General features: G+C 39.3%; 1 protein-coding gene across 3 annotated transcripts; it reads right to left on the reverse strand.

Annotated features, from left to right (window-relative positions):
- Positions 1 to 59,152: 59,152 nt before the first annotated feature.
- On the reverse strand, positions 59,153 to 100,067 carry EMC2 (ER membrane protein complex subunit 2). Of its 3 annotated transcripts, none has more exons than XM_056331066.1 (11): positions 99,934 to 100,067; positions 93,890 to 94,003; positions 90,509 to 90,573; positions 86,126 to 86,211; positions 83,258 to 83,315; positions 72,205 to 72,290; positions 71,972 to 72,031; positions 69,468 to 69,549; positions 68,267 to 68,377; positions 65,753 to 65,857; positions 59,153 to 59,749 (listed from the first exon to the last, which is right to left on the reverse strand). In XM_056331066.1, the coding sequence occupies exons 1-11, from the start codon at positions 99,971 to 99,973 to the stop codon at positions 59,663 to 59,665; spliced, it is 894 nt and encodes a 297-aa protein (XP_056187041.1). In that variant the 5' UTR covers positions 99,974 to 100,067; the 3' UTR covers positions 59,153 to 59,662. The 3 variants fall into 3 exon arrangements, with proteins under 3 accessions (XP_056187041.1, XP_056187043.1, XP_056187044.1); XM_056331068.1 differs by lacking the exon at positions 99,934 to 100,067 and adding an exon at positions 99,308 to 99,359; XM_056331069.1 differs by lacking the exon at positions 65,753 to 65,857.
- Positions 100,068 to 144,179: the final 44,112 nt, after the last annotated feature.

Consider the following 144,179-nt stretch of genomic DNA (forward strand, 5'->3'; position numbering starts at 1 on the left):
TTTAGCAGAGTTCTTTGGGGATGCTGTTACTGATGAGTGCAGCAAGGATCTTTGTGATGAGCAGGAAGCACACACATTGAGAAGTTCCACACTCTGGTGGACCCACTTCAAATTCAGGGGAAAGTATAAGCTGGAAAGAGAGATACCTTTTTATTTTGCAAAGTTTTGCAGATGAAAATATTTTCCCATATGCAAAGAGTTGTCCTTTTTTCTTTTTGCACTGCTCATTTTTATGATATTCTGAGTAATTTCCCATTTAAAGTTCTTTTTCTTCCCTCCACAGGCCACCATCCCCAAAAGTATCATATTCAACTTTCTTCTGACTGGATTTTTGAATGATTGTTTTGGAGTCTGGCTTTATCTCCCTTGAGTGTCATATCTAGGGATCAGCAAACTGGCTCATATAACTTACAAACTGACCTGAACCATAATTCAGAACTAAGGAAATGTTTTGAGGTTTAAAAAAAAAAAAATCAGTGTGCTTTTCACATTCATACACCTCTCTACTTCCACCGCCTAGAATGAGCTGGAATGCCAAATGATGCTGGGTTACCTGCTGCCTCAGGAGTTTGGATACAGTTTTGAAAGCCCCATGGGTTTACAAATCATCTGATTTCTTGAGTCCTTGTTTCTACACTAAAATGCCAATTGTTAGTGACTGTCATTGAGGTTTCTTTTTCTTTCTCTTTTTTTCTTTCATTCAGTTGTGCAATAATGTCTAATCCCTTTTGTGTTTGGAACCGGGGGGTGGGGGTGGGGGTGTGTGCGGGAGGGCACAGCTGGAAGAGAACATTCAGAAAGGAATAGGAAATCCAAAGTAATGAATGAAAAAAGAACTCTATGTTCTTGATTTCCAAATCCCCTCCCCCCAAAAAACCCCCCCAAACTCCCCCTCAAAAACCCAATATTCTTGCAATGTTCACTGTGTCTTTTACCCCAGATGAGAAATTTTGTGTGTTTTTCTGCTCCGGCCCCTATTGTAAACATGTAATGAAGTCCACTACATTTTTTGAGAGTGCACCTATTAAATAAATCCAATGCAAAGGCTTTCAATATATGATTTTTATCTTCATCCTCACAATTAGATGGAGATAATGTGGCACAGCTCCACACCTTGGAGAAGACACAATGCCCCACAGGATCAGTGGCTGGGTTTTGCCACACTGCCATTTGTTTTGTTTGATTTACCTGGCATCTAACCTACGTTGCTCACTTCTTTAAAGTAAGACTGTATGAACATGCAGGCTCATTCTCTAAAGGTGAAGAGAGGTAGTGGAGAATCAGCAGAGAAGTTTTTGCTGAGCTTATTTGTTCAGAAAACACAAGGTGGCCTTTCATTTTTATTAGTTACATTCCAGTTAGCAATGACATCACTAAAATTCTCTCGTTACACTATATGTAAGTCCTTTTCATGGTACAGAGTATTGTTTCTTAAACAAAGAACGTTTGTTGACAGTTTCATCAAAACAAAAAGAAATACTAGATATTGTCAGTTCCTGACATAGAACTTATTTCTGCTTTCACTGAAAGAAGCAGGAGTTTTGCAATTGATTTTAAGGGAAATAGTCTCAGGTCCTCAGCTATCACAGCAGTTTTAATGTCTGCTAGCATGACTTTTTTTTTTTTTTTTTTTAACAAAAGTGCATCTGTTTTTATGTCAGATTGTGCACACCAAGTTGACAAGGCTTATTTGGAATGCATAGCTGAGTGGATGTGATATTGTTGAAATAACAGATGGTCCAGTAGCTGAACTAGGCCTCCAAAGCGATAAAATCAAAACTCGTTTGACAATTGGAACCTGTTTCAAACATGGTAGTCTGATAAAAGATCACCATGCTGCCTGTCTTTCTCTAGTCCTGGCCTTACAATCATATTAAAATCTGAGAGGGAAAAAAATAATCAATTGATGTCCAGTGTCTATAAATTATTCTTGAAGATATCCCTCCTGCTTTAACTATTTGTCTAACTTAGCACGCTTGCTGTTGTGCCCATCAGCTCTGTTCAAGTGCTTTCCTTGATATACCATCTGCCCCTAGATAACTAACCAGAGAAGACACTTAGCAACACTTAAAAATTCACAGACATAGGTCAAAACTATTGGGCATGATCTTGCCAGAAGATGAAGATATATGGCTAATATTAAAAGACTGCTCACCTAAATGGAGGTATTCATACTGGTAACTTTTTTCCAAGGGTTGCAGGTCTAGGACCAGGACTTACTGAATATTCATTTGACGTGACATTTTTAGCATTTTAGTTTCACCATTTGTACATGAACCATCTTTTTTTATGTTTTAAACTGCACTGCTGGGTTTTGGATTTAATATTTCAGGAAAAATAGGGAAGGTCACAGATTTAATAGAACAACTGCAAGACTGAAATATTTTTCAGGGGAACTCACCCATGGATATTCCTACGTTTCAGCAGTGTTAATTCAATTAGTCTGAAATTAATTCAAATAGAGCATTATTGTCTGCAGTGGTGGAAGTTCTAGGATGTTCCTTTGAAAGCATTTTTATTCCCATGAAAACTGAATGCCAAAACCTAACTTAAATTTTCCTGCAACAGTTTACAGAGCCTGATCCAGTTCCCGCTGAAACTAAAAGAGCCATTTAAATTACTCCTCCAGTAAGAACAATTTATTATGACAGTGACTCACTCTTCATTGACCCCTGTTCAATTTATCTTCAGCAATAACCCCCCCCCCTCCCAATCTCTATGTTAAACTACTACTGAACCAATTTCCCCTCTCTTCACCTATTCTTATCTGTTTCATGATTTCTTCTCCTTCAAACCACTTCATACTGGCCTTTGCTGGATCCTGTTGATTGACTTCAGCTCAGTTTGCCAAGATGTAATTCTAAAGTTGATTGGATTTTCAGGCCTCCCAGATCTCCTTCACCCACAATTTGAAGTCTGCAATTGTCAGTGAGGCAAATATGGGGACTTCAAGTTGCTGGCAAATGAAGTAGAAAAATGTATGCAGCCCGGGATTACTGGATCATTGGGATCTTCTTTTCTCATATCTTTGCTTTATGGATGGCAGGAATAATGTAAGAAGAAATGCAAAGCCACTTTATCATTCACACCTTTGGCAGTTCATTCCTTTAGAAAAGCATCTGCTACTGCCAAACATTTTTGTTGCTGATGAGTATCACTAAGAGAATTACTGGAGGTGCAGGATGCAGGAGACTAATAGATACTCTATTTCTTGACTGACAATTTGTATCATCCTGTTTGCAATTAACTAAATTAACCAACTAAAACACCTTGGCATGATGATTTAGTAATCACTTAAACACCCTGTTGAATTAGGCCTCACAAATGACATCAGTATTAACTCAGCTATAAACTGGAAGGAATTTTAACAGCTAGAAGCCTTAACAATGAATTTTAAATTCTCAAAGTCCTGGGCAAAAAATTGACAGTCTTAGAGTTGCCCATAAATTTGTTTCAGTATCGTTTCGTGGCTATCACTGTCAGCATAATGATCTGCTGTGCACTAGTACTGTGCTCACCTTGAGAACACTGTAGGCTCACACTCATAATTAAGGCGTTACAGCTGAACATATTTCTAGAGGCCACAGTGACAGGTCTTACAGTGCTGCTGGTCTCTGTGCAGGGGTGTAAGAACAGCTGTCAGGAGTCAAACAAAAGATCTGGTGGCCAAACTCTGTCAACAGCCAGTAACAGAGGCCAAGAGAAGAGTCCAAGGGCAGGTCAAGCATATAGTGATGATTCCCCAGCCTCCCCTTCCAGCCTACAGCAGTCTGCAGCTCAGCAACCTCCTTTCCAGAAGAGGGATCTATGTATTCAATAGCCCTTAAGGGATTACTTTCCTTTTCTTTTCCCACAAATTTGGCTACCCAAGTTAGAAGCTACGTAAACCTTTTGGCATCCACCACTGACCATACAACTGTGTGTTCCACATCTTCACTAGCAAGGGATGAAAAAAATCTCATCTTCTCTTTAATTGAAACTATCACTCATTTAATTTGATGTTCTCTACTTCTAATATAGAGAGACAGTGAGTGAACAGCCATTTCCTACTTAGATTATTCATTGTTTTATATACCTATGTCCTCATTTATCTCTTTTCCAAGCTGAAGAGTCCTAGACCATTTGCTCTTGATGTTAAAGCTCTTCCACACATTTGATCATCTTTGCTGCCTTCATCTGAATTTTTATTTTTACTGTCACATGCTCTTGAGATGGGGCATCTGAACTGTGTGAATTCCTCTGTAGATGTACCATGCACTTACAGTGTGGAAAAAAATATGATTTTTCTTGGTCTTTATTTCTGAACGTTTCATCTGAGTTTGACAGCACACAGGCCACAGTTCTCTTGCTTTTAGTTGGAGCCTTGCTGTTCTTACATACATCTACACTGAAAGATGATGCATTTTAAATAAATTTATTTATTTTGCCTAGCTGGCATTAAAATAACAGTGGGAATAAGGTTTCATTTCCTACTGACAGTTTGAGTTTGCCCTCTGACTTCCCTGTTGTCTCCAAGTCAAGTCTCTGACCTAAATTGCCCTTTATTCATTCTCATTTTAACCTAAGATAGCCAAGAGTTTGTCACTGCAAAGAATGTGTGCTTCTCTCCACGCATCTTCCACTGAGCTAAAACATTTTTGTTTTCTCACTTCAAAAGCTCACAATAGCAATACTGATCAAGGACCTTTTTAAAATAAAGCATTTTAAATTAACAGTTGAAATGACGCATTGGAGACATAAAGATGTTAAAATAACAAGCAGTTGACACACCTAATTAGTTTTGTTATTTTGTGCTTCACAATGTAGATTGTGTTCTACATCCCCAAGATTTTAGCTAGGAGGAATATTTTTTTCAGCAGAGTTTGGCTGAAAGACTCAACCATAGACTATGTTAATCTATTCAGTCTTTGAATAAATTATTCAAACTATTTCAAGGCAGGATTAAATTATCACAAAGTAAGCATTTATATGTATTCTTGCACACTTACACTCTGAGAGGCTTTTTGTTTTAGCTAAACCATACTCATCTCTCAGATCAAGGACAAACACAAATTCTGTGGATCAAAGAGCGGGATTATAATGCCCTCTGAATTAGAAGTGTCACTAACCAAATGAAAACAACATCTGACAACAGCTGTGGATCTTGAATGATGCTCAGGTGAGCCCCAGTAGAGTTCAAACCTGGGTATCATCAGTAGGTTAAAGACAACACAGGCTAATTGCCTCACTCGGTTTCTCACCAGCCTGAACATGAGAAGGGACTGAGGGAACAAAGCGTTGATGCACAGCAGTGAACCTTTGATGCTGACAATGAATTTTACAATGTTACCATCTGGTCCTCTGGGTGAGGAAAGAATATGATCATTCTGCTTCTGCCCTGCTCACAGAGAAATGCAGGCTTTGATTCAAAAATGACTGATGACAAGCAGAATGGTGAGAAGATGCTTAACCATCAGCTTTTCTCAGTTCCTTCTGCAAGAGGAATTTCTTTATTCAGGCTACAACATTTCTAAGTTCAGTTTTGTCAGTGAGATGGTTTTGCATTTTCAGCTAGTGGTGTGAAGCTCTCAAAGGATACAGGGCATCCAGGAGTAGCACAGGCCCACCTCATGTAGAATTACTTGCCTTTGTCATGCACAAAGGACACAGTCAGTGCTCTGAATCTGAAAGCTATTCACACCACTGTGAAATTAATACTTCCTTCTGGCACAAAACCGTGCAACTCCTCTTTCAAATATTGAAGCATTATAAGTACCATTGGTAAAGATATGACATGGAAGTAGAACAATACCTTTAAATTCATAATTAAAATTAATTATTTGAATGTAAAGCCAAAGTCACACTACCACGACTACCATTTTCTTGTCTGGCAGCAGCCAGATCTGAGCAGCTATCAGTCTTGATGGCAGTCATCTGCACCAGTCGATGAAACAGTCACTGATTTTTCAGTAAGCTGGAAGCAAAAGCCAACACCTCTCCAGCTCTGGCTGTTCTCTGGGGGATCTCTTCTTGCTCAGACTTGGCATTGGTTCTCTGTTCCTCTACTACAAGAATTACAAGAGTGAAATAAAGTGGAAAACATCAGATCACCAAGGTCATGTGATATATGAGGCTATTAGAGCAATTAGATGAACAGTTACTGAGTTTTATCTGTTTTGCTTGGTAAAATAAATTTTTAAGTAGGCTCATCTATCTCGCCACACCTGATTACTCTAGAGGTCAAACTTGCAGAAAATATTTAGAATGGTAGCAGCATGAAAACTGCACATATGGGCATCAAATTACTTGTAAACACATTTTGCCTAGCCTATACAAGAGAAGACTGCAAAAACCCTGCAGTAAAGGTAAGATCTGCTTGACTGAAGAAAATCTATCAAATGATTAGGAGTTTAGTTTAAGCCAACTCTCCATGCATATTCTGTAACCAAGGGAAAAAGCCAGACCCCTCCAATAAGACATCATTCGCTCATAAAATAAGTCTCTGAAATAGGTGAGAAGAATCACTCTTCGCAGATTTCTTTCTCCATTACCCAAAGAGCAACTGCAGATGTTTAGCTCAGACATGACACCTGACGTTTTGATGGCTGAAATTATCCCACTCCCAGTGACTGAGCAATGGCACTCAGCATTTCATGTTGATTCATGACAAGTGATTCACCCTGGAAGACACAACTTGAATGACATCAAATGAGCTCTGCAGTAACTGCACCCACCCTGAAAAGGACCCAGGCTTCATATCATAGCCCTAGGAATGCTTTGCTTACAGCAAAACTCCTGCAGTCTGGAAAGCCAGGCTCACACGGGGCTGTATCAGCAAAAGCATAGCCAGCAGGTTGAGGGAAGTGTTTATTCTCTTTCGTTCCAGAGGGGAAGCTCTGTGTCCCGCTCTGGACTCCTCTGCACAAGCAAAGCCAACAAACTGAAGGAAGTCCAGCAGAGGGCTATGAAGGCAATTAAGGGGCTAGAGCAAAGAGGGACATACAAGAAGAGGCTGAGAGAACTGGGATTTTTCAGTCTTAGGAAGGCTAAGAGAAGACCTTATTGCTGTTTAGAAATACCTAACGAAAGCATATGGAGAAGTCGAGCCAGACTCTTCGAAGTGGTGCACAGTGGAAGAATGAGACACAAGAGACATAAATAACAGCAAGGGAAATATAAAATAGTTATAAGGAAAAAATCTTCATAATGAGAGTGGTCAAACACTGGAACACCTGTCTAGAGAGGCTGAGGAGTATCCATCCCTGGAGGTATTCAAAATTCAACTGAGCCAGGCTCTGAGAAACTTGACCTAAGTTGGCTCTGCTTTGAGTAGAAGGTTGTGCTAGATGATCTCCAGACGTCTCATCTAATCTAAATCATTCTATGACTTTTTTTTAAGGAATGGTATGGAATGTGATACAGAAAAGACTGGGTGATACACAAATCCATGATAATGATTCAGGTTTGGTCATGTCTGTAGGATCAATCTCACTTAACTTTAGCTGTGCAAAGTATCAGTGTGCAGTTTCATAGTCGAAACTACACTTCCCTCTGTAATTAGAAGACAGACAGACAGACCGACCTTGTGGATGGGAATTGTCAGAGCTATTTCAAACACTTATCTTCAAATGCAGTTAGATTCTTGCTGGATGTTAGTCTTCCTATTGAGAGGTTCTAGATGACTGTCTTGGACTAGACGCTACCTTTTAAATTGTTATTAGGGAGGACAAAACCCAATCTTTTATCAAACAACAGAAATAGAAATATATTCAAAGGAATACAGAAAACTGACAAGAGTCATTAAAAGGAACAGTCATTTTAGGAGAGAGAAGAGTCAAAGTAATAAACACAAAGGGGTACAAATATTCCAGGTCCTTTCACATCCTACAGTGGACTTTCAACAAAACCAAAGAGCAAGATTCAAACTGTTAAGAGATACGTCATCTTCCCACAGTTTATAACACAGCGTAATTCACTGCCAACAGGGACCGTCAAGCCAAAAAGGAAACATAAATTAAATATTAACCACATCTTTTCTTTTCCGAGATAATATGTTCTTAATCCCAAACACAATTACTTTGGCAATGCTGAAGATAAAAGCAGCAACCAATCAAACACATATTAATATAATAAACTATCCAAAGTTACTTTACCAGACAGCAGCACAAAATAATCAGTTTAAGATAATGTGCTTTGGCTAATAAATAAAACTAGAAGAGACCCCAGACTAGACACAGGAACACACACTCAACGTTTTCTCAACAGCCATACCAAATAAACAGCAGACTGGCAGTTACATTAAATTAAAACAACAACAACAACAACCAAAACAAAAACAAAACAAAAAACTCAGTCATCAAGGTACAAGTGACTTATTGGTATGAGCTAGGAAATTCCCTGCATATTACCACATAGATGGTCTGTTCTCCAGCATATCTGCTGCTGACCACTCGATTGTTAAAGCTAAATACTAAATTAAGTGGACAAAAATTCAAAGGTGTGGTCTACTATAGGAGTTGCCATGTTTCTGTGTCTAAATCCATTTAAAAAAAAACCTCAGTATTTTAATCTCTCCCTTTTCACTAAAAATGTATTTTGGTCATATCCCTTTCCAATTTAAAGAAAATAATCTTTTTCATATATACTTCGTATTTTGTAAATTGTATAGACAGTTCAAATCAGCTAGACCATTTTAATAATGTAATCCATCCACCATCCAAAAATCTACACCAATTCTTGAGTCTAGTCAAATGTTGTCCTTGAGAAGGGATGGTCAACATGGACCTACTCCAGTTTGTCAGATTTTTCTACTCAATGATCTGATTCCTCTTTCCAGCCTCCCTGTGGCCCCTCAGATGCAGTTAAGGGCCCAGAGCAGCTCATGCTTCACTGCTGCTTTCTTTTTACAGATGTGGGGATCCTCTTCTGTCATATGGCTCCTCTTCTGTCAAAAGCATGTTCAAATGAAATTCAGTTAGCTGAGTTAGGTACATAGAGTCCACTGGCCTGCTAAGCAGTGAGGGAATATCGATTTTTTCAGTGACACAGCAGATGCAAGTCCTCCATAAGGTGAGACATGTGAGCAGCCTTCAGCTATCTGGCACACACGTCCTCCACATGGCTGGAAATACTCATAGCTTGGTGGAAGACACCTGGATTTTGTTTCTGTGAGCAGTACCATTCCTGTCACAACAGGAAAAATTGCTCATTCATACCTTCGGGCTGGAAATAATTTATTAGAAATTTGTGTAAACTCTTTCTAGAATTAAAATTGTCACCATTAACATGATCTTACTACCAGCTTCCACTCTGCTCACTTCAGCTTCCTGGCTCTAGGTCTATTAAAGGTCTCTATCTGTTATCAACACTTACTACTAACAGGATTATTTACAAAAAAATCATTTGACTGACCCTAAAATTCCTTTCTTATTAAGTTAAATATATGCAGCTCTTTTAGATATCTGGTTTTAATTTATTGATTTTTAACCCAGTGTCCTCTCCGCAGTTATTCAAACTGTTTCCAGTTTTTCAACGCCTTTTCCAAAGTGTGGATGCTGAAACAGTGCACAGTGTATCTGTGCTGGTGTGGTGGGTTGACCCTGGCTGGATGCCAGGTGACCACCAAAGCCGCTCTATCACTCCATCTCTTCAGCTGGACAGGGGAGAGAAAATATAAAGGAAGGTTTGTGGGTTGAGATAAGGACAAGGAGAGATCGCTCAGCAATTACCATCATGGGCAAAATAGACTCAACTTGGGGATATAAGTTTAATTTATTGCCAATCAAAATGAAAGTAGGATAATGAGAAATAAAACAAACCTTAAATCACCTTCCCCTCACACCTCCCTTCTTCCCAGGCTCAACTTCACTCACGAATTCTCTACCGCCCCCCCTGCAGCGGTGCAGGGGGATGGGGAATGTGGGCTGTAGTCAGTTCATCATGTTGTCTCTGCTGCTTCTTCCTCCTCAGTATCAGGACTCCTCACACTCTTCCCCTGCTCCAGCCTGCAGTTCCCACCAGCTGCAGTTCTTCATGGATTGCTCCAGCGTGGGTCCCTCCCATGGGGTGCAGCCCTTCAGGAACAGACTGCTCCAGCGTGGGTCCCCCACAGGTCACAAGTCCTGCAAGGAAACCTGCCCCAGCCTGGACTTCTCTCTTTCCATGGGTCCACAGGGTCAACCACCACATCATGTAAGTAAGAGCATGCGTGTCCTACATAGTCAGTAGAGAAAGTTGGGTAACTCTACAGATTAGCAGGATGGCTATGGTATGAGGACCCCTCATATGTGAACAAAGCAAGATTCAACACAGACTTCTGCATCACTTATTTCTGCTTAATTTCTGTCTATTTTCTTCCAGACTTTCCTAGGCACTTGGTATGAGGTTCAGTGTTGCTTAGTAGCATGTAGTTGTGCTTTGGGACCTTTCACTGTAAAGAAATTATTTAAAAGTTAGAAAAATCAAAACGATGTAAAGTTTCAATAGTATCAATCTGCTGGATAAATCAAGTTTAAGGGGGTGGAAGAAAAATTTGCTCATCATCTCTTACATTAAACCCTGTGGCAAACCCTTCCTGGATATAAGACTATTCCTATCAATTTTTCTATGTCTAGGTAACACGAATAATTGGGGCAGCCTTCTCACTCATCACAGCGCTGAAGACCTTCTGTGACTTATTGTTTTATAGTCTGTTACAGCCTCCTGTTTTGTGGCAAAATTTGAAGAGGCAGCAATGAATAAGAAATAAAGTATGCCTGGGATAATACCTAGTCTGATGTGTTGTTTCTTAAAGTGTAATTTTTATTTTAATAAATATGGTAGTAAATAAAAAATGGTGTCTGCTACGCATGAGAGAAGATAAGAGAGTTGTTTATAAGGAATCCAAATATTCCTGAAGTCGAACAGTTGGTGTGATTCACACAATCGGTTGACTGCCCTGTATCCTCTTTGGATGCTTTTTTTCCTCAGCCAACAGGTACGTCAATATTTTCTATTTTACAACTTGACTAACTAAGTATCCATATTCTGTGGAATCTTAAAGATTATCCCCAGACAAAAGTAATGCTGATTCAGTTTTTTAATGTCCTGCACCAATGCAGACCGTCAGATATTGCTAATCCCCACTATAGACAATGCTGTACAAGAAGATTCTCCACACTCATTATGTTTGTCAATGTATAAGCATTTCAAATAATATTGCTTGCCTGAGGTTTTTAAAATAATGATTCAAAGTAAAATTATTAAAAATAAACTGGAAAAAGGAATTAAAAAAATCCATAAAGCTTCCTGTATTTGAATTTCCTTCTAATTTATTGAAAGGTTTCCAGTAACAGAATCCAATATCTCAAATTCTGAAAACTTGGGTGGATCTTTACTAACACTTAAAAAAACCAGAACTGTAAAAAGTAAACTTGTGAAGTGATAATTGACAATGGATGACTAGAACCACTAATCATTTGCAACCCATAAAACAACCGGTATGACTGTAGGACATATGGTATCTAAATGGAACAGGAGAACATTAACACCATTATACCCATGTGAGACTTTAGCCAAAACAATCAGCCATATTCTAACCTCCCAGTTCAGAAAAGATCAATCCAAGCTGTAGCAGACAACAAGTGTATCTAAGACATATGAGTTAGTGAAGAAAATGATGTAGAAAGAAAAAAATAAGAAAAAATACAGATTTGCTTTAGTAGAATAAATTAAAAAAATAATATGGTTTACTTCTGAGGATATGATTGTTGTCTGGAAGTTCTTTAAGAGAGGAAAGGACAGGCAGGGAAAAATATTCAGCGTACCAGGCAACACGCCCATTAAAAGTAGAAAAGTGAACTTGCTATGAATACATTCTGAAGAAAATCAGAAGACAGTTTTTGACGATCAGAGGAAAGAAAGTCTGACTCAATTCCTATTAGGAAGCCTGGGAACAAAACCTACCTGCTTTTAAGTTGCAGATTCAGCAGTTTGGAATACATACTGTCTTTGACATTAAAGAATTGTGCAAAATGTTCTGAGGATGTACAGTCTTCTGTAGTCCTATGAAATTGTTTGTACTCAGAAAACTGTATTGCTCCTGCAGTGTATTGAAAACTAAATCTTTCAACCATTTCTTACTGCATCTGCTACCAAAGACATAATTTAATGGGAAAAATATGATACCTGAACAGGATTACCATGGTAGCAGAGTCAATCTTGAACAAAATGGGATTACTGTGATCATTTGTGCTGCCATCATTCACCCAGTGTTACTCAGAAAACTCACAAGTCTTTGGCTTGGGACTCTTCACACATATAAGTTTATTTGCCTGTAGGGGAAAACTCTCATGGACTTCGCATCACTGCAGAAGAGATTATAATTGGGTATAATTGCAGTTTCAGGAAACAACTACTCAAAATCAGTCAGTAAGATAGTAATACTATCATTAATCATTCTTGTACATAAATGTATTGAAACTATTTTTCTGAGATTCCATGTTAGTGCAATGTGGGCATCACCTTTCACTGAACCAAGTACTATAAAATTCCTTACAAAAGTTACATTCTTAATGCAGAGAAACTGTCACCAGGGAATTAATCTAGTTCTTCTGGAAAAGGGCAGTATTTCAAATCATGTGCAGGTAGATCCATTAGGTGCAATTAAAAGGTCTAGCCAGTTTGACTAGGATCCCTGGGTACTAGTACTCAGGTTGTCTGGGGAAACGTTGTGGGTAGTCCCATGCCTGACTGTTGTGTCTGTGAATGCAAGTGTCACAAGCTGCAGATGCTGCAGCACACTTCCCACCTGGGATGGGAAACACCTTCAGCAGGCAGCCCTGGACCCGTGAGTCCAAAAGGTAAAAAGAAGAGATCCAAAAGGCAATAAAATTATGTTTATAGCAAACAGATAAATAAACCAGAAATCTCCTTCTATGACTATTTGAGAAATGATAAAAACCCGTTGATAGGGCTGGGGCAAGATAATGTCTGTGGGTAAAGAAAATACACTTTCTGGGCCATGATATATATCTGGACAGAATGGAGAGGCTTCACCAAGTCTGAGACAGAAGAGCAAACTTCAAGTTCAGTATTGGCTGAGAACCTGACAGGACAAGCAGACTCATGTCCACTAATAGTAAGACTTCAAAAACACAGCGCATGCACATAGTCATACTTCTGGCAAACAAACAAAGGGACCAGTCTTTCAACAGCAGTATCTAGTGGAGGCTGAGCCATTGGGGAATATGGCTTTAAATCATTTATTTAAACGAGACAAGATTCTGATCTCGTTAGACTGGTGAAAATCCAAACTAATTCCAAAACCTTCTAGACTGGGGTTCAAAAACACTTAGTATCAGGAAAAAAAAAAAAAAAAAGAAGTACAAAGATCTCCTTTTTCAATAACATTGACATAAGAATTCTGTTTGATCTTTGTGGGCATGTGCTTCAAACATTGTTTCCTTTTATTAAATAGGAAGCTTTTAAATTTTTTCTATTTTTTGAAGGACTCTCTTTATTATTTCTTCACTTTTGCAGTCTCACTATTCCAAGTTATTTGGAGATTTTTTATTTTCTGGTTCCTCCCTTGTCAATAGATTTATAACAAAGTTTGCTGTATATAAAGATCAAAGCATTCATCCTTAATTTGACACAATTATGAGAAGTGAAAAATAAAACAGAAAAATAAATATAAAGGTTTCTTAAAAAGCAGGGTGGGTGGGAAAGATGGAGATCAGTTTTGCAGTCTGAAGCAGGACACAGGCTGACACTAGGGAATACCAGTTACACAAAGCACATGTTTTTCCAGAACCTCTGAAGATGTCATGAGCAATTCTCCAGGCCCCCCTCTCCCATTCCTTAACCATACCAGCCTCCCCCTTCCAGCCCTGTCCTAAAAGCCCTGAGCTTGTAAACTTTGTGCCTGGAAACAATTGCATTGACCTCACTGAAATTTTCCACATGTGTGGCTGTGGGTGCTCTGCAAGGTGTACCTGCAAAGCTGGACCCAAACTCCATCAGCTGTGAGCTCTTTGCCTGCCTAAGACATAGGAAATGCAGGTACATCACCAGGGGCTGGGGAACAGAGTGTCTGCAGCCAGGCTATGTGTCCTGAGGCAAGGTGAGGGGCTCCCCAGCACCGACCGACAGGCTCTGCTGCTCCAGCACATCGCACTTCTTCTCCGCAGGGTGTCCACCCAGCCCCAAGAGCAGAGGCCAGCCCGTAGGCACCAAGTCGGCTCTGCAGGCAGGAGTCCCACTTGTATCTCTGACGAGCTACTTGAATATGAGACAGCCACCTCTACAAACTCGTCCCCAATTTCTAATGAATGATTGATCGTTTTTAAACTGGTGTGTTGTATATTTTGGGAAAGAGTTTATGATTTACCAAAAAATTTCCTGCTGAAATAAAGCCAAATGGAGACTGGTCTGGGCCAAGTTGCTCAATGTCCATGAACAAGAACATGTTTTTCGTTTTCTTCCTTTCTTGTTTTATGCATGTTTCTGGACTCATTTCATCAGCTGTCAGTAGTTAAATACCATTTCAGAAAAGGGTTTATTATTGTAATTTCCTCAATTATTCTGTTTGTCTCTGCTATCGTCTCTTGAAACAAAATCAGTCAGCTAAAGTACTAATAAAATATTTTCCCCTGCTGCTCCTTGCAAAGGGCCTAAGCCTTCAAGGTGCTGTATTTCCTGAGCCAGTTTGCACCTTGAAGACCATGACCTCAAATGAGGGGGTTTTAATGTGTGCTGCATTACTGCTTTCCAAGGGACACCACTGACTTCAGTTCACAGCCAGCTCGTATCCCCAGGTCATACCCAACGGCACAGCAGTGAGTGATAACCGGGACAGGAAACTAGGAGAAATAAAATGGAAAGCAAGAGCCCTTTTTCATCACATCAGCAAAGAAATATAGAACAGATATGGTAAGTGGTGAAAGCAATCAAGCTTAAATATATAGCGAGATAATGGATTAGCTTAGGAAATTTATGGTTTTTATGTGTCTTTTGAAATGTTAAATTAAATGTACAGTAAAACATTTGGAAATTTCTGTTTTTAAAGCTATATAGTTTATAGGAGAGAAAAGCAATTTTCTATATAAGGGATAAGCAGAGCAGAACCCAGCCTCTGGCAAACAGGACATGCTCTGACACCATGGAGGTCAGTGAAAGGCTCTTGCTGGACCTTACAGGGTTTTGGATGAGGAACCTGGCCATAAACGATGGTGGAACATGACCACATGCAGCGACATCGGGCAGCCCTGGTGCTCCTTTGCCACTCCCCCCAAAGTGGGTCTGGAACACAATACGTGACAAAGGCACAGAATGAAGCAGCCAAAAAATCATAAGCTTTTTAATTTCCCTGTGAATCATGAAAAAGTAGGACAACGCTTCCAGCATTAGACATTCAAAATCATGAATCAAGCCTTGAAAACAAGCATCTGGCTTTAAGAACTCAGATTTTTAAAAATAATAAAAGCTGGATTTTTTAAATTAATTTCTCTACATTTTGGCATTCATACCACTGCAGTCCTTAGAACTGGAAATTTACATCTCTAAAACTCAGCTGAGAGTCTCCCTTGTTCACTTGACACCAGGGGATGAGGCTTTAAAGGAGCAACCAACACGTCTGAGTCCAGCAATAATTTCCAAGACTGGTTTGTGTTTTCACTGCTCCACATGGGCAGGCTAAACAGGTATCAAACACAGAATCTCATATTAGAAACAGGCTGCAGTGAAACAGCTCAGTGTTTTGGTGTTTCAGCATATGTGTTTCACATACATAACTGCTGTCATCCAGAGATGGGATAATGAAGTGTCATGCCTTTGCAACCCTCAGAAATCTTTCAACTGTGTCTCAGGACTTTGCATCCTTCATACCTTCTGCTTGAATCTAATATTTTAAAATTAATAAAAACCAATAAATAATTTTTGCACTTTACTGCAAAAATAGACAACAGCAGAATTTACAGAACATTTGTAAATCAACACATATCCACTCTGTAATGCATCCCTCCCTCGTTTCCTTTGTTGATGGTAGATTCACGAAGGCAGGCAAAGCTGTGCCTGTATGTTTGTATAGTGTCCAGCACAGAGGAGATCTGATGGGGCTATGTTTGGTCCCTTACTTTCAGTTTACTCTCACCTCTGTGCTTCAAGGCTGCAGCAGGCAATAAAAGCAAAAGTGCCAAAATACTGCAAGTGTGCATAGTCTCACTTCATTTCTAGCCTACCTGGAAGCAGGGGCACCAGGGACTTTGTGAACTCTTGTAAGACTTCCAACAGCCCTAAACTATTAGATTAGATAAACTGCAGATTATCATCTGAACACTATGATGTTTATCTACATGAAATCAAACCTTTTGAAGTTCATCTGTCTCTCTAACTACTAGTATCTGTTGCTTTGAGATCCTGCATCCATCCCTAACAGTTATGTAAGGTCCTTGTGATGCTCATAAACAATCCCTCTATCATTTGTAAAAATGCAGCCTCTCATTAAATACATTTATGACTTCAACATTTGATGCATACAGTATTTTATTGGCTTTTTCTCAGAAATACACATTTATTTTATCATCCGATACTTAAAAATAACTATTGCAAATAAATAAAGAAAAAATGTGTGTACAACAGAAAAAAAAAAAAAAAGAAAAGCCATACAAAAGCTTTAGCTATGCCAAGATTGCTTAATTCTGATTAGCAATGACCATTAGGCAATCATTTATGGATTTACTGTGAGTGTTCATAGATACTAATGGGTTTTAGAATTCCTTGGGAATCCTCAAAGGTCAAAGGAAGAAAATGAACTATGAAGTGATAAAAAATGTATTAGGTGACTAATGGACAGGTTGTATATAGAACGGTTCCAGCAGAAAACATTGAATTTTACCACTCCGATTTAAGCAAAAGTAAATCTTGGGAGCAGTGGCCCTTTCTCATTGAAGGAACTAATGAAGAGAAAATTAAAATGCTTCATGGACAGGCATTATGTTGTGTGTTTTTCCCTGTCACTAAGACTACATAGGATATGGCAAGGTCACTGACATGAAGACAGAACTTATTAGATTTTTCTTTAGAGAGGTAGCTTCTTGCTCTTTATTTAGCTTCAACTTTTTAACCATAGATTTACATTTTTTAATATTTTTACACTATTGCATTCTGTGCAACTCGAGACTCAAAGCTCATCCCAATTTAATGAATTTTTCTTTATACCACTCAGGTTAACAGTTTGGTGCCCATAGCAGGAAAAGCAGTAGGGAAAGCTGGAAGGGACTTGCATGTGTCACTTTAGGCATGACCTCAGGATCTAAGCCCAGGCTTGTGTGTCTGCCCCGGACCCTGACCCTGTCTTGTGCACCATGGGGCATCCTCACACCTCCACAGCAAACCCAGTTCCCAGGGTCCTTCAGTGAGACTAAACCCATTGAAGGCACACAAATCCAAGTGTTCAACCAACGCAAACTTGTTTTGCAGTCAGATATGTTCAAAAATTTCTGACAGGGTGAATTTGTCTCAGCAGACCTCAGGCCAGATCAGATACCGTGTGCTGGGGCTGCCGGGAGCCAGTGCCAGCTCCAGCTGTCTTCCCACGGCTGGCAAAAAGCCAGAAGCCAGCAGGCATCCTGCGTAAACACTATAGCCCTTGCTCTGGCTTATTTGACAGAAACACTAGCCTGGTCCACAGCAGATTTATATGGGTGGGTGACTCAGCTGTGCATAGATTAATGAATGTGGAGCTGTGTGCAGAGCACACATCCAGCTTGTGAGTGGCCCACAGAGTTTACTCAGCCCTCCTCCTGGCTGAAGTCACCTCGACCATGAAGTATTCTTCCCGGTACCATCATTCAAAGAGTGATGACAAATCCAAAGGGTTTTTTTGGAGGCAATTTTAGTGTATTTTTGCATAGTGAACAGCAGTTTCACTGTGCAGGGAAATGGATTTGGATTCCTGTTAGAAATACTTTCATTCAGAGCAGAAGCAAGGAATCAGAAGTAAACACAACCTGCAATGTGATATATGCCTGTTACCCACATGGATTCTGAGGACTGATACCACACTGCATACCTTTAAAGTTATGCTATTAAAATTAAGTAATTCCATTCTTCCATTCCAGTTTTTCAATCAGGTGGATAAATACAGGCCTCATTTTTAGCTTGTCAGCAAAGTTACTAATCTAAGTAAGATTGTCCACATATAAGTACAATTAGGTTGGGGTTTTTTTTTTGATTCCTAATTAGTCATTTTCTGCAAAAAACATTGCTTTGTTGGGTCTGAGTAGTTTTTAAATTTGAATTGCATACATATATAGGGAAAACAGGGCAAGATAAAGAGGAAAGAGAAAGGCAAAGAGCAAAGGCAAAGGCAAGAGCTGTTGACATAAACATTTCCAAATCAGCTATGTTGATTTCAGAGGCTGAACGCACAGGAGCAGAGGAAGCAGTTTCCTGCCAGTTTCCCCCTTCCCCTTGCTTGTCCTCTCTAGCCTGGTAGTTAATAACATGCACATGGGCTGTGAGAGATCCAGGTTCTGTCCTCCTGCTGCCTGATTCAGCATAGAGGGCTGGTGTGAGGTCTCCCACTCTCCATGTGGGTGTCCTACCTGCTAGACTAGGGGGCATGCAGAGGAGGAACTCCTCAAGCTTTTCCGCTCTAAACTGCTTACACATGGCCTGAATGAGGAAGAAAAAACTGTGGTAGATAGTGACTGAGGCGGGCGCTGAGACAGTCAACATACTGAACAGCTACAAAAATGCTGAATCATTTATGCAAAGGACAGTATCTTCATCTAAATGGATTAAGACAATCAGCCCATAAAAACTTGCAGTGCACTATCAAGTCCTGGTCCTAGAAAACAGAAGAGAGACTCCTTAGATAAGCACTGTAAATACTGGGCCATACATGGGAAGACTATTACTTCTCACTAGCTTCATGTGAGTGAAGTGAACATAAAAACCTTTGGGTTTATTAAGTGTGCCTAAAAATTACTTGAAAGCATTTACTTAGTGAGCAAAATGAACTGTTTCAATACTATGGAAAAACTGAGTGAATATTGAGTGATTTGCTTTTTATTTTTAAATTACAATTTATATAAGGAAGGAGGAAAAGGAAAGAAAAACTAGCAAAGAGAGTGGATCCAACAGACCAAAGCAATTGGGGATTTACCATGACTAATATTGTAGGTATCAGTACTTCTTTTGCAGGAGGAAGATGATACTGGAGAAGCCACTTTGCTAGACTTTGGTATATGCAGGGTAGGAGAAATCTTTGACCAGTTCTATTAGCTAAGAAAACAGGCAAGGTGTTTATTTTCTTTAATCTCGGTCGATACAATGAATAAAGTATCACTGAGAATGGCCCGAGGACTCGCTGTACTACTGGATGTTCGTATCTGGAGGAAGAGAGTGTAACTGATCAATGGTTGTCTCCATCAAGATGTATTTAGCTGGGATTTTTGCCTTCCAAATTGTTGTCTGAAGCTAGTAAAAGTTGAAAGGAGGATGGATATCTGCAAGGATAATCTTTAAGGTGTGTGTACTGTTTTCACAGCTATTAGATCAAAGCCCTTTACCGAACCATTTTATTATCAGATTTACAAATCAGCCTCAGTTCATTTTACAAACATTAGTACTGCCATCAATTACATGCATTTAGGACTAATGGTTTTACAGGAATGTTAATAGTACAACACTATTTCCTGAAAACCAGCAATGAAGGCTGTTAAGAGGCTATTAATTGCTATATGTATCATGTAGAATTATTTGTTTCTAGTTGTAAACAATCATTGAGTTGGCATGTAAGCACATTTCTAACCAGTTAAACTTCATGGATATCAAATTTAGTAAAAACAAACCATTTATAAGCTATCTTTGTACAGCTTTCCTTCATAGGCATAGTCTGAGTAGACCATGGACAATTCTGCTGCTTCCCTTTGAAGCCACTGGTCTTGCTACAGCACTCCAGACACTGCCACCATCCCTGAATTTTGCTGGTCAGGGCAGACACTGTCCCCAAGCAGAAGGCATTTTACCAGACAGGGACAGGTGTCTGCTCTCAGCCTGTTTGCTGGAGTAGCAGTGAAAGGTGCAGTACTGAGACCTGAACAAAACATGAACCGCACAAGCAGATGCTTGAGGAGTGAGGGGTTTGCAGGAGAGAAACTTTCCTGTGTAGGCTGTGAATCCTGTTGCAGCTGACCTCTGGGCTCTGATTTATCCCATACCTCAGAAATTATGGAGAATGTCCTACATTTAGTCAGACACCTCCAGTTTTACTATCCAGCCCCCTGCTACTGCAGTAGACCTCCTCTCCATGCACAGATTTAGCTCCAGGAGTACATAATACGTACTGCTAAATATGATGTTCTTCCTTTTGTGCTGAAATTGACTGTCCACCCCATCCAGACCTACCCATAGCCCATACTAAGTGCTGCAGTTCCATTTCTGGTACACTAAATAATAAAACAACTGAGGCTCAAGATGTGAATATCATACAAGTTCACCTTATCTCCTTTCCCTTTCTAACTGTGTCACGAATCTGAGATCTCTGCTCATTAGTATAACAGGCTGTTTACACATAAAAGAAAGAAGGAAAGACAGATCCTTTGAAGCACATGGAACTACATTGATTTCCAACAGCTAAGGAGACAGTCTCAAAAGAGCTGTCAGGCAATCTTTAATGAACTACTATCTGGAGTGCAAAGCAAACTTCAGATCTCAAAGACTAAGCACTATTCAAGTTCTGTTAGGTCAGATATTTATGATTACCTCAAAGGTTTGCAAAGTAGGAGCAGAAAATATCCAGGAAAAATCATAATTACCTTTCATAACCCATTCTTAGGATACAGCCGCTGGCCTTATCAAGCAATGGATATACCCTGTTTGTTCACAGCTCCTAGTAAACCATGCTGCCTAAAGGAATTTTAGTAAGTTGTAGGTACCATTTTACAGCTGAACCTTTATGTAAATCCTTCATTCCAGAGTGGTTCAACATTGCAGTGACCTTCACATCCCCCTTCAGATTGAATCTGTTACCCTCAGTGAGTATAAAAGCTATAAAGAAGCACCTGATCATAAAATCCACTTGGAATGCTTTCTTAAACCTCCACTGATTATCCATTAAAAATTCTGCTTTTTACAGGCTTACTCTTCTAATGAAAACCAAATAATAATGTATTTTAAAAAAAAATCTTCTAGCTGTCTGGAGAAAAGTCTTGACAACTTAAAATAATCATTGATTGATGTGAGTAAACAAAACCATCTGAGTACCTCATGGATAATAAGAGACAGTAATTGTTGCTTTATAAGCAAGGACCTGATCTGTAAGAAAAGATGTGGATGGCCTGACAATCACCTCCCTAGATCAGCCACCAATAGCCTTGGAAAAGAAATACAATTGACATGATACTGTTAATGCAAAAAAATGGATTTCATTCAGAGGAGACTGAGGTGCATCAGGAGTAAGACTTCAGCAGGAAGCCTTTTAATTTGCAAGGAGCTCTTAGATTGTAAGGAAACACACACCAGAAGCAGCTGCAGCGGAGTTTGCAGTGAGTCACCCTGTGAAAGCCAAGCCTAACCAGGAGCTGTAAGGCTTTGGCAGGCTTAAGTCAGCCCAAGGCAGGAAGCTGAACCACGAGGACAGAACAGCAGCTCAGGGGGAGATTTTAATGCAGTACTGTAATCTATCTTTAAAATAAAAAAAATAAATATGGGTTTGTTGTTTGTTGGGGAGGGGTTTTTTGGTCATTTTCACTTGCTTCTCTCCTCTCAAAATAAAGACCTAACCTCTCTGCTTTCAAAGAACAGCTCTTTGACTTGACTTGATTCTGCAGTTATCACCTCATCACCCTTCTCTACCAAGGAGCACTGGCCACAGCCACTGGGTGAAGCTTTTTTCCAATTTTATTGTAAACTGCTCTAAGTGCAGCACCTGCCCTTGCTGCCCCCGACACCACACTCAGAGCTGTCTGTAATGACCTGCCTCGGGGAGATCTCTGACCCTACCCTCTTTCCTCATCATCTTCAACTTATCTGAAACTCTCACACAGCTGACTGTGATCCTTTTCTCATAATGCTGGTCTCTTCTGCACGCCCCTTTGATATAACTTCTACCATTATGCAGAGAGAAAACCCCCAAGGCAGCTGGCTTCCCTGCTGCCTACTCCCAAGTGAAGGAGTAGAGCATGCTCTCTGTCTATCAGTGAGTCATCTCCCCTTGTTCATACCTCATCTGTGGAGCTTCTCCTCAAAGTTTGCTCCCAAGTATCTTCAAGCAGGAAACAAAAGTGCTCGTACCCAACTAAATACATGAGGAGTGACAAGACAAGTCACACAACCCTTAGCTGCAACCTTTCCCCTGGTCCTCTCACACAATTAGTTGTTTCCACGTACTAAATGCATTAGTTTATTTACTAACAATATAATCTGTGTCATGGAAAATCATGTCATGTTTTGTCAAAGAGATCCCAGTGTGAAAATTACATCATTTTGTAGTATGTACAGGCCTTTGCACCTCACCCTTTGTTAACCAAAAAGGGCAACCTTCATGTAAAGCATCTCTATTACTGCAGTTATACTCGCATTTCATGGCGTGTGAAGTTCCTACAGATTGGAAAACTCGAGAACTAGTTATAGTTATGTATTTCAGTAAGGAAAAAACAAGCAAAGCCAACTTGAGGAGTTTAATCTTAAACAGAGTAGCACCACACAGAGGACAAATTCTGCTTCAACTCCAGGCTAAATACCAAAGACCAAAGCTGTAATTCAGGTACTGCATGTCCCAGGGGGCACTGACATTTTATAAGTGCTTCGGTTTTCACAGGGCTAAAGGTATGCTGAGGGCTGGCTGCACAGTCCTGCTGAGGGGCAGGGAGGGCCCTTGCTCATGCCAGGGTGCACCAGGACCTGCAGACCAGAACGGGCCATGCCTGTAGCCTCCCTGCCAGCCTCCCTCTGCTAAAGTAGAAGAGCAGAACTCAACTCTTCCTTTTGAACATGCACTGGAGCCAGCAAAAGGAGCAGACATATTTTGAAAGAAGGGAACGGCCACAGACTGGTTTCCAAATGGCTTACTGGCACTGACTTTCAGAGGAGAGCTGAAGGCCCCATGCAGGAGAGAGATTAATTTTCACACTGCAGGGTGAAGTGAGTGATTTGGGACATATCCTTGCCCTGAGCATATTCCACTCACAGGGAGAGGGGTCTGCTCAAGGCAACGCTGTCAGCTTTGTGGATGCCTGCTCTCATTCCATGCTTTGGAGGAGAACCTAGGGATTTGATTTGGGGATGTTATTATGATTTGGAGACGCTATTATAGTCCTGTGGCTATGGGGTCTTTAGTGGAGATTAGACCAAAAATAATTAAATTCAAAAGGATTACAGAATCCATGCAGAGCCAAATACCTTCCTTAGCCAGGAGCATCCAAACTGTAGTTAGAGCTTGCTTGTCCAAGTCGCTATTACAGCTAACAGAAATGGATATATTTTTGGTCTAGGAGCTTTAAAAAGAAAGTCGACAGCTGAGAGACAAAAGATATTAATTCTGAGACTAGTTTTTGGCAGGACTGATAAGACTACTGAGATTGCCTGAAAAGTCTCTGGAAGTTCGGCACTGTCCTAGCAACCATGAGAATGACATTAAAGAGAACAGATACAGACCCCGTCCAGACCACAAACCCCACATGTACTGATCCCCAGGTCCACTGGGCTCTTTTAAAACGGCTGACATTATTTTCCAGCTTTTTAAATTATCCCAGCTTTTCTGAGCTGACATAAATCTAGACAGTGAACTAAGCCTGGAGACAAGAGAAACATATCCAGATTTTCAATTCCCCGCTGAATGCTGTGATGGGACTTGAACTGGCAAGAGGTTTGAAGTGAGGCTTCTCCAGACCTTTTGTGAAGCCAGCATACCAGAAGACCTCCAATCCCTAAAGTATTTTTTATTACAGAACAAAATAATGAACCAAACACTAAATTCAGTAAATAGGAGAAAACTTGGGATGTCTGGATAGGACTGATCAACTAAAAGGCTTTGAAGCAAAGCTCCTTGCTGTCCTTACAGGATGGGACAGGTACTCCAGCCCTGTGCCTCAGAGGTTTTCTGAGCCATGCTAGCTTATGTCATCCCCACTGATGCTCACAGCTCCTTTCATTCAGGAGCATCTGGGACCTTACTGTGCTGCAGACATGCTCATTGCCCCTTGCTGAGCCTCTAGATGCCAGCTGCAGGCCTCCTGTGCACCCTTCCAGCAGCTGCCTGGGGGCAGCTAGGTACTGCTGGCAATGTGAGCTCCAACAGCTCGCAGATGGGAGTTTAAGGAAGTAAATGTTTGCCTTTGGATCTGAAGCAGCCACTGTGTGCTGTACTCTGGTTGTGAAGATGCAGAAAGGTACCATCTCCAGCTGCAGATCCAGTTCATCTTAGAAGGGTTTTGTGAAAAGATGCAACAAGATAAAACCACACCACCACCCCCCCCGTCATCCTGGCTGAGTGCCAGTGGAGGCTTACATCTGATACACCAAATTACAGCTCTGTGTGCTTCTGTCAGACAACGATGACTGAGGAAGATAAATACAATGTGTATTCCTCTGGCCTCCAAGTGCCTGTGTGCTGCATTGAGCTCCTTGTTTCAGCTCTTGAGAGTTTCTTAATATGGACAGCGCAAAAGCCAGAATTGAATTAAATCCACTGTAATGAGTAAAAACACTTCAAGAATTTGGTCTGGTGACGTTAATGAATGTCTGAAGAGTATGTGTCTTGGAAGACATCTCAGGATTACCTGAAGGAGGATTAGTCCATTCCACAGCCCATGCACATCAATCATTTAGCCCCTCATGGATTCCTTAGCAAAGTAATTTTCATGACCCTTGATTTCTACTTTCTGTATGGATTTATTATCACAACAGAATAATTAATTTCAAGTGTTATCCAGAGCAATCCCTTAAAACAGGGATTCACATATATGCATCTTTTCAGTATTTCAAAGATATTTGAAGGCTTTGTATTGTTTTTAAATATCAAAGGTTCAGGAAACATATACAGCAAGTAGTCACCATGTTATTTGGACTCAGTTTGGTACACCGGGCCTTGAGAGCATAGCTCAGAGCTGTCTGAGGCCACTGTCCTTCCTAATACTTGAAGAGGAATGAGACTGTGCTGCTCCACAGGGAAAGTCGGTATTGATTGAGGAATCCAATGTCTTTCAGAGCAATAAAACCTAGATGTATCATCACATCAAAGACACAGTTTCATTTCATCCTTACCTCTTACCAACTCTACATCAAAATCAGCTGGTTTTGCATGTAATTCAATGGACTTCTACCTGGACTGGAGATGTGGGGACCATAATCAAACCCTTTGCTCCAAAAGTTGTATGAACTATTTCTTCCTTAAGGAGGGTTGGTTCCAGATCTAATGATGACAGTGGGAGAGCCTAGCTTATGGACTGCAGGTTCATCTGCAAAGTAGGTCATCATTCATGATGGCTTACATATGCTATGGGCTAAACATCATACAGATAGACACTATTTACGCCAGGATGGAAAGCAGAGGCTGAATCTCAGATCTTATTTCTGCCTTTTCCTTGGGAATGTTGATATGATACAAATAAGAGTATCAATTAAAATGTTTGTAGTTTATGCACTGCTAGCGCACTGCCATTACTGTCACATCAAAGCTGTAATTCTGCTAAAATGAACTGCAGTGATGAACTAATTAACTTCTGCTATGTGAAGAACTGGGAATCACATCTGTGCAGGATGTTTATAATGCAAAGAAAGATTGGAGGAGTTTGGGATCAATTACCACATCCTAACAATGATATTTAAGAGAGAGGCAACCCAATCATTTTCCATGGGCTCAGCTGCACACCTCCTTCTTGCACCTGTGCAGGGCAGTGAGTGGGCACCACAAGCAAAGGGAGCAACAGGGGCAGACACAGAGGAGCAAGAGGTAGTGGAGCTTTGGCTTAGCATCCCCAAAGCTTCAGCTGATGAAGCTAAGAGGGTGGAAGCAGGTAATAAACTGAGCCAGAAAAATAGGTGGTGGCAACCTTGTTCCTCCCCCCAGGAGCAATAGGGAGCAGGAACTGAATTGTGACTTTCATTGGCAATTTGATCTTTGCTATGTTCCCGAGACAGTGAGACCATGCCCTGCCCCTCACCTTAGTGTGGATTGCAAATTCAGTGCTAAAGGAGATAACCAGCTGTAGGTCTTTCAGAGAGCCTGAATTTAATCCCCCCAGTGAGAGCATTCAGTTATGTATTTAGAAAGGAAAAAGGTTTCTACACGGTATAAATCCTTGCTTGATAATCCCAAAGCTAATGGGGAAGGCATTCGGTAGTAAACTACAGTCCTTGGACAAAGACATCTGTAACCAGACCGGAGCTCTATGATTAAATTCAAATTCACAGATTGGTTACATGCAGCTAATTTTATTCACTGAGAATACATGACCCCCCTAAGCGGATGTTTAAATTAAGTAAGAATATTGATGACAAATGTTCAAAATGTAAGACAGATGCCTGCAACTTTTGGCATGAAATTTGGAACTGCCAAGAGGTTTGGGAATACTACTCTGGGGTCATTAGGAATTTGGATATCCAAAATGTTCCCCAGCTGCTGATCTCTTCAGAGGCTGCTATACTTGGTCCTGGAAAAATATAAAATCAGTGCAGTAAGTGATGCCATATACGTTGCTGGGCTAGTAGAACGCATAAGCAATTGAAGAAACTTTCCCCCTTTTCTAGGAAAAATGCACTAAGCAGAAGGCTGTTGATCCCAGTCTGGGTTTAAAAATAAAAGACTATAATTAAAAAAAAAAACAAAACAACAAACCAACCAACAACCAACCCTGGTTCTTTAACTGTCTCATGAAAAAAATCATGCTTGAACTGTCTGGATCTAGTCTTTCTCACTGTTTCTGAGCCTGGGTGTGACCACTGGGAGTTCAGTTGCGTGTTGTGTTTTTGTTTCCCACGGGTGCGTGCAGACCTTGTCTGCTACAGTCAACAGTACCACTGCACCACTGCTGCCAGCCCCTTGCTGCTCAGTTGGCATCTGCAGAAGGCTCTTTCTCAGGTAAATAAACAGAATAAAAACAGAAAGAAAAGAAGATGAAGGCGTAGTGTTTACCCCACAACAGACATGAGGTACAAATCCCCAGGGGGTGTGTGTGTGGGTCTGATCTGACGCCCAGGAAGTTAAGGGAAAGAAGCTCATGTTATTTTAATTAGCTTCACACTAGAATTATTATTGCAATGCTATAAATAAAGTAGAGACATTTTGCATGGATCAGACATCAGACCAAAACTGGGAATAGACTCTGTGTTTTCTGACTCTACTTTTAACTACCAGATAATACAGTTTTCCAGTGCTGAGTCCCATAGCTCCTTCACCTAGGGTTTTGATGGGAGCTCCAGATTCTGCTTAACCATGCCAAGCTGCCATAGGTGGGGCCCTCAATCACAACCCAACATGTACCACTGCTTGCCTAACTGACCTGGGAAAATCTTGCTTCAATTTATGGAGTTATGTGATCCGGCTACACTAGAACTAGGAATTCTAGAAGAACATTGAGGTGTTTGGTGTCTCATTTTCCTGCCAACAGCAAGAACAATTTATCCACTCATAACTGTTTTGTAGCTAGACTGATAACTGGGAACAAAAAAGGTGTGTTACTAATACTATGTTTTTCCTAAGGTTGTATGAATACACACCAGAATTACAGAAAAAGAAATAAATCTTTGAATTTAATTTTGAGAGAAAAAAAAAAGGCAAAATTCCTTTTCTCTAAACTACTAGGAAGTTTAGTTTTTCACAATGTCCACTGGCAGCTTTCTCAGCAATTCATTTTAATAGTACACACTTTCTGGCAATAAAAAGGAGATAGCAACTAATATAATTAAGTCTGCAAAACAACCTCTAAACTGAAATGTGTCTCCCGGCAGAACAAGCATAGGATTGTTCATTACAGTGCTCTCCAGGAATAACAAAAACAATTCCCAAAAATGCATTATTAATGGACATTCCCAGAATTAATGATAAAACAAACCAGATGTTCCCTTACATTTGTCTCAAAAATGCAAAGTCAATATGCCAAACCAAAAACCCATCTTTGGAAAGCTATAGGCTATTTACGAAGGCACTGTAACTGTATTTCCCTTTACTAGAACACACAGAATTCCTTATCTATAACCTAAGACGACCCAGTTATGATTTTACATCTATTAATGAAAGGAAGTCTCATGCCCAACAGGAAATGTAGGTGAAATGTATGATTTTACATAGCCTGCATTTACCATAGAGTTGTCCATTTCAAATTAGACTTGTTTTTTGTAAAACAGAAAAATATAATATTCTCACATGAAAAACAGTCCAGTCACAGCTCCCTACTATAACAAATCTGTTCAAACTATGGCTTAAGACTAAAAAACGCTTCATCAAATAAGTTTTAGCTATATTAGTAGTAATAGTTTTATATTTATCATTTACAGAACGTGACTACTCACATGGAATTGATTTTATTCCCCTGAGTACAGGTTGCAAAAGTCCACTGAAGCTGATAGAAAGCAAATACTACTGATAAAGAAAAGTACAAAGCAAATTATATATATGCTAATACCTTAATGTAATAATATCAAACATGGTGGGCCATCTGGTGTAAATCATCATAGCTCTGATGAAGTCAATGGACCTGGAGCGATTTGTGTCAGCTGAGGACTTGGACATTTCTTAGAGACTTTTTTTAAGAAAACCATTATTAAAAAAAAATTCTTTTTAAAAATTACAAGTGTGTGTTAGGATTGAACATTAATAAAGCACATGGGCTGACAGCAGAAATTTAGTATCATTAGTTAGTAAATAACATTAGAAGCACATACAAGATTTATATAAAAGTTTCCTATTTTGTATAAATACTTGAGTCTAAGTGTTGTTATTTTTAATTATTGAACAGTGAGCATTTTAATGTTCATTACTAACACTTTCAGCTGCCAAATGACATACAGAAGAAAATGGCAGTGTTCATGCTGAAGGATGCTGTAATGACAGGCTCCACTGCGATACCATGTGCAGAGAGACCTAGAGCCAAAGCCACCGAGAAAAAGGTAGAGGTGATTTTTCGCTTTGTGAACTTCCTTAAACATGACATAGTTTGTCGGGCTTTTTTTCAGCACCATCATTCTAATCTCTGTAATGATCACCAGATATTGCCACGATCTTGTCCAAAGATTCAGAGACTTTTAAAATCCTTTGGGCCTCTTGCAAAGCAGCAATGCTGAGGTGTCATCTGCCCTACTGCTCCACCTGGCTGTGGCATTGTGCCCTCTGCACTGATTCCCTGATACCCAGTCTAAGTAACACTGCAAATTCTCCTTATCATTATTGCTCCTCCACTTGTCAGGTTCATGAGATGAACTGCTAGGTAAAGCCTTCCTGGATCACGCTGTTGCACCCTAGCAGAACTGAACAGTCTTCCTGACCTTGCAGGACCAGATATGACATAAGGTCCACTTTGTAGTTCTTGGAGAGCTCAACCGTTCTGAGCTCCAGGACAGCTCAAACACATGCTTTTCACTGAGGGCTGAATACTGCACAGCCCACTTTGTGGTCTCAGTGCAAGGAAAGTCCAGATACACCGTATCTTCTTCCCAGACCACAGCCATCTTTCCTTCCAGCAGAGTCAACACAGGAGAGGAACAAGTACATGCTTGGGTCTTACCCTGATAAGGGGCTGACCTGCTGCCAGAATGCATGCCTGGACCTAGACATGCAGATATCCCATGTTATTTCCCATATAAGCATGGTCTATTGCTCCTCAGACCCCCAAGCCCTCCATTGCATGCTGGGGTAGGCTGCAGGACAAATGCTGACTTCAGAAATAGGAGATCCTGCTAACTGACCTTCATCCAAGCCTGGCAGCCTGGCAGTTATGGGATGCAGCTAAGGCAGAGAGCCCTGTGGAGGAGCCACATGCTGTACTTCTGTCCTGCTTCCTTGGCTGTGAGGCCAACACCAAATGCTGGCCCTGCTCAGTTTTCCAAAATACTGACTAGGTGAGCCTGAGACACCTCTGGGACTCCCTGAACCTTTTGCAGTTCTTCTCGTAAGAGACAGCAGAAAAATAAACCGCAAAATTAATGTTCAGTTGTGCAGATGATGAGTTCCTCTTGAACCCCACTTCCCTACGCTGTCTTAAGGCCACAGACCCCATGGCTCCCAAGTGAATCACGAACAGCAGCTGTCCTGACAGAGGGGTCATCTTCAGCCTTCCTCTCCGAATGCCACAGAGTGCTGTAGATGCTTGTAACAAATACACATATGGCCTTTATTCACATGAGTGGGAACAAGGATGGGAAGGTGTTAGTCTCTATGTCTCTAACAGAAGCTCAAAAACTAAAATGAGAAACATGAGAAAAACTGCTAAGCAGAGTAGAGCTATTAAAAGTATGTCCCATTTTGGTTTGTATGCTTGGGATCAGTCAAGAAAAACAGCAAGCAAAGGTGGATGGGGTTCTTAGTAGGTAGATACATCCACATTAAATGAGAGTATTAAATATTTAACTAAAGGCAAGAAATAATAAATATAATAATAATAACAACAACAAAACCAATAATAATAATAATAAATCTTGTTTCTCCATTTCACAGCTGCTGATAATTGTTCAGTCATAACAAAGGTTGTAAGGACCAGTTGATAGCCACCTTGTCCAAACTCATGCTCAGAGCTGGGATTATGCAATGGGGAACACCCTTCATGGTTAGTGAAGATGGATATTTAAAGCAGATTAAGAAAATAATCAAATAATACTAGGAGGATGCATTCTTCAGCTCTGCAGAAGGCCACAGGAAAAGAATTTGGTATTGTTGTACAAACTAGTCCATTTAACTTCTGTTAATCACCTGTTTTCCAGTGATTTTACATTCCACTTTTCATCCATCAGCAATTTTGTTAGGGAAATGATGAAAAATATTTTCAAATAGTGTTTGGGGAAGGATGTTTGCAGAAAACATCACAGCAATTAATTCTGACCAGCTTAACTGGCCAAATTAGCAGAAAGCACATTTGTAAATCACATAGAGGAACAGACCTGGAAAACAAAATTTTAGTGGGTGCTTAACGAAGTGTTGGAAACTAAGCCTTCAGATTTGACAGTCAGTGATAACAAAGTGAAACAAAATTTAAATATTCAAGAGCTATCTGCGAAGTCAAAAAGAAATCAAACAATGAATACATACAAGGAGAGTGAGTGACTACGATAAGGAAAGTGAGACACAAGGGTGGAACGTTTGCCAGCCCTTGGAGCTAATATATTACAGTCCTAAAACAGCCTCCATAAGTGTTCTAAGTTATTGACACAAATTTGCTAAAATCCATTTAGTAAGATCTCTCATAATTTGGGTAGTGCAACTCTGAGAGAATAATTGTCTTGAGAGGACTTTTAAACTGATGCTACCAGATTTGTCTTTCTTGCCGCATATATCCAGTACTGATTTCAGAAAGCTTTTATTGTACATGCAGGATACTATAATTCAGAAGGGCTTCAAAAATGTTTTTGGTGCATTTCCTTGTGGCACCAAGAATGTACAGCACTTTGTAACTGACTGGACATTAATGAGGTCACATACATAACTGATACACAAAATAATCACAGGCAAGAAAAAAACTTCCTTTCTTTTCACACCATCACATTTTTTTAAAAGGCAGCTTTGGAAATGAGTTGGCTTCGCTGACTTTTAAATGGGTGGCAGTATCATCCCTACCAAAATGTAATTACATGTACGCCTACAGGACAGTTTGCAGTATGTCAGTGTTACTGATGTACCTGGGATCTGACTCCAGGGATTCTCGTGCAAGTACAGCATAACCCAGGGATGAATCAGGACCTGCATGTGGCCCTGGCCAGGATGCAGATCGTTAGGCCCGTCATGTGCAGTCTGCCCAGGTGACGGGTCTAGCAGGAGAAAAAAAACTGTATTAAAGCACATAACGCATTTTTCATGCTGTAATGGCCTAATTCTCATTCTCTGCATTGCATCCCATACCAGGTCCCTCTCTGATCCTTTCTTTCACATGCTGATGTTACTTCAGTATTTTCACATTAATCCTCTGTGCCTAGAGATAATTAAGAGCAAATTATCTGGCAGAAGCCTAACATCTGTAACTAGACCTATTAAAGCTTAAAATGTCTCAACGATCCTTTATTGCAAAACATACAGTCAGAACACTTTTAAGCAAAGAAAATTATTATTCCCATCAGAAAATTCTGTGAAATATTCACCCCAATGCACCATCAACAAAAGGCATGCTGAAGCCTTCCACTATACCATCCATAAGAAAGAAGATCTCCTTCAGAAAAAAAGAGGAGCAGCAGATAAACTTCAGAGGAGGCGAAAATCCTGTCGCAGGAACAGTGGCGGCAGCAGCAGCTGTCAGATCCTGCCTTGATGCACGGCCTGCCTCACCCCTCGGTTTCGGCGGGAATGCGCAGTGCCTAATCCAACCCGTATGACAAATGAACTTGTGTACACTGTCATGTGCTCGCCTTAGATATCTACCCAGCGCCTATTAATTTTAGGGCAAAGTAACACATGTAGTACTTGTTTTTCATGTGTCATTGCTATCTATAATTTACAGAGCATCACAGAACTAAGTAACGAGTCATCATTTGCGCTACAACAGCTCCCAAAGGCCTTGCTGGGCCTGCTTCCCCACCCACCCCACCCACAGCCGCCATGCCCCAGCTGCTGCCTTCACTGCCCGCACCTCAGGTGCAGGGGCAGCGCTGGCGGGCAATGCCCACCGGCCGCAGGCTGCCCAGGCACCACGCCGCCCCACCGCGTGTGCTGCGCGCCTCCCACCCCACCCCTGCCCAGTGCGGCTGAAGCAGGAAGGGGCCTCTGGGGGTCCCCTGGCCCAAGCCCCCTGCTCAGTCAGGGCCACTCAGAGCCGGCTGCCCAGCAGTGCCAGCCCCGTGCTGCCTCGGGGAGCACAGCTGGGTGGGGGTATGGACCCTCACTGGCAACATTTGCTGCCGTGTTCTGGGTTACCATGCGGCAAGCCAGAGAAATTACAGCTATCAGTTTGCATCTGGCTGGTTTTGTGGTAAAGCTTTTATGACCAGAATTAACATTTTCTGATTGTGACCTGATGTTTTATATTTAATAAACATAAAGGTCAGAAACATTTTGGTTCTGAGGTTGGCTATTGCTATTCTCTGTAGCGCAAAAAGCAGAGGTATGATGGTTTTCATGTGCAACCTCGAGACGTTTTCTTGCCCTTGGCATAACTCCCTCCCTCTGGCCACAGCTGAGCAGAGCCGGGGTAAGCTGGAGACCTTTTTCCCTCCTCTAAACAGAGACTACAAACATACAGTTTTTGTGTTCCTTGTACAGACTTCCCTGTTCTATCACTGCTGCACGTATTCAAATATGTCTCCAGCATAACATTTGCACTGTCCTGCATATCAGATTTCTTCCCCTCTAAAGCATCAGATACAATTCCTCAGTGTCAAGAGTAAAACATATTACACAGCCCTCGACTTTTCAGCTTAATAAAAATAATCTCCATTCTTATCCAAATGTTTCAGAGTTCTGTCAGCAGACACAGTAAACCTTCACAGCCCCCAGCACCTAGCCCCAAGGCATTAACCACAGCTATGTCTGTACCTGAAGTGACAGGGCATTAGGACCAACCTGTGTATGGGGCTTTCCCTGGATCTCTCTCCAGCTGTTTGCAAACTTCCACGTGAAAAGCTGTCCCTCCCTGCGGTGGATGGGACCAAGGAGCGGGTATCATCTCGGGGGACACCTGCACCCCATGGCCCCTGAAGGGAGGACCTGTCCCCTCCCCATATCTGCCCCCAGGCCTGCCACACACCGCTCGCGCAGGGGGGGCTGGGCAGGATGGCCTGAGCTCCTGAACTATGGGGAAGTTGCTGGCTCTTCCATGGCTCCCAGGTGAGACCAAGCTGTGGCAGGAGGTGGTGGGGTAAGGGTACGTTAATAGTAGTATGTGGGATCTATCTCGTGCTTCTGTATTTGCTCCTCTCTCTGCCTTACCCTTGCCTCCATTAGCACCAGGCACAGGCAGCAGCTGAGCATCTATCAGGCAGATTGCGCATATGGCACATTCCTGAAAGACTTCAAACACCATTTCCAAGCATGGGCAAGAAGAGCTTCTACATCGTATTCCCTGTTATTGCTATATCACCCCAGGTGAGCCACTCAGAGTCTTTCTGCAGGTCTTTGGAATCAAAGCATAGTCAAAAAAACCCCATCTACATCTCATTATTACTACTTTTCTCCCCTTTTTGTCTGGTGCAGAAAGGGAGAGAATTCAAAGATTAATATATAGCAATTATGTTTATAATATCAAGGCATGTTCATGTAACCATTTGGTCAAGCCTGGGAACTGTTGCTGGTAAAAATTCAACAATATGTCCATGTTTGCAAAGCAAAACTAGACTTAGGTAAGTCATATGACCAACGTAGGTAGACACTAAGAAAATGAGCAGGGTTAAAGAAAGGTAAGGGTTAAAATTACATGACTGTTTAGTGGCTGGAGATGTTATTTACAGCTTTGGAGTAGAAATTTTTATTTATCATTTTAGGCATCTTAAAGTGAGTAGTTTATGATGTGGAAATCCAGAAAGGAATTACATGCAATATGTTAATCTAGATGAGGAATTCTGCAGTACCCATAATTAAGAAAAGTGACAGCATGCTAAATACTAGCTAACTAACCTCTGGCAGGGAAGCCTGCTCCTGGAACCTGGGGAACCCAGTGGTGATCCATCTCCTATGCGTTTTTAAAACAATAATAGAAAGACTTTAACTTTCCCAGATTCCTGTAATGAAATCTCACACTACAAAAATGCTTCCTGCAGCACACCCTGCACTAAGAAAAATCACATTTGTCAGTGCTTTGGAACAGCAATTAGCACTACAGTGACCAGAAGGGAAGCATTTGAGTATGCAAAAGAATTTTATTTGAAAAGACCACCAAGAAAAAAAAAATATTCAGAAGTACCAAAGATTGATCTAAATATTCTCTACTAGAAGCAAAAAGAGGTGCTTTGAAAGACCTAATCAAAAATGCCTCATGGCAAGCTGGCTTTGACTGTGCAATTCAAATCCATGCAGATGAGATTTAATTCTTTTTAAGCTAAACTGAGCTGTAGTTTGATTTGACTGGTCTTAGGGTGCAGTGAGTCATCTGCATCATGGACAGACATCCCAACTCCTTCTGCAACTGGAGGGTGAGCTGGAATAAATTAGCAGGGGTTTTGGTCCTGAAAATGCAAGAGGAACCCTAATTCACTCTGCAGATGATAAATGTGCTCTCCCGGCTGAGGCAAACAGTGGATAAAACTCTAAGGTATAAACATAGAGTCTGTTAGATGGTTTTGCTGTCTTTGAAGACTGTATGTGATGTTACAGCTAATGATGTAAATGTGCCCAGGTGTGCTCTCCGGCACTGAGAGCAGCAGGCACTGGACAGTCCCACCTGGACCATTGAGCTCCTGCACCCTCGCCCCAAACAACATGGGATGCATCTGGGTTCTACCCTGGGGGCAATACCCGGCTTGTGACAACTTCTGCACCAGCTGAAGGGACCCTCCAACATTTCCTGAGGCAGGGAGAGTTCTGGCTACTGCCTAGTTTACTTGCACAGAGATAACTACACACACAATACGCTGCTCTGAAAACGCAGTATGCTTCACCTTTGCAGGCAATGGTGGAGTGCACGCAGGTACTCAGTGCCAAGCAGCCAAACTGCCCTCACTCGCTTGTCAGCTCCCTCACAGCCATACCCAGGTCAGGGCAAATGAAGGCAGGATTAAGCCAGTGTCACATCAGGACCCAGCATCACACTGCAACCTGGGTGCCTGTGCACTCTGCCTAAGCCAAGTGTAATATAAGTAGGGGGTGTAAAGTATCATTTCAAAACCTAAGTGTCAGAAAACACAGGACTAGCCAAGGAGCAGCAGAGGGGAGGTGCATCACCGCTGCTGCTTCCTCCTCAATTCTATGCCCTGTCTCCGGTGGGACCCAACACAGCAACACTCACTACAGCTCTATGGGGAAATCAAACTGGGACAGGAACCAAGCTCAAGCACTGGTGTGCAGCTGTCCATGCTGTTTAGTTATTAGGATGCTCCCACCTTGGGCAGCTCTTGTCCCAGCAATGCAACGTACCGTGGGGGCAATGAATGCCAAGGACTTTTCAGGGTAGGCAGCAGTCTGGGGGATGAAAAGAGCTGAGCTGCATGGGCACAATCCTGGCCATGGTGCCCACCTGTGGGCTATTTGATTTATGGGTGCCAGCCAAGGATGCGAGCACAGCGTGGAGAGAGGAGTGCAATGTGCAAGGCACTGTTAGATGGAGAGGGAGCATTACAGCCCCATAACCCTCCTGCCTCCAGCCCCCAAGCCTCTTGAGAGCGCAGCCCAAAGAAGAGAAAATGCTCATCTCAGCATATACAAGGAAGCAGACAAAATGTCTTCGACTTTTTAATACGCTTCAACTTGGCTTTGTTAGTTGTGTGATGCTGGCACAGGGCATGCTTTTACAAAGAAACATGATTTTTTAAAATAGCTATAATCCTATCCTAATAAGTCATCTTACTTTACATCTTTACCTTAAAGCCACTTTCTGAATAAACTGTATTTTAAGCACGATAGAATGTCAGACTTCAGGGGGACAAAGTTTAAATGAACCAAATTCCTTGCAAAACTCAGTGATGACTTTTATGACTCTTCAGGAATGAAAACGACTAAACCCTTTTTTCCCCGTTATAAGCCAAAGTTCAAAAATTGGAGCAAGGTCACTTTTAAACAGACACATTCCACCCGATCATCGTTTAGGTGAACAAAATGTGAAAGTCACCACAGATTTATGCAGTAGCCACCAAAGAAATTCTATTTGATATAAATCAATGAAATTGGATCTATTCAGATTGATGGGGATAGGGGTCAGGGAAGCATGCCCGTTCCTCAGCAGTCAAAGTGACAGATTGTGTAGGTTTTCCACAAATCTGACGTGGTTTCTTAATTAGAAACATAAAGGAAGCGGATATACAAATCCCACTGGTATCCGGTGGAAATGAGAGGAGAATGCCAAATGATAAACCAATATTTATAGGGGATTGTTTCCAAGAATTTATTACATTGTTTTTCCATTTAATTACCTTGAACTGGTCCTATAGAAATACTATAAAGAATATAAATGTGATTCTTTTAACAAAATAGAAAATTCCTGTTTAAAATGAGCTAATTAGTCTTACTAAATACATTTGAGATCTGCTGTGAAATCCCAAGGCTTAGTCTGCTTACAGCATAATCACCTTAGCTGACATCTCTCAATGGAAAAGTCTAACCTTTATGGGGCACTGGGAAAGACGATCTCATATATTATCCCAACATTTACAAATCTCTAAGGCAGCTGGATCCATTTTTAGAATAAAATCATACATATTGTATGATTTGTGGTTCATTATTCCCATTGAAGAAATGGTGTGTTTGTAAAAGAAGGAAGCTAGCAGCAAGAAAACTGCCACAAAAAAACACCTTGATTTTTTTTTTTTTTAGGTAACTTTTTCTAAAAGAAATTCTTAGGAGAGGCTGACTTTAGATTTATTATTCTTTTTCTAGCAGCATTCAGAATTAAACAGGGGCAAATATGTACTGTTTTCTCTGAGTCGTATCTTTGAACCAGATTCTGTTTTGATTTTAACTTAAAAAAAAGCCACTTGGGAAACTGCTGGAGTCAACACCTACTTTGAAATCAGAAATTGTAGTCAGGAGCTACTATTCCAGACCATTAAAACTATAACAGTACATATGAAAACATACAAACACTGTGAGGCAGCAGAAGATAGGGTATATTTCCTGCAAAAGAAGTAGGGCCAGGCACTTTTCCAAGTACTATTATTTTTAAAAAATACCCTGTACTAAGTAACATGTAAGAGTTTTATTCCTAGACCTGTCTCATTTTAAAAATATAGCATCCCTCCTCCAGAAGAATCTAAACCCAAATTTGCAAAAAATTGAGCTTCATATATCCTGTTAAAATTAATAGGCTTGACAAGCTTAAACATAATTGCAAACTTTGGCTTTTCTATCAAATTTAAAACAAACGTCAATGGTTAGATATAGATTGACGAGACAGTATAAATGGATATGAGCTATTGGTAGCCAGTGACACTTAATATTTGTCTAGGCAGCAGGTAAAAAGATGTGCATATGGCTGTAGGGAATGGAGATGTGGCCAGAGGTCCTGTCCATGTTGTGGGACAACGAGGGAGAGAGCTTGGCAGTGTTTGTCTGAAAATCTACCGAGTAGGTAATGGAAGCTGGAGTCAATCCTTTGTACTAAATGATGGGCAGGATGAAGATAAAGGTTTGAAAGTTTTTAAGAACTGAGACAAAGGAGCTTATTCTTGAAATTATAAAGAGGGAGACAAGGAAGGATTATAAAGAGAAGTGTCACAGCCAAAGCAACAAGGCAGAAAGATGACCCATGCAGCAATATGATCGACAGAAGTGAAGAGCAAGTCTGCATTTAACAAACTAGAAAAAGTGTATAGAGAGATCAAGACATGAGCTGATGGAAGCTACAGGGTGAGCTTTAGCTGTGCAGTTAGATAGGAAAAGCCATGTCTTAGAGATGCTTGGCAGACTTCAACCCTTTTTTCTCCCCACAGCCTCTCTGCTCTTTAAAGGTGTGAAAACTTTCAAAGATGTAGGAAGGTGATTTGTTGGTTAGGTGGAATGACAGACATGTGGTGCTGCTATCTGCAGGAATGAGGATGGAGGGGAGGGTTAGAGGCTGGGAGGCTGCTTCCTAGTATAAAAGGGACAAAATCTCTCAGCTATGTATGAACCTTCGTTGAACAGAACCAGGTTATAACTGGAGAACAGCTTTTTGTGCCCCTTCATCAGATGCTCACTTACCTGTTGCTATGTTATGACACCAAATGTGCCAGACTTTTTCTGGCTTTGCACAGCATAGCTCATGTCCATGCAGCTGTACTCGTTCCCCTCACTCCTCCAAGAGGGTGCTCTCAACAGTGCTGGCCCTTGGAACAGCTCCTTGGCCATTGTCTTCCCCAGACTGTTGTGGATGCCCTTTCCATGGGCATCTTCCACAGAGAAATGATGCTAGAAAGTGTACTACCAGTTACACCATGCAATTGACTGCACAGCAGTGCTGTATCTTGTTTAGTACACCAGAAGTTTCAAAGACTTATTTAGTTTACCAGACTAGTGCTACTTTACTAGAGCTAACCTAAAAGTGTCCCTATGGCTGGAGGGAGTAGAGAGGGTAGAGGGAAATGGGTAGTGGGGGGAGTCTGCAAAAGAAAGCTCCTGAATGAACTAATCCCAAGCTTAACTAACTCATGTAATCTCAAGAAACAACATTAGCAAAAGCCTCCCCCACTCCATATTTACTAGCTGGAAAAATTCTGCAAGTGGCAATTTTCTGCATTAGGCTGTGGGCCTAGCTCTCCACCCACTGCAGGCTGTGGGGCTGATCGGATCCATTTTACCTGTTACATATCACTTCATATATATTAACCAATCACCCCAGTACCAGGAGATGTGCGCAAGCCAGCCACCCGTTTTACCAGGAAATAAGGGCCAGATTGTTTCACAAAGCTGTATGTTCATTGCAAAAGTCACACCTTAAAGTTCTCCTGATTATTAGTATTTATTATCTGCACTGCAGCGCAGCCTATGCACCCCGAGTCTTAGTGTATGAGGTGCTATACACAAAACCAGAACAAAAAGATGTTCCCATGCTCCAATGAGCTTATTCTGATCTGGCTGCTTAGCAATATTGAAATGTTTTGTTGAATATTAAGATTGAATAAACAGACAAGGTACATGGCATGTACTCAAATATTTTTTAATGAAAATTTCTGACCCAAATGACCCTTGAAAGGTAGAAGATGTCATTCTGAGAAACGAGTAGGGGCAGGCGTCATCTTTTACGATGCAGAATCCGACACGCTTTCAAAACACTGGCACCAAAAGTAAGAGAGACTTGGGGACAATTTTTGGCATAAATGTTAAGGGAAACTGCCTAAACACTGGAAGAAACTGAAAAGTTTACACCTTTTTGAGAACTTAAGCTAATCCATGGTGCTTCAGGGTATTTTCCTTCAGAATAAGTATTCTCTCTTCTACGGCATTGTACAGTACTTAGAGCAGAGGATACCACCTTTGAGGAGGAAAATAAGCCTCATGACACAAATCCTGCTCACCTCACTTAAGCAAACATTCTTCATATTGAATCCAATAGGATGACTTATGAAAAGTAGAGAAGAGAATTCGGTCCATTATGTGGCTATCAGATTTAAATTACACCAATAACTGAGATGCATGGGGTATCAGTGACAGGAATACTGGACCCAGAGTGTATGATTACTCAATTACTCCAATGTCTGTTGGATGCTTAAAGGCTAAAACAATTTTGGGTTCCTTCCAGTCAGTCCATATCACTGTCAGCTCTTCAGACAGTTTACCTTTCCCAAGAAGCTTTTGCTTACCTTATCACCTTCCCAGATCTGCTGCCTGCATTCTCCAATTACTGCACTTAACTGCAAGCCACGTTACATATACTTTACACTTCATCTTTATCTGTTCCATTTCGGTGATGTGATATTAGGCAAACATCTTAAACTTACAGCACTGGGCTTTAAGTCACTGACATCTTAGATTTATTTCCCCCAAAGCTTTCAGTTTTAGCAGGAGCTCAAATGGAGCACTGAGAAAGCAGAGCAGGGAGCTGTAGCCACAAATGTGGAGGCAGTCTGGCAAATGAAAGTATTTTTTTAAATGCGAGGCAAAAAGGGGCAAAATTCAGCAATACTCTGCAGTTCTGACTCATGAAGGAGATCACAAACTTGAAAATTGAAAAGAAAGCTGAAACAGAAGATAATCTAAATCAAAAAGGAGGAACGTGTGAAGTGTTAATTAACCTAAGTTAAAAGAACGCTATAAAACAGAATACATTAGTTGGAAGTATTTCTCATTACTGTTGTTATTTCTATTTTAAAAAAATCTTAAAGGAAAACAGCTATTTGCAGAGTGAGCCAGAAATAGCTATTTCCTCCATTAAACAGTTTTATCTGATTTAGGCTTACCCTCCAGTACCACTATTTGAAATGCAGTGCATCATTCAGGGAAGTAAGAGCCAACCCGTAGATTGCTCATGAAAGGAATGCTGTTATTACTTAATATCTAAAATCAAACTTCTTTAGTTCATTCTAATTTGTCACATGGGTCTTAAACTTGCTTCTGTGTGCTGATAAAATGAATCCATTACCAAGTGGCTTCTGCTTCCATCAATTACACATTTTGAGCATCAGTCATCACTTCTTAAAAATGCTCACTAATCCTTTCCTTAGTTTACTGTTTCTCTGAACACTTTTCTGCTCCAAAACTAAAGGAACAGTTTTGTAATGCAAATAAAAAAGATCATCAAATGAGACAAATTTATCCCAGCCAGTATATGCAGACAACTCATACACCAATAAAGGGAAATAGTAAGAAAATCAGCAATGACTACAAAACAACCAAATTATTAAACTGATTTTCTAATATTTTTTACAGCAAAATACAGTTGTAATATGAGGTAATAGTGGACACATTGAAAATGCTGTCTAAAGAAAGTGGGGCTCTCCACGTAACTTCAGAATATTTCTTATCCTTATGCTGTCAGGGTAAGGGCTCAGGGCCACAAAGCTATTCAAGGAGGGTTAGAAACCTAAATACCTCTTCAGAGCCAGGCTACAGTCAGAACCAGGTCTCTGAAAGAGACTTCACAGGCATCGAATGCACAGATTTAAAACTATCTTCAGGTTACTGACATCTTTTTCAGGGAAACACCTAAGCATTCACTTGACCATAAGCAAATGCTAAATGCTGCTGATTGAAAAAAACATGCTTTCTTGAGAGGGTATTATCAGCACTACTGGTTGCTTAGCAGCTCTGTAAATCATTTTTTTCCTGAAGGTGACCCTATTTAAAATTAAAGACATGAAAATTTAAAATATCAAGTCCAAGTCCCACAGACGTACCCCACCCATCTGTACATAAAACTAAATCATATAAATTCACAGAGTGCCTTGCCCAATAAGGCCATATAAACACACTCCATTATTCACAGTTTAAGAAAAAAAGCCTTCTCTGGATAGTTATATTAATCACTGATCGGAACTTTGCAGACTTCAGAGCTAGTAACCCCAAACCTGCCTCAAATTAGAAAGAAATGGATGTGGTAGTAGTTATCGTTAAGGTGGAATTCTTCTGATTGTACTGTTTATCTGGTAGTGTTTCAGATAATGAAACTGAGCTCTGAGTAATATGAAAGGGTATAGTTATGGTCAGTTTTTATCTTCTAGCACTGCAGAGCTGTTGGGACTTGAAAATTATATGCAGGCAGGTTTGGATTGGGTCCAATGTAGACCACACCGGACTAAGTAACATCTGGTGTATGGGGCTTAGGTTTTTTAAAAGTGTGTCTGGACAGCTGTAAAATAGAAATGACATACATCTCTGACTAAAGGCTATACGTAAAGTTGGCAGCAAGTTAATTGTATGTTATTTGGAAAGGCACTGTTCTTGTCTCAAAGCTGGGTACAACCATCCTGGAGCATGTGCAGAGACATTCCAGCTATGCTGTAAAAAAAATATTTTACATCAAGTGAATGAGAAATACTTGTAAAACCTTCATCTTTGACCAGCATTTCTCCTGCCTCATTTTCATGTTTAATAAGTTGGAAAACAAACCAAAACCAAAACAGTTCTAAGGCCTTGGTCCAGCCCCAGGATGTTACTAACACAGAGAGTATATGTCAGAAACTGTTAACATGGTTATGAAGTGCTGATATACATCAATCTAGTCATTGGTGAATTAAAAGTAATATTTTTTTATTCTGACTTACTGTATACATAATAACTTACTATTATAGGTAAGTTACAATATACAAGGAATGTCTGCCATAAATTGTCTCTGTACATTTCTCCATTCTGGTGTTGAAACATGGCAGTGCTTTCTCCTGTGAATCCATAAAACCACCTTCCCATAGATTAGGGCAAAAGCCAGGGGAACAGATACTTTCCCCACCCCTGCCCTGTGCATGTACTGAATGTTGGGGAAGGCTGTCAATGGTGAAAGGAAGTCAGCGAAGGCTAAAGTTTATCACCATTTGTTTGTGGCCCACTCAAGTGCCAAAATGCGTATCTGCACATTTTCTACAAAGAGAAGCAAACTAGCTCCCAAGTGATTATAATCACTCTTGGAAACAAAGGCCAATGCCCACTTCTGTGTTTATCATTGTCAACCTGCTCTCCTTTCCCCTCTCCAAATGTTTATTGCATATCCCTGTTGCTGTCTTAAATAAAAATGCCCCTGGGACAGGTCACGTATCACAACATATGCCCACAGAGCATCTTAGCAATCTAGTGTCTCTGAGCTTTACTGCAATGACACTATGTAGGCAGGAAAGAGCATCTGACCATAAGGAAAATTCCCTAAAAAGGCTTCTCCATTTGGAAAGAAGGGAAGAAAAGAGATGCATCTAAGAAATTGCAGAACAAATGTGTTTGAACACAAATAAGAACTTTTTTTTAAAAAAAACCAACTAAATTACATCTTCATGATTTCAACAAGAACACCAACAACTATTTTCTACCATTTGAAATGCAAATTTTTGTTGAGAAAAGAAGATTTGGGTAGAAAAAGCGTAATTTCACTTTGCTAAAACCAGTAAAAGTCAGAAAAGCAATCATGACACTAAAATCATGGGCTGTCTTTAAAGTAAATTATGTATTTGGGTCATTTCAGATGCACGTACAGCCAGTTTTACCATTCCTCAAGGAAAGCTGGTTTTAAGGGATAGCCTAGACCTCAGCTCTCCAAGATAAGTTCCACCTTGCAGCTGTATGTGCTGAAACCTTCAGAGCATGCGGTCAAGTGGTAGGTTGGGGTTTTTTTCAATAGAAGCAGCTGGAATGTCTGTTCATCAAATTTGCTTTGTCTGTACCAGGACAGGGACCCTGGCCATTTTTGAGTGACAGGAAAACTTCAGGTGGTCTCTGACAAGGAGCTCTGACCCAACAAACTTCACTGTTTCAGCCATTTTGTTGTCGTGACCCGAAACACGAGCATAGCATGGAGGGGGGGCTCCCAGCGGGGTGGGGGTAGGGCAGCACAGTGCATGCTCCGGGCTCTGCCCCTTCACTTGGAAGAAGAGGAAAAGAGAAGTGGGATAGTTTCCTCTCAGTTAGAATCACCATGAAAAATATGCTTTTTCTTTTTAATTAAGCTCACAGCTGACCCAAATGCACACCTGAGACAGTGAAAATAATACATATATAAAATGATAAATATCTGAGACAGTAACGTTAGTGGTTTTTTTTTTAACAAATCCTGTGATATGTAAAACATTCTCTCTTACTCATCATCTGAGGGGCCCATGGGCTTCTGCTGAGAGCAAACTTTTCCCAGTTAACGACCGGTTTGGGTGCCCAGCCAAGTGCCAGTTGTGATTAAGTCCAGCCAATACTTCAGTTAAGACTGGGCTGCATATGTGCAACAGGCCAAGTCATTAGTAGTCCTTGAGACCATAAGAGATGAATCTTTTTTCTTCTTTCCATGCAAAACATTTCTTTTCCAAGGGAATCAGTGAATGCTGTCACCTGCTGCAGCCACCCACCCAGCAAGGCAAAACTCTGGCTGGCTGGAAGCTGCTTTATGAAGGTTTGTGACCTGTTGCTTTCACAAAGAGTCATACTGAAAAACTCTTGAGATACACCCCAGGACAAAGCACCTGCAAAATACACTTACTCCAGAAATATTTTTTTTTATTTAACAGCATCTGAAACCATTAAGTCAGCACATAATAGTGTTCCTGAAAGTGGAAAAAAATAAGCCAAACCATTTTCCTCCCAAAGTCTGAAACATAATTCCTAGGCTGTGAACAGCGCCAATTTTTCTCCCACAATTACATTTTTACTCTTTTTATATCTAAATCTATTGCAAACTGCAACTGAGATTTTATGGCGTATCAACTCCATATTTAAAACTCACTAATTCCAATACAACAGATTTCTTACAATAGGCAAAATAGACCTTAAATGGCAATGGTTTATATTTTAAAAGGGCTTTAAAAAAGTTAAGGAACTCTTACAATAGGAATGCTCATTGAAAAAGTAAAGCAGAGAGAAGTTAAAATGCAAGAGCTAGAAACAGTATGATTTTGTCTTCAGAGCAGAAGATTGCCTTTGGAAATAGGCCACTATCCAGCAAAACTTTTCAAGTGACCTGGGTGAAGGACGAGCAAAAGTTTTACTATAAAGAAATAAGATTTGGTAACAGGTCCAGCAGATGCTGAATGATAGGTGAGCCGTGCCACCTTACACCCACTGCCTGTCTTCAGAGATGAAGAAATGCAGAGAGGTGAAGGACTGAAAAGCTGAAAGACTGGGCACATAACACTTTCTGTGCAACAGTGTCACTTCAAGTCTTCTCTTCAGAACTCTGCCTGGCTTGAAGCAATGCTCCCACTTTAAGAAACACTTGCAGGCATTTGGGTGTGGAAGACAGTACTTACCACCACAGCCAGGTGTGTAGTGGCATGCTGAGCCACAGATGATTCAGTAAGGGCATGCTCTTGCTTCACCATCTTGCACTGTGCACTTATGTGGACAGTCCAAATTCAGTCTCAGATCAAAATCTTCTTTAAGCAGAGACAGCTGCATCCATCCTGCCTCAGCTGCCTGCCTACCTGTTTCTGCAGTGCCAGTGCCATAAGCTGCTTCCCTCCAAGCTTCCTCGGAGTTGGCATCTTACCCGCGGGGTGAAAATTCATTCCTCCTTTCAGTTCCCCACATACACCATCTAAAAGAAGGCCATGCTTTAAAATACTCACAGTTTCTTATTTCAATACTCTTTCACTTTTACATGGAAAATACTATTACTTGCAATGTATTCACAGCTTTTCTTCTCCATCTGAGAATACTCCTCCTGATTTGAAACAGAGGGAACATGGAGGAGGTCCAGCTACAACCTGAAATTCAGACCAGCTTCTAAGAAACACCATGGCCAAGGGTGACTTCACACTGACCTGTAATTCAAGAAAAGCTTGATCAATTTTCATAAGGCCCAACTACCTAGAAGGTCAAGAAAAAGGCAGACATACTTCCTACAATAAATTTTGGAAGGAGTAAAAATAATGACATAAAACCACAACCTGGGTGACCTATAAGCGGATTCACTCCGGAGCTGTAAGATGCAGCTGTGGGCTACTGGAGGAAAACCAACACAGCTCTACAGCACGCATCCAAGTCATGCCTGAACCCACCCACAAACCTGAACTTGCCTCATACCCATACTGGGTGGACAAAGCAAGCCCAAGGTGGGAGGCAATGCTTTATGGTGACTGAACATCAGAAGCAAAACCCTGGGTTCTCAGAAGTGTGGGTCAAAACGTACGCCAGCATGTACCTGCCACATGTGGACACAGCGTTACAGACCAGCAGTTGTCCTATGCTTCCATGATCCCTTAATTTGCTGTCCAAGCTTAGACACATTTTAGATCATACCTCTAACCAGCCTGCATGCAGTAAATGTTTCCAAGTCTTGGTGTTTTCCAAGCTATGTTCCTGACAAGTGCTTCTCATCCCAGTGCTGTCCCTGCTCTGCCTGGCTGCACCTTGGCTCCTCTCACCATCCTACAAAGAAAAAAGCCAAACCCATCCCTCACCTGCCCAGAGCAGTACAGGGGAGCGTCCCTGTCATTACAAATTTCCTTCTTCCCAAAAGACAGGAGTGCTTTTGCTACTCCCTACAAGAAGGATTGTAACTTTCACCTGCAGGAATTTACACTCGTGTGTAACAACTCAAGTCACAGCTGAACTACAGCTACTGCTCCAGTGCACACCTCCAGCCACGCTATGCGCTTAACCAAAACCTGTTTCAAGTCAACATAAACTGAACTGAAATCCATGTGGTTGTTTACCCAGTGTAATTACAGTGGATTAGGTTTAATTCCCCATTTAGCTTACCATGGCAGTGAGCACTTGAAACCACCACTGCAGCCTCCAGCCACGAATGAAGCACCTCACTGCTGGTTCTTTTCCCAGTGTAGTTCATGTGCGTAGCCATGGTTGGTGATTTCCTTGGCTGACCTGGCTACTATATGAACAATTTGACTGGATTACCAGGGTAATTGATGTCCTAGCTTCCTCTCTCAACATTCATCTTCCAGTCTTTAATAACTACATTTAAAAAGAAGCCTTGCATGTGAGTTTTCAAAAAGCTTTTACTCTCTGCAAACCTGAATACTATGTTTTCAAACTAGGCACATGCAAAAAAGCACGTAGCAGGTGACACAATGAGAACCAAGAAACATCTCTGACTTGTGCAGAAAGACTCTCCTTAGACCTGCAGCTTGCTCTTCAGTTCCTGCTAGAGCAATATTCCCAGTAAAAAAGCACAGGATAGGAGGAGAAAGGTAATACAGCAGCAGAAATAACACACTGTAGAAGTTAATGGTTGCAGCCATAACTGTACAACCTTCACAAGCAGGTGATAAGGCTTAGCCCAGTTTTAGCCTAAAAAGCACTGGGCCCTTGCTACACTCCTGTTGAACCCCTCCAGTTCCCCATGAACCCAATGAGATACCACAAACAGGCAGAGGCACATCTCCAGCCCTGTGTGCAGAGCCCAGGCCACCATGTGTTCACTGTACACTGCCGGGCACCCCTGGGGCACGTCCCTCACCAGGTTTGCTTTTGAAAGTAGCAGAAGGTTGGCACTCAAGAGCATCCTGGGTCCCCCAGCTTCACGAGCGCATGTGGGATTTGTCCCCCAGACAAAAATCCTCTGTACAGCTTGGCTCTGGGGAGGGCTGTCTCACAACGAACAAGCACAGTGAGTTCGGATATACTATACCTCATCAGGTAGATGGTTTATCGGGACTTAAACCTGACTATACCCCATAAACATGTCCTTTCAAAGAGCCACTCATAAAGTGGAAACAACACATCCTGCAAAGGGTAAAGTGTGGCCCACGGTTAACTTATTCCTATCTAACATACTACAGACGTCCTGATTTTTACAGCACTACATGTTTTGAACCTTTTCAGTAAAGTGGAGGTTTCTCATTTCAGCCTAACTGCTGTTAATCTGTTCCAAATGTTAACATTGCAAATAAGGTCTGGTTACCATCTCTGCCCCAAGTCGATAATAGGAACAGAGCTGATCAGCATCTGGTTTAGTTCAGAGTACAACTTGCTGCCTAATACTGCAGAATTTGGGTTGGAAGATCGTCGCGTTTCATGAACACCACAAAAAAAATTAAACTAACAACACTCACATACAGTCATGTGTCATTATTTATTGCTCTATAGGCTTGCTAAAGATGGAATATCGCATTACTAATTCTGGCAAATTCCAGCACACATAAACAGGCCAAAACCTCTTAACATAAATTATACCAGAGCTGCCTAATGATAATTAAAAGAATTCAGTCACTCACTTTCCAGACTTGTGATAGAAAAATAGTTTAAAAATAAGAGAAAATTATAAATCAGTTTCTTATTTTATCAAGCACCCTGAACACTTGAAAATGTGTCTGATTCACTGCAAGGTACTTGGCAATGCAGCGCTTTCAATATACCAAAAACTATGGTTATAAATGAAAATGTTTTTAAACTGATTTATAAAATACAAATTAGTATTTTAATGGAATATAATCATTAACGTAAAACTCAAAACACCAAGTTCATGTTTAGATCAAAATAAAAACCCCCGCTGAGTGAAATCAGAGCTGAATGCAACTCTTAGTACACAGAATAATTCATCTCAGGATTAGCTGTGACCCCTCTCACATTCAGAACCACTTCTTTTTTCCTTCAAGCACTTTTTATACTTTATTCCAAACTCCTTTACTGTGTGTTTCAACATTTTGCAGTTGATCATATAAAAATTCTGCATACCACATATTTCATTTCATTTCTTTTGTTAATCTAAATGGCAGATTCTTCTTTACAAACGCAACGAAGACTACAGGATCAAAAGCTCTTGACATGTATAGAAAATAAACCACAAATTATTAATGAACATTTTACATTAGCAAGATATGCTAACTCAAATCCATCAACCATTCACATTAAAGTTCAGTTTGAGCAAAAGGCCCACCTCAAATATTAAAAGACCATTTTTTTAAATGAATGCACAGAATGCTCTAAAACATCTAGAGCCTGTATAAAATGTACATGAATTCTGCCAAATTTACCCTACACTTTCCTGTCACCCGACACACTGACTGGGGTGACTCACATGACATAAATTTCTTGTTACCTGTGAGAAATAACTGGACACAGAAATTACTTCTCTCCCCAGACACATGTAGCCGGTTGACCAGCCAACTACTAATACAATATTTATGAAGTTAAGCATGATAAAACTGATACGCACTGTATTATTTTCATGGCAACACCTAAAAGCAGTGATTTTTTTAGGCACAACAGATTCCACCCATCCTATTTTACATTTGAGAAATCTGAAGCAGAAAAATCCTACATTACTGAATTGCGTCACATTACAGAGCCAAGTCAATTAGAAAACATGGAAAATGGCAAGCTGCTTCATGCTTCACAAAACTATACCACTGCCCTCAGCTTAGCAAGGTTTCTCTAATCGTAACAGATTGAGTAACTCCTCTTCTACTCCACAAGGGGAAAAATAATCAGAGACCTCCAGCAAACCTACCTATCGTCTGCATACAGATTTCATCAGAGAGATATTAAACTATCTAAGAGGGGGAAAAAAGGAATAATCCCACATATTCAATAACTCAGGAGATAAGACACATTACTAGTAACAAAGATCAGCATTTTCAGGTGCCTTTTACAAAAACACTGGCATAGTAAGGAAACCTACCTACTCAACCCTACTAACATCATACACAAAACCACAAACCCACCACCCTTCAGCAGATAAGAGAAACAGACTAATGTTTAGAGATCTGTCTTTGCTGAAATGTCATGCATCTTCCTTAGCAGCACGTTACACCATTTGTCCTCTGAACCAAGCAATGTGCTAAGTTAATTGATTGTAAAAAAGTGAAGATGCAGCTGTACATCTGAAAGATAATTCACTTGATTCAAGCTGTTACCGCTTCACTAGTTTGCTGATATATGTAGTTGTCCAGGACAGGCAAAGTGTCTAAGCAAGGTCTTTTCTCCTTTCAAACGGCCAAGAGAATCAAGACTTAATGAGGTCGGCCCATCTCTCCAGGTCCTACTGACGCATACAGAAGCAAGTACCTCTTTCCCTATTTTCCTCGTCCTTTATGCTTCTTAGAAGTAATTTATCATACAATGTTTACGTGACAAGAACTTAAATTATCAAAATACTGAAGTAATTCAAGGCTTTTTTCTATGTTGGCCCTTAAAAAGAAATATCTGCCAGGCAACATACTTCCTGGCTTCTTCCTTTTTTCATGGCCATTACCTGAGCTGCAGCCGGCCCCTGCAAATGCCCACATCATGAATTTCTTGGGCAACCATCAGTGGATAAAGCTGGGAATCGGGCTCTGCAGAGACAGCAATGATTTCAGAAGTTTCTTCACCTGGTTTATCTGCACTTGAGAAGCCTGGGCTGAATTTGGTCCCTGTAAGTAGCTGAGTCCTTACTGCCCTCTCTCCAGTTTTCACTAGGGGCTCTCTCCTTCACTTGCTCTTTGAGACAACCAGCTGTGCATGAGCATCCACTCACCAGCCACACTCCCTCCTGCCTCCGCCTGACTCTACTCTGCATAAAGCAGTGATGCTTCCCCTCATACCTCCTCCCAAGAACAGCCACAACTCTAGAGGTGTCTCTTCCTTCAGAGAGAAAAAGAAGATGGCCAGGATGAGCAGCTCAATGCTGCTTTTACAGCGAGTTAGAAAGGAGAATGGGGAAAGCTATACGGAACAGAGCTGCCCAAACCCACACGTGAGCACTGATCTTTCCCTTGCTAGATTCTGTTGGAACAGCGAGCAGTGCACAGAGAAGGCAGGCATGCTGCTCAGACAGCCCACCTTCGCCTTCTCAGACACAGGCAACGCTCCGTAAAACCTCCTGTTCTGTCCTGCTGCCTGCATTGCCTGCTGTCCTGAGCTGCCTCAAAGCACAGAGAAACCATCCACATCTGTACAGGACAAAGTGCATTAGCAAGCAAAGAAAGGGAGCAAGCACCAAAAGCAGATTTGTGTTTTCCTTTCCCTGTAAAGTTCCAGATTTGTTAGCTGAAAAAGATCCAACTTGATTATTTTTAATGCCTCTGAGCCACTGTATATTAAATAAATTGTGAAGTCCATGTCCTGGTTGTGAAAGATTGAAATTAACGGTGCAGTCATTAGGACCCATAAAAGCCAGATGCTTTCCGCAGAAATGCATTTGTTTCACTGCAGCTTTCTCAGGGCCGAGTTTATTTTAGAGAATTTTAGTGAGACAGGACCCAACCTATCAAAGCTAATTGTCCGGTCCCTTCTATTGAGTTCTCCCATTTTCCCAGCTGTCTGTGAGCCAGAGACTGACTCAGCAACATGATGGTTAGGTCACTTGCTAGGAAGACGAGAAACTCCAGTTCAAAGTCTCTCTCTTAATCAGGTAGACAGCATAAACCTCCATCTCCTACAACCCCGGGAAATGACTCAGTCATTAGGTTACTAGTAATTCAGTGTGGAGTCAACCTTGTGGGTATGGCTTTTTCAGCAGTGAAAAGGTTCCTGTTTTTTTCTAATATGGAACAAAACCAGAAGTTAAACCTCAGTTTTATTGTAAATATTGTAAAATAAAATTCTTGCCTTCTGGCCAGTCCTCAGTAATACCACTTCCCATTTGAATAGTCTTCTTCATCCAGGGTGTTTGTGCTCCCCTCCCTCCCATCCCCATGATGGCACTGAAGCATTGGTTCCACAGCTTTCCTCAGGTCACTGGGGACCTGACAGCAGACGGACATCCTCCTGACACCTTCAATTCCTCCGTTTCCTCTACCTGAAGTGATGAGAAATAAGTGAACACAGGCAGTATCTGGCAGCCTTCTGGTATTTTTTGTTAACTGCAAAGAACACACCCTCGGTTCTCAACCACCACTGAAAAGGAGACAGGACAAAACAACAGAAAAACCACCACCCTGGTGTGACCAGATGTCATCCCTCAGTTCCCATGCGTGTCATGGTAGGCCACAGCACACGGCCAGAAACTCTGCCATAAAGAACCCACAAAAGATGTAACTGGTGGGAGGCAACAGGCATGAGACTGCAGGGATGGACAGAGCACGAATTAAAAGGAACACACTGCTCCAGAGCCCAGCAGCGCAGAGGATTTGTTTCACCTTCTCTATTTCAAGCAGACGTTTTACTTCGCAGATTTCTACCCTTTCAGTCACTGCAGCCTTTCTTGCATTAATGTTGTTTAAAATGTTCTTGCTGCATTAGTCAGCGGTCACTTTTGTTGCTTTCTTCCTATGATTTTACACATAGGTGGCCATGTATGAGAAGGCCCTTTTCGTTGCTTGCAAACACACAGCCAGGGTGATTTAGTAAACTACCTATCCTGCTTCCACTTAGGAGTCTGGCAAATGAACGACACAAAGAAAAGAAATAAAATTTGGTACCTAAATTTCAGAATCGAATCCATGTCTAAGCACTTAAGCACTTAAATATGTGGTCTGATTTAAAAAAAAGCACAACTGGAATAAAAAAAGTGCCAGCAAGGCCAAATGGGAGCCGATGACTTGTAGAATTCCATCCCTTATTTTGTTGCCTGAATAGCATTCCAGGAATATGGCCCAGGAGCCCATTTTAAACAAAATATTTGTACGTATGCTAGCTAGAGCCGGAGGGAATAAATTGGATCGCTGATCCGCTCCGAACTGGCAAATCAGTGGGATTTTTAAAAAAGCACTGCTAATATACAGAAATTCAGAAGACTGAATACGACAGTTGGGCATTGGGAGGACACGAGACAGACTGCTCTTGCCCTAGAGAGGGACGTTAGCGCAGGGTGACATGCCGCACCGCCTCGGCACGGAATGCCCAGGTGCTCCTGCCCGGACCGCACGCGGGGCACGGCTCCCACCCACACCCGCCCGCCCACACCCACTCTGGAACGTGGTTAAGGCAGCTGAAACCCAGGTATCAGCCAGCCTAAAGGAACTTTCTTTGCAAAGGGCTTTTTCTTCAGCAAACGTTGCATTAAAAAAAAGGCTCAAGAAAATTAGACATGGATCTCTTGCTAGGCTTCATCCAATCCCCTCCCAAAGGGATGGTGTCATGTATCGATTTGTTCTCAAACTGCTCCCAAATGACCACATCAACTTCTCTGCTTTGCTGAGAAGACGGTTTGTAAGTGGAAAGGCCTTGATGTTCCTTGAAACTACTCTGATAACAGGCGTAGCTGCTTCTTTCAGCTAATCAGGCTCAAATTTACCTGAGTACGGGAGCTTCCAAAGAGGAGCAAATTATCTGTTTCTTTCTCAGTCTGGGTGGTGCCTACACTTTACTAAATCAAAGTTTACTTAAAAGCTTATTAAAGCTTTTGGCTCCATACAGACATCACATTTCTGGGAAGTTTTGATCAAAAAGCCTGGCATGGCTACAATTACAATATTGTTACAAGTCACTAAATGTTATTGATATGTTTAAAACAGAAATTTTGTGTTCATTTTACATATAATTTATCTCAACTGCAGTCAGCAAGACCAAGGTATTTACAGGTTTTCCAGAATTTTCCTCCTCCCTTTGAATCTTTCAAACGTATTTCCAGCTTATAAAAAAGCCTGCTAGTAACACCCAAGCAGTCCATACAATAATTGTTCAACTAAAAAAAGTGAAGGAATAACAACGCTGATTACACAATTAAAAGGACACAGCAGCTATTGACTTCCAATAGACCTATTAATAATTTCTCATGGTTGTCATTCTTGATTCTACCTTAAACAGAATAAACTGCAGCAGCTGTCCAGGGAAAGTTAGATACTCTTCTACTGGGTAGTTTTCTTACACTGCTGCTCACATCTTGATCTATCCAGATCTACACAATTTCCAAAGTCTAAACTGAAACAAACATTCTCAGACAGCCAGTAACAGCTTTGAGTGTCGCATCTGTACTTAATGGAATAAAAAACACAAACCAACTTGTCAGACACACCACTGTGTCAAGCTCCATTACCTAAACAAACAGAGGTAATGGTTAATTTTACTTGCTGCTCACTTTTTTGAAACTGCCTCAGCGTTGATTTTTGCAGCCTTTTCCCAGGAGGATTACATCTGCCTGGTTTAAAGTTTCACTTCCAAACATCATGTCCAAAACCTAAAAGCTTGGTACGGAAAACCTGTATAAATTTGGGGAAAGATCCTTCATTCTTTGGGGAAAATTGGCTTTGATCCTAAGAGGACTCTTAATTAAGCAAGCCCGGTCTGTGGGACAAGCAGTGCTCCTACTGCTGACGCAAACAGGTCATGACCTGCCATGATGGGATCCCTTCAGGAGCTTTTCCCAAGTGAGCAGTCACTCTAAATGTGTCTTTCTCCACTGGTAGCCCTGAGGCAGATGCCTACGTGCTAGCCAAATGGCATGAGGAACCCTAACATCAACAAGGTCACACAGAAAGCAGTTAAAATGCATAGGGATGAAGAGAAAAACATTTTTTCACTGTAACTCCAATCTTTTTTCCAAAATAACCTTACAGCTCTTACTATTTATGCAATGCAAACGCGCAGCATATATTGTAATCTACTGCAGGGAAGAGAACTACTGGACCTATGCTTACTTAAGCAAGCTGAAAAGGTGGCTCTTCCTCCCTCCAGCCATCCCTTTGACCTTGGATAACGGGCCTCCCATCTGGAAGCGTTTTCCCTAAGTTATTCACTCCATGCTCTTTCATATACACACACACACACACACAAAAAAGGCCCAGTGACTGTGAGAACTAAACTGCAGTCACCATGACATGAGGAACAGATCTTTCTATGCATTTGCACGTCGTTCAGCATGGATAACATCCACCCTCTTACATTCTCTGTCAAGCACCCACAAAGGAGCAAAGCAGACTGCAGATCTTTAACAGGGCAGGTCTGATGTCTGGTGTCTTTTCAGTCCAAGGCAAAGGCTTACACGCTGACCTTCAGGTGTGCACTGGTAATTGAGCGCACTGAAGCTAAGAATGTGTAAAACCTCCACAGATCCAGGATCAACCCTGCAAACTGATCCATCTCTACCCTCCTCTCCGCACCTAGCCCCAGTGAAACTGGCAGGGTACCACATCAGGAGAATCTTCTGCAAGATTCTTGCTGTGCAGAGGCCAAGAGGACAAAAGTAAAATACAGGGGCAAAAACCTGCAGGCAGATTCATGCCAACATGCAGCCCTGCCGAGGCCAGAGAGGACACTCACGTGCTGTGCTGGGTGTCAAAGCACTTGTATCGGAGCTCCTATTCCGTAGGCTCTGGGCTATGCTGGTCCAGCCTGATTTAGCCCTCTTCAGTTGCAACCGTGCCTGCTCACCACTGGGATCTGAAGTGCAAAAGAACAGCGTTTTCTTTGCAACTTGCCACAGGATGTCCTACAATGGCATACGGGTGGGGCAGGCCTTTGTGCCGCTCTCCATCCTTTCTTCTAGACAAGCATCAGAAGGATTGCACTGCTTTATAAAGGGGATCTCATCATCACAGGACAACATAAATTCACCTATGAAGTGCACCGATAAAGGTTTTCCATTTTGCATCCAGCAGCTGAAAAACAACTTTCTCTACCAGAGGTGGTTTTTGGGGGTTGATTGCTTTTGTTGCCGTTGCTTTTTTGGTTTGTTTGTTGTTTTTTTTTTGAGGGCGGTGCTTGGGGCTTTTCAGGCTGGGTTTTTTGGGGGGGTTGGGTTTTTTTGTTTCTTTGTGGGTATGTTGTTTGGTTTTGTTTGGCTGTTAGGAGGCAGAGATATTGATGATCATTTATTTCTGAAAACTAGTCTCTGGGTTGAATCCAAGTTCCAGCTGATACCTATCAAGAGGACTGAAATCTAAAAGGGTGCCGAGTCATTCCAGAAAAGACTAACAACTAATTTCAAGTACTCTATTCTCCATGTAGACTTAAGTATCTGTAATTAAGCAATAGCTAGTCCTAAAATTCTATTCATGCACTCAGCAATGCAAGTAATAACCAATATTTTAAGACATATTAAGGACTATTTATTTGTCTTTTAGATAAGACCATATCCACAAAGTGTTCTAACACACCGAGCTGAGGGAGGTGGGAGAGCCATCCTTCCCCTGCATACCAGTGTACGTGCACACTGTATAGCATTGCTTCACTGGAATCTGGATGGTTTAGATTTTAACGGTGTTGGTTTTAGAGCTGAATCTGTGGAAGCTTTTGAGTTACAAGAAGAATTATTATTGCAAACCTGACTATAGCTAAAGTTGGTGTTCTTGGAAGATGAGGCTGCAAGTAACAAGAAGCTAACACACTCATGCCAGTAAGTCAAGTTTAATTTGCTTTCCTTTTCCCCTCCCTTCTAAAGCTGGCTGAAATACAAGTTCCACTGTAAACGCAGTGACTAGCAAACATGGATGCCATCACAAATACAGCGCTGCCAAGAGGAAGTCCTCCGTTGACTAATAACAGAGTTTCCAATAGCAACTGCAACATATTCTGGGCACCGGACTGAAGAGATTTAAAGATGTATTCTAAACAAGACGTGCTTTTTGCAGCTACAGAATATGAATTGTATAACATTTGGAGAAAAGGCTTTTAAGAAATTACAAGGGCAGAATCAGAGGTTTTGCTAGCTCTTCAACGACCTTTACTTCAACAGGTAACACTAACCGCTCCCTACCAAGCCTATTATCAAGGCTATTAGACAAAAAATAAAGACACAAGCCGCTGCTGCACAGTGTGGCATTGCAAAGGTCTCAAGGGTTTTGCTGTTGATTGAAACAATATGAAAACATAGCCTTTTATTCTGGAAAGAGGAGACTGCATGCTTAATAATAGTATTTTTGTGTAGCATTAGTCACTGTCAGAGGACAATACAGAACATAATCAAGTTCATTTGTTAACTAAGTAACCCATTCTTTGAAAACCTATTATTTAACGCAAGACAGCGTCAGTGACACGTTACAAAATCATTTACTAGAATTGAAAAATTCCTTTCATAAAGATCACATTATATCACAGCTTCTCTTCTGTACCCTTTGCTTGCCGAGAGTGCAGGGCATTTCACACAGTTACTTCTCCTGCAGTCACAGGATCTTTTTTAATATATTTTTTTTTCATTTGAGTACAGAAAACCCCCTGAATTTCCATTGCTGCAATGCAATAGTTCTACCAAAGACTGCCCATGCCCTTTCATAGGAGTAATTTATTTTATCTTTGAAGTAAATACAAATTTGTCAGAAATATTTGCTAGGTCAATTTGTAAGCTCAAACTTACTTGTGGGAACTATGCCAAAACACAAGCACAAATCAGAGTGCTAAGAATTAATTTCAAAAAGGTGCCAAGCAGTAGTGAAAACTAGAAGGTTCTAAGCAGCCAACTGAGATGAAATTTGCCATCAAATCACTGAAAACAAGAAACAGAACGAATTTCCTGACAGAGAAACTAATATACTATATGCCCAAGTCTGGCATTCTTATGTTAAATGTTGCCTCTGAATAAAACATTATACAAGACACTTTCCAGCAGCATAGATGGCTGCTGCACAAGACGACTGCACTGGTGTTCTTTAATACCTTGGAGGTAAAATGTTAGCATCCCCAAGTAATTTTAGTCTACAGTACAGCTTCCCACCATTTTTAATTATAGAATGCAACCAAGTTATTTGAGATGTAGGCAAAACAAAGGAGGACTAATGAGGGTTTAAAACTCTAGATGGCACACTCATACAGTAAAATACTATAAATCTGAACATCTGAACAGAAATACATAGGTTCACCGATGGTCTTTTCTTGGTTTTCCGCCTGAAACAATCTATCTGCAAATACTATTCTGAGGCCAGTTTGTGAAATATTATTATAAAAGGGTCTGCATTACTACTTCCCCAAGTTAGAATTGAGCAATTTAATGTAATACTATGCAGTATTTGCAGTTTTATACTTCAACAGTATGTTTTTTTCACATTAATTAAAGATTCCACATACAATTAATTCTCATGGCATAGCATCCTGTCACGTTATCACACTCCAACCTACTTCACGGATAATGGGAATGAGATCTTAAGATGTTTCTAAAAAGCCCAGTCTCATTCAACAACCAGTTCAGTTATACACATTTTAAATCTCTGAACTCACAATGGAAGTTTTTGTTGCTGCTCTGTTTTTAAGCAGGAGCTCAGCTTTGTTTTATTACATCAGGTCCAGGGTCATAAAATGGACACTTTAATACACAGCCTTTGACCTACCCATCTATGTAGAGGAGGCAGCATAAAATCGTAAACTCAAATCAGCTTGGATGGTGTAACAGTCATGAAAATGACATTGCAATATTTTTATTAGAATTTGTCAAGGCTTTGTTCCTGCTGTTATGCAATCTCACTGAAGCTGTAATAAATGAAACGATAGCTGTGCAACTGAACTGCCACAGTACACATCTGAACAACATTCAGAATGATCAGAACTGCGAAATGCATGCGTTAGGGTGTTTGACTAATTATGTGAGTAAAGAAGCACCTAAAAGTAAATACAATATAGATTTACAGGGTGCTAGGTGCTTCATGCTAATGGTGTAAAAACACTTTTATCCTCTAGTAAGTACAAGGAGCTGAAGAAGCTCTCATCTCTACAGTGCAGGAACACTTGGCTACTGTGGAGAAACCTATATACCATAGCTTACACCACCCATACCGTAGGTACAAAATTAGTAGAGGAGCATGCAGACCTGCATTCAGATGGGTTTGAAATTTATGATGTAGAACATATATACAACAAAGGACACACAGAAGGAATAAAAGAAGTGCATATGCATATACCGATTGAAGAGCTACATGGGACATGGAAGCATTTGCTCACAAAGTCAGAGATGACTTTGGCCTTAAGCCAGTACAAGAGCACCTCTGAAGCAAAGTACACAGTCTTCTCCATTTCTACAGTACTGGATATTAATTCATTAATAAAACCATTAACACCAACTGCTTTCTCTAATAAAGTGTATTTGATAAACACTCCTTGCTGTACGGTAAACATTTACCAGCAAGTATACATCTCATGCCTTCACTATTAAATATGCAAATAAGATAAAAATGCCTAACATACATTATTCATCTACACACATAAATTTGTAACTTCTATTTGCAAGTCCAAATGAATCACTGTAATTTCTTTTTAATCATTTAACAAGTTTATTTCTACAAATTATGGCTTAAAAGCAGATACTGTAGATACAAAAATCTGAAGAGACTAACGTGCAGCATACATAATTTCTTTATGTTGTCTGTGTGGATAAGTTATTCATTTCAGTGAGTATTCATCACATTTCTTTTAGCAGCAATAAATAGGCATTTTACTTTCCATAAAACATTATTTTAGATAGCACATTAATCAATACAAAATTAACCTTTTAACAGCACTAGAGTAACATAACTCATAGGTCATTACAGGTTGATCACGGAAATGGAAAATGTAATATTGGATCTCTGTGCCAACCTAAGACTGAGTGATTTGCAGGGTCTCCAACATGTCTTCCACTGCCTTCAAAGAGTATTTAGTTTCCTTCTTACTGCGACCTGCAAACTAAACAATAAAAAAGGATTGTTATTTGTCTTGTATCAGAAAACCTGTATATAGATCCTGTGCAAATAACAGTTCTAAACTTTAAGTACCAAAACTTAACTCTTATTTACTACAAACTTAAAAGCACAGCTTCTTTATTGTTTCACTGAAACTCAGCATTTTTAGTAGCATACAAGCTGTGTCAGCCTTCCTCTAGTAATGAAAAATACAACAAACTCCTCAATTTCACTCATTTGCTCTGAATTTGAATAATCAGCACAAAATACTTTGAAATTTAACATTTATCTGAACAGAGATCTTTCTGCTGTTTTGTTTGCTCTGTAAACTTTAACATAATTTTTATTTCTGACTTGATTTTTTTATGTTATCCAAATTAGATTATATTCATAATTAAATAGCAACAAAACTTGGACCTATTATTGAAGCTATTCCATTTTCTATTTTTGTTATGGTGAGACAAAGTTCCACTTATCATAATCTACTTATAAAATAATCCAGTCATCATATAATGATATTTTATGGTTCAAAGTAACTGTGAGTAATGACCCTCTATTTGATTGTAACCTACTATTACAACAGCAATTTCAGAGAGCATCTGAAATAGCATGGCTTGGTAACAAAGATAGATACAGCTTAAAAAATACTACTTATGGCTTAGCTGCACGTCTTGGGGAATCTGAGATTGGGAAAGGAAGGGGTAGAAGGGCAGGAGATGCTGATCACCCCACATTGACCTCAGAAGGGTTCTTCTAACAGTATGACGGTTCCCATCACTCACCAGCCTTATCTAACACAGTGGATTTATTGACTACGTTGGTCTTCAGTTAAATGAAATTCTCAACCATTTTTAATACACCTGCATTAAAAAGTTTTGCATTTGGGGTTGCGAGGGGTGGTAAAGAAATTACAGAAGCAGTAACTATAGCTAGTTGCTGCTAGTAAAATAGCATATCCTCTACCTAAATGTTAACATCTAAACACTCAATAAATTTTCAATTTAATGTTTTTTATTTCAAATACCACTGGTGTCTTGCATAGTTAGTCCTTGATTTATAATGTGTCCCTTCTCTCTTGTAATTAACTTAATTTAGCAAACTCTTCATGACCTGTTAAGAAAGATTAAGTCATCAAACCCAGGTAATATCACACCAGCAACAAGCTGCAGGACCTGTTAACCTGCTTTTGACCCCCAAGCTACAATCTAACGCTGGGATTCCCAGTCAGTACAGAGTTCTTAAAAAAACAGGTTTGGAACAGTAAATGAAAAGCTATTTCAAATTAAATAGTTAGGAGAATGAAATGTTGTTATAACGACAACACTTTATAGTTAAGAGACATACTGAAAACACCATATTTTCCTATTTCATATTTCCAAATGATGAACTGATGTGCCATGTTTTGACTCTAGTAGTATGTATGAACTCCTTCTTTACGTTGTGCAGGTTCCATAGTGACCTGCAACAGTCAACTTCAGAGGAAAATCAGAGACTTCTTAACACTCTCCCAGGTAAGAGAAGTAACTTCTGCATCAATCTGACTTAATACAGTATCCTCTTTTTGCTGACACTAAACAAGAACAGTCCCAAGCAGATACCTGGGGGGTCCAAATCCTTTCATAAAAACAAGCAAATGAAAAAATAGAACTTTAAATCCTCGACTGAAAAACTGTTTCAAATTCAAAGCACTCAGATTTCAATAAAAAGCACAGAAGCCTGAATATACTGCGGTCAAAAAGCATGCTTGGCAAGACACAGAAAGTACAGAAAGGAAAGCTTCAGAATAAGAATTTTACTTATTTTACTTCTCTTCAGGGACCCTGAAAGCAAAACCAACATAAGACATTAGTTTAAAAAATGTTACTTGCTAATTTCAAGAGTGGTTGACTTCATGATACTGACATGTACTTTAAGCTGAACAAATAAAACCAAACTCTGCGTCATAACAAACAGAAGTATACTTGGAAATGTAATCACTTCAAATTTGCCCTGACGAACAATTATTTTGTCTATTCTGCCATTACACAGCAATTTGACTGATTGAGCCGGAATCTATTTCTTAAAATCATGATTTAATTTTCTGTTTCCCAAATGGTTTGTAACAAAATCACCTCCCTCCAACCATAAATAACATGTGGATTGCTAACACAGAAGAATTTAGCAATGTACCCAAGAAGCATGTATCTGGAAAATTACTACAAGTAGGATCACATTAAAGATTTTTGTGAGCATTAATCAAACTTCCCTGCCTCTGCTGAAACACTTCTACCGAGGACATGCTAAACCAATTACCTAATTGAAGAGCACTAGGCAGCCATGCTTTGTTTCGATGTTAAAGTAACTGTGACTCATGTCCTCAGTCAGAATAGATAAACTTTCTTCACAGAGTCTGCACAGAAGGAACAATCCAGTTTCCCAGTGATAAGGTAAAACTAAGCTTATAATAATAAACTGAAAATAATTCTTTGAATAATGAGTAATTCTCTAACACCTGAAATAAAAGATTAAAATTAGATTTGATTTTTTTTTTTAACCTGGTCAATTATATTTAAGTGGCCTAGAGAATAAGGGCTTTTTTTTTCCAGAGCATGTGTTGGCAGCCAGGAATTTCAGCTCCATACAGCAGCCCTAGCTACAAAACCTTTCTGTCATCCTGCAAAAGTTTACATTTCTCCTAGATTAGGCACAGATGAGAATTAATAATCAGCCCAGAGGGTTACATATACAGCATCAAATATCTTGTGCTTTTCAGAAAATTATTTAATTCAGTTATTCTTTATCACTATGTTTTCCTGTAAAGAAACTGCTTCACAGTCCAACCAACTCTGGTGAAAGTTAAGGTTTTCTTTTTACACCCAAAGATTGTTTTCTTTAAACGACAATAAACTAAAAGTTCCTCTGATTTCATACAGGAATGCACAGGAAAAGCAAAAACCAATTGCCAAAGCAAAGTGCCTGAATGAGAGAATAAATTGAAAGAAGGGGACCATTAAAAATATTGCAAGTAAATTGCATATAAAATTAAAACCAAGCAACTACAGCCAGTGCTGAATTTCAAAAACTAAAGGTAGTTTTCCAAAATTACTGAGCAAACTGCTGGTAATTCAAGTTCAAATCCAGACTGGAAATGGGGAAAGATCTCACTGCAAGACAACTGCTTTAAAGTAACTTTTTGAATTAGTAACTTCAGATTTTAAACTCACAACTTCATATAATTTTTGTAGGCACCCAAATCAGAATTCTAAGTGCATCCTATTCTCTAGAACATGACTACCAGAAAAATTGCATTTAACAGTGTAAGAAGGTCCAACTAATAAAAAGAAGTTAATGCCAAAGTCAACAAGCTCTTAAGGCTCTTATTACACTTTACAAGGTGTTTTGGATAACGCAAGGAAAGTAGGGAGGATTTATAGAGATAATGTAAGTATCTAGCTTCAAACCTGGCTAGAAAACCCTCCACTAATGGAGGAATGCTGTAAGGGCTTCCACTGGCACAAGCCACCAAAGTTTCATCTTTAGGTCCAAAAGACGCCAATTTCCAACCACTCAACACACTAAGGGAGCAACAAACCGATACTGACTCATAGGGGAAACTGCCACCTACTACATCACCAAACACCATTTGCTGTAGCAGTTGGATGTTGTAAGTCTCTGACATACACACTGGAGCAGCCAAAAATTTCTGCAGTCGTGTAACAAGCTCAGTAGGGTTGGGCTGGGGCAGTCCTGTCCAGCTGTAGTCACTAGAGCTTCTTCTGGTACTTCTGTGAAGAGGAAGGGGGTGTTCACACCATTTGCTCACCAAATCCTAGCTTGAGAACTTACATTTTCTGTATAGCTAAATTCCCCCTATGACTCCAGTCAGATATGGTGTTTGTGACTTTATGGCCCAAACAGCTAAAACCAGCAGCTGAAGTATGCAACTTATCACAAAATTATGAAGTCACAAAGAAGTTATGACGTGTTTTAAATAAGTGTTAGTTGTGTTAATGCGATCTGTTTTGGTAAGCATCAACCAAAAACACTTAACATAAGATACAAAAGAGCTTCACAGAAACAGTGGAATTGAACTCACCAGTAAAAAAAACCTCAAACCACCTCCACACACCCAGAAACTCCATGACTATCACCTCCTAGTACAAGTCATATTTTGTTAGAGATATTGTGATGTTAATAGACAGCCACATGGGGAGACAGATAAAAAAAAAAAAAAAAGAAAAGAAAAAGCCCAGGCATGCTTACCTGCTGTGAGTCAAGTTACTACAAACTGTCATAATTAAACTTTCATTATATTTAGAACCAGGAGATGCCTATTTCTAGGTCTTAGTCTTGGTATGCCACCATTCCACAGCCAACTCTGGTTTTACATTTCCATCCTGATGCACCCTGAAAAGGGCTGTACCCCAGAAGTGCTTCCAGGTTGGAAATCTCAAGTCTTAATGTTCACTTAAAACATGTTCAGAAACAATCTAATCTAAGCAGTTAATTTTATTAAGATGTAAAGCATGTAATACAGCTTTCACTCAAAATTCACACACCTTTTAAAACCTGTTTTGTTCTATCAATGGTGAATCCACTGTGTATTCTGTTCTTCAAGGGACTTTTTTTTGGGGGGGGTGTGTGTGTGTGTGTGTGTTTTGTTTTTTTTTAAATCCTGCAATACTTGAGTTTTCCATCAGTATTGCACTTACAGGAATGTCAGACATGATGAAGCCAAAAGAAATCTGACTTATTTATGGGACAAATTTCGTAATTCATACACACCTTACTGTCAAGAGCAGGTAAATGATTTATTTATGAAAAGCATTTAAAGAGCAAAACAAAGAAATAAACTTTTAGGTACACAAGTATAAAAAGCTTAATTATGTCCTCAGGGATACAATATTCTTCACTGTAAAATACACACAGAAGCTACAGGGTCAATCAGGGGAAATGAAAAATACTTCTAAGCTGTAATACATCAAAAACGTGTTAGCCACAAGAAGCTGCACTCTTGACAATGAACTGACATACAGTGTATTAAGAAAACTGCATTGTCTTAAAAAAAAATACATGTAGTTCCATAACAGAGGTGGTCAAAAGGCCACTTGGTTGTATTAACTGTGTAAGAGTATCAGCAAGAGAAAAACTAGATATTGGGTTCTGATACCAAAATACTACAAGAAGAAAGGAGCGTTACATGTATATAAAGTCTCTGCATCAGCAAATTTTTTGCTCAGAAAATGCTCTGAGGAAAACTGGACAGCATGATCATGATGTTCAGGATTACTTGTACATAAACTTTGGCCTATCCTTAAGAATAGCTGTAAGGGAGTCAAATATACATACTATGTTTGGGATTCACAGACAGCAAAACCTATGAACTAAAACTCGGTTTAATTCATAGAGAAAAAATACAGAGGCTTATAACACCAAAAGCAAATATAGATGTTTATGCATAACTTTTCAAATAGCTGAAAAGACTTCTAATGACTTCAATAAGCTCTGATCGTTGCCTAAAAAGCGTATACTTTCACAATTCAATGGAAATTTTTCTATGTAACTATGCAAAACCAATTTCAGTCACAATTACTAAGGTAACTATTAGAAACACCACTGAATATGATTTCGAAAGCTCAGAATAAACTGAAGAAAAATAAAATTTTATGGTTTTCATTTGTTTTCTAGTAAAGTAGCTGACCATGTCACTCTAAGAAATCTTTATTAAAATACTTAGCTGTAGAACTGCCTTGGAGGTCAACACTACTCTAACGTACATTCAGTTAATGTTAGTAGAAAAAAATATCTGTTTAAAGCTAGTAAGTAAACACTAATCAAGAACTGTAAAATATCAACTTTGTATTAATCAAGGCTTCCAGGAAATCAAACAGAAGCAGAATACAAAAAAATCCAAGCTAATTATGCTGATTTATACATCGTATCTAACTTCTTGGAACAGCAGTTGATATAAGTGCAGAAAAGAACTACAGAGCATGTTGAGAGTATCAGGAAACAATGATGTACTAACCTGGTATGCTCTATTTATTTGGTTAGCTGCCCAGCTGGCATATTTCATATTATCTTTTTTCATTTTTGCACTTGCTTTTGGATTAGAAGCAATATGGCTGGCGGACTAGGAATACAAAAATAAAAACAGTGTAACTACAAAATATATGTGCATGAATTAAACTGAAAGCATTCAGCACCTCTGATCCAGGGCCCCACACACAATGATAGCAGAAAAAGAGACAAAATAAAACGAGTTACTGGTAAACAGTACCCAAATAAGAAATATCTGAACTTTTTAAACAAGCATTTGTTTCAATTAAAGCTAAACTAGACTTCAGTTGTGTAGTGAGTTATGAACCAAACCTGGACATGATCAGCTAATCCAATTTGCTTTCTGTAAAGTGAGAGTTATGAATTAGTTTTCCCCATTCAATCTGTTACCGGAGACAATATAAAATACTCCATTTGTGGGTCCAAACTGCCATTAAAAACATGACATTTTTTCCCTGTGGCGTCAGAAAACGTATTTTAAAAGCAGGTAAGACTCTCTATATAAACTATGCCCATCTTCACCTGAAAAAATAAAGGAAGATTACTTAAGAACTGAACTCATCTCAGACACTTTTCCACCTATATAAATAAATCTACTTTGCAAGGAATCATTGCTACTCCTTCCCTGAATATCTTTGAGTGCAAAAGCCCTTGAATGCAAAGAGCCACAGAACTTTCACCAAAGAAAAACCTCCAGATGTTTTAGAAAGGACTATGGGAAGCAAATGCCTACATGAATACTATGTTTCAGACTTGAAGAACAACTGTTTCCCCAAAACTACCTCCAGAAATGGGAGAGGAGTGGGACTGTCAAAAGCAGCAGCCTCCACACACTCCAAACACATTCTGTGAAGCCATGCCCACATGAACTGAATACGTGATCTAGTACAAGGTCAGGGTCCTAAAACGAGGCATAATTCTCCCTGTTTCCTGAATTCGATGAAGTACTGACCAGTTTCCTCAGCAGATATAGCTGAACACCTTTGTGGTGAATTTATTAGAGTTACAAATATTCTTTGGGGGACTACAAACAGCGGGCACATCTGTCAAGTACAAAAGCAGCAGCTACAACAAAATCAGATCCTAAAACTTGGAAACAGCATTACAAAGAAACCAGGACCCAAAGGATATACACAGAAGCAGTGATGGCAAGTTGTGCTTGCAAAAAATACCTAGTGAAATGTTGACAGCAGCCAGCTGAGCAAAACTAAAGAACTGAAACAGAGCACACATGCACTTTTAGCAGTAATAAACTTGCATTATGGAAATTGGGGTTTGCATGTATGACTTTCAGGGTCTGCCAAAACAAAAAGTTTCTCAAATGCTTGGGTCATATATTAGCTCAAGGTTGCCAGCCAGATCGGTCACCATAGGTAACAGGCTCTAAACCTGCTTTGCAAGCTGAAAGTAACAGGCAGGGTCTAAGATCTGACAGAGGACAAGCCAAGATTGGCCATAACAAACACCCATGCCTGTTCTAGAATCAATGCAGAAGTCTCTATGTAAACACACCTTAAATATCAGTTTAGGCCAATAAACAGATCTGCTACAAAACTTACTCCTAAAAAGCTAAATGACCTAAGGAACAGCAAGGAGTCAGTCTCTCCTTCTTGAGCATACTATCACCAAACCAAGAGTCTCTGCAGATGGGCTGAGAAGATTAGGTTCAAGTCTCTTTGAGTCTTAAAGGTGATGCCTCCCAAGTCCTTGAAAGGAAGTTCCTCTATTGCCTGGTATTTACTAGGAAGCCTCAAAGTTACCTGCCTGATGTATCTCTGTAAACTGCCCCCCTTCCCAGAAGATAAAAGGGTGGCATAGAATTAAAAATTAAAAAAAGAAAAAAAAAGAAAAAGAAAAAGAAAAAGGAACTTTTCTGGTTTTGTCCCTAAAATGACTTTTTTAGAACATCTAAGATCTAAAGGAAGTTCCTCAATAGAGGCCTCTGTATCTTTGAAGAAACTGAAGAACTGCTGTGCTGTAGTTAATGTGGTCGTGGCCACACTCAAGCCAACGACGCCATGCAAGCTAAAGACTCATTTTGAAATTGGAAGTAGAAAGTTGTATTTAGAAACTGGAGTGAGAAAAAACAAACCCCAGGCTCATTAAAAAAAAAAAAAAAAAAAAAAAAAAGAGAGAGAGAGAAAAAAGAAAAAAGCAGCCATCATACTGTGCTGGTACTCTTCATCAGTTCACCATCCTGTAAAGAGGAGTACGACTTTAAATCCTTTTTCAAGAAGCTACCTTCATGTGTCAGTAATTATAATTCTTTGGAAAACATGGGCAAGACTTAAAGCTTAAGATTAAAAAGTACTTACTGGCATAACATCGTCCATACTCAGTATTTAAAAAGTGTCAATAATCTGAGCTATTAGGTTAAAACAACAGGAAAAAACCCCAACCAATCAGCAAATGGTAAAATACAATATACATGCATAAAAATGTATTCAAAATTGTAACACAGAAAATATATAATAGTGCTTACCATGTAAAGTCCAAACAAAGCTCTCATATTTCTGTTGTTAAGCTTCAGTGCTTGTGCAAAATATTTTCTTGATAGCTCAAGGTTTTCAAGTCCCCCTTGAGTGTATTTAACCTGGAAAAATTATAAGCTCCTGAAACTTGCACATCATCCATACCTCAGGCATTCACTCTTAAAGCAAAGGTTTGTTCACTTCAGGTTTGTTTCACATACTTCAAATCAGGTGAGTCCTACCAACTGGCTTGGGAGCAATCTGAGCTCTTTTCAATATACAAATTCTAAAACACGTAACTCCAAGACAAAAAAATCCAGCATTAATTTAATTAAATTTATTGCTACAAGGATACAAACTTATTATTTTGCACGTATACACACTTACAACCTTGGGATAGTCTTTTATGAAAAGTAACGCAAACCTTAAGTCTAAAGCTAAATTCTGACTACTACAAATCCATACTAACTCCATATTCCTTCAGCATGTGTTATACCAGTACACAAAATAAAACATCTTTCATTACCTATTCAACTGCAAAAAAGTGCACAAAGTTAAAAAAGACTAGTCCATTGTTTTTCTATTCATTTTGCCTATTATTAGATCAACAAAAAGGATAAAATAGTAGAAGACATGCTTCATAGTTTTTCTATCAGAAAGCTATTTAGACTTTCAAGTTTTAATGTTAACCCAATTTTATCCACATTAACAAAACAAGTTAAATCCATTCTAAGCAGTTAACAGTATAACTTAGGAAAAAAATAATATAAATCTGAAAAACCAGAGTGCAAATGGCTGAAAACCTTCCGCTATAAACTTCTAAGGGCTTGCTCTCCCCGTAGATTTCAGCCAAAATCTGTGTGGATTCCAAGATCTGGCTCCAACCTCCCAGGCAGCATTGTTGTGAAAAAGTTTAAATTCTCATGCACTGAATTTGAAAAGTGCATACACACTTCAACAGGAATAGCTCATTTAAAACAAATTTTTATCTTCAATTATTCCTGTCCTTACTCTTATACGTAGCTTAGTCACACTGAGTAAGAAAGTTTTCTTTACATATTAAGTTCTATGAGATGTTAACATCCTCTGTGTACTCGCTTAAATCTCCTAGGGAAAAATTAAATAAACCATTTTTATTCCATTTTCACCACTTCAGTAACACAGAAAAAGGAAATGTATTCAAACTTAATTGATTTTTCTGAAGATACCTACTTCAGCATACTGCTGACAATATAAGTGGTTGTGTGGATTAGTCATCATAAGCTCCTCTAAGCAGAAAGCTGCCTTTGCATAGCTGAGGAATATAAAACACAGTGACAAAATGAAACAGAGTATACAGTTCTTTGCTTCAGTTTCTTTACAGCACAATAAAAGAAGTGTTACTTCCCCCCCCCCCCCCCCCCCCCAACTTCATGTGATTCACAATTAGGAAACTATGTTTGAAACCTCAATTTACTATTTTTACATCATAGGTAGTGAAAAATATATATAGGTATATATGAACAGCTCATGGAAAGCATTTAATATACTCGTATCATTAATAAGTGCCATCTCTAATCAACAAATGATGAGCAGAAACAGGCATTAAGTACTATAAGATAGCAAACTCAGACTACAAAATAATTTTTTTCCTGCAAGAAAATTCAGCTACCCAAAGATCTACAAACCAAGCTACAGACCTGAGCACTTACTCTGTCAGTTAACTTTACCTGCTCACAGTTAACCACAGAAGAGAGATAAAAAAAACTATACTAAGAACGGTTCTAAAAATAAATTCAAACCTATACGTGAAAATAATAGCATCATACCAGTCCAAATGGGCAACAACTTATCATTTGAATAGAAAAGCCTAAAGCTTTCAGGTAGAATTAAGAAGTCAAGCTCAAAATTTAGGTTTATTTAATTATAAAAATGTTAGCTTCATAATCTTTCAACAAATAAGGTTCCTGAAGAATGCGCATGTTCTACAGGTATGCGATAGCACTGTTATACAGAGTTCACATGACAGTTCCAAAATTCAGAGATGCAATGTTTATAACGACAGTGTGGATAGATATTTCGTGTCAGAGTAAAAGCAATCTAGCAATTATGAGACAGTGTAACACCATATATTCTGTAAAATCTTATTTCTTAAAATAAATATATTGTGGTTTTCTCCTGTGCATATTATGACAGTCGCACTTGTATTTTAAATATTCATTTTGACATAAAAGGACAGCCACCTCGTTCTCCAAAAATGGAAACCACAGTCCTCATAACCGAATTTAGAATTGAGGACTACATAAACCTCGTATATCTCAGTGTGTATATGAACAATGGTGATTTCACAAGCGAGACTAAATTTGTGATACTGATGTTAAAACAAGTAACGTGATGAACTGTGTCCTTTTTTAAAAATTGACTTTTATTTGCTTTTTAGGCAAGATCCCGAATTTTTAACCCACTTAATCATCAAAATAATAATAAAGCTCATAAAAGTACAGTGAGAATTGTCAAATCTTTCAATGAACTGGAGAAAGTTCTAAATATTTTTTTTTTATTGGAATTACAGACCAAGACAAATACAAGAAAAAGTAATTTCTTTCTCAGGATTTATTACACAATTTTGTAAAAAAGATTGTAGAAAAAAAGCCCCAACCCAAACCCAGTAACAAAATATGTATGTTTGCACCACTCTATCATTCACTTTTGCACCTACAGATTTGACAGGCTTAAATATCTTTCTAACTTTTTTTTTTTTAATAGCTATTTTCTTGGAAAAGCGGCTAGTGAATTTCCCAAAACAAATGGAAATCTGGATATCAAAATTCTAGATTATTCCTTAAGTCAGCATTTGAAAGAGTTTAATAATTATTTTCTTTGAGAATGGGGTGGAATAAGAGGTGATAGGGGAACAATTTTTCCATCACACTGAGAACAGCTATTTCTTCCTTGAGAATTAGATCCTTTTACTACTCTCTGGAAAGGAAGGAAGGAAACAATGTGATATAATTCAGGCTGGGCTGAAGAACTAAATAAAGGGGGGAAAAAGATACGCCTTTGGGTGGAGGTTAGAATTAATGCGGTGATATTAGAAAACTTGCACCAAGGCTTTGAGCTAATCCTCTCACACTGGGATTTCCTCCTGTCACTACAGCAATAAAAAAAAAGCTAACAAAACATTAAATATCCAATAAGCAAGTTACTACAACATTCAGCATTCTTGATTGCATTGGGTTTTGTACCCAGGCGACCAGATGCCTCTAGTTCTGGATCTGTGTTTTGGTTTGGGCTTTTTTTAAAGGTTACTAAAAGTTCTTGCAGAGGTAGGCTAAAAGAAAATCAGACTATCAGCTGCCGTGATCAATTGATTTTAGAAGTAAAGAACTTAAAGTCCAGAACTAGTAAAAAACATCACTTGAATGAAAAATTATGGGAAATCAGTGGTGTTCCCTGCTACATTCAAACCACTTGTTTTAAAATATTGGTTTTAAAAAAATTACTGAAACACAGGTAATTAAGTAAACCGTTTCTGTTTTAAAATCAAATGCCTTTTTAAAGCATTTGTTAGTCAAATAAGGCTGGTAATTATTCCTGTTGATGCTTGTTACATTGGAAATGAATGAGACAGAATACTTTCTAACACAAGTTCTTGAAAATAAATTGCTGAGGTCTTTGACTTACACAGAGTAGGTTTCAATTTAACAGTTTTTATGCAGACTTAGGAAACAACTTACTCATGTTCATTGATGTAAAGTTCTGCAAGTTCATGCCAAGCTTCTTGGTCTCCAACAAATCTGTATAGAGCAGACAAGAAGGGGGAAAAAAAGGAAAGCGAGAAAGAATATGCAAGGGATTCTGTAAATGACCAGCATGGAAGCAAGAGTGTAAATCAAATGCAAATTCCATTTTAATTAAAAAGATTTATCAGAATAGCAAAACACAATCTGTATTCTTGTAAGACACTCACTGTTCCAGATACTCATTCAGCTCTCGGATGGCCTCAAGATTTTTCCCCTGGGCTTTTCGAATGGCAATCTTACGCTTTCTTGCTGCCTATGGGTTGACATTAATAAAGGATTAGGGTCTCACAATTCCCTGGGTTTTTGTAAAGAAAGCAATTTGACTGTGCAAATTATTATCTCAATACCAGTGGAATTCCACTGCAGAGCAACTGCTAGGTTGAAGTTTATAAACATACCCTATGACATCCCACTGAGAGACTGAAAACCTCTTCTTACAATCACATTATGTATGCTTTTCTTTGGAAGCACAAACTGTATGCATTATTTCATTCAAATAAATGACTGTCCAGATTCTGATAATTACAAAACAGCAGGGGATGCTAATCTTCAGTCATTCCAAAGACCCCCACCTTGTCATTCACAAGATCCATGACTACAGAAGAGAGATGGTGACTCTTAGAGAATCCCAGAGGCATCTTGGGTGCCACTGTATATAGATTTTAGCCATTTTTAAAGATTGTTGTTGGAGTGCCAAATGCCATCTTTAATTAATGTTAAATACACACCAATTTCATAATATAAGTCTCATCATTCCTGGAGCACAAAGTAGGCTCTTCAATGTAAAGGGAATACAAAACAGCCATTTCAATGGCAAAATTGAGCAGTACTTCCGTATGTGGGTGGAAAATGTATTTCAACATACACAATATAAAAACAAGTTTTAAGAATTATAACATATTTAAATTTTGATCTCCCTAAAAGTTGTTACAAACCACCACAAGAAAAAATACACAGAATTTTAAGTTGATTGTTCTGTACTTCAATATTCCAATTTCTGAAGTATGTTTGTTACAGTTCTCTAAAAGCAGTTTTCCGACCTTTAGCAGTTGTGAGTCAAGATACATTTGAGGTGTAATTCAAAACAGACATCTTCCCAGCAGCCTGACAGAGTTTGGAGCATACAGCTCTCCATCTCAGCCAGCCTGAAAGCCACCAGATCAGGAATCTGATAGAATGAAAGTAGAACCAAATTCCAGCATAACATGCCTCAAAGAATGAACGCCATCAGCCTCCTGCCTTGTCTATAACCCCTGTTTTCCTGGGTGACCACAACCACTGTAGTCAGACACAACAAGACAGACTGTCCGGTGTGCGTGATGTATCTGCGTACACACACACTTACAGGCCATTTCTCCATGAGATAGTATTAATGAAAAGAGAGGAAAAAAAAAGCAAGCACAATTTTCTAGTAATGAAGTCCCACTGCTTATTCCCCTCATAGCTCTCATCCCATCTCATATCTTATGAAAAGGTTATATAGTTGGGTATTACCTTACGGAATTCTTGACAGCACGGGAATGGACAACTCTTCACCTAAACCTTAAACAACTTTGATCTTTGAATTTAAGATAGCTCTGAAATTAGTTTCTTCATGATGTATCTTCGTAAAATCAGTCACATATATCCCAAAAGAGTTCTTGTATTTCTACAGTATTTTAAACTTAACCATCTTCTCTTAAATTGTTTCTTATCCTTTGATCATCATTTGAACAAATTAATTTCTTCCAGAAGAAAAGTGTAACATTTAAGTAAACTAGCTCAAGCTACCAAAACAGCACAGCTAAAAATGCTTTTTAACACTAGCTGTAAGTTAATTCTTTCCTTTGAGTTCATCCCCTTCACCTTCCCCACAAACATCTATTCAACGAAAATTCAGCGAAAATGACTCAAGTGAGGAAAAAATATTTCACTCTTCTGCTTAAATGTAAGGCACATGCAGACAGAAAATTCATCAGAACAACCAGGAGACAAATCAGGACACAGGCAGTGTGGTAGGTTTACTCAGTGATTTTTTCCACTGCTGCTTTATCAAACTGCAACCTGTGAATTCATCGTTCTACTTTTACTGGGAGACACCCAGCTAAAATCCCTAACTGACTTGGGACATTTTAACTGCTGACCACATTTATCACTACAACAACATACACTCTTTATTTTTGAGTTTTTAAAATAAAGCTAGCAGTGCAATTAAACTTACTTTTTAATATAAAAATAATCCCACATGTTTATCATATCACCACTATTACTAAACAAAAAAAACCCTCAACAAAACCATTGTTCTCTACCACATTTTATGAAGAGGTCTCAAAGCATTTCACAAAGCAGGTCAGCATCCTTGCTATGGTGGGAACACCAGGGCTGAGTTAAACTCACTACCCAAGGCTGACATTATACACAGCCCAGTGACCTGCCCACTGAGCCTGAAACACGAAAGAATGGGAAGAGAGGATAACAGCGTGCACAGCCAAAGGAGTGTATCACGCAGTTACGGCTTACAAATACAGAATATTCTGTTTTTTGCAGGTAACAGACTACCTAGTTTAAAATGTAGCTTTTGGATTAAAAATTCCGTTGTTATTTTTCAAAACGTAAAGAAAAAAAAATAATCAAGAGACTGATCAAAACTAAACTACTTGAGAACTGAAATAATCTGCTTAATATATAAAATCAATCATTGCATCCACCAACTTCATTTGCAAGGGCAAACAGGAACAGTCTACATAAGCCACTCTTTTGTTTCTAATGCAACTCCTTCAATCGCATGCAAGTCAGTCCTCCAAAAGAATCTGGAAACAGATTTTCTCCATGGCTGCTTTATTCCTTAACCACAGCACTCCTAAGTAACATAAATCACTGGAACCTCAAGACATTAATTTATGAAAAGCTACAACTATTCCTAGTCACAAATATAAACTGATGTCTACTTGTAACAAGCACATCATCTAATGCAATCAAATAACGAGGATAAGAGGATTAAACATAATTAACATGTTCTGATGGTAGCATTGAGGAGTTAAATGAATTACATATACATTAGACAGAATGTATCTGCTTCTAAACTGCACCAAATCCCATGTCTTCAAAATTACACTTGTTTCTTAGTTGAGGAAAAAGAGTATTTAAAACTTCCTTTTTTATCCACCTTCTTTATCACCAAAAGTAAAGCAGCATCTGGGCTTGAAATCTGCACTCTCTTCACCCTCAAATAAACCTTAAAAAATGCTAGGATAAGTTTATTTACAAAGAACTCTTAGTACAAAAAGGAGGCTCAGCCACTCAAAGCAGTGCTGGCATTCAGAGGACAAACAAAACGTATAGTAGCACAGAATTTTTTTAAGTTTCTTTAAGCTGCGAAGAAGTCGGTGAGGGTGTAGGGTTTTTTAAAGCTATTATTATTTTTCCATCATATAAATAAAATTATAACACAAATATTCTGACCACATTGCCAAGAGGCGTACACATAGGTGTTCACTAGAACTGAAGTATTCAGACCTATGATTCCAAGGAGTGATAAGACAGGCTAAAAAATAGACAGAAAAGCAAACTGCTATTGCTTTTATCTGTATTCACAGGCTACTCTCCCATTTCACTTCCTAGGGTGTTGGGTTTTTTTTAATCATAAAGACTATCAGTATTTTTTAAAAATAGAATCTGACTCTAAGAACAACATATATGAAAAGGCCTGCACTGAAAACAAGGCATGGGCCATTTTGTCTGCTGTAAACTTCTAGTTCTTATTTTGATTTGTATTGTCCCTGAGCCCCCATCTAGCTCCCTGTGTACCAGCTTCCTCCTCAGTGAGCTGGGGCTCACACTCAGCATACTTACTGAGTGTCCTGAGGAAAGCAGTATAACTAATGACAATTTACATGCATAGCATCACATTTTACTTATTTCCATCAAATTAAACTAAATGCTTTACTGTGCAGAACACTGCCAACACTAGTAACCACTTCATGAGTCAAAAAAAGTAGGTTTTTGATAAGGAAAGCCAGACTCTCACCAACTCTACAGAAACTTTACCTAGCATTTATTTCATATATCTGATTTATTACCTGCTTTAGTATCAGCTGATACAAGAAAAGCAGGCAATTTTATCTGTTTTATTATGTTTCAGGCCTTTTTTGGATGAAAATCTCACATTTCAAAATATAAGCTAACTTTTAGGGGACCTACTGCAAGACACTGAAAAACTGCAAAATGCAGAGTGCAAATCTGTTCAATCATTAATTTCAAGTCCACTAAGAATATTAACGAAAAACTTCTTTTAACTACAAGATCTGAGATAATTTTTAAATCTACAAAGCATACTAAAATAGTTATAGCAATTATGTTCATAAAGGTAAAAAAAATAATGTTTAAACTTCTCAGTTCTTTTCATCACAACAGTAAGATTTTTAAGAGCAAGCCTGATACAAAAATGAACTCAACCTCATTTCTCCTTCCACCTTAAATCAAAAGCAAAAGACAAAACTCTCAGCGCTGCAATAAGATCTGCAGTGTTTGACCATGCAGAACTTATGACATGGAGTTCCTCCTATCAATTTTCCAGCATTTAATACAAAACGCTAGAATGGTTATTGGCTGATTCTGTAAAACCAGCATTCTTAATTGAAAGATATATGCTATGTTAAAGAAACGTTTATACCATAATCAGTATCATATGGACTAAGGTACTTCAGTATGTCACATACTTATTAAACAGTGAACCTTCCTAATCTATTTCTTTATAAAGACTAATAATCCCCAATCTGGCACAAGAACTAATCCTCCATTTGTCATGATTCTTTTTAATTAGCATTAAGCAGACTCAAAGTGAAGTGAGGAGTTGAACATTTATCAACTTCTGCATTTTATTAGTAAAACATATCAAGACAGAGTCTTCAGATTGTTGTAAATTTAATGGTTGCAAAGAACGCATTAGTAGGAAAAATTTCAGGGACTGACACCTCTAAGAAAGGAACGATTTCCTATCTGTATAACTGTTGCAGTGTTAAATCACATTTTGCATCTTAAAATTCCTCCAATTTTTAAAATTTGTCTTTATCAAGGATTTAACACTTCAGAAAATATGAATTTGGTCTAAGTTTGATACATTAGAATAATTTCCTTCGAATCGCAATATGCAAATCAAAACAAGTGTAAACATCTACAACAACAACAAAGGGAAGATATTATAGACATAAAAAAATAGCACATAATCTGAATACAACCACAGTAATGAATGTATTCTTACCAGATGTAAGTTTTTTTCAGAGTTAGGCATGGAAGACAGTTAAATCGGGCCAAATCTTGCGAATTAATCTATGCAGGCACAGAGCTGCTGAGTTGAACATGTCAAAACATAAGTAGCAATGGTGAATGTAACTTTACAGGATTCTAGGGGGAATCCAATAAACAACAGCCCATAAAGTCGAACACCAGCACACAGCAAATTGGTAGAAGCTATAAAAGCTAAAGCCTGGCATTGGAAAACATGAAAAATTTTATACACCAAAGAAGAGTAAGAACAGCTCACGCAGAGGAAAGTTAGGCTTCTGTTCCACTGGAGTTCTCCAAAGGAGTTACTAAGAGTGTGGATTAATAAAGATCCATATAAAAGTCAACTTCAAAAGTGACTTCAAAAATAACTTCAACAAGATCTTTCACTCTGAAGCCGAAATCTCTGAAGGAAACTAAGCCACCACAGCACAAGAGGGGAAGGTCATCACATGGATAAACAGATTTGTCAAAAGTTATGAAATAGAGGAGAAAAGAATTCTTGTCCACCAGTGACTTCTCTGCACTGAGAATCCCAGTTGCCTGTGCTAAAAACTACTGCACAGCATCTTCACAAATAATCTAACAAGGGAATGAACAGCGATGTGCTAAAGTTAACTGATGATGAGTTACACAAGTATAAAGAATAAAAGCCAACGGCAAAGAACAGCATTCACAACAGTGTATGTCAGCACAATAAAACAGCCCCTGAAATTTAAATTAGAAAAAGGGTTGCATGTAGGGTAAAACAATACTACTTGAAAGTACACATATAAGCTGTCCGAATTTGCCCAGTTAGGAAGGAGGCGCTAGAGTTGCAATACACAGTTCTACAGAATGTCAGTTCAATGTTCAGAAGAGGTCTTTAAAAATAAAAAACAACTGTGATCATTCCAGTATCAGAAAAGAATACAGAAGCAAACACATCAGTGGTATCACTTTGCCATTGTGTAACTCCATAATGCTCCTTCATTTTTAATACTGACTGCAGTTCTGTCCTCTCCTTCCTCACCCAAATACAGAAAAAAACCCCAAACAAACAGAAAGGACACTTTCACCAGGGTTTCAGGGCACAGTATGGCAACAAGAATTTCTGAACAGATGGGGACTTCTCAGCTTAGAAGGAAGAAAAATGTGAAAGATCCCTAAAATCATGAGCATGAATAAAGTGAACAGAAAAAGAACCATCGACCGTAACAAGACGCATTAAGAGTGTCAAATACAATTGTCAGATTGAAGGGGTGTGTGTGTGTAGATTTGTGCCCAATCCATTTAGAAATTATGAAATTCCATAATGATTTTTTCATAATTTCTGAATGATGTAGACACATGCACACCAAACTTACAGAAATTCAAAAAACAGTTAAAAAATAATAAATCAACATAGACATTTCATGAGAACTATTAGAAACAGTTACCACTTCTGACACAGCAAAACTGTAACATTAAGATGAAGAGAAACTGGCAGAACAGACCAGAGCAACCTGTGATTGCCCTGTTCTTACACACCTCTCCTGGCATCTGCTATTGGTCGCTGTCAGAAACAGGACTTGGGGCACAACTTCAGAACAGCTGTTCTTATGTTCTCAAATACTTAATTTCAAGGGACAAAATCTCCAGCAACATTTAAAAGTGCTACGCTTACAGAAGTAAAACAGGAAAAGTACTGGAATGCACTCTGTTCTCTCTCCACCAATCATGACTGAACAAGAAACAAGAAAACCCTTGCAAAGGTAAAATATGCTCTGTCAAAAGAAGAAGATTCCTTTAGGATCCATGTAGCGCATTTCCAGTTGAACCATCAGTCCCCCTGGGGACTACCTGCAGCAACAGCTGCAGCTCTTCACACATTTCACCAACTCCATCCTGCAACGGATACAATGCCAAACTACCTTTTTTGATTCCCTTTAAAACTACCACTATACATATTTAAATTGAGGACTAGCTGTATCTTTCCTGGCAGTGCTAGCAATATATCTAGTGAAACATACACGCCACCTCAGAAAGTTACCTCTATTAGTAGATACTTCATTTGATGAGCAATTTTCCTTTCTGCAACTTAAAGCAGCCTGTAGGTAAATGTAAAAAGCTGTAAGAACTTCACAGGAGGTCTCTGTTCAAAATGAATTCACAGCTACTGTGGGAGTTTCAAAGAATTATCACTGTTCATACGACAAATAAATGCTCAGTCCTGGTGCTCATTATTCTCATCTTATTTAGCAGAGACAAGAAACTGGGCGAAAAAATTACCTATACAGTCAAGATGGTAGTAATGCACAATGGCAGAACGAGATACTAGGAAGAATGAACTCAGATATTCGTAATATAGAATTGCTGCCTGTTTACATGACACTAAGTACTAAGATTTTGCTCTGAACCTTTCTAGTATCTGCATCTCAACAACCTCCTGTGCCTGTCTGAAACATGTCCACCTTGGCTAGAAAGAGTATCAAAATAGTACAGAAAAGTGTAACCTCATGCTACCATATGAAGAAACTTGTTCCTGCCCACCCCCATAAACAAGAGTTAGTGAAGTATTTTATGAAAGCCTGAAAGACAACAGCTTCACCAAGCACATTATCTTGTTCTGAAAATTCTAATTTTTAATACTTTGTTCACACAATCATATTACTAGACCCATGAAGTTAATAAGATTATCCACATCGCCTAAGCTAAGTAAGCACATACGGTGTCTTGTTGTATTAAAAGCTTAGTTGAAAAAGCAGCAAGAAAAACAGCAGAATTATCCCTATAAAGACATCATATTTTCTGTGGATTAGAATTAAGGCAGAACTTTGTGCTTTATCTCACTTTCTCCTGACGCTGGCCAAGTGCTCTGCAATCTTCTTGATGGCCGAGCTGAAGAATCAGGAGAAACTGGAGATGCACTAGGGTGACAGTGGAGTGGGTTAGACACCAATCTCAGTCTTGTACACATGAACTCTATATCCTTTCTCATCATCAATTTCTTTGCACTCCGGAACAGGCCACCTTGAGAAGGGTCTCACTGACAAAAATATTTAGCTCTAATTAAAAGGCTTTCCTCCAAAGCAGGTCAGGATTTCTCAATGAAATACATTAACAGCAGCAAAAAAACCCCAAAAGTCCTTTCTACCAACCCTGCTAAAAAACCAATGCCCCTCTTACTCTGTCCTGAGAAACCAACTAAGCACTTTATCTAAAGATCTATAAACAATGCAGCCACTGCTCAGCATCAGTATAAAGATTTTCAAATGAATACATTAAATTTTAATTAATAAAAAAGACTCTAAAATGGAAAATGTTCTACAGCCTTAATAAGCCTTCATTTCAACCAAAATGGATGAGAAAGGAAAAGGTTCCCATTCTTACCCTATATAAAATGCACACAAGTTGTACTTTTCACAGGAGTCACATCTCATTCATTACTGTTAAAATCTTTAGAGAAGGAACAGGCTCTTACTCAATGCCTACATGCTCTGAAAAATGAAACACATTCTCTCAAGTGACAGTATTAACATTGTTCCATTGTCAAATGAGTCGCCTTTTTCAGCAAGCAAGCTCAGACTAAGATAAAACACTGAGAAATGGTCATTTTTTTTTTAAAAAAAAACAAAGACTACTTTGAATTCTCTCCTAAGAAAGGAAATAAAATAATTACGGTTATCTTAATTTCAGCATTTTGTATGTAACAAAACCTCATCTGAAAGTGTAAGTGTCCATTACATAATCTGAGTTCAAAGTTCACTTTTCAGGATGGAAAAGTCTGCTAGGTGTCTAAAATAAATGTTTTTTTGAAAAAACTTTTTCCATGCTTCTATTTGAAACTGTCAGTTGATGCAAAGTATGATTTTTACATGATTCGTGTGAAAAAATGTCCATGTATCACTTACAGCACTTGCCAAAATGTTTAATGTATAAAAACAACTCCGTGTCAGCAGACCAGAAGAAATTGCTACAAGGTAAGGAGTGCCAGGACAAACTCAGCAACAGTTTCTTTTTTAAAATCTTAAAATATTTATTCTCCTACAGCAGCCACATGTGTGCATGGCATAATCAACAGGTAAAAGACACAAAGAAATCTGTACACAACAATTTATCAAAACTTTCAATTTAACTTTCACTCTTCACATGCAAGGCTTAACCAACCTATTCTACCGTAACAGAGCAAGGAACCTTTGCTTTGCATTTTACACACACCACTTCTACTCTCAGATCTTAAGAAATCAAATGGATCATGCAGCTGTTCTAATATTTACATCTTATGCTTCTAAACTTTATCATGTCATAGATCTTTATGATTTTCTTAAGGCGGTGATCCAAATTAGGTAACAGTCATGCATATTATTTAAATATATAATTTTGTTTTATAAAACCATCCACAAACCACTCAGATGACGTTAGCCATGTTGAGACAGCTGAACAGTCAAATTGCCAAAAATGCACACTCCAAAGATCTGTGGTCTACAGAAGTCATTGTAATACAGTGCTTTGTTTTCCACTGGCTTCAGCAAAGCATCGTAAAATGTGCACCTAGGTGACCTGTTCTTGGGGATTCACAGCAAATGGGTTCCATCTTGTCTTAACATGACTCTGAAGAGATAGTGTCTCTGAAACTCTTTGGGCCATACACTGATAAAATCCACCATTTATCGCAGGCAGCTATGCACCTTGTACTCAAAACTTCTACTCAAAAACACTATGGACTTTCAAAGAACAACTTCAGATGACCTACACTTGTCTCACAAAACATAGTTTAAGTATTACTGCTCTAGGGAGGGCAAAAAATAAAAGACTGAAGAATTGAAATAGTTCTTTTTATCCTTGCACAAAAAATATGAGTTCTACCACTGCTAAAAGACACAGAGTTTAATCTACCACTGTTGTCCCAAGTGCTTAACTTGGTATTAACATTTTCAGATGTGTTGCTTTGAAAATAATTTTCTGATTTGGTGTGTTTGGGTGGGGTTTAGTTGTTGCTTTTTAAAGTTTTTTTTTTTTAATGTGTTTTGTGGGTTTTTTTTAAATGGTTTACCTAGTTTAAGTGATGGCACTTCTTCTATATCCATCTCTGGCATAACCTAGTGAAGCCCATTTATATGTGTTTCTGTGGGTTTTCCCCTCCTGAATAACAGACCACATCAAATAAGCTGACTGAAGAAAGGCAGAGGTTCAAAACACACCAAGGAAGGTTTACACAAGACTGCTAGAACATCCCCAATAGAAGTTTGCCCAACAAAGAGAACCAGTTCCTCGAAATCAAGTAATACAGACAAACATATACGCTCAGACAATGATTAATAATGACTTTGCAACATGCAACAGAAAAATTTGACTTCGTATTTCTAGTTTTATCCTTGTGGAAAATAATGCATGAAAATATATTGCTACAAGTTTCCCTAGACACTGATTTTGGCATCTAATATCTCAAGGCAGCTTATACAACCAGTATTCAAAAAAAGCTTAAATGAAAAGTACAGTCTGTCTCAGATTTTGTTTTATACAATTGGCAAGTTTTATAGCATTTTGATTCGAAAGCTAGTAAAGTCACCCACACAATACATAAAAATAACTGCTATTCAAGCACCACCTGACTGTTTTCATACTTAATCTTTAAGATTAAGCATTAGGAAGAGAGAAGACACATGGCAGGCTGTACTGGTCCTTTAAATAGCGAATATTCAGGGAAAAATGTAAAAGCTGAAAGGCTCAAACTAAACTCTACCAAGACTGCTGGAAAGGTTTCTAGTTATAATCCTGTCTTCTAAATTCAATGTTTAAGCAGGTATTATATATATTACACCTTCTCATCATGAAACTAATCTCATTTGTTCTAATTAAGGTAACACAGGTTATTATACTAGGAAACTAAAGGAAATACAGTAATACAGACATATTTTTCCACACTGAAACCCACAAAACATAATCACAACTTCAAACAACAAACCACTGCAGTTCAGAAAAATATTTTAAACTTACTGTGTTAGTTGAATCTTCTTGTAAAATTCTATCATATAACTGGATAGCATCATCATACCTGTTCAAAGAAATCATTTGCATTTATTTCTGCTAAGACAGAACTCCTGACATTTTGACTGTCCTTGCAAGAGTTAATAAATCCCCTGTACTATCTATACTGAATATATTTAAGCAAACTATATTCATACGTAACACTCGAGAATTTTGTATGAACTGCAGTATTTTATGTCACTAGTTATAAAAATACATAACTGCTTCATGGAATACTGTTTCAGCAACAACTTAGGTATTTTACACCCAGTTTCATATTCTCCTGTCTGTTCTTTCTTTTTCTATACCAAATAGGTAAAATCATCACATCCTAACTCTCCCTTTCACCCCTCCCAAGAAAAAGAAACCTTAAAATTTGAAAGGCCATCCAAAATAATGTCTTTTTGCTTCACTGCTGTAATTTAAAACTTTATGTAAGTTTCTTCTGTTATGATTTTATAAAGTATAAGCAGCCCCATACAGTAAAATGCAGTAAAATGGGAGGATTCACACAAGAGCCCACCCCTAGACTATACCACAAATCTTGAAAGAAAATGTTTTCCACCATCACTATATAGGTTTTATTAATTCAGCTATTTAAAGCATGCTCATAACTGTTTACTCTGTCCACTATAAACGCTTTAAATCTTCTGGGAAACAGATCTGTGTGTTCAACCAGCTGTGTACATGACCCAAACTGGACATACGAAATAATTCAATCCAAAACACATCTGACTGACTACACAGCTGTTGTGCTAGCACCACATAACTAGGGCACACTTTGTGTCTTCATGTATATTTCAACAATTAGTTTTTCAGAGGTACTGATGATTGATTTTGATGCTACACATCCCCTTCTTACCTTGGACACCTATTTATGTACTCTCACTGCTCCCTAAGCACTGCTGACAACTGCTCAGCTGTCCAGTTCAGTTACCATAAGGTAAGAGAACAAACGTGAAAGGAAGCACAAAAGCAGGAGTAGGTGACTGCTACAGACTTGAGCAGACGTGCTGTAAAATGCTGGTTTCATGTTCCCTATTAGTTGCTACTACATCAAATGTATTTTTTAATACTGAACATGATGGCCATAATCCCAGCTTTACAGTGTGAAGTTCCAGAATACTGTTCTTATGATTAGCAAACGTCTACTGGGATGTTCTTCGCTGTTTCCTCTTCCTGCTGGAGATGACAGGATCCTTCCTAGATCCTAGAAGTCACTTAAATTTAAAAAGAAGCTCACTTCTGAAGTTGAAAATCCAGCCTAAGTCTCCGCAGGCTTCATTTACTATCAGTGGAGAGAGACAGGGTTCTTCAGGGCATGGCTTACAGCATCTGCAAACAGGTTCAAGAGCACCCAGAGCTGAAGCCTCTTTCTTCTCTGACTTCTGAAGAAAATCTATGAAGATGAAACCTTAGCTTTCATTAATGCTTCTGCTCCCCTGATATTCCAATCTCAAGGATCTCAACTGGGACATTTTGTCAAGAATTTTTATGAGCATCTTCAGAAAACTATGGTGCAATAGCACTGCATAGCTGAAACAACACATGTTATTGCATGGGAACAGATCTTTGTGGAAGATGACTACTGCACAAACATCTTCCATGTACTCACAAAAGCCTGAACAGACTTATCATCTGATCAGGAAACTGCCTGTCTGAACAGGTTTTGGGATGGTGGAAAATCTGCTGCCATTCTCTCACTGTCTTCCTACCCTATATCCAATGAAGACACAAAGAGAGCTAAGTTCAATGGAAATTCCTCATGAATGTTTATTTGATACAAAGTGAGTGTGAAATATGGATAGTATGACTACTCCTGTGGTTGTGGAGTCCAGTTATCCACTCTTTTTGATCCAAGCTCATCAGTGGCTCATAACAAATCACATCTTTACAGTTAATTTTGCAAGAATGTAGTGCATGAAGAACATCTCCTAAATAAATGTATTAAAAAAACCCCAAACATATAGAGTTTACTTCTAAATTCTAATTCCTTCTTCTCAAGATGGCCCAGAGGCGCCAAATCCCACTAATACTGCATGCAAAATGTAGCAAGGAACAGACTTCCTAGCATTCAAAGGCACTGGAAGTCCTTCTCAACACCCAAGAAAAGTGCTTTAGAACAGAATGTTGATATCAAAGATGTACACAAGGAGAAAGGCAGGCAATAAAGGCCAGTGTCAAGCCCTGAGGTCATCAATCTTGTAAAGCTGTAAAGTTTTAAGCTGTTCATTACTTTAATAATTCCTGTTAAACTTAGTATGTTGTAATGCTTCTACAGGATATTTCAAAAAGATCAGTCTGAGTTTTAAATTCTGCCATTCTATTCTATACATTTTTTGAGCTGTTTCTATAACAAACGCTATAGATTTAATCCTTCTTAAGTTCTACTGGATTTATCCACACTCAGAAAACAAGGAAAAAGAGCTACATCCTGCAGTAATTAGGAGCATAGGAGAACAATGAAGGCAAAAAAATGCTGGCACTGATTTTCACATGCTGCTTTAGCTCTGTAAGATGAAACTTGTATCTCTCAGACTTTGCCAGAAAAGTGCCTGGTGCTTTTACTGTACAGTGACTTATACTGTCAAGTAAGAGATATTTCTAATCTACGAAGTCCGATGGGAAGACTGCAAAAAATGTAACGCTGCAAAATACATGCAAAAATGCAATAAAAAGGTGTCTAAACATTGTAATATGATCATGCACACCATTATTTTCTATAAAGAAACCAGCCAGCATTGCTTTGCCACGTTTTTGTAGTGCCTGAATGCCTTTTTAAGAAATAGAAAACACCTTTCCTGACAGAAACTAATTTTTTTTTAATTCAGGTTTTACCTTTCCATAGCTTCAAATCGCATTCCAGTCAATCGTTTAACTCTGTGGCTCCCAGGAAACTGCCGCCTTAGTTCCTGAAGACAAAACTATACAAATAAAACCAAAAATAGTATTTTGAATATAATTATCTACACAGAAGATGTAACAAAAAAAACCACCTCCTTGGCTGATAATTCAACAACCTGAAATGGCACTTCTGAGTGAAAGCGAATACCAATTTTTGAAATATGCAATGAAATGTATTGACAAAGACAAGCTCAGAAACTGAAACTTTATCTGTTACAAGACTAATTCTAAGCAATAACTTCCATGCAGGTCATTAGATTGTCAGGCCTTATGGGAAATATTTATCTAGAAAATTGAACCTCCTAAAACAGTTCTGATACTATAAAAACTTGAAGTCTATTCAGTTGCCTCATAATAACACAAGACAGTAAAAAACCAAAATAAAGACGGTAAGGGCTTACATGATACTTCTTTCATAAATGGATATCTAACAATGGACCAAACTATGCTAATACTATGCTCTGTGTTTATTTTTAAAATAAAACTTTGAAATCCAAAGAAAATGTTTGTCACTGGTTTGGGCTGAGTCTGCTGGCAGAAGAGGCATGGCTTTTAACTTTTGAAATCAATGAGACACCTGGGCTGGATAAAAGGAATTCATCACAGGCAGATTTCTCTGGATTAGTGAAAAAGGATGTTTGTTAGAGGGACTGAGTCACAACTTCCCCAGAGCAAACTAACTCTAACCATATCATGAATGCGGCTAGATAGCATTGTAAAGTTTGTAGCTGACTCATTACAGTGAGATGCAGGACAGTCCCCAGGCTCTCAAAAAGACCAGTGGTTTAAATCACATTAAAAGCCTGGAAAAAGAGGGTTCTGTCTGAAGTTTTTATTTATACAACTCAGCTTATAAACTACTTCTTCAGATCTAAGGTTCAAGCAGAGGCCTATTGTTCCATCTCATCATACCCACTGGTCAAAGGAAAAGTACAGAAGAGAATCAGTAAAAATTAGTAGGTTCTGTCTCTGTTGCTGTGGATAAACATGTTGCTAGAGCACAGTAAAGAGAAATATTCTCACATGCAAAAAAAATAGAGAAGGAAGACAGAAAGGAAACAGTAATCAAAGAACTCACACTTAGCCTCAAGTAAGCACAGACTACCTTCAACATGATCATCTCGGCTTCCAATGAACCAAAATCTTAACAATGCAACTTCACACAGAAAGGCTCAGGATTAGTACAGAAAGAGTTTACTGGCACTTTGAGTGACATCTAGGTTAGAACTGCTGCTGCTCTGGACAACAAATTTGTCATAAAAAACCTACATGTACTTAGCAGCACATTATATGACATCTGAACTAATCTGTGAACATTCTTAAGAGACAGGAAAACTTGCATCAAACTCCAGAAGAGTAGTTTCACTGCAGCTTTTAAAATCCCACCAACCTTCTACATTTTAACAAGAAGTTTTGCAGACAATAAATCCACCCGGTGGCCCAATGATCTGGGAATCCTGAAGGACAGTGATTTTCAGTATAAAAATGTGCACTGCTTTTCTCCCATTTTGAAATGTCACAAATTATAACATATGCAATACTACTAAACTCCACAATCTGCAGATGGACTTTTACATCTAGAAGAATGCCATCAACAGTATGTAAAATGCTGATGAAGTACTATTCACATGCAGGAGTACTACGAGAACACAATTGTTCACATTAAATCTGACTACACAATCATTATTCACCCAAACACAGCAGCCTCAAGGCCAAAGTAAACTCCTGTAAATCAAGACATCAGACACAAAGTAACTAGAAAAGCTGCGAGACAGTCACAAACAACTCACTGTAACACTTTCAAACACAAAAGTGCATGATAAACTACACTAGCTATATCTTCAGAATATTCTGGACTCAGCAGCACTGAATGTCCCGTTCTTAAATTGAACCTGCAATCCCCATAATCATTTATGTTACTGAGGACTGGTTCTGCACTGTGTCAATAATCTACTTTGGAGATTTTCTCAGTAACTCGGCAGTTAAAATGGCAAATCTCATTTGTGAAACTTTAATTTGCAGTTAATTTGCTTTCTGATTTATTTAATCACATCAGTTTTCAACTGCAAAGGTCTGACATAAGGCAAAGAAATATAAACCTGGGCTTCAGAATGTGAAACTCCGGTAGTGCAAGTGCCTGCCAACAGCAGGTGATTGCACTGAAACATGCACATGAAAGAACTGGCTGATTGCAGTAGGGGCACGCATCATGTGTAGTCATTTTGTGCAGGACTGAGATGACAACAGTAATAAAAAGAGGAAAGAAAAAGAAAAAACAAAAGTCATATAAATTACTCTGAAAACCATCTCAGCCTCCTCATTTGGAGCAGATGAGACCTATCCCCCTAAGCAAAATGCATCACAGCTGTCAAAAGCTCACTGCTAAAAAACAGAAGTTCCAAAGCTGTTTGTCTGCTTTGGGACTACAGCTGTAGCAAAAAGCCACATACAATGTTGGCTTGTTAGAATTAACTACTTCTTTATTATAAATCAATCAAACTTAAAAAAATAAAAATACAACTAAGTTTCCCCTGAAGTTTTTAACTTCCTTTCTGAGCTGCATATAAAATGTTGCACTCCCTCATTTCAAGCAATATTCCTTAGAGGGCACAGAAACTGAAATTTAAAATCCCTGCCAGGGTTAGTAAAAACAAATTGTTTCACAACTGATCTTTCAACACTGGCTCCCTCACCAATTTTGTGAAAGTCCTCCTAAAAAGACCCTGAAAATAAAGACCAAAACTGTTTTTGATATAAATCAGAACAGAGAAATATACTTATTTAAACAGTAAGTCTATTTGTTTTCATTTAAACAGACAGCTATATTACAACAGTATCTTCTTCTGAGGAACAAAAGACAGGGAAGTTCAGTGGGTTCACAACAAGTTCAGAGTGTTGTGCTGTAGTTTCCAGTGTACTCTATTTTACCATATACATATGGGATGTGAGATAAACTTGTCTAGTTCTGCCTACTTTCAAATTGCCCTTCTCCCAACTACATCCTCTGGTCTGACCCCTTGTATATCACAGACCATTAAGTTTCACCCAAATGACATCACATGAAGCTCAAAGACTTTATGAGGTATTTTGCCATCTGACAGAGAACAAGGCACTGGAAGAGTAATCCCCACGAAAAGACCTGGACTCCTGAAAATAACTTTCTTTTTACTAAGAATAATCTCAAGCTTGCTGGCTTTCAGGGCACAAGATGAGCTCATGAGCCCATGGGGGTTTTTTCAGCATTCTGTGAAGGAGAGATGAAAAGATTCAAGCAATACACATTTTTGCCTGTTTCAGTTGCTGCCTTTAAAGATTAGCTAAGCTTAGCTAGGTTTTTTGCTTTGTTTCAGTAGTTTTCTATTTTTAAACTAGTGAACAGGTGTTCCAGTTCCAAATAATCTTACTTATCTAAATTATTTAATTCAAATAAATCTGCATACAAGTTGACTAAACCCAAATACCCATTAACAATATTTTTATCAAGAATCACTGTATAATATGGATTGCAAGGGACCTTAGGAGGTCACCTGCTCCAAATCCCCACTCAAAACAGAGCCAGCTTCCAAGTGAATGCTGGGCCATATCCTAATCCACTTGTGAGCACCTCCAAAGCAGATTTCACAACCCCTCTGTGCCATTTGTCCTGAAGTGTTCATCAACCCCACCATTAAAAACTTTTCCCTAATACCTGATTAGAATTTCCTTTGTTGCAACTTGTCTCTTGCACTTTTGCTGGACATCCACAAAAATTCATGTCCAGATTCTTTACATCTTCCCATTTTTACATATTCAAAGACAGCAATAAAATCCCTTCTTGGCTTTCTCAAGACTTAAACTCACATCTCTCAGCCTTTCCTCATACATTATGCAGTCCAGCTCCTTATTCATCTTGAAGCCTTGCTCAAATATGTCAATGACTTTCTTTGATGATAGCCAACATGACATATGAGATGCATGACAGGACTTTTTAACCTCAAAACATTCGAAAAACCAATATAATTTGATAGGTTTTCAATAAACAAACACTGTCTGTACAATATGGCAACCTCAATATTATTCTTGACATTTAGCCCATACCAGAGTAGCTGTAAATATTTTCATGGCTGTTGGAAGAGACACAATCTGTCTAAACAAAAGTTACACATTATAGAAGGTAGATGGTGGTGGTTTATTCCCAGCAGTGTACTTCTTGATAGATATTCTACAAGTCCAAGCTATGGAGTTCAGAATATCCTGTAACTGACTGAAGAACTATCTGGAAGAGATACTCAGAAAGAAAGCTTAAGGTTTGAGGGAAAAGTCAACTTGAAAACTTACCAATGCCAAATCATCTCGACTGCAGTCCAGGGCAGCAATCATCACTTGTTCATATATTATCCAAACTAGACACAAAAGAGGCATTAAATGCAGATAACAGATTTTTTTAAAGATAATGTGAAACACCTAAATGTAAAGAAGATTCGTTAATTCTGTCTGCATATTCTTCCCCTCCTACTCCTGTGGATCACTACTGAAATGGGGACATTTTAAGAAACTGCTGGAATTAATTAAAAACGTATTTAAGTGATTTTATTGCTTTTAGTAACAAAGTACCTTTTGACATCTTGAAAGGCAAAAAAGCTCTAATTCTCTACTTTTCCTAACGTTATAGCTGCAGTCTTCTAAACAGATCCCCATTAGGGCTTCCTCTCTGATCAGACCTGGAGATCAGCCATTTCGGCTAGAAAGAAACACATCTCTCTTAACTGTTTCACTGCTGAAAGTCCTACAAACATAGTCTTCTTCCTGGAGTTGAACAACTCCAAATCATTGCCAGATTACATTATTTCTGTTCTAGGCTATCTACTGAGTTCTTGTCTGTAAAAAAACTTAACAGTGCAGCTACGCTAGTTGCAGAAGAGAGCGGTTATGTTAGAGGGAAACATGTAATGCAAGTACTGGAAGTACTAAGTGTTTTGAACTCATGTAAATCCAATCAGGTGTGTCAGTGAACTAAAACAGAACCAAATGTCTTAAAAAATAAAGATATATAATAAAAATAACAAAGGTTCTCCGATTTTTTAAAATAATTTCTATGATACGAATTTCCACTATTTTTTTAAGAAAATACTACTTCTTGCTAACTATACAAAGGAAGAAAAAACAGGCATAAATTTGCCTGTAACCCCTCTTCCTCACTGGAAATAGTTGTAAGACATATATTCTATCTTTATTATATAATGTATACAATTTTTCCATAATTGTAAAAGTACATACATAGATACAGACAAAATACAGATAACATATATCCATGATATAAATTATATATTATGTCTTTTTAAGTAATTCTAAACAGAATAATAATATACTTTCATAGTCTATGAAGTGGCTCTTCCCATTTGATCAAACCTCTACTTTGATACTGTAACCCTAACACAGGTTAATGTCAGATATTAAGCAAAAGAACACTTGTAAGAGAATCAAGTAACCAGTCCAGGGAGACGTGTTGTTCTAAGCTGTACTAGAGATTTCTTCTTCAAGCTTAAAAACAACAAGCCACAGGTCTTACTCCTCGACTTTGAAGTCCAAACCTATAGCTTTGGACTACTGATTATCCATTAGAAAATCCCAACTTTTCATTAAATTATGATGTGTATAATAGTATCCCTCTTAGGCAGAATTGTCAATGAGTTATTTTTATTTTAAAAACTCTTAGTAATGATTCCCCCCCCCCAGGCAATTACATTGGATGTCTTCTACCAAGTAGGTAAATTACAGATACACCCAAATAATCTACTCCATTGCATTCATTATTTTCCCTTCTACATGCATTCTGAAATAAGCCACTGTAATATCCAGGTATTTTCTGAAACTACACAAAGCAACAAGACTAACATCCATGATATACAACTCCTTCACCTTCTGTGGCTACCTTCTAAAGCCTACTATAGCTGTTCTGGGTTTTTTTTTAGTTGTTTTAAAACTGTATACAGTTGCCATTCTGATGCTACTTTTTTAAAAAAATATTAAACAAAATGCAAAGATGTAAATAAATTCCAGATAATTTTACGCATTTGCTAAGAACCGCATGAACACTGCGGCTAATTTATCTAATGAATCATCAATGTCAAGTTTATAAAAGAATAAAATACATATGTCTTAAAAAGAAGGACAAACTCAACCCTGACAAGAAAGGAATGACTCAGCCTGTATTACAGAGAACAGTGTTTCAGAAAAGCATTGGTAAAATCTGAAAGTAATATCAAGCTCCTCAACAACTTCTTACTAAAATACAGTTCTCAAATTACTAGCAACATGGTGAGAAGAAAGTAAAATCAAGGTTAGTTCTCAAAGGTCTCCTAAAGCAGAAAGCACTTATGACAACTCTCTTGCAATTGGGTGTATTAAGCCTACCCATGCAGTCTAAAAACAAGCATGTTCCTCACTGTTCCAGTGCAAGACCCCCTCACAGTGTAGTATCTTCTTCAGGCACTCAATCTACACACACACTCCACAACTCACTGCTACGCACAGAGGTGTCTTCAATACATGACACTTTGAGTAGATTATCCATCTATCTATATACAAAAAAATACAACATTTGTAGTGGCCAAGCTCCTTAACAATGGAAAGGGCTCTAGAACAGAATTACAGCTTGGAGGGTGCAAGACAGAACCAGAGCAAAGCATCAATATAAAACAAATCCTATCTGCAGAACCCCAAACCCAATACTGAAAGATTCCTCACCTGACAAAAAAAAAAAAATATAAAAAAAAGAGCCAAAGTGTCTCTGAAATTACTAAGTAAATTTTAATTCCTGGAACATTGTAAGACGTTAGGCATTTGAAATTAAAGTTAACTCACTAAACTAAGTGAACAAGTTAACTAACTGAGCCAAGTTAATCATATGGAATACTGTAACTTTTATTAGTAAATACAATGTACTACTGTGGCTGCTAAAATCCACTACACAACAGCAGCTAATAAAATGAAAGAACTACAAGAGAAATGTATTAAAGAATATCTACATTAAATTACCCAAATTATAAAAAAAGGAAAAAGAAGAAGCAGCATTAAAATAAAAGCCTGTGAGGCTAATATAGAAATCTATACAATCTTTATAGCACTTTGTTTTAATTTATGGTTATAATAAGAGTGCTGCTGTACCGTGACATGTTCCTAAGCAATTCTTTTTCATACATTCAAGCCTCTGTCTACTTAAATTAGTATAAGGTAGTTAAAAAACCCTGAAAAGAGTAATTTCATGAATAGTGGAAACTTAGACTTACCCTCAACAATAATATTACAAATGTAACATTGTAATAAAAACTGCCTTAATATTAATTCTTGCAGTATCTATGACTTGATTAAGGAATAACTTTCTCCGTTATAAAAAGATACTTCGATTTTTGCCACCATGTTGAAAACAGAAAATCAAATGCCAGCTAGATAACAGTTTTGTGCTAAGTTTTAATATAATGACCTAACTTTTTTTATATAGCTAACCAACAGTTCTAGTTTTTCCATCTGTTTTCACTGCAGCTCACACTTGGGAAAGAAAATATAGGAATTCTGGCAGCCTACTGGACTAAGAAAGTAATATATATTTCATCAACATCAGCAGACACAGAAAGGCAACACAGAAGTACAAAACAGAGGCTGAAAAGAGAAAACATAATCAGACAATTGGAGTTTTTAAAATAATGGTTGTTCACTTACTGTCATCTCCAAGTTTAGATGCATATTCATTAATTAACTCTTCTCCAACATCCACTATCTGTTCACTGTTTCGGTAGTTTTCTTCCCTCCATTTCCTCATTTTATCACGCATATCTGGGGGCAAAGGGGAGAAAAAATAAAATGAAAATATTGAGATTTCCATATAGTAATGTAATCTGAATGTTATTTCTGGAAAATATACATATGAAGAATGGGTTTAGAGAGCAATAGATCTAAAAAAGTGACTTCTTCTAATACCAGAAAACTACTAGAGAACAGATGGGGGTACCAGACCTCTGAATCCACGTCACACAAACCATGCTCATGCTCTAATATAAGTAATTCAACTTCTAAGGTCGTAGTCTCAGGTTAGTAACATATGCAGTACAAAACCCCTTATACCTGCTTGGCAAATAATTAATAACATTTAATAGACATTAACCACGGTTAGGAAAAATAGGCTACAAGAGACTTCTCCCAGACCGGTTCATCCTTAAATTTACAAACAATGTTAAAATTGCACTTCTGCTCCAGGTGAATAATTTTTCACTTGAAGTATTAGAAAAACTAACAACTCAATCACTGCTTACATTTATCAGTGTAAGCAAAATGCTGTGAACGTCCACTCCAAAAATAATCTACAGGCTCCTGTAACAAGGAGCCTCAAGAAAGGCAGACATGGAAGTGAAGGCTTTCTACATTAGGGAAGTGCCCAAAGATATAAAAATCATCGCTGTTTGTCTAGGTGGGATAGAAAAGACATCTTAGCATTAGGATTTTTGTTTCAAGAGTACATTTACTATGGATCTGATCTCCAAGAGAGCGAGCACGCTCATGAAGTCAGCTAGAGAGCACTACCTAGCCTAGACTTTATCCATCCTCTGGACCAGGAAATTGCTAAGAATGTGATTTTATATACATACATACACTTATATACACGTAGATGTTCCATTCACTAGAAAAATTCTGAGGAAACTTAAGGAAAATACTCTTCATTACTAGATAATGGCTTTATTAATATGAAGGTACCAGGATAACTGTTGGCATTATTGTTTTTAAACTGTACAACAGCTGGGAAAACAAACACCACAATAGATCTAAACACTGTCAGTTTTTCCTGCACTTCAAAACACATAGTTAACATAACTGACAGTTTAAAACTAAGTACTGAACTTTCTCCCATCTACCTGAAGTGATCTCGAATAGCTCATAAGACTGTTATTGTGCTATGTTTTGTATTTTGAAATTCAACCAAAACCACCACAGGGTTACATTTCATATGCATGGGTAAAGTTAAATGGTTCTAGACACATGATGGTCCCTGGAAATTCAAAGTCAGACAGCAAGAATGTGAAAGAACACAAACATTCTCAAAAGCTGACAAGCTAAAGGCATGAAAATAAATAAGCTGTCTGATTTCTACCCACTCATTTACTTGGAAATTATCAATGCCTCCATGCCAGTGTGATTCCAAATGGAATCACATCTAAATTATGTTTTAACAGAACACACATCTACCATTCATCACCCAAGTACAGCATTTACAGCAATGGAAAAAAAATGCAGGACAGAGAATAGTATATCAGCTGATGACCAAAAAACAAGGTTAAAAAAAAAAAATGTTCTCATTAACATGACTCTATTGAGAGGCTCGTTAGTTTTAGAAGTACTGAATTTTAAGCAAAAGGTAAAGGAAAGAGAATGCTAAAAACTGCCGCAAACATCACACTAGGCTTTTTACAATGTTATTAAACTTAATTAATTTTTTACTAAGAAAGCCATCAAGAGTCAGCCAAAAATAAATTAAGTCTTGGAGAAAAATCTACATAAAGCACGTAATACAAGGTTCGGCAGTAGCAATCAGGGATTTTAGAAAAAAGAATTGTTAAAGAAATGTCTAGTTTGAATTACAATTACTCCTGTCACATATATAGGCTGGTCCAAAGCCACTGATACATTTTTTTTTAGTCGTAGTTTCTCTTAAATTAGCAAGCTTTGCACATATAAATCAAAACATTACAAGTTCAAAGGATCAGACGCACTTGTCACAGTGTTTGCTGTTTCCGAAAAACACGCAAGCAGTCTACAGCAAGCCAAAGGAAATAACCTGTGTTTTATTCTTGTGTCTGTTAAGGCATCAATTAATTTGGCCTGAGCAACCAGATATGAAGTAATCCTCTTATAATTACTTATACTGCGATTGTTTAGTTGGATAGTAGTTTTCAGGTCCTTGATATCTAACGCATCTGATGAAACAAAGGTAGTTGTCTTATAAAGCATTTTATGGTACCTTCCAAAATTACAAAGAATTCCTTGAAAAAAAGTCTCACATGAACATGTTAACAAAAACTCTTTAACATGCCACTACTTAAGCAGCACAATTTTTATACAGAAAATATTAACACTAATCTAATGATACAGAAAACATAAGTAACTTAAGCAACAGTTACCATGAGCTATTAAAAATCTTCCAAAACATCCTTTTCACTTCTTTTCAATTTATATTAAAAGAAACCTAGTTTAGAGACTACACCATTCCTTTCTTTTTTTGGTTTTGATAGACAGTGAAGAAAAATTACTGACTGAAACAAGAGTTGCCATGACAGCATTCAAAGATCTCCAGAAAGCCCATCTTAACACTAGCCATTTTAGCTGGATTTGAGATGTTAACACTACTATGCTTCTGTGCAAGGTAAAGAAAAGAAAACCTGGTTTATTTTGTCCAATTCTGACAATATGTCAGATTAATTTTCTGTGGAAGCCAATTATTATTTTATTAGTTCCTGACTATCATGACTGCTGCTGGTTTGCAAACCACACTAATTCTGGACACACAAGTAATTTGTGTGCTCCAAAACCTGCTCTTAAAATAAAGTTATACAGGTGTAATTTTTTTTCTATATATATTTCCACTGATGGGCCAAAGTCTCCTTTAATGTATCACTAAAACTATATTAAATTTTTCCAAGTGGTCTCTATAAAGTTCTATACAGCTTAAGAGACTCCTATAAGAGGCTTCACATCACCAGTTACAACTGACATGCTAACCTACCACATCAAGCTTCCCTGCCAAACCTGAAATTCTTGGCTCCCTGTCACTCCACTTGTAAATATGAAGGAAGCAGGAAATGTAATACCATTTGCTACAGGATAATGAGCAACAGTGACAAAAAAAAAAAAAAAAAAAAAAAGAGCAATATACCATCTTCATCTCAAATATATAAGCTGTAAAATATATGATGCATATCCACATGTAATCACTTCTTTTAATACCACAGCACCCCAAAGTCATGTTTGATCCTCTAAGACCCTGAAGTTTAATGAGAGGTTTTCCTGCTCCACTGATTCCAAAATATACTTCAAAGCTCAAGACACAGCAGCACAGAAAAGAAAGAGAAATAATGACAACAGCTCCAACAGTGGAAAACACAGTTATTTTCTGTAGTCTTTCCTAACCGCCTGTGCAATCCATTCACCTAACATAAAATTTAATCATGGTTAAACTCCCACCTTTGTCACAAAGAACCCAAGTGAAAAGCAAAGCAAAGCACCAACTGTATTTCTTTTGCATCTTGTTATTCTTTTTTCCTAACCTCCAATCACAGCTTCCATCTTTGAGCAATATGTAAATAAAAACTGTCTTGTTTTGAAAGGACTAAGTATATAAAGGCCATTTTCCAGAAAAACACCAACCATACACCTGCTTTCACAGAAATTAAGCATTTTAGACAAACTCAACCTGAGCTACATTAAATTCCTGTAACTGTGTTCAAGGTCTTTGGTAGGGACTAGGTCACAATGCTGCTGGGACCACCTCACCCATGAAAAGTCTCATTGCACCACGGATCTGTTAAAAGTACGTATGGAGAAGAGAGCAAAAAGCCTTCTTCTCCAAGAAAAGTCACGGCACGGTCTGTCGCAGGACTCCATTCATTTTCACTTGACTTCGCATCCCTTAAAATAAAGGAAAAAATATAAGGTTTTTTTAAATGTATGCTTCTACAGCAGACAGCTCCTGTATCAATCGAGATCTTTCCATACACTCCAATTCTTTCAAATGGACATAGACTGTAAGATACCAACAGAGAATCTGATATGATAAAACTCCCCAGCTGGTCCACAAGAACTTCTTGTTCAACATACCCACATGCAAAACTGTGCACCAAGCACAATGCCACAAATTGTTGATCAAAACTCTTGGAAAATGAATATGGAGGTTATTTCTACAAGTAGGACACTCAGAATGAATTAGCGAAGTCTAAAAATAGTGAGCTTGAGCATCCTGTGCCTGGCTTTTACATTAGAGGATAAAGACACCAACTCTGCAATACTCTCAGCCAAAACAATTTCATGCTATATGTCCAGAGACCCCATACACAGTGCACACCACCTATCCTGTGAAAAATCTCATTTCTCTTTCCAACAAAAGAACAAGGGGGGGGGGGGGGGGGGGGGAAAACTCAAGATCTCTGGGTTTTGTAACAATGTAAGTTCAAGCGAAATAAAAACTGGAAAAGTTCTTTACACAAGCTGTTTTCCAGCAAATTCTGGGAAAGCCTAACAATAACACCAGTAATGCCCCATACTTCTGTACAGTGGCCAGCCTGCTTGCTACCCAAGCCAAGCTTTACAACTGCTATACCTTCTCACAAGAGATATAAAGGAACACACAACCAAGCTTTACCCAAAATGCTAAATTAGTATAATGACATCATGATGATACAACCAAGTATCAGAGCAGAATTACCTACAAACCAACCACCAGACACGATAGCACAAAAGCCCTCTTCTTCATCATTAATCACTCAGTTACAGCACCATTTTCTTCAATAACAGATAAAATACTTCCTAAGATTAATGCAAGTTGAGCTGAAAACTCAGTATCTCGAATTCCCTTGTTTTGCTTCACAGTCCTACAGAAAATGGTGCAGGAGAGACAGCACAGGCATTATTTATGACGGGCAAGTTACTGGCATCTGCTACAATCCATCACATGCAATGTCCTCCCCTTATCACCATACCACAAAACTCAATAATTAACGCTTGGGGAATTACTCTATTCCTTAGTTATTTCTTCACAAATAAGCTGTACCTAAACAAAAAAACCAAAGATCACACAGCTTCTCTCTGCGTTACCTTCTCTAATGTATAATGTTTGTAACGTAGGGGACCACCAATCTAAAGGTTTCCCCCTTTATGGCCACAATTATGCAGAAGCGTTAATTTATTGCTGATAATGAGACTGTAATGGGGTCGAGTGCTGCATGAACTCGCATTTAAACACGTACTGCTCACGAGAGAACCACTGAGGACGTCTGGTAAACCTCAGAAAACATTGCTATACGAAAATAATCATTATGATCAAACAGACGTGAACACTACGAACATCTGGACAGCAGGATTTCCAAAAACTTTTACATTGCTTCAGAGCTTCCAGGAGTTCCTGCGCACACATTTATCATCGGGTTTTAGCCAAGTATCAGGCAGTTTTCAGGCGCTCCGAAGGTGAGCTGGGGCACGAACTGCTGACCCAACCGAGAGCCATGTTTTCCCGTGAGCGCCGTACTAGTGCTGGGCGGCGGGGGGTGTCGAGGAGCAGGGCTGTGAGGGCGCCCCGCCGCCGTCCTCTGGGGCACGGGGCCCCAGCCCCGTCAAGCGGAGGCCGCGGCTGAAGCGCCTGGGCCCGCACCGGGGCCCGCACAGGCGCCCTCCGCGCACCCCCGCACCCGGACGGTCGTCAGGGCCCACTCTGCTCCCCGGGCGGCGGCGCGCCGCAAGCAGGCGGTCCCCGGGCACCGAGCGGCTGAGCACAGCCCGCCGAGCCCGTTCCTCCGGCGCGGCCGCCCCCGCACGACCCGGCAGCTGCCAGAACCGCCGCCCCCCGGCCCCGGCTGGATACCGCCACTGCCCGGCACCGGCGGCCGGGACACAGGCGCCCGCCCACCCTCGGGCCCGGCGCGCAGCGGGGCTCCGGCCGGGGGGGATGGGGGGCGCCGCCCCCTCCCTGCTCCCGGGGGTCGGTGGGCCGGCGGCCGCGCCGTTACCTTCCCAAGTTACGTCGTACATCTCCGACACCTTCGCCATCTTGGCGGCCGCCCGCGTGACGCGGCGCCGTGACGGCCGCGGCCCTCATTGGCGGGGCGGGCGGGGGGCGTCCCGCGGCGGGGCCGGCCCGGGGCGGCGGGGCCCGCCCGAGGCACCGCCCGCCAGCACCGCCCCGCCCGGGCTGCGGCCGGCCCCCCTGCCCCTCGCAGGCCGGCGCGGCGGGAGGGGGACGGAGCGCGCTGGGTGCCGGTCCTCGGAGAGCCGGAGCTGGCGGGGACGGAGAACTGAAAAGGCTCCGCGGCTCTGGGGCCACGTGTAGCCTGTGTGCTCGCAAAGCGCGGTGAGCGGGGCAGACGCGTGGTCGCCTTTTCCGTGGCACCCGGAGATGCCTGGTTTAGCTGAATTAAAATGCGCGGAGCCTAAACTGGCTCTGGAGGTGGCACTCAGGGCTGCAGGTTAGTTTCTCCTCTTTTATAATCCATGCAAACACACACACAACCCCCCTCCAGTTCACGTGGCGCAAAGTTTCACAGCTCAAATACGCGGAGCATGAGGAGGCGCCAGCTTTGTTCCCAGCGTGTGGACTGTCAGGGTGTCTCATGTCCCCAGGCTCCTGGAGGCTGGGATGAACCATGGAGGGTGAGCCATCTACTTACCCGCATTCACTCCAGCCACCCCACAAGCCGTGCCGCCAGCCACCCCAGCCACGAACTGCTGGCATAGACTTGAGAGGAGGCCAGAGGGGGCCGACAGCCCGGAGTGGGGCCAGAGGCCCTCACCAGCCATGCCCACCTCAGTCTTCACTATTTATTTTCCACCGCTGAGGCTCCTGCTGACCACCAGTCACAGAGATGAAGCGTTTCTTACTAAAGGCGGCTCCTGATTTCAATACTGCATAGCTGTTGAAAAATCAATATCTTTCTGCTAAAGATCTTGAAGAAATGGTTGTGGATTTTTAACTTAATGTATTCTGAAGGAACTGGTTTTTAGAAAACTATCACCAGAAGCTTACTTGTCTGGCATTCAACTCTTACAAGTTCTGTTCTGGTAAATGCCTCTGACTCCAAAATTAATCCCCTAGCTCCATTAACAAAGGTACCCTAGTATCAAGAAAACAGTTTCTGTATTTTTTGTATTGCTTCCTCTGAACTAGAATAAACTACTAATTCTTGATACAATCTGCAGTGTAATTACATGTATTGACTTCAACAGCTAAAAGGCCTTGACTGGAATTCAAATGGTGGTCTAGAAAGACTGTGTATGCCTAATTTTTCTTCCCTTAAAAGTGGTTTGATCCTCAAAGTCACTACTGAACTGTTGGGACCTTGTATAGCACAGCTATGCTTCCAGCTAATTTTTACAGTGCCAGTGTCTGTATTACCTGAACACTTCCAAAACCATGTACGTATTTATTTTTATAGTGTGACTATGAGTAGGGAACTATTACTCCTGTTTCACAGGTAAAGGAACAAATGCAGAACAGTTATGTGCCAGATTCATAAAGGGTTTAGCACATACCTGCTCTACATGTTACACGGTAACATTGCAATAGCTGAGTTAAAATGGTAGGTTCGCTTGCAGAGTTCAGAGCTGCTGGATTGCTGAGCTAGCTGTAATGCTTAATGTAGGACACAGGCAGAACTTTTAAGCATATAAATCCAAAATTTTGATCCTTTCAAAAGCCCCGTCAGCTGCCACCTAATGCTAGAGGAACTGAAATTTGAGAAATGTGTATTTTAAGTGTTTGGGAGGGGTTCAGACTTTCAGGTCCCTGGACATCTACTTCTGTACCTGCCCAGAACTTTCTGTCTGGGCAGGAGACGGTACCTCACAGGTGTTCCATCCAGTTACTGCTCTCAGGAATAACTCTGGTCTCTCTCCTGGCTAGATTTAGACAGCTCCCCAGTTGTGCAGGATTGCTTCCTAAGACACGCAGCCCTCCACCTGCACTGTAAGAGGAGACTGGATCCTGAAGTTACATGCTGTAAGTGTTGCCTGTCACCTCTTTTGGATGTAACCTTGAACAACTTGCCTAAAATCACATACACTGTGTTCTGCCGAGCTCAAAACTGACCCTTGCACTGCATTCCTCTGCTCTTACTGTGGAAGAGAAAACCATCCACGCTTACCGAGAGACGGGAATTATTGTTACAATATCCCATTATGCTAGATACTGTTATAGTTGGAAATAGAAATGTTTTTGGTATTAAGCTTTTTCTTCTTGGAAACTAAAACAGTGGTTTTGAAAGCTGATGTCTAATGCCAAGGACCTCCATTACTTAATTCAAAGTTTAAACTGTTTTGCTAATAAAGCTTAAAATGCTCTGAAAAGGGAGTAGTCATGTGAATTTTCTTTTCTGGATCTGTCTTGTGCCAATTCTTCAGGAACCCATCAGAAAAGTAGCGATCCAAATCTTGCATAATAATGGTAAATGCAGGATGTTTTTGAGAGGGCTAATTAAAAGTGCAGAAAACTCACCATGAGCTTTTTGTGGGCAGCACTGCTAGTTCTACGTGTTACCAAATGACAATGAAAAAAAAAAAAACAAATACCCTTTTTTTGCTCAGTTTCCTGTTAAAAAAAACTTTCTCTTTTATTATGAAACCCATCAGTCAGTTCAATAATAATTCAGTCAGAATTACAGTTCAGAGGAGTGATACCTACCGAGGAAGAACATGGCAATTTAATTTATACCTTACCAATATAGCAAAGCATGGAAGCCTGCATCCTGTGCATGAGCTACACGGCATATAAAGATGCTTGGGTTCATCACCTAATAGGATCTAGAACCTATTTTAGTTCAGTAATGGGAGGTTAGTAGTGTAACAACAGTGCCATCTGGAACAGTTGTGGCACAAAGAACGTACACGTGTAGGACTTGTGTATGCTGTGAACAAATAAAGTGGTAATTTGTTTTCTCTGTGAACCAAATGATTTATTTGCTTGTTGACATGCACATTCCCACTGTGCAAGAGTATGGAAAAATTTTTATGTATGGAGCATTTACAGATACTATTAATTTGTGTAGTGATGGTAAAGATGAGTCCCAGAAGATAAATTTGTGGATGAAAAGTACAGGAGATGCAAGAAATTGGAATCATGCAACTGAAGTACTCTGTGCTTTAATGTATCTGCCTTTGAGCCTGTTCCTGCTCAACATTGGTTTATTAATGTTGAAACTTCAGAGGTTTTTCGTACACCAAGTTTAAAATTTCCCAACATGAAAGAAAAATAAGTAAGAAAATAAATGAATAGATTTGCTCTAAGTGGATTACTGTAATGGTTAGTATATAGAGGAGAACATTTTAACATCCTTTTAAGTTTTATCATAGCATCACCACAAATAAGAAATGCCAAGTAAGATTTTTGTAAGTCATCCTGAAAGATTTTGAGGTTTTTTTCCTTATCATTTTGACTAGTACAAACTATTAGATGTTGGAACATACTTAGCAAAGCAGTAATGTGTTGAATTTCTAATTCAGAATTAGTATTTACAGTCAATTTAAAATTAATTCCCTCTTTCTGACTTCTAAACTAAAAGACAAGAGGAGACCATAGCCGGAGGAATATTTTTTTTCCCCCTTAAGCTATAAATCTTCCTGTCTATTGACACTCGCAAATGAAGAACACACCAGAATTACATCATTCAGCGTGCCGTGAAAAAAGGCAGAGAGGAGACACTTTTGGAAATCTGGGGAAAACAAGAAATATAAATCAACTTGATGAATTGACAACGTTAGCAATCCTTAAGCAAGTCAAACAGCACTTCCTCTACAGCTTGATACTCTAAACTGTATCCTGAGAGCCTCCTGAGACAGAATTTAAAATGGCAGTGAAGTGAGCAAACACCGCCGATCCAACTTTCTGAGTTCATATGGTAAGGTAGTATGTGCCTCAGTTTCAGCATTTACTAGCTGAGTATACACAAGTTTGAAACTGCTGCCCCAAAGACAACTCTCTGCATGCTTAACTAAGAATTTTTGTAGAGTCTTAACTAGATGCTGTGGGCATTAATTAAATGTAAGAATACATTAACAATAATATGTTGCAGAAGCTTAAATTTGGTGCTGGAAGCTGTTGCTTCCTATAGCTAAAGTGAACATATTTGCGATAAGGAGCGGCCCTTGCCGGGGGCAGGTGGGGAGCTGAAGAGGGGGCATCCGGGCCAGCAAAAGCCCCCATGTGCCCGTTGCCCTCCTTTTCCCCCTGGTGGAGCCCAAGAAGGGGGCCAGCCCTACTGGGAGGTGGGCAGAATCTGGTCCTGCCGTCCCAGTACCAGGCAGGGCAGGGAGCAATGTGTGCAGATCACCAGCTGACCTCATGGCAGTTTTCACCCCATTTCCCTCCCGCTCCCCAGGCGGTGTGAGTGCACCATGCTCCTCAAGCAGGCCTGCAGTACTCAGCGGTCTCGTGCTTGCTTGTATTCAGCAGCAACACCTCTCTAAGGGCAGAGCAGAAGAAATAAATGCCTTGCTCACGTGCCTGCTGGGCTGAGTTGAATGCTTCACGCTTGCACAAGAAACGAGGACAAGAAGCGGCAGGACCGGAGAGATCCCCTCTCCCAGGGCAGCACACATGCATGCGCTCCCGAGCCATCAGCTGTAGGGGAATGGATGGGGAAGAGACCCAAAGGGAGGGCGCGGGACCGGGGGGCTGCAGGTGGGCAGGTCCCGTGGGCTTCCTTGGAGGGCGGTGGGGGACACTGCAGGCAGCTGTATGCCTGCTGTATGCCTGCAGGCCTGTGGCCAAGGGGCATTGGACATTCCCTTCCACACTCACCTCTCCAGCTCCCAGCCCAGTTACGCATCTCCTCATAGCTGCAGCAGTGTGTCATATGCATTTGGGGTCTTTTTTGACTGACTTGAAATAAATTGTACTGAAGTTAAGGGAATTACAGTTCTCTCCCCAGGCTGAAGTCTGCTCTCAGAATGTCTTTTTAATGCCCTCCTGACATCCTGACCATTTAAAAATCTTCTCATTTCTGAACCACATCTCTGTCTCACAAAGAAGTCTCCTGTGCTTTCTCCCAATCCTTATTTATTAACTTTGTTCCTTTTTCCAAGTTCTCCCCTTGTGTTCAACTACATCTCATTATTTTTGCAGCGTTTCTGAGATGGTTCTGTCAGGACAATCACCGGACTCACAAGGTGAAATGATCTCTTTGTAAGGCAGCATGTTTTATTCATGGCTACAGTGGTTTGTGTTCCATGCTTAAAAAGAAAGGTAAAGCCTAGTGGAAACAAGGACTGGTTATCACACCTGCCAAAGCAAAATGATGGTAACAGTTTGCCAGTGGTAGCCGATCCCTTCTTGCTTTGGTTGAGGCAGGAATGACTTCCATGCAGTTCCTTGAGCAAGGTGTCTCCTCATACTGAGGAAAAGAAGTCTCTGTGTGTATGTGTTTCTCGTCTCAGTATTAGAGATGAGAAAAATCAAAATACAAGGAGCTGATACAAGTAACTTACCTGAACTCCTAAAGCAAAACAAATGCACAATCTAATTGTCCAATTTGAAAGTCTTTATTCCTAGTTTTAACAATATCACTATTTGGTATTCACATACATCTGTTTTACATGCTGCTCACAACGTACACTGCCAGGTCCTGCTGCAGTTTGAGTAGGTTTGTGAGGTGTCGAACTTCAATATAAATTTTTGTAGGTATTCCAGCCCTTCTCCTGCCTTGACTTCTTAGAAGCTTAGTGGCAAGGTATACCCTGTTATTTGTCATTTAACTTTTCATTTTCCTTACAAGCTGTTCCAGGCTTCTTGGCCAACTTTTATGAGTTTCCACACCACCAGCTAGCTGCTGTTTTACCACTTCAACCAATTGCTCTCACACTCCAAGTCCCTGGTTAGAAAAGTAAAGTCTGTATCCAAAGGATGGGTCACGTCTGGAGGAGCTACAGTGAACACCACCATTGCAGTAGTAACACACATCAGTATTGGCAGCAGCCTCCTCAGCTGTGTTTTTATACTACCAGAGACATGAGCACAACAAATATGAAACAGCTCAACTTAGAATCAAAAGAAATTCATTAGAAGGTCAAGAATGCCTTTACATACCCTACTACAACAACCTGAATTAGATACTTGCTGGTTCTCTGAATGCTAATCTACCGATCGCTTCATCCAGTTCTTACTCAGCCTGGGACTTATGTTTGGAGGCAAAAGCAGACTAAAGGAGCAGGGGTAGAACATGGACACTGCAATATCAGGTATCCCTGCGTAAGCGCAGAACTGTACGCTCTGAACCTGCTCAATGAAATGGTGTGAGGAGTTTCTCTGCAGATGCTTTTAGTAGTGCAGCCTCAGCTGCACCCAAAGCTACTGGGAAGTCTCAATTTTTGCCATCTTTCTTTGATTCTGGAAGAAAACTTTCAAAGAAGGGAGGAAGTTTTGTGAACAAAAACAGAGTTAAAGGAGGATTCTGACTTTCCAGGGGTGTCACTAGATTTGATTTGATTTGGGGTAGAAAATTTAGTGGATGATTTACACATCTCCCCTGCCTTGCCACATCTTTGGCAGTGTGGCTGCCAAAGGAGAGAAACAGCATTTTAAAAGCACAAGCCAAGCAAAAAATGCCTCATAATAATCTAAACTGTGATTCTAATTACCATGATGTTGTTACACACTAGAGCTGTTACATAAGATTTTAAAAGAATATACATCATTACAATCTGCATGAGTGAGTGTTAATGGACTGCAGCTTCAGAAAAAAAAAGTTAATCAAAACAAGGCTGTGATTTTCCTGCAAATAATATGACTCCTTCCATGGAAACTGTTAATGTTAAAAGTCAGCAGCAGAAGGGTTCATCTCACTTCACTATAAATCCATAGAGTCTAGATGTCTATACACAAGCTATTTGTCTCAGGTTCAATTTATAGTCAGTGGAGCAAATTATGTGTTTGTGGGGTTCATCTCCTCCTAAAGTAGGTGTCCAAGGCATAAGCTAAATCATAACCCAAAAGCAACTCTTTTGATCAACTGTAAAGGGAATCAAGAAGACTAGCCCAGCTGCAGATGGCTTCGTTGACAATGTCTATGTTTAGTCAGATGAATTCTCCCTAGATAAGTGCCTCGTGTCCTTGCTCGAGCCTTGCTACAGCCACTGAAAATGGGAAAGAGGAAACAATGCTTTTAGCGAATCTCTCTCTGTTAGGGAACTAATCATTAAAGTTCTCAACACAAAACTCCTGAGTGTCTTCTTTCTTCACCCCAGTGATATTCTTGCTTTCTCTCACCACTGTAAAGAAATGACATTTGCAAGTTTTTATACATCTAATAATCAGCAAGTTGAGGAAATAAACATGCCCACTTTGTTCATGTGTATATTTTGCAGTCACCAGACTTGTGAAAGAGTGTCTTTGAAGAAGACTTCTCTGGTGTGAAGTACCACCACACTTTTCCAGCCACGAACCTGTGAAATAGTTACGTTCCTAACAAGATGATTCGTTTGCAAAAGAGCAATGGAGCCCTAACTAGTGAAAGAGAACTTTTTTATCAGCCATAACTGTGTCCCAGTTACAGAAAAATTGCTATCCACCAAGACAGGACACCAATGAAAAAAAAAAAAAAAAGTGAAGTTAATTAAACACTGTAAGAGACTGCTTGAGCAAGTTACAGAGTCTTTGTTACTGAAGGGTGTTAAGAACAGACAAGATAGCAATGATTGCGTTAGGGGATGGATTTCATGTTTCTATGACTTCCTATATGATTTGTATCAAAAAGAAGGAAACACCTTCTGATATGACTACAGTTGCTTTGTCTTCCAATATTCACCTCCAAATTACCCATCTTAGATATATGTAGGCATGATAAAACCATAAAATGCAAACTGTAGCTTTGTAATACTCAAGACAGGATACAAGAGGAAAGGAGGAGAAACTATATGTACTTAATTTAAAACAGTGAATGAACTACTTTTGTTTCACACTGAAAGCACATGGGGTTTTGTGGGGTGAGCTGCCTGCTGATCAACAAGAGTATGGCACTGCTGCTTCAAGAGGCCAGAAGATGAATCCTGACAGTCATTCCATAGGTGCTGAAGCAGCCCAGCTACTGCGAGGCCAAGGCTGTCCCCTCTTCTTTCACACTCGTTCACTGGAGAAAGGATGGAAAAGGAAAGTAAAAAGCAAAGGGAAAACATGGTAGAGGGCATCACGTCTAGGGGGACCATACTTACGCCACATATAAGATTAGGCAGCAAGGCTGGTGTAAAGGGTTGCCTGTCTTGTCCAGACCTATTTTCTCACCCCTGACAAACACGGTGTGCCCTCAGTTGCGCTGGTACAACTGTTTTCTGGTTCTCAACCAGTACATACAGGCAGGTGAAAATTAACCCAACAGGTTTTAAAAAAGGAGGATCATTTGCTCCAGCTCAGGGCCAGAGATCTAGTCTCTCTAAGTTAACTGAACTGGGAGCAATACGCTGTTGCCAAGGACAGGAAAAAATGGTTAAAGATTTCCTTACATGTGGAATGATGAATCCCTTCTGTAGTGGCACTGCAGTCGAATGGTGTGACTATTCTTCTCTTGAACTTTCATTTTATACACACTTCAGTTTTTGAATTATTATGCGTGTTAGATTTGCTGAGCCTCATCTACACATTATTTTGGCATTTAAAAGAAAACACTTGTTTGCTTTTGGCACAGCTGACTGTGGGCTTGTTTAGCTTTCTTTATCACATATTTTGCCAGTTTAATAAAATTCAGTGTTTGTTGAACAACTTATTGCTGTAAATGCGATTGCAATGAAACAGAAAGCCTCAAGACATTACAGAAATATTAGAAACCACCAAGCAATGTGTACAAGCCCCAGAAATAGCATTCCATGATCTCAAAATTGCAGGCAGAAAAGGCTCCAATTAAATCAATACCTAATTCGGCAAAAAAAAAAAAATCAATGTTTTATACACTACCACACTTAGAATTTATCAGAAGTAACATCTGCCCTACAGATCACCATCTTCTTCAGTGCAGCATTGCAACAGTAGGAGCACTTCTAGTCTGCAGAATAGCATGAGTTAGCAGGTGACTTCTTGAAAGGATAACTATGTGTGGCATGAATGTGAACACATACATACTTGGAGCGCCATATGGGCTATATTTGTTTGGTGAATATATGCAGAGGAGAAAGAAGTATATGTGTTACATTTCATATAATAAAACAGGTGTTGTTGCTTTTTGTAAAACGCTTTTTGTCCTTCTCATGCTTTTCTGTGAAGGCAGAAAAAGTAAGCAGGAGAAAAATGTGAAGAATTTCAATAACAAAAGGTGCTATAAAAATGCTATTGACCATAAAGTGATCCTGAAAAATTTGTAATCGTTACACACTAAAGTTCCAATGTGACTTTCCTAATTTCCCTAGTCTCTTGAACTAGGGCCTGCATTGCCTTTGGGAGCTCTTTCCAGATTTTCAGTTCAGCTAATGAGTTCATCAGTATCCAGATATTATTCCAATAATAAAACCCCCCTACCTCCAGTTTCCCATATGTTGCAGAAAGGTAAAGCAGGTCATCATCATATGTGCAGTATTTATAATATTGGCATTCAAGTGACTCTGGAAACCATGCCTTCTTGCCTCCAGCTTTCCCAGTGAATAATCCACCACCATTCTGCAACCATTACAGGCTGTAATAATATGCACTGGGTGGATGCACTTGTGTATATTTGGCTGCTTAAGTTCTGGCAGGAGAAGCTAGATGGAATTCCTCAAAATAACAGGAGGCACCTGCACCCTATTGAGAATATTATTAGTGGGAGAGACTAAGGATCTCAGCTTGTCCAGGGGTTTGTGTGTCTTATCTGCCTCAAACACAGATGTTGTAGATCTTGCCAATGCCTCCCAGGCTGGTGCTCATAAGCTTGCTCCATGGTTCTCAGGGCTCTTATAGTTCACTTACTCACTGGCTTCTTTGGTGAAAGGAAAATAATGAGTATATTTGTACCACCGACGATCTTACTGCAGTTTGAAAGCCCTGTTCTCTGAAAGACAGACTCCAGTGTTTATTGCTCAGAGGTTAACAACTTTTAGAACAGCATTACAGATCTGTACTAATACACACAAGCGTTTTTCAAGAACAGATGCTAGTCTTGATTGGCTTTCAGATCATGATCTGCTTGCATAATTGGTGTGCTTCTATACTAGAGTGATTGGTAGACTTTGTAGGTTGACTGAGGGATAGGAGATCATTTGGGCCAATGAATTTTGCAAATCTCTGACATTTTGTCACAGTCCTCAAGATCTTCTGGCCTTGAACATCTTGGAAGATTCCCGAAGTCATTCAGCTTCTCTCTGACCATCTGCCTGCCTCACAAATATTTGGTCCACATTCTAAGAAATTCTTCTGTTGGATCTGTGGTTGTTGCTTTGTACCACACAACCGGTTTTTGTCCTTTGATTCACAGAACTTCTGTGAATATTTTTTTAAGATGATACAATCATTCCACATCTATTGTAACAGGAACCTTGCCATGGCACTCCCAAAGTGAAGAATGGGTTGTGGCCTTTTTCTGGTTCCACAAGGATCATTTTGCCTGCTGGCCTACTCTTCCAAGGCTTGAAACTAACACTGCACTCACCTTTCAGTTCTACCCTTCTGCTATCCAACATTGCACATCTATTAATCTTTAACAAGGGCTCTTCTGTAAGACAGACCTGCCTTTTCTTAGTGTGGGTCTTTAAGTTCTTTCTATTCTCTCAGCTTTCTGAATATCACTCCGCCTTTTGTCCTTTCTGATGCTCTACTAAATACCACCATGATTTCCACTTAATCTGTGACCATTGACCATCTCCAGCTTACTTCTTCTCTACTTAATACAGAATCTCCTTTCTCTTCAATCTTTTGTTTCTCCTTTTCATTCTTCCATGAAGGAAATACACCAGTAATTCTCCTTTTTATTCTGTGTTGTCTTCCTGGTCATATGATGGGTTACTGTTACCACTCACAGATCAGTTTTTCAAGTTTTCTCATCAACACCTTTCTGAAAATCTTGGTTCTTCCTCTCCTTTTCTCCATTACGTGCCTCTCTCAACTGCAGTGTGGACTCCAGACACATTTCTGGATCTTCTTTTCCTTGGGGCCTATCAGATGACCTGATATGGCACAAACTCCTGTTGAATGCTCAGTGGTAACATTCAACCCACAACCGTTGTGTGCAGGTGATCTTCATTATCTCTGCAATCTTCCAGATCTCTTCCACTTCTTTAGCAGCTACCATCTTCCCTGTCAGTAAAAAACCCAGCACAACAACCACAAAAACCAGACCCCCACACACCTTCTCCTTCTATTGTCTGCCTGCTGTTAAAGGACTCGGGTACTGGCAAATTGAGTTTTAAGTTTCCTTGATCCAAAAAAAAAATATTTTTCACTTTGGAAATAAAAAATTTGAGAATGGCAAATCTAAAAGTTGCAGAGCTTTTCCTTCCACAAAACATTAACAGTGATAACCGTACCAGCTGAGGATGAAAATGGATCACTGCTAATCCAGACTTCCTGCCCGTTCTATGATGAAGCCCTGTTGTTACAAGGAAGGGACTTCCATCTATCAAGGTCCACTCAAGTGTCCAGCAGAGAGTCTGCCTGCACTAAATCCTGAGGGCAGTTTATGAATCCCCCATGCACCTATGGACGAGATCCTATATGCTTCCCAAATGTGGCTTGATTAGCTTCTGCATTGCTTACCATGTATGCACAGCCAGAAATCAGAGGGGTATCTGCCCTCTTTACATTTCACACCACACTTAAGTAGACCCAGCCTTGTAACAGCTCAGTTGCAATAATAAATTGTATGAAGTGCTGATATAATGCACTTTAGTATATACTTCTTTGCAAGCTACTGTACAAATGGATATATATTATTTCATATTCTGTGTAGAGGCTGATAAACATAAGTAAGTACTTCCTAAATTCCCTAACAAGCTACTTTTTATGCTGAAATATATCTGCAGGCAATTCTTTGGTCTTTTGTCACAACTCACTCGTTTTTGGTAAAGGCCAGCAGCACAGAGTCGAAGTGAATGTTATGCCTATCCAAAACTGTATAAGCATACATCCAACTTCCTTGGAAATTCGAGGACATAGTTTCTGACCTGATATTTTCACGCACCTGCTAATTTTGTTTTGTGTCCTAAGCAATAAAAACTTAGTTACGTTAATACCATTTTGAGAGGATCAAGCAAATATGCACCAAGACCTGCCTAGGTTTTAATGAGATTCTGATGGGAGTATGAGTTTAAAATGCATTATTTTTCCTTTAATTCCAATGATTTATTCTATTCTTTTTTTAAAAAAAAGATAAATATTTCCTCTGCATTTCTTTTTTATTACTTGTTTGCTGTTCCATGGAACTGCAATTTTTGGAAAATGCAGCAATTAATGATGTGTCCATAGAGATGGGTAAGTAGAATGCTCATGTAGGATCTGTAAAAATTAATTTTGAAGGACATCAAAATGAATTGCATATGGTCATTTTTTAAATTTCTGCTTCACTTATCTCTAGGTCTTAGACCTTAGTATCTCCAGATGATTGTGAGTGGCTATGCATCCAGACTTACCAGGGAACTCAAACATTTCTATAGCCACATAAAATATTCAACTGCCTTTTGTCTAACTACAACTTGTCTCAAAAGGACCAAAATATAAGGGAAGTTAAAATCTCAAGCTGCACTCCAGACCTGCCTCAAATACAGCTTTGACGTCAACAGCTCTTCCTTGCAAAACAACTGCTTGTCTTCCAGCTTCTGAAAGTAAGCTGCAGATGGAAACTTCGAGCAGGCAGGAACACAGCTTACATGCTGAAATTGCTTATTGTGGAAACCCAAAGAAATTGTGCATATGTCTTTAGTTTAGCTCCACAGGCAAGAGGAAAATAAGGGTGAATATATATGTATTAACAGCCCCTCTGAAGTGTAAGAAACCATACCATGTTGTCATTTACACTAATAACCTCTCTTGAAGAACTGGCATCATAGAAACAGAAGTGAGAGCTGATGGCTAGATCACCCCTAACTATAACAACAACCATATGGATGTTAGGAGAGAAAAATCTCCATGATACTCCTACAATGGATTTGCCTCTAGTGAGTGAATCACAGGACCTGAACTCAAACCCAGATGCCAGGGTGTGAGAGCTTTCTGGTGAAAGACCCCTTGTAGTGAGAATTAACAGGGTTACTGAAACTTCATGTACTTCTCTGGTAATACAGAAAAGGTCATGCTTGTGAGTGATGCTATTTGGACTGTCATATTCTGTATCCTGAAATTCTTGGTGAAAGGACTGCATTTACCATGGGTGAGGTCTCAGAGGCTGTGCTCTGATGTGGTCCTCACTGGCTGTGCCCATGTAGGTGAATCCATGTGTGCAGGACCATTCTTTGGTACTGAAGCAAATTGGCATTGAATGGTCTGCATCTCTACTGCTGACCTCTCCTGTCCTCCAAAACATGGTGGCTGCATCCAAACTGCAATGGTCTTTGGCCTATGCCTCTTCCTGAATTGCACCCGGGAATTACTTGGGAGATTGCCAGCTGCCCTGGGACACAGCCATCCCAGGGACTATTCGGGCAGTTTAATAGTGGAGGCAGTTGATTTTCTGCTCCTGGAAATGCTGTTTGATTTACTAACCTAGATGTAGTCATTGGATACCATTTAGAAGAGTAAATGAGACCACTGGCACATGTAAATTGAGAGATAAAGGCAGAGATTAAAGGAATGGCAAACAGTTACTGAGCTTAGACACTCAGCAGTGAATAGTAGTGGATTTGTGACATCCTGGCTTTTAGATGATAATACACATTGTCGCTGTATTATTTTGAGATTTTTTTTTAGTATTCATAGTTTTAGTATTTTTTCTGCCTGTACAAGCGTGTTACAAATCTAAGGGAAAATTTTTCACTTTCAGTGAATGTTTTTTCACTCTGTGACTGATCCTACAAATATTATTTCCAGGGTATGTTCATACTCAATGGGTAGAAAAGTAGAAAAACATATCCTTCAATGTTTAGGGGAATGAATTGGCTATGCTTGCAATCTCAGTTCTCCTAGACGCATCAAGGAGAGCTTTGATTGCAAAAGACAAGCAGAATCTGGACCAGTACATATGTAACAAATTATTTAGTCATCAGCACTTTGCTTGGCAAATAGATGGCTGCTAAAAATAATAGTTTTTACTGTCTTGCCCTCAATTGCACAGTAGTTCTACAATAAGTATCAGAGATGCATTAGTACAGCAATTGAAAGTTTCAACCACAACATTCTTTTCAAAGGTATCACTGCTAGAAACCCCAGGGTTATTAAGTGGAAAGGAATAAGAACTTATTCCACTACATGAACCACAAACTATTTCTGAACTAAAAATGTGCAAAAGTTGTCAAAAAAGTAGCTACTGTGAACCTCACCATACATAAAATATTGTCACTGCATCAATTCTCAGCTGGGTAGTTCAGGCTGTTGCTCAAAAACTATTTTACTTTTGAAAACCAGCATGAAAGAAGTCTCTACTGATGAAGGGAATTTATCATTAGCTTCAGTATCATCTTTCATTTTATTCAGTATTTATTTTGGTTTACATGTACTGACAGTTTAGGTAAAATATTTTACAAACTGGTAAGTATGATCGTATGAAATAGTCCATGTTCACCAATGCATTGAAAAGATCCATAGATAATATGTGGCACTTATTTGGTCCTGAATTTTCTGGACTTGATCCTACTCCATAAATGTAATTTCTATTTCTGTAAAGGGCAAGACTTTGCAATGTATTGCGGTATATATTTCCAGTAAATTAGAAGCAAAAGGCAATATGTTAATACTGCCCAAAGTGTTAATATGAAGTCACCTAGAGCTGTACAGTGTGCTCTTTTTACCTCTTAGACAATTCCTATTCCGTATTTTTGTTACGAAAAGAGAACATGGGTACTACCAGCACAAATAGTTTCCTAGGTCATCCTATGGGTCACAGTTTGTTCTGCTGTGATCCTGATGCATCAAGCACAGTTGATGTACTAATAAAATGATGGAATGGTATATTCAGGCATTTGCAGGGACTTCATGTGAAATGGTCCAACCCACATTAAAGTGGGCATCTTTTAGATAGAATGTGTTTTACTGTATCTATATGTCCTGCTAGTAAACAAGAAAATTAACAATTTTCATAACTGTAAAAATCAAGGAATGCCTGAATTCCTTAGAAATTACAGCTTAGGGTGCTAGAGATGGTATGAGAGCTGTTTGTAACTCTTAGTTTGTAATTTGTGTGGATTTACTGCTTGTATGTTTACATACAGTTAATGATATGAGCTCTTAGCAAACAACTGAAACTTTTACAATCTAGGTCAAACTCAGTATGCATCGATACTTTACCAGTGCCTTTTTACTGTTCTCATTTTGTATCTTTATTCAATAACACAAATGCCTTTTGTTTCTGTAGGAGAGGATCTGCCCAAAATTCTTTGGAGATCCCATGGATGCCAGAAGAAGTTGTACCTAAATGTCTTTAATAATTCTAAGCAAAGACCTTAGGATTTGTGCCATACTTACTTTCATTTTACATTCCTCTCTTCAGACTATCAAAACGTTGTTGATTTTTTTCCTTCCCTGTTATTTTTCTGAAGGTCAAAAATTGTGTTGAAGCAATTTTAAGCAGAGAAAAAGAGCTCTTTTGTCCTGTTAGGAAGTTCTAACTGAACTCCTTTAGTCACAGCTATGAGAAAACTTGGCTGAGGTTTGAAAACTGAGATGCCACTGCTAAATTGACTAGACAGCTATAACGGTTACATTTGACTGAAAAATCACTTCTGAAAATACTCGCTGGACATCTGTCAAGAAGCACCTCCTCACTCATGATCTCACATAGGAAATGGGAAGGGCATATGTTATTATTTATCTGCTGAGTTTGATAAAGCTGAGACTGAAAAAGCAATTGTATAAAGAAGATTGCAAATGCCTCGTTGCTAACTTCAGAACAAATTTCTCCCCAAAATTGTTGCCTTATCCTGTGGGAGAGAGTGGAAAATCCTGCAGGAGCTAAATACAGTTAGTCAGATGCTGGACTATACAGTGAACAGTTTAAAAGGTCAGTATGCACAAGAAGCAGTATGGTTACACTGTCACCTTGGCCTCGTTCTGCCTGTGTATTCTGTGACAGCAATGCACACAGAACACAGGGGAACAAACACATACCACGAAATCCCCACTGCAGGGGGGGGGAGTGGTAATGCTTTCTTTCCAGTTGCGGTTGCTCCGTGTTTACCACACACTTTTGCAATATTTTGCTTGTAGGGAATGGATTTACTTCATTTTGGGGATTCTTTTTGGTGACGCTTTTAGTTTCATTTTGAACTCTACAGGCCACTAATTTACTACAGAAATTCAGTATTGAATTACTCTGTGCATTTAGTAGTTGCAGTTCCCAAAATTAACTAGCCAGCTACACAACCAGGAAGTCCCAGCCCAAGAAGCCACTGTCACAGGTACAATACAATCAAACGACTTTAACCTCAGCTTTAGCTTCCCAGGTTAAAAAATCTTGACTAGCTGTACCAATTTGTTTCATAACAAATAGCTTGTAAAAGCTTTTGGCCCATGAAAAGCAAAGGTTTCATACACATGTTACTTTAATTGCCAATTATGAATTTGTGACTGCCCTGTACTTGATGTGTATGTGCATGGCTGAATACCGCAGCCTACCAAAGGAAAAGAGACCTCTGTAGTCCATGACAGCTTTCACGATCTTCTAGAAGGCAAAAGCTCACTTGTGGGGAAACCAGAAAGGTAATTCTCCATGCGTTCTACAGCTGTTGTTCTGAAGGAAATGAGTACATCTTGTGGGTACTACAAATTATAAAGACAAACTTGGACAACCACAAAAAAGCATTAAAATTAAATGCAGCCTGACTCCTGTTTCATTTTCCTGTTAGAGGTACACAGCTCACTGTCTGTGTTCGTGTTACCTAACCACAAATAGCCTTCTCATCTTCTGCAAGCTGCATTGCTGTCAAGTGATAGTGATGACCTAGCCACTCTGTCTAAAGATGTCAGGGGAAGAGAAAAACCAGACAACTACAAGTGACACAGCGAATACTCCTTTCCTGTTATAAATTCCACACTAAATCTAAGTAATTACGTGGCTGCAGTGATACTTAGTCTACAGGACAATGCATTTACAGGCATTTAGGAACAGCAGTTTACAATAATGCTTGCATATGGATTTGATATCTTGTGTTGTTAAAACAAATCAGCAAGTCTAGACTGTAATTTGCTGAAGCAATTTATGGTTATTTCACGGCTTTTTTCTCTAAGTAAAGGTGAATATATTTGACTGTCCTAAGAGGAAGGATGGTAGTGCAGATTCTTTTCATTTTAACTGTAAGACTGATCTGAAACAGAAGCATTAACATCTTGATTTTCATATCACATAAAAACTGCCCTAAACTATTTCTGCTTTATTCCACTATGATGTTCAAATATTTTGTGAACTGCTGATTAATCATGAAAACAGCACCACAAGTTGGTCAACACTGCTGCAGCTCTTTCTTCACAAATTAGTAAATCGAGACTGTCCATACAGTAAGTCAGTAGCAGAGCAGGGAGCCATCTGGAAAACCATCAGCTGCCTTATATTGTTACTGAAGTCATCGAAGTGTAACAGCTGACAGTAGCTGAGTAGTAGCTCCTCACTCCTGAGCTCCTGCTTCAGTGCAAAGCAAAACAAATACTTTTTGTATTTCTGGAAACGTCGTTTTATGACACACTTGCCAATAATTTTCTTCTAGGTAAGCAAGTACTTGCAGTAATTTTCGTATCCTATTTTCCCATCTTACTGCAAGTCTCACACGACATCAAAATCTGTATATCACAGGAAGACACCATGGTCATTCTGCTCAGATGTGATTGCATTTCTGAAGATTGTAACATGATATACAGCTAAAAAAAAGTAAATAAACATGGGCTCTCCAGAGCAAAGAAAGACTTTCCCAGTCAGAGTCTGATTTCCTTGTAGTGTTCAGCCAGGAAAGCAAGTCCCCAGTCCCACACGGCTGGTGCCTGGCTCACCACTGTGGCACACCCAGTGCCGAGTCCCCACATGGATGAAACCGTTCCCAGACCAAAGAGCCAGAGGCATGCTGAGATTTGCAGTGAACCTTCACAAAGACGTTTCCCACTTAGAAGCTGTCTATCCTCCAAAAAGGGAGCCTCCTTGAACAACATGGATTATAGCTTCAGGGCACTCACCGATGAATCAGTATACTTGGCACTGCCAGAATTGAAAATGGATTTATACAAACTAGTCATTAGCTGACTACTAATTAGAAGAATATCTAGGCTGTATCTTTTTCACAAAGATTTGTAAGAAAGGTATCAACTTAGCCAACAGATACATTTTCATTTGCCTGGACTGCAGTGCTTTCCAAAGCTGGTCAGTTATTATAAAGATGCTTATGGACTTGATGGAGCCTTGTACTGTACTATTTCCGTTTTCTCTTTATTTTTTTTAATGCTCATGTAGATGCATAGGAATTACATTCTGACAATGTACTCTTTAGATTATTTTTTTTTGCATGCTGTAATTGTCATACTACTAACAGAAAAACTTTGAAAAAACAAATGTATTTATTTTTCCTAGAAATCATCAGATTTTGAATTTACAAGGAACTAAGTCATGTCTTTTTATTAAGAACATAGATGGCCATCATCCTGTATTGGTACAACGTGGCATAACTCCACTCATGTTAATGATTTGCTATGCTACCATGTTTTCATTGGAAGTGGATGTATGTTTCAAAAGACATAACTATATACTCATTGCTCATTGCCCTTAACTAATACCCAAGCTTCTAGATATCCATCTTACCCTTGCCATTAGCTCATAATTTCTGTGCTTCAGACAGGCATTAATACACCATTTTTTGGTAGAAAATGAGAATTGCTGTTTCTCACAGCACTGTACAGAGCATAACTAATTGAGCCTTTGGACCTTTCTGGACTCAGGAGAAAGAAGTTGGATTCGACTTCTGTTCCAAATAGGCTGCAGTTTGTAACAAGCCACATAATTTCAAATTACTGCTCTTCTGATATTATTACACTTTGGGCTATGTTTGAGTAAGCACGCTTACTTTGTGCTGCCCATATGGACTGTGGTTCTTCTGTAACTTAATCCTTAAAACATCAGTTCCCAGAAAGGATCCTCCTTCATGTAAAAGAGATGTGCATGTTTATCAAGGTTATCAAGAATCAGGCTTGAGCTTCTACAGGCTGGCACTTAGAATTCTCCTGTTCTGATCAGATCACAAAAAAAGATCATCAAAAGCCAGTTTTGATGATCTAAAAAGCCTGTAGGAAGTCAGGCATGAAACTGTGTGATTGTATTGGGGTAATCTACAAGTAATAGCTGAGTATCTGCCCCTAATTGTTCAGAGAGGTGTGCCAGGTTATTCAATTCACAATCATAAGTGAAAAATGTCCTGGGGCTCACATTGGTGTTTGTAGGAGGCCTTGCCCACGTAAGATGTTTTTCACATTTCCACGCGCCATTCCAGGATGTGTGTCATGGCCTCTTCTGAGAAGCATGAGGTCACTTGGCCTTTGGCCTTGTGACTTCCAGCACACCCCAGGAAAGGAGTATCTCATCAGGAGCCATAGCCTGTAATGTCTTCTTCTTTAATTACCGTTCTAGCTGTGCCAAGCTGTATTAACCCTTACTAAGCGCATATGCTGCCATGCTCCCTGAGACATCTATATTGGGGTAATCTTTGAAAAGGCTTATTGCAGTATCTCTGTCTGTTGTAATTATCTAATCCCAGCAGGGGTGATTTCAGACTCTCCCAGTAAATAGTTCATGCACACAATCTGATTTATTTTCCTGCTTTTCAACATCTTTTCTATAACACAGAAAGTTTTAAAATGGGATAAACCCCAATCAAATACACAGCCCCTACAGTCAAATCAGATGCAGTCACCTCATATTCCCTTTTCTCCTATGACTTCTGTGAACAATTTGCTCTTCAGCACAGGATAATGACACTGGAATGTGACTGTGACACCACAACCACTGACAGTCTGATCAGACCAAAGCTGTTACTGTCACAGACAGGGCAGATCTGGGCTTAACAGAGATATGCATTTAACCCTTCCGGGGCTCTGTGACTGATGGGAAGGTAAAATGGGTGTTTTGGTGCCATCACCCTCGTGTCCAACCAAGCACTCACATTTCTGTGTATATGACAGTCACTGTATCTGGCAAGATGTAAATATTTCCAACTAGACCCTTGCCCCTTACTGCTATATTAGATTTGTTAATGTGTTCAGACAAATATGCTACCTGGTGGGTTTTTTTCCATACTTCTAAACACTTTGATAGCATCTTTCACAATCTCCAGTCCAAATGTTGTTCCAAACCTCCTAGCAGCTAGAAAGTGGGAGAGGTCCCAGGTGTCATCCTTTGCTGTTTTCTCTGCCAACACATGTAGAAGATCAGAGAGAATTTATTTTCTAAAAATTGAAAAACTACCTGTTAAAAAAGCGGAAATACTGGTTAATGAATGTCCCTATGTAACACAGGACTTCTCTGTTATTCCACTTCTGCTAATTAATGTGCAAAATTATCACTTTAAAACAATGGTGCTTTGTATCTAGCTTTGTGTACAGCATTACATTCTACTGATGTAAAAGCAGAGTAACTATACTGAAATTAATTTCCTCCTGATTTTCACCAATGTGAAAACTTGATTGGCCTGTCCTTTTTATCAGAGCCCTTACCTTTCATCTGGAAATTCAGCCATTGCTCCAGACGAAATGACATTTGACTAATGGCAGGAAACCAGTGTCAGAAAAACAGCCTATAATGTACCACATACAATACACATAGCAATCAATCAAGACTGAGGCATAATGGCAACCGTACTATTTATCACTGTTTAAAACCCATGTAAAGCTTCTCTCAGGGGGCAAAATGAAGAAAGAAGTCTGAATTTTTCACAGTAGGCATAACTGTGAAAACAATCCATTGCAGAAGGTGTTTTAAAGCCCTTTATCTGACTGCATGCTGGTTTCATCTGCTGCTGCTGTTCGTCCTTGTCCTGGCCATGGCTCTTGGCTGAGAATGGCCCTCTCTGTCTTCTCACAAACCACACTGAAAGTCCATCAGCTGCACCACAACTATCTCATAGACATATGTCTTGTTAAAATACTTTTTCCAAAGTAAATGCAACCTGTGATCATGAAATAACAACCCCCATTTGCAGCTGTAACAGAACAGTGTTATATTATATATTAGATCCTGAAACCAAGTATTTGGTAGGAAAGGACCAGACCTTCCAGGGCACTGCAGCCACGTTGGGCTATACTGGGCCGTAAAGTATTCTGTCCAGTCCAAAGATCATATTAAGCAATACTAGAAACTGGCCAGTGGGTTATTTAGAACCTTTTGCTGCTTCAGACATGAGAATATTGCTGGAGAAAAGAACATCCAGCAGAAAAGCTGAAACTCACATCTTTGTTTCCTCGTTATGATTATGCTTTTTCAGCTGCTGCTAGACTTACCTTGAATTCTCTCATAAGTAGATGCTTGGTCCTTCTCTTGAGAATAGCATTTTCCTTGTTCCTAAGAGTTTCACTGGAAAACCGTCACTTGACCTACCTCTGCCCACTAGAGACATGGTGAACTGCCCAGAACCACAAGCAGCTCCTGCACCTCTGGTTTAGGGCCTGACTCCCCAGACGGTGATCCCAGGGCTTGCTTTGCCAAATCTCAGTTCCTGGCCTCAGTCTCTGCCTCACAGAGCATTCAGCCAAAGTAAAGTACACTAAAATGGTATTGCACAGATCTGTACAAACTTCACCCTGCATGCTGTACACAGGAAAGAGCCAGCGGGGGAAGGCAAAGGGGAGATGGCTGTGCCACGTCTTACAGGCTTTAAAGATAAAAAGTATCAACTCTGGCATGTGAAGGGGAAGAATTTTTTGTATTTCTTTCTGTGGTTGTAAAACAAGATTTTCTTTGAATTCTTTGGCAGGGCTTTCGAGCCTGATTGGAGAAAAGCAGCCACTGGGCCTCTTGGAGGGAGTTCCGTGTTCTTCTGGTACTCGCCAAAGTAACTTTGAACTGAAGGAGGATAGACCAGCCAGCTGGCTTCTGGTTGACACTGAAAGAGCGATGAGGGGGACAGGGACAAGAGACTGAAAGCAGACTAACCACAACACATAAGAAAAATGAAGCAGAAGGACCAAACAGCGCTGTAGAAGTGGCTGCATCTGGAGGACTTTAGTAGCGTGATCACCACCAGATTTTGGGTTCATGTTTCCATGATCTGAGGCTACCAAACAATTTTTAGTTACATAATGCAGGATTTGCAGGATATGCAGCAAGACATCCCAGGGCCCATCCTACAGTACCTGTAGAGATACAAGTGCAGATCTTCAATACAGTCTCTTGCTGGTAAGCCTGGCTAATCAGCTGTGCATTGAATGAGCTAAGCTGTACCCAGATGCTTAACAGAAATAAACCCTTCCATGAAGATAGAGTCTGCTCCTATACATAAAGGAATAATATGGAAACAGCAAAAACATTTCAAAGAAGCCTCCTGACTTTTAGTATTTGAAGCAACTCTTGTTCAGTAGCAAAACCTACATTATACCTATTTGGTTGTTTGCTTCTACTTCTGCTGGGAGGCTGTTCTGGAACTTCACGTGGCTGAAGGTAAATGTCCGCCTCCAGATGCGTACCAAACAAGCCAGGTTATCTCAATGTTTTGACCAACATGGTAAGTTTCTGGGAAGGCAGGAAGAAGCTGCTTTTAGTGGATGAATGAAGAAATAATCCTACCTTGGATATGAGTTCTGCAATAGAAATCGAAGCAATAAACATAATCTGATACCAAGACCAACAGAAAAGAAGTATATAACAATGCCAAAATTATGAAAAGAGAAGAGAAAGATAGTTGTGGGAAAGATAGTCCTAGACATAAGTAGTTCAGCTGAGTTGGTAAATGGAAAAGCGTGCCACTGAAGATGCCTGCAATCTGGTTTACTCTTCCATCAATCCATTAGATATTTCTCTAGTACTGTGTAACATTATTCTTTTATATTCCTTGATATTGCCACTTATATGTCATGTGAAATACCATTTGAATGCCAAGGCAACTGAGATTCTGGCATACACTGTTGACAACCGTTTTGAAACTACAAATATATGTGTGCTACATCTGGTGAGGTTGGAGTGGAAAAGTACTGTTTCCCTTTTGGCACTGCTGGGAAGAGTTTACAGTATCTAAGTCCCTTATTCAGTAAAGGCACTCTATAATGACCTAGCCATACAGAAAGCCTTATCAAATCAGAGCCAAAGGTTGATTTGAGTATTTCATGATAGAGTCCCTTATTCAGTAAAGGGATTGAATTGAACGTGGAATGTGAAAGAAGAGAGGTACTTAAATGAGTGAATGAGTTAAATCAGTGAATCAATAAACAATCTAAAAATACTTTTTTCATTAATTTTCATGACACAGATGTGACTATGCCAAGCAAGGCATCATGTGTACTCAAGCCTAATAAAGTCTAATACCTATGACTCATTGGCAGAAGTGGCAGCTGGCCTCCTGGAAGCTGCAATGAATAATCAAGGGATTGTTGGTGTTGGGCTAACATTATATACACTACCAACTAAAAGAGAGTGAAATCAGAAGTGATGTGCTGTAGAAAGTTTGCAGCATAACTGCCAGGTGAGCAGGGTTATCTCTGCTATCTCCAGATCTGACTATTCCTCACAGTTGATTTTGGTGTTTGTATGTGAGTAAATATGGGTGATATGGATATCCGCACTGATCTGTTCTTCTCCTAGTCCTGTTGTTTTACCAAAATAAAAAGTCATCCCTAGACAGAAAGATTAAAAAAGCAACAGAAGAGACTCACATGGAGTCTACGAAAGAATACGTTTCCTTTTTCCTTTTCTTTTTTTTTAAGCAGATACAGAGATGTCAGACTGTGAAATAGGAGTGTCAGACATAGTGAAGGTACTCTGGGTTCCTGAGATGATTCAGGACGATCATCCAGATCTGAGAACCTCAGAAGATAGTGCCTTCAGTACTTAAGGGAATCTGATGGGGAGCTTGAGAAATCATGAGGTCATCTGTTAATTCAGACAGTTTCCTTCCAAATTAAGGTTAAACTGATAGACTTCTCTCAGTACGTAATTTAAACATAGGACCACGAGAGTGACTGACAGCACTGAAAATACTTCAGATGAGAACTAAAGGAATTTTTTTCATTTGTGCTGCAGTCATTCAGTTTCATTGAGTAAGGAAATGAGCCCATGCACAGTAAAAAAAAATAAAAATAAAATTATATTGAATTGTTTCTACCACCCTCCTGGAAAAGAAGTCTTAAGGCAAAACCAAGAAATACTTATAGAATATAGTAACAGCACCTACTAGGAGCAGTATGTTTCAAATCCATCCCTGACCCAGGAGCGTGTAGGAAAACCACTGCCTATTCCAGCTTCAGTTTAACCTACTCAGTTCTCAGAGCCTTTATTTTGTGACGTGCTGCATGATAGTCCATCTTTATCAAAACAGAAGAAACGCTTAGACCTTTCCAGCCTAACCCAGGGAATCCCTGCAGATGCGAGATGTAGAATTGACCTCAATAGACAGGGCTGGACCCACACTTAGGTATCCCACTTTCATGACAGGTATCCCAACTGCTCCACTATTAAGTGTAAAAATGGCCTTTTTTTGGCTGCGTTTTGACAAAGCAAGCTGCTTTTCAGAACCTAAGAGCTGTCTTACTAGCTGTGTTTGGTTTGTGACTCTCCTCAGAGCAGTGAGTTAGACAACTAAGTCTGAGATTGACAGGGAAAACTTCAGCTACATCTTGGCACTGGAGTTTCTCACTGGCTTTTCTGTTCAGTTTTCTGATTGCTATGAATCCTTTCACAGGATCCTAATGCTTCTGTGTATTATACTGAGCTAAGAGAGACTGCGTGGTTAGGATTGGTAATACTACAGTCAATCTGATTTATAAAGTTTGGCCAACACCAATGTTTAGCCTTAGACAAATGGCTAGGTGAGAGAGAGTGAAACGCAGCTTGGGCAAAGTCACTAACTATACAAGATTCCGTTGCAATTCACTAATTTTTGCTATTAGATAATACAAATAAAAAGGACTAGAATGCTGTTTCTCTGGCATTGTTGTTTCTATATAGTAAGAGAAGTAACAGCACGTTAAAAATGAACAGTATAACGTAGAAAGAAATCCTTGGATGTTTTTGAAACTTCGACTCTTAAGACACTAAAGCCTTTGCAGCAGATGGCTTCCACCACTGGGGTCCTTGAGACCTGCTGGAACTGCATATTTGCAACCAAATTTAACTGGCAGGTTTGTTCAGAAATAATATAAACACACGAATTTAGCTTTTTCTTTGCAATCTGCCTTTCATCACTTTAATTTTCATATAGATAGATAAATTTAGGCAACATATAGCTAAGATGTATTAAAAATACAGCTGTAAAGAAACGTTTTATAATCCAAAACCCATAAAACCCACTGAGAAAGTCCAATGATGGCAAATAGTAAAGGACAAAAGGCTTTTCTGTGGGGATGCAAGAAGTTCATGTGTACATCAGTGATGAATAACCAATGATTCTGAAACCGTCTGGTTGCCACAAATGAGTCTACATGTTTATGAGTGCATAAAGTATAAATAATTAAAAATATACACAGTGACATTTTAAATGTCAAAGAAATTACAATTCAGGCTTTCGTTATATTATTATATCATGCTGAAGCTAACAGTTTTCCATTACTGCCTGAAAAAAACGTAATAATGATTTAGTGCACAGAATAAAAAATGAAATATCCAAATTCAACACAGAAGTTCTGGAAACATATAACATACGGGTGCTGAATAAACTTTAGACCACCCAACCATTATTTGGTCATTGGTTCTGCAAGTAAAACCTCACTATCTAGAAATCTGAAGTACTACATAATCTTTCAAAGCTATTCTAGATAAAGTGAAACAGAGAATGAACATTTCATACAGGCAAAATAGTAATTGGAACTTTCCCTGATATATATGTAGATAAGAAGCAAAGTTTCTTAAAAATAATATATAAATCAGGAATATACAGGTCTCTCACTTAAAAAACAGCAGCTTGTTTATGATCAACAAGGTTTTGTTTCTCTTAAAATGTGCGGTGAATGGAGCTGACTGAGTAGCTTTGAGATTTTCTCAATTTTCTTTTCCTAACAGCAGCTTTCACTTAATGGAAAATTACTCTGCGGCTGATATTCAAATCCTTTAAATTAAATACTAAAAAATGTAATTTTCCCAAAACTAGAGTCAAGTTCTTTTGCTATTTTTTTAATACAGATTGATTAGACTGAGTGTCAGAACTCAATTAAGACCATCTGATGATGGAGCTTGCTCGGGGAAAGTGAGTGCATCAACAGCAACACTAATATTTTATTTCAGATGGAGAAAGTCTTTCTGTTGAGGTTGCACTTTTCTGTGCAATGGAATGATTTAGATAGAATTTCACCCCCAAAATATGAACACTTACATTTTGTACTCCTATGTGCTACAGGGCCTGCAAGAAAGAGTTGTAGTGCTGTCAGGCTGTCCTAGGCTCTACTGAATTTTCCGAAATATGACCATGGTGGAAGTTTATTTTGATGACCCCCTTATTCTTAGTTGGCTGATTTTGGCAAGGATTCCTGCATTTCCATGAAACAATGCCACAAGTGAAAATACAGCCTTGAAATTGGAAGTGAAGAATTAGTACAATGCCATGCTTGAACAAGAATATATTCTGGTACAGCCACAGAATGAAGCATTCAGTAGGAATCACCACAAGGTTGAAGACGAGTCTGGATTTTCTGTAATAACCCTCACTGAAGCATCTAAGCACATCACATGTGCATCCCCAATGGGCTTTCTCAAATGTTCTGTTCTTCCTTCCAGACCCTGCGAAGCTTTGCTGTCCTGGGCATTGATGTACCGATGCTGGAGAAGAAAGGGCACCTCAGACACCTTGTCAGCTCCTCTGCTGCAAAGGGGATTTGTGGAACTGGGCACAGCTGGGGAATGTTCCATCCAGGACTCAAATAATGGGGTACAATGAGGTCAAACTGTTGTTATGTGGCGTAATACAGCTTCAAAGATGGATATAGTGTGGACATGAGAGATCTTCAGCTCCCCACTGACCCCACCTTTGTTTCAGAGATGTATTAGTACTCATAGCTGGCACTCAGTTAATTGGAAGTACAGCCTCTAGAAGCCAGAAGGATGAAAATATTTAGGAAAAAAATCAAGAAAATGCCGATAACCAAGCCAGTCACCTTTTCCCAGCCAATCCTGTCACCTCCTTATGCATATATAAAATACCCAGGGTACTTTTATTTTAGAAGGAACGTTCTGGATTGATAAATAGAAACCTAAAATATTTGGAAAGTACTACTCTCAGGAATAAGTGCTGCAAGAGGAAGCCCTGCAGTTCCAAAAATGCATCACTCCTCTAATGCTACAGTGTGTAGAAGAACTTGGCCAGCTTTATTTTTTAAATACGCTAGTGTACAAAGTAGATTTCTATTTTGCTCTGAAATTGAGCAGTATCAGTTGTGTTTCTATGTGGCACTAAACCCTGAAGATTTCTTGTAAGAATGTACTATTTTTATGTGACACAAATGTGTAAATTAAAGAGTTTTTGACTAGACAGGACATGAAATCATTAATAAAGGATCATCCTTTTCCCAGAACAAAAATGTCAACAGATCAAGTTTAAAAAAACCCAAACTTGCCAACCCCCTTCCCTTCCACTCCACTCCTTTAAGACACACTGCATCTCAATTAAATAGGTTTTAATTTCTTGAGAATGATAGTATTATTATTTTAGCAATTCTCCAGTCATCCATCAAGTGTGCTATAGAGTCTAGACCCAACTTCTCATTGATACACAGTAAGTAAACAAAAACATAGCTTAAAAATTAGGAGAAACTCAGACAGAAAGCTTACACCTTTTGGCTGCCATTTCAGGATAGTATAGGCAATGTTCATGAGTCCTCTAACTGAATATTTAACTTGTTTTTATTTAACTTTTTTTGTAGCATCACAAAATGTGCCATAGAGTCTTTGGCTTTGATTTTGCAACGGCATCTGCCTGAGTAAATCCTTATGGAGTCCCCTTCCTGAATGAGAGCTTAGATATTGTAAATCTACCCCAGTCATCTCTGAAGAGAAATTGGGCTTTTCCACTGTCTGCACTCAAACCTCAGCATCTCCAGATGTAGCACGCATTGCAGCCTTCACTTCAAAACAGCTGTCAGGAATGCGTGCCAGACTTTCAACTGTCATGCCATACAGGCAGGATCCCACATGACATAAAAATGGCAAAATAGAATTAAATAATGGTACATGATACGAGAAGAAAAATGCAATAGAGTTACAAAATGGTAGCAGCCATGCTCACTGACTTTATAAAATTCAAAATTTCTCTGCTGGAGTGAGTTTAATACCAGACACTTCTAAAAATCATGAGGCTAAGATGTAGCTGCATTTGTTGAGAGAAAAGTAACTCTACTTGCCTAATGTATTTTAAGAAAGGTGTCCTAAAATTTATCTGGGCTGTTAACTTGTCTAAAATATGCTTCCATTTGATTTAGCTGTTCTTTACTGTGTATATAATGCTCTTCTGTTCATGAGTGATGAGGCACAGCATGCAGCTTGCGGCCTTCACACTGTAGTGTAAAAAAACCCCTATGAAATTGCCTTTATATAGAATTTGGAACTATTTCATCATTTACTAACACTCTTCCTAAATATAAGTAGAATTTTCGTTAGTAGTGTATTTGATGAGGCAGATTAAGCTGACAACTTTCATTAGTCAGACATACAACTATTGTAAACATCTTCCAACTCAGAAGGTTAGTCTTCAGAAACTAGACACTGATGTTGGCAGGTTCAGAGATTTTTTTTCAGCTTTATACACCAGTTCATCTGTGCCATTATAAATGACTCAGAAAGTAATATACTGAAATATATACTGATGGCCTGACACTGAAAGAGGCCAAAGAATAAGGAAAATCTGGATGTTCCTGATTAAGTGGTTTTGTTTGTCAGATGCTATGACACCAGAAGCAAACAACTTGAACTGAAACTCAGGTAAATACTAGGAATCAAGTTTTGCATTGGATTTTGAAATAAACACCATCATAAAAATTGGTATTCGAGAAATATATTGTGAGAATTGTTTCATTAAAGACCTATATGACAAAGCATTTTATTTCGGGTAATAGCACTGTACGTTATTAGCTATACATTATCAAATAAATTGAGGAAGAGCCCTCTCAGAGGACTCTATAGACGTTGCTTTTATACAAGATCAAGTCAGGTCAGATGATCTAATAGTCTTTTGTGTCAATAAAATTTATAAATCTATGAAAAAGTTTTAATAAAATGTAAGACCAAAGATGATCTTGTATTTCTAAGTCTTTAGAGCTTTAACATTGCCTGCCAGCTCCCCTCTTTTGTGTTTATCTCAAAGTATTTTGACTTCTTATTTCACATTTTCTTGTATAGTTAAGCACACTGGTTGCACTAGTTGTCCCCTTTCCTGTTGTTATTCTTGAATTCAGTAACCTACGTTTCACAATTTCTACTATGGCCATGGTCTAAGTATTTAAGCTTCTTATAAACTATTTGAAAACTTAAATAGAATGTTCAAAACAAAGTACTGGATCACAAAAATCAATCAAAATTGTATTTTAAATGAATACTGTATAGGTTTTTCCCTTTCTCCTCATTGTACAACTTGCATGCTACCTTAAAAACTTGTCCCTTGTTCTTAAATAAGAATCCCATTAACTCCTCATGTACATAATGCCCTGCCAGTTTAGCTCTCAGTAATGAGATAATTTGAGTATTATAGTATTTTAGTTGAGTTTTTTTAATTATTATGGGGGTGTGTGTGGTATTTTTTTATTATAGTTTTTTTAGAATAGCTTACATTATTATAGTATCTTTAACCAATGAATATAAATTTAGATGCCACCACTCATTATATGATTTGTTCCCTGTTAACGTAGTCTGTCCTTTTATTCCTACCAAATGGCACTCATCTACTTCAGTGAGAACTTCCCACGTGCCAATTAATTACTGTTTCTTGAGTGTCACTCAAATAATATTTCACTCTTTCAGTATTTCCATTTTTATTGGATATCACTCATGTTAGTCAAGGAATTCTGAACAGGTTTTCCTAACACAATGGCAACTTTCTTAGTACAGGCCATCTAAAATTAACCATCTGCCTTTTTTTCTGTTTTTCAAAGACTGTAGTGACTATGTAAAGCTAATACAAAGTTTGGGCATTTGTTTGTTTGTTTGTTTTTAAATAAATTCAGGGAACATTCCACAGTAATAAGAAAATGTGTATGTTCAGATGGTACTAACGAAAATAATTTTAAGATTCTACATAAAGAGATGGACTAAACTAGTTTTCTTTTGCTTTGTATCCACTCAACAGCAACAGAAAGCACTCAAAGAAAATTGTACTTACTTGAGTTTTGTATACCAGTTTCACAGACCCAAAGAACTGTATTTAAGTGAGCCACCAAACCTGGGTTTGGTGCCAGTCTGAGTACTCTCAGTTTATCACCAGCTTGTCTGCTGCTACAGTTCTACAACCCACTTTCTTGCTATACACCCATGTTCCCTTAAGGATAAGATTCCACAGTCACTGCAGCATATCCATGTTTTCCAGGGTGTAAGCCTCAGTTCAAATATGCCTGGAAAAGACTGTAGCCTATAAAGCACCTTAATATTCACCTGAGTTTCTACCTGTGCTTATAATCTCCATGAGGTATTGGAATCACTGATGTTTTATGCGCATCTGTATCTAAACTGACAGCATCCATTGTAGCCTGACACTATCCCAATTGGTTTCCCGTAGAATTCATGCCAGTGGGCATGGTCTGGATCTGATTTGGAGGACGGTGATGGAAACAGGGATTGTTAAAAACACCCCATTATCATATGGTCTGGTAGTTGGCTACAGTGCTGTTCTACAAACATGATTTGGTACAGATGTTTCATTTAAACTCTAGGTTTATAAAGGTACACATTTTTTTGGTTTACTCTGATTATAACCACAGTCTACTCCTCCCCAGTAATCAACTGCTAGAATTTGTCAAATGTTGTCATTTAATATGTGGGTCACTTCCAGTGCTGTGTTTGTTGCATGGAATGCTCCACTTCCATAGAAACAGATGTTTTAATTTAACAGCCAAAAGAGCTAAACAAGTGCATGTGAAGGCGCAGTGCAAATAATGTGTTTCATTTCTGTTATTTATAGCTGTCCACAGCTATCATAATTTTTTTATTTGAAAATTATTAAATCAATTACAAGAAGTTTATTTGCAGATACTGCCAAGAATGATGCATGCTAGGCAACTGCTTCTGGGGAAAAATGTCTTCTTCTGCACCATTACAGAGGCATTTAAGTGAAGTCAACACATTTCTGAAAGACTGCAGTGTGACAGGGTCCATACACTGAGCCTCAGAATATACGCAGAAAAAAATGTATCCTTTTTAGGTCTCCCAGCCCTTCTGGCAGATGTGCCAGGTGGCAAGGGCAGTGGAGCTAGTACTTAATTCCTCAGCATGTTTGAAAAGAGCAAGGCCAGCTGAGATGGCGTCTAGAAGGAAGACTCCAGGGAGGGGGCTGTGGCTGGAAGAAAGCTGAGCTGAGAGGACGGGTTTGTTCCTTCTTTCAGTTTGATTTGACTGAAATACATCCCACCTAAACTGGGAATTACAGTTGGGTGAAAAACTAGTAGCAGTCTTACCTAGATTGCAAGGGAAAAATATTTTTTTGAAACACGCAACTGTTTACACATACCACAATGAAGTAACAAATCAGCCGTCTGTGAAATTCTTTGCTCTTTAAAATCCTACCTGACTAGCTTCAGGTCACTGTAGGAGCCACTGATTTTTATAACAAAAGTGATGTTTGAAAATCAGCCATACTGCATACTTTCCAAAGCACACAGACAGAATAATTCGTAACAGTGCTGCAATATTCCACATCCAGGGCTGGATCATGTAAAGAGCAAGCTGCGTGCAACCAAGGTAAAGGCTGATAGCTGATACTGTCTACCATCATTTCCCAAACAAATCCTGTGATTTCTACACTTGAACCGTGGGCAAGCCTGAGAGTACAGCCCTGACTATTCCAAAAGTTCACCGTGTTCCCCTTTACGGCCCACTCAAATGCCCTGGACACGTACTCCACCCACCTATACCAGGGTTTCTGTGCAGAAGACAGAGACAGGCCAGATGAGAGAAAGATCTATGTTTGGAAAGCCTCTGCAAATGTGGGACACAAAAGCAGTAAACAAATCAAATGGGATGCCAGACCAAATGTGTTCCACATTTGCGAAAATAACAAAAGTTGAGTCAGGAAGAAAGGTTTATGTGTCTTCTCCTCATCCAAACCTTCCCAAGGTACTTTCTTTCAATCCCCCCAAAATTAAATCCAGTACAGACAGCAGCAATATTTGTGAGTACACAGTATTGACCAAATGCATTGCAAAGCCACCGACAGCTCCACGTGCCTTGGCACGAAATGCAGCTCAAAGGGATGAGCAGGTGTTTCCTCCTCCCACAGTCTTCCTCTGCGCCTGGGCATGCTCTGAGGGACACAGATGTGCCACCGCAGGGCACTGCTGGAAGCAAGCCTTTGCACCTTACCTGCCACTGGCAGTGGACCCAAGCTTAGGAGCCAGCTTGGCAACTTTTTCCCATGAAACTCTCCAACCTCTGTCCCCACCATGAATTCCTGTATGGGAAAATCTCTGGATCATTTCTGTAGCCATGAGAAAGACATTGATGGAAAGCCTCTTCAAAGATCATTTTGAGGAACTTGCGAAACCACGGGAATCAGTGCACTCTTCTAAGCGGAATACACAGCATCTGGTAGTTCCACAGCTTAGTGCCCAGTAGCTATACTGCAACAATAGGAAGCAAGATGCAACTGATAAACATACAGGGAGTATGGGACAGAACTGCTGTTCAACATCGACTTTACATTAAATGTTAAATAGAAAAAATATAAGTTACTGAAAAGTTTGTCCAAAGTTTCTACTAATTCATTTTTCTATGAAAATCTCGATGTGAGAAAAAAATCACTCAGGCCTATTCATTAAAAGCGTGCTTTAGCACATCCTTAATGTGAGATGGGAATTTCTGAAAGTTGGGAAATCTGGAAAGCTTTTACAGCTCTTTTCAGTGTATTTAAACTGAATATTTAACATCCACACATGGTAAGTGAGCACAGTCCAACCCAACCCTGCAATAAAAATAATGTCAGCTGATGTTTTAAAATCCTATTCTTTACACAAAAGTCAGTCAGTCATCATAATTGTTTGGCAGCAGATCAATATGACGACATCTTGCGTTAATGTATTATATATTAAAGGGTATGGGTATATAATGTATTCAGTTAACTCAGCCCCTTCCCTGACTGCAATTTTTCTGCAGAGCAAGTGCTATAAATTTGTTTTGAATTAATTTTTGTCTTACGATTAGAAAGTGAATTTATGGTTCATTTTACATGAATAAAGGTAGTAATTTAATACTTGAAATGTAGAATTCATTGTCCACCTGAGTAACCTATCATTATTTTTAGTCTTAGTTAGATAACTTAACCTTATAAAATGGGCAGAAGGGCCTCATTAATTTACTGGAACTGTCATTCATTTAGAAGTCTGGTTAAAGAAGGAAGATGTATTACACTAGTGCTGGATAAGCAGATTAAAGGAATGCTAGGGCATTACGTATTTTTCTTGCTTTCTTAACTAATAAAAAAATTATTTTCCTGTATATATATGGTCTTCATATTTAATGTATACTCTCTTCCTGAACAAATGAACCAAAATCCCATATTGCAATAAAACTCAACTGATTTAGTAGGCCACAAAATCCAGAATTGTTTTTATGTATCAGATATGCAGTTTTACCTGCGCATTATAGTCACATACATCTTTCTTTCCTTGATAGGGTTATTTGCCATAGAGTCAATGTCTGGAACAAAGATTTGAGGATCTAACTTTAAATATCAATGAGAAAAAATCTTCCTCTGTGACATTAGGTCTGGCCTCTTCCTGCTTTTCTTTCTAGTGGACCTATTTTCTGTTCACTAGCTAACTAATTCTCAGGATTTAGTTCAGACTAAACTTAAAATGTAAGGAAGAAGTCATAATAAACTTACAGTTTGCTTTCTGTTCCTGGCACCATAGCCATGTGTCCCCTACCAAGCATTTCAATGTTCTTTAACTCCTTTATTTTCTGCAAAAAGTAATGGAAGAATATATTCTCCTGCAGAAATCTTGGCCTTTTCATAGATTCGTGTGCTGAATATCCGGGGGTTCCAGGGAGCCTCTTGCCATGCCTGCCTTCTCCATGGGATTCTGTTCATTTCTCTGATGTGTGTGCCCATGCCTTCAAAGCAAAGGCTCACAAAAAGGTCTTTTCTCACTCCCCTTCTTGACATTTTTATTATTTTACCTACGTTTATATCCTTGTTAGCAGTTCCATAGATGTAACAATCTGTGCATTGCAAGCTCCAGTATCTTCTTCATCTGAAAGACAACCAAACAAAAAGAGAGCTGATAGGAAAAGCATTTTCACAAGGCAAAACTATCCTGTGACTGTAACATGATAATAACCACCGTTGTACAAAATTGAGTTTATCTATCACCCTTGCTGTTTCCATTAGGTTGGTTTTGATTTTTTGTCTTCTGCAGTTACCACCACTCACACCTGTTATTTTGCAGGCAACAGGTACAAGAACAGAAATTATCTGCACATACGTGTCTGCCAGCTCAGCAAACCCCTTCTCCCAATTTCAACTTGTGCTTGCACACAACACGCAGATGAGGAAACTCATCTCCTTGGGTGAGCACCAGACTGTATCCTGGGAAGGCAAGCAGCCAACCAGGCATGAGTGGTACCACCAGCAAAAAGTACCAGCTAACACCTGATGGCTGCAGGCTTTGATTCTTGTTTGCTGCTGCTGCACACCTCCCACAGCCCTGCTCCTAAAGCACCCCCTGGCACGTACTGACACAGATGTTTAAAACTAACACACACATGACCGATGTATGAGTCAGTTTGATTTTCCCCCATTATTGCATTTAACACACGTTTGCTAAACTGCAAGATTCAAGACTCCAGGCACCTCTCCCATTCTTCTTGAGCCCTCTTCACACACCCCAATCGCACACATCTCTCAAAAACATACAACTACATTAACTGGGACACTGCTGCAGCTCATAGGTAGATATATTTCTATGCTGTAAACTTCATTTCATTAAAATCAATGGAAGACCTAAAAAAAGTAAACAAAAAATGCAGGACAAACAGTAAAGTCAGGTGAAGTCTGGCATGAAACATTCAAAATGAGTTTTGTTTTCTTTGGGTGTTCTACCTCTCCTGGGTAAAGGTTTTGTGTTCTGGGAAAATGCATTCATCCTAGAGCTCCCTGCTGAGCCCTGCCAGCCTGAGCCCCCCAGCCCCTCAGAGCAGGTCTCCTAAAACCCAAATCCTCGCTCAACCTACCGCACTGTCAAATTCAGTAGTGCTGCAGTTGCTTTGATGGGAAGATCAAGCAGTTAATTCACAAGAGTGGAGATAAATTAATGGTCTCTAAACTACTTAAAAAGACTGAGGAAAAAGCTGTGGTTTTTTCAATTTCTATTTAGAATTTCAGAAATAAACTTGTCTATTAAAACACACATGGAGCTAAATGCTGTTCCATTGCAACGAGCATATATGGGAAAAACTCAACTGGACAAAAATCCACAAAAGCAGTACTTCAAAATCCGTTCCTTCCATGCTAGAAAGCTGCCATTTAGAGGGTTGCAACATAGTATTTTGTGATGTTGTATTTGTTATTTTACTTTACATTATTTTATTATGCCTTGTTAAAAGCAGAATAGTTTATATTTTCAGAATCCTTAAAGATACCATCATTAAGCTCACATATAATTTTCACTGAAACATCTTTTATTTCATTCCTAAACCAAAAGACCTGGTGGTTAATAATGAAACAGCTGGACACATGGAGATTGCATGTGTTTAATATACATTATCATTACTAGATCTGAATAAAGCAAAAGTAAAAATTATACCAAAAAGAAAATTACTATAATATAATGCAAAAATTACTCTTAAAATCAACATTTATTTTTACAGTATCTTCAACAGACTTTTCATGAAAATAAAATTTAAAGGAAATATTTCAATATAATCCAAACCAACATTTCCGTAAGAAATACTTTGTGGAAAAAATTACTCACTTTTATAGGGATTAATCAGGAAATTAGCTTAAATATTAATCCCAGAATTAGGAGATACAAACATCCACTTCCCTTTTATTATTTTTATTATTTATCTGGAAATATGAATTCCTGTGAATTGATGTTATTCACGTCTACTTCCTGTAAAATAGTATAAAATTATAAAATATATAAAAATAAAAAATATTGTAAGATAAAACTGAGGGAAATATCTCGACTTAATACAACTTTTTTCCTAAACTTTATGATGTGGAATTTCTGAGGTTTGTGAGAGATACAGAAATGTGGATAATTTTTATTATATTTCTTCTAGGAAACTCCTTTTACCTGTTTGGGGTACAATGGCAAACTCAAAATTTCACGGAGATGCTAAAATGCTGGTTTCCACTGCTGTAAAATTAAAGCCCTAACTTTCATTCGATGGTTCTTTGGTTTTCACCCCACTGAGGAGCCAGCAGCAATCGTTCATTTTACAGAGGTGCAATGAAACATTTCTTTATGCATTTTAGCTTAGGATGCTTATTTTCAGGTATTAATCTGATCCTTGTTTTCATTTCCATGGCTGCAGAGAAACATTTTACTCTTTTAAAGGAGTGGACTAAATGCTTCTCTTACCCTATTTTTTGATCTGGCCACTTGTGATTAAATCTGAAATCTTTTAATCTCCCACACGGTCTTCCCAGCACAGCAGAACCCAGGAGATGGCATGTTCGCCTGGCTGGACTATGCATCTGCAGCCCACAAAGCACTTCAAAATGCCTTTGAGCAAAAGCCATCTTGTGAGACAAGAATAGCAATAGGTATGAATTTCTCTGGAGTTACAATGCGGGCAATATTTGAAACTACATTCAGAACTTCATTTTACAGGCAGCTCAGTTACAGTGAGTACATGCTTCACACAGGCTCTGCCCAGGATTTTCCTCTGAAAGTACCTTCAGCCATATTATCCATGCAAGATGCATCATCACATATCCCCAACAACAACATCAGAACCACAGCTGAGCAGCTGCTGCTCGTTTTCCCCAGGCATATTGTCTCCTCTGTGGCAAATGTGTTCTGATCGCATCCTCCTCACAATGCTGACAAGAGGGCTGGGGTGTCCAGCAGCAGCAGGAATTGTTTGGGCCATGGTCAGTCACAGAGTGCAAAAATCAATCAAAAAGCACTCCTCCGTGTGCCTGGGGTTAAAGCGGGAACAAAGCTACATCCAGGAACACATGGATTTTCCCGCCATTTCATCTCTAGTGTGCTCATATGAATGAGCTTCCATTTCCTATTTTAAATCAGTTCCCTGAACGCACAGTTCCTATCTTCCTACCCTACAGGTCTGCTCCTATAATGCTCTTCTTGCCCTCCCTGAGAAAGGAATATATCTATACCAGGAGCTTCCATATTCTCTGAGTCCCCTTTGCAGCTACTGCCTGTGATCACTGACATTGCCTAGCAAGCAGTCTCCTCATGAGGAAAAAGCCTCCTGTTTGACCAATCCAAGTATCCTCTGGAATTAAATATTAATGACTACTACTACTACTAAATAATAATAACAATAACAATAACAATAACAATAACAATAATAATAATGAACTTTGTGATTAATTTTGCAGATTCTATTTTCTACTTGTCTGTTCATACCATGATTAAATTTTAATTAAAACCTTGCAGTTTTCAGACTTTTTTTTTCCTTGGGAACTGTTGTTACTTAGCAATAATGATATTTTAAAATAAAGTTCCCAAAAAGTCTCATATTTGAAATCCAAAAGAATAATTTCAATGAAGATAAGTCATTTACTGTTTGAGGAATGTATCACCCCGTGTTGATAAAAAAAAGGATTAAATGAAAATGAATGAAAACTTAAAAGATATTAAGTGCTCATGGATTCAACATAACTCCACTTCCCAAACCATCGTCCTGAACTAAAGCCAAAGCGAACCCAGTAGGATTCTCCTAAGCTCAATAAGCTTTAAATTAGATCAAATTAGGTATGAGCCAGAAGTTCTTCAAGCTCACTGCAGAGCTGATTTCTACTCTGCATTTTCCCAGGATAAAAAAATTGGTTTATCTTTGCAGACTCACAGGGCATCTACTGGAATCGCACTTTTGGAGAGACAGCAGGTCTCCAAGACAACAGCAACCCAGTGCACCCATCAACAGAATGGGGAAAAGGGAGAGCTGGGAAAGTTGGTCCTGCTATGAAAACAGAAATGCTACAATCTCGCTTTGCTTGTTATGGAAACATGGCTACATCTTTTCTAGCTTTGAAAAATAAAAAGATGAATAAAAAATGTTATTATTTGTTCTGATAGTTATAATGATGTTGAAACCTAAAATTTGGGCAGCTAAGGCATTCTGGCTTTACAAATTTTCTTAATTCATATGCAAAAATGAATGATGCATGTGCACTTGGAGGAACTGAAATTACTCCACTGTCCGGCTGCAAAGCAATTTTCAGCAAGTCCACTCCAACAGCCGACTCTTATTTTGGAGGAGTTAGCCCATCAGGTGGAGGCCACTGCACAGATTTTTGCTTGCAAGGTTTTTGCTGCAAGGGTTTTGCTTGCTTTGGTACTTCATCTCACATAGAACCCAGTTAAACTCCCTGGCAGGTTCAGATCTCCTTTGGAGAAGTCAGCTGGGGGATGTCATCATTCCTGCCAGCCGGGCACTGCCTGCTCTGCACTGCAGTTAATGGCCTTTTGCAAAATTCAGTAGCTGTCTCAAGAGTTCAGAAGAGAAATATGAGGCTTTCACTTAACAAAGTAATTTGATTACTTGGAAATCAATCCCTTGCTAGGATTTGATAACTGCAACAAAATTCCTACCAAATTTGACAGAACATCTACTTAAATCAATCTATAAGCTTGTGCTTAAGCACTTTGTTAAATGAACACTTAGGTAGAGGAAGACAGTGTCTGTGTGCTCTTCTTCGTGATAATAACCTGAAAAGCTTCAAATTAGGTTTGCAGCCCCTTACATCATTTAAATTGTTACCTAAATCAGAACTATCATCTACAGAAAAAGAGAAATGATGGAAATTTCTCATGCTGGAAACTGTTTCCAAGCTGCATTTTTCTTGAACAAAATTCTAACGTTGTACATTACAACTAAAATGTAAATGTTTTAGGCTGTAATAATTCTAAATGTTGCCAGTGGGCTTAGCACACTACTCCTGGAATGCTTGTAGTCTCCAATTTGTTTATTGCAAGTGTGTTTCCTGAAGATTTTTCTTTTGCTTCTTATATATTGGAATCCATGGCTTCTTTTTTCCTTCTTTTTTGTTCTTGTATTATTAACTATATTTATGTCGGAAAAACCTTTGTATGTTTATAAGCTCTGTCTTTTCTTCCAGATGTCACCATTTTAGTGGGGAAGGGGGTTATTTTCAGAATGGGAGGTAATATAAAATAATATATAAAATAATATAATAATATAAAAACAATTTCCTTTCATAAGACTTCTCTCTCTCCCTCAATATTCTGCCTCTAGCTCTGCATCCTTCACATCTTGGAAAAAATGTTTACAAGACGCAACACTTGGATTTTCCTTATGGGCAAGTAGAGTCAGCCCAAGACCTGAGATTTAATGATGCACATAGATTATATGCAAAGAAGGATAAAGTTTACCAGATACAAAAGGCAAAAGCAAACCTGGTTATCTGTGTAGTCCTTTGTACACCATTGGCTTGTCTCAGTTAACTAGATGGAAGCACACATATTTAGATTAACATCTGCAATTTAGTGGTGAGTAAAAATTCTGTAAAATGTGATAACTGTGTAACACTTAATTTGTTCATTTTTTCATCCAAGGTAAAAAACCCCTTGTTCTATAATGCACTGCTGATGGAAAGGCTGTGTTCTCACTGAGATGTTGTATTTCTCAGCAAGCCCTCATATTCCAACAATATTTTTTGGTGGTCTAAGCACAAAACATTAATTTCCTTCGAGAGTCAAAGGTTATCACATCCAGGCCCAGCCTCCTGAGGTGCAGTCAGCAGTGCTTCTGTGCTTCCCTCCATCTTGCCATGAAGAAGCTTTGCATGCAAAGACTGAGACACCACAAGATGCTGAACTGCCACCAGTTTGCCCTCAATGGAGAGCAGCTTGAAGCAGTACTGTTGGAGAGCTGATCACACCTCCTTTTAAGCACAGTGCATAATAATGTTGTTTTTCATTAAATTATGAACTATTAAATCTGCGTGACATATAGATGAGAGAAGAAATGTTCACAGGCCCACTGTAATTTATGAACATGTGGTGCACAGATGTTCCATGAGATTTTTCTTCCCTTTACTTTTGAAAATTTGGATTACATTTTCTCTCCTCTCTCGTGTTCAAACTCTGTACTTGATAATGTCTCTGCTTAATAATTAATCTCTGATTAATAATTGTTGATGACAGAAATTTGGTTTCTATAAGCCATGGAGTGAAAGATAAATATGATGGGAATGGTCCTATCTATGTATGACAGCTAAAGCTCTTTAAGACTGTGTTAGGGTTACCCATGATTTATGGGGATGTCACCACTGTCCCTGTATATGGAAAACTTCTTGCAATTTCTCTTATTGTAATCATCACTTTTTCTTCAGATACCTGGGGGAAAAATACTCCCCCAAAAAAGAAAAGAAAAAGAAAGAAAGAAAAAATTAACTTTTTCAGGGTCAGGAAATATTCCATAAAACACCCAACTCCTGATAGTAAGACTGTTAAGAACTTTCTTCAGAGAAATGCACACCCCGTGCTGCCATCTCTCAATTAACCCTTGAGAACACAGCATCAAAATGAGACCATGTGGTGTGTGTGCAAGGATCCAGGGCTGAACTACACGTTCACCACAGACTATCTAGTCTTCACTGTTGTGTTGCGAGGAAAATCAAAAAGACAGTTCTGAATCCCTCCTGAGTGGAGATGAGCCAGGCTGTCCTGATCTGGATCCTGGAGAGCTATACACCAAGGTAAGGTTTTGCTTTGAGACCATTTCTTTTGTTATAAGGAGTGTCTGGCCACAGGCAGTTAAATCCAATTTGCAGTCCTTTAAAATCAAGGAAGAGATTTTAATGGATGAAGTAGGTCAACTGACAGGAATAACCAAAACAGTTGGCAAGCTGAAAGCCTTCCCTCATTTTGAAGTCTATCATAATTTAAAATACAAACCCCTCATTTGCAAAAATATAACAATTCTGTTTCTTCAGGTCAGATTTGTTGGATAAGCAGAAAAAATCCCCAACAATTTCCTTAGTAGTTCTGATTTCTTTATGTCTTCTAGAAAATTACATAAATATTGCCATTGTGATATTAATTTGTTTCCAATATCAACTCTTGATAACTGAAGAACCCTGAACAAAACTGTAAATCCTATAAGCAAAAAGCCATTCCAGACAGGAACAGAGATGAAGGTTGAAACATAACCAAGGGCAGTCAACTATAGCAGTTGAAAAAAAGAAAATTTGCCTTACAAGTATATAACAACTTAATTCGTAACTGTAGTAACCACTGATGATACTTTTCTTACTCAAACCTTTTGTTCTGCAAAAAAAAAGACATTTTCTGGGAACTTTCATTTCTCCTGAGGTTAAACAGTTTAAAAACTACTACAGATTTATCTGACTCGTACTGTTATTGTCACCCCTCTTTGGGCCTGTAAGGAGGACAGAAACTATGCTTTTCTGCATCTGTCTTCTAATCTCCATGAAACTTCCATGAGTTAAATTTGCATGTGGAAAGAGAACAACTCCTTCACACATCTGCTAGTCTGGGAAATGCACTGATGCAAGAGATTCTCCGCTGAAGAACCACAGTCAAACTATATTTCTAGAAATTATTCTTCCTAATTAGTAATTGCACATGTTGACGGAAGTCTCATTCGATTTCTGTTTCAAGAGAGTACACAGCTTTTTAAAAAAGGATAAGAAGTCCACTTTCTGTTTCCAAAGGAAATACCTGTCAAGCTAAGGTTTGGCCCTTCCACTGTTGCTTTGATTCCCAAGCCCATGCACACCTGAAAACCTAATGCAAGGCTGCCTGAAAGCATGGATGATTTGGGGAGATAGGGAGGGACTGCGTGCTGCAAGAGGCTCAAATCCTCTGCACTGACATACTGGCCATCTTCTCCAAGACTTCAGAAAAAATAGAATAAATTTCAGATAAATTTATATTCTCCTATCTGCCACTTCGATCTGAGCTGCTGGCAAAGCATTTCTCCACAACAATAGGAATTACCAAAACCAATAGAAAACTCCCCTTAATTTTAATTGGGTTTGGAACAACTTATTTTAAACATTACTAAATTAGCTTTGATTTTGATCACAACTTAATTCTGGACAGAAGGGGTGGAAAACTTAGAAACAGGGAACCTGTGCCAAATGTTCCTCTGAAGAGCTGTTTTTGTTATGAAATCCCACTCCGTCATGCCGAAGCAAAACGACAGCTCATAATTGCTTCAGCAGACACAAGCCTGGAGGTACAGCTCCACTCACACAGCAGCTCCGTGGCTGGGAGGAGGCATTTCAGGGACACCCAGTACTGCTGGTTCTTGGTAGAAACTCTGAGAAAAATTAGTAGGAAAAGCTTCTAGGCTAAAAATGGGATATAAAGCTCTTTTAACCTGATCTCCCTTGCTGCTGAGGGCTCAGAGAAGCCCTGATGCTCAGGCTGCAGGGAGGGTCCTGGTGCTTCCCACCAGCTGCAGTAGCCTCTCTTGCTGATTGTAAATGACTTCTCATGTGAGGATATGTGACAGTCAGTGTCATGATAACAGTTTTGAACCAGGGTCTCCAGAGCTGAGACCACTGTTAGTTTCAGCTACACAGGCAATTTTCTTCATCTCTGCCCTCCCCTCGGCACAAAGAGGGATTAACAGAGGATTTCACAGGGGCTTAAAACAAGCTCCATTAGGAAAAAAAGATAATTTCTAACAGGTGGAAACATGTTTTAATTGAGAGATACTTCCCTCTGGAGCAAAGCTCTCACTTAACAGTCTGAAGCAGGCTATGCCTCTGCGTGTTTCCAGGCTGAGGGAGGGGAGCGACCCGACCCAACCATCCTCCAGTGGTTTCCCAAGGCTGGAACATGTATCTTTCGGGTTCAACAGTAGGGGTAGATGGGCCAAACCTTTCAAGTTTCTCCAGATTCCAAAAATGCTCAAGCTGGCACATTCTCAGACATAAAGAAAAGTAACCTCTTACCGTACCAGAGCACTGAGCAGAGCTTAACTTATTTTAGGATTATCAGTAGTTTTCAAGCCAGTGAAAAACAAGAGAGACAGCTGCCCCTGTATTTCGGCTGTTCTTAAATTTTCATGCCGCCCACAAGGCTGAGATGGACCTTCACATCAGTTCTAGATCAGCAGTGCTGAAGACAATGAATAAATCGATTGCATAGGTATCAAGTCTTACCACCCATGGTGCTCTTGTGATGGTCTTGAAATCACTTACCACCTCTGAAATGCATTATCTTATAGCCTAGTCACAGGCATTATTTTATAGTCAATACTCTTATAGTCTAGCTCTATAGGAGAACAGCTGAAGAAACGTACTGGAAGGAATTCACACCACCATGGATGTCCAAGTCAGCCATGTGCACAGGAATACATTTCTGCTGGTCCATACCTTATTACCACAAATCCCATCCCTGGGAGCTGACTGACTCTGGAAATGTGCACATTTACAAAACAGAGGAACATCATGCCAGTATTACAAATATTAAGAACTTGCCCAAAATCAAAGCTAGTTTTCTTTTCTGTTTTTCTCTTTTCACCGTAGCCGAGACAGTGTAGTCCTCCTAGGTGGATCAAGATGATGGACGGTGCAGTTTTTTCCATAGAGGCTGACAGATGGGACAGTGATGAGTAGCATAAAGCTGTAATAGATACAAGAGATTTTCCTGGGTTTTTTTCCTCTGGTTTTT

The sequence above is a fragment of the Falco biarmicus genome, chromosome 3, assembly GCF_023638135.1.
Source record: "Falco biarmicus isolate bFalBia1 chromosome 3, bFalBia1.pri, whole genome shotgun sequence".
NCBI lineage: Eukaryota > Metazoa > Chordata > Aves > Falconiformes > Falconidae > Falco > Falco biarmicus.

What these genes read in the sequence shown, in the direction of transcription:
- EMC2 (XM_056331066.1), bottom strand. Translation starts at nt 99,973, where the DNA reads ATGGCGAAGGTGTCGGAGATGTACGACGTAACTTGGGAAG. An exon ending in GTACGACGTAACTTGGGAAG is followed by an intron (nt 94,004 to 99,933) that starts GTAACGGCGCGG and finishes CTTTGCCCCCAG; the next exon opens with ATATGCGTGATAAAATGAGG. An exon ending in CTTTACATCAATGAACATGA is followed by an intron (nt 69,550 to 71,971) that starts GTAAGTTGTTTC and finishes TATATTCCTCAG; the next exon opens with CTATGCAAAGGCAGCTTTCT.